The 144,179-nt window shown below is 33.1% G+C and overlaps 1 protein-coding gene and 1 pseudogene across 3 annotated transcripts; both read right to left on the reverse strand.

Annotated features, from left to right (window-relative positions):
* Positions 1–22,366: 22,366 nt before the first annotated feature.
* Positions 22,367–67,257, reverse strand: LOC110656132 (D-3-phosphoglycerate dehydrogenase 2, chloroplastic-like; annotated as a pseudogene).
* A 3,928-nt stretch (positions 67,258–71,185) lies between these two features.
* LOC110656145 (vacuolar cation/proton exchanger 3) lies at positions 71,186–91,442 on the reverse strand. 3 transcript variants are annotated; one of them, XM_021812754.2, is made up of 13 exons: positions 91,157–91,442; positions 90,843–90,927; positions 88,107–88,373; positions 87,782–87,849; positions 87,647–87,675; positions 86,269–86,465; positions 85,930–86,142; positions 80,868–81,008; positions 78,877–78,993; positions 78,712–78,765; positions 78,413–78,529; positions 76,534–76,627; positions 71,186–71,586 (listed from the first exon to the last, which is right to left on the reverse strand). In XM_021812754.2, exons 3-13 carry the CDS (start codon positions 88,371–88,373, stop codon positions 71,579–71,581), a joined length of 1,305 nt encoding a protein of 434 aa, XP_021668446.1. In that variant the 5' UTR covers positions 90,843–90,927; positions 91,157–91,442; the 3' UTR covers positions 71,186–71,578. The 3 variants fall into 3 exon arrangements, with proteins under 3 accessions (XP_021668446.1, XP_021668450.1, XP_021668448.1); XM_021812758.2 differs by having other exon boundaries at positions 86,269–86,360; positions 91,157–91,411; XM_021812756.2 differs by having other exon boundaries at positions 80,868–81,002; positions 91,157–91,411.
* Positions 91,443–144,179: the final 52,737 nt, after the last annotated feature.

Genomic DNA, 144,179 nt, shown 5'->3' on the forward strand with positions numbered 1-144,179 from the left:
ATATTGGAAGTGTTTTTCACAGGTTCCGAAGAACTGTTTTCTCCATTTTTAGCCAGTACTCTGCCGGATTTTCTACAAAATTTTCGGAACCTCAAATAAATTATAATTTCGATAAATGGCTCAAATATATTATATTTCACAAGTTATATTCAAAAGCATGATAAAAATTAATTAAGGTATATTAGAGTGTGCCGGTACACCGTGTGACATTGCTTACTCGGGTATACTGTACACGGGTAAGGGGCGTCACATTTAGTGGTATCAGAGCACGGTTTAGGCGTTTCTGGGCCTAGATTGAGTCCATACCATGCATTGCATTTGTAAGAGTCGAGATGACACTAATGCAGATCTGCTTGTCTTTCTTATTTTGAATAGGATATGGACCCTACATCTCAGAGGGTAGTTGAGGAGGAAGTGGAGAGTCATGCTCCACCTGCAGCAGCTGAGACTGGGGGTATGGGAGAACCTGCTCACTTGACTCAAGCGAGCACTGCTCGGCCTCCACGAGCCATGTTCCAAAGAATGGCGAATTTTTTGGACAAATGGTCAGGTAATGCCAGCACCACCACAACCACCACCACTAGCTCCACAGCAGAAATCACACCTGGAAAGGCTAAGAAAGTTTGGAGCAGTGGATTTCTTTTGCAAGAGAGAAGATGATTCTGTTGCAGCCGAAAATTGGTTGAACAGAACTGGCAGAGTCTTAAAACAACTCCACTGCACTCCTGAACAAAACCTAGAGGCTGCCATATCTCTGTTGCAAGATGATGCCTATGAATGGTGGGACACGGTATCCAGTGAAGTGCAGCCAGAAGCTATAACTTGGGACTTCTTTCTCTCAGAATTCAAGAAGAAATATGTGGGTACTGTATACCTGGAAGAAAGAAGAAGAGAGTTTATTAATCTGAGGCAGAGACAGTTGTCAGTGGCCGAGTATGAGAAGGAATTCGTCCGATTAAGCCGCTACAGAAGGGAGATAGTCCCTAATGAAGCTGAAAGGTGTAAGAGATTTGAAGAGGGACTAAATGACAACATAAAGATCCAGCTCACTGCCTTGGGAATCACATAATTTACCAAGTTAGTGGAAGCTGCAATAAAGGTTGAAAAAGTAAGAATCAGTGAGCAGACCAGAAGGGATAGACAGCAGAAGAGGGGCCCGGGTCAGTCTAGTTCATCTCCTGCACCTGGGAAGAAGTTCAAGGGTCCATCTGCACAGAGTTCAGGTCAGCCACACGGTCAGGGTCAGTCTCAGGGGCCCAGGCCACAGTTTACCCCTAGGAGAGGTCAGTCCACACCATCAGTGGGCAGCTCTCCAGGGATGGGGTTCAGGGGACCAGCCCAGATCTTCTCGCATGTCCACACCGCGAAGTGGCACAAGGGGGAGTGTTGAGAGTGGACTGGTGCTGCTAAGGTGTGGGTCAACAGAGCATCGATTGAAGAACTGTCCACACAAAACTACTACAATGCTCCAACACAAGCGATGCACCTACTCCGCACCACGGAGGGTAGAAAATCTGCAAATCGAGGTCAGGACCATCACAGAGGCTGCGTCAGGCGAGAGAGGCTGACAGACCACCTGCAAGAGCTTATGCCATTAGAGCTCAGGAGGAGCAAGATGCCCCGGACGTCATCAAGGGTACGTTCTCCCTCTACAATACACCTGTGCATGCATTGGTGGATCCAGGATCCACTCATTCATACATCTGCATCAACCTACCCGTAGAAAGGGGGATACTAGTAGGGGAGAGTGACCAAGACATTCTGGTCACTAATCCATTGGGCCACAGTGTGGTAGTGAACAAAGTATACAAGGGTTGCCCGTTAAGGATTCAGGGGTATGAATTCTTGGCAGACCTAATTGAGTTGCCCTTCCATGAGTTTGACGTGATTTTGGGAATGGACTGGTTGTCACGTCATCAGGCAATAGTTGAATGCAAATTGAAGAGAATTTCTTTAAAAACTTCTGAAGGTAATGAGATCACTGTTGTGGGGGAAAGGACAGATTTCTTGTCCAACATTATCTCAGCCACAGTTGCAAGAAGAATGATGAGAAAAGGCTGTGAAGCCTACCTAGCACATGTGGTGGATACTAGGTAGGCTAAGCCAAACCTGAGTGATATACCCACAGTAAGAGACTTCCCAGAGGTATTTCCTGAAGAGTTGCCTGGTTTGCCACCAGAAAGGGAAGTTGAATTTGCTATTGAGACACTGCCGGGTACAGCACCCATTTCCATTGCTCCTTATAGGATGGCACCCGCGGAATTAAGGGAGTTGAAAACTCAGTTGCAAGAGTTACTTGATAAGGGGTTTATACGTCCCAGTGTGTCACCATGGGGAGGTCCAGTGCTGTTTGTGAAAAAGAAGGATGGAACTTTGAGGTTATGTATCGATTACCGACAGTTGAATAAAGTGACTTTGAAGAACAAATATCTGTTGCCTAGAATTGATGATCTGTTTGATCAGTTGAAGGGAGCAGGAGTATTTTCTAAAATTGATCTCAGATCAGGGTATCATCAGTTGAGGGTGAAGGATGCAGATGTGCCAAAGACTGCATTCAGGACCCGATATGGGCATTATGAGTTTCTAGTGATGCCCTTTGGCCTAACAAATGCACCAGCGGCATTCATGGACCTTATGAACCGTATCTTCCATCCACACTTAGATCGGTTCGTAGTGGTCTTTATTGATGATATTTTGGTGTATTCCAAGACCAGGGAAGAACATGATGAACATTTGAGGATCGTTCTGCAAACCCTAAGGGAAAAGAAGCTGTATGCTAAGTTGTCCAAGTGTGACTTTTGGTTGAATGAGATTGCATTCCTTGGACACATAGTGTCAGCTGATGAGATTAGGGTGGATCCCAAGAAAATAGAAGCAGTGATAGAATGGAAGCCTCCCAGGAATACAACTGAGGTCAGAAGCTTCTTGGGGCTAGCTGGGTATTACAGGAGATTTGTGAAGGGATTTTCCTTAATAGCTGCTCCAATGACCAAATTATTACACAAGAATGTCAGATTTGATTGGAATGACAAGTGTCAGACCAGTTTTGAGAAGTTGAAGGCTATGTTGACAGAGGCACCAGTGTTAACATAGCCAGTGTCAGGAAAGGACTTTGTGGTCTATAGTGATGCCTCTCATAATGGGTTAGGGTGTGTATTGATGCAAGAGGGGAAGGTGGTCGCTTATGCTTCCAGGCAGCTAAGGCCACATGAACAGAATTACCCTACCCATGATCTAGAGTTTGCAGCAATTATCTTCACACTGAAGATATGGAGGCATTATTTGTATGGTGAAAAGTGCTACATTTACACGGACCACAAAAGCCTGAAATACTTGCCAACCCAGAAGGAGCTCAACCTTAGATAGAGACGATGGATTGAGTTCCTGAAGGATTATGATTGTGTAATTGACTACCATCCTGGGAAGGCAAATGTAGTTGCTGATGCTTTGAGCAGAAAATCCATCACAGCTTTGAGATCATTGAATGCCCGTCTATCTTTGGTTCGTGATGGAGCTATTTTGGCTGAGTTGCAAGTGAGGCCAACCCTGTTACAGCAGATTTTAGATGGGCAGAAGGTAGATGGGAAGCTAATGGCTATTATGAGCAAAATCTCAGAGGGAAAAGCAACTGACAATGAGGTGAAAGCAGATGGGTGTCTGTATTACAAAGGAAGACTGTGTGTACCAGATGATGGGGAATTGAAGGCCAGTATTCTAAAAAAGGCACACACCAGTGTATATGCTATGCACCCAGGAAGTACAAAAATGTATCATGATTTGAAGCTTCAGTATTGGTGGCCTGGTATGAAGAAAGACATAGCTGAATATGTGACTAAATGCTTGACATGTCAGCAAGTCAAGGCAGAACATCAAGTTCCATCGGGTTTGCTACAGCCTATACGCATACTTGAATGGAAATGGGATCGAGTCACCATGGATTTTGTAAGTGGTCTACCTCTCACCCGGAAGAAACATGATGCAGTATGGGTGATAGTTGATAGATTGACTAAGTCAGCACACTTTCTGCCAGTTAGGACTGACTACTCACTGGAGAAGTTAGCATAATTGTATATCAGTGAGATAGTTAGACTACATGGAATTCCACTTTCCATCATATCTGATCGAGACCCAAGGTTTACATCGAGATTTTGGAAGAGGTTGCATGAATCCTTGGGTACACAACTCCACTTCAGCACAGCTTTCCATCCTCAGACGGATGGGCAATCAGAAAGAGTAATCCAGGTAAACAATTGAACCAATTGAATTAACACAAATATTGAATTAAAATGATAATAATAATATGAAATATATGTCAGGTCCTTGAGGATATGCTAAGGAGTTGTGTCATTGAGTTTGAGGGAAGTTGGGATAGATACCTCCCACTGGCAGAATTTGCATACAACAATAGCTACCAAGCTAGCATCCAAATGGCCCCATATGAAGCACTGTATGGGAGAAAATGTAGAACTCCAGTGTGCTGGACTGAATTGGGCGAAGACAAACTAGTAGGGCCAGACCTGGTAAAACAAACTGAGGAGAAAGTAAAACTAATCAAAGCCAATCTGAAGGTTGCCTCAGATAGACAGAAATCCTATGCTGACTTGAAGATAAAAGAAATAGAATACACAGTTGGCGACAAAGTGTTCCTCAAGGTGTCACCGTGGAAGAAAGTACTGAGGTTTGGAAGAAAAGGTGAGTTAAGCCCTAGGTTCATTGGCCCATATGAAGTCATTGAACGTGTGGATCTAGTGGCCTATAGGCTAGCTTTACCACCAGAGCTGGACAAGATCCACAATGTGTTCCACGTATCCATGCTCAGAAGATACCGCTCAGATCCTTCACATGTCATCTCCAGGGAAAAAATTGAAATACAACCGGATTTGACATATGAAGAAGAACCCATACAGATCCTAGCTCGGGAAGTAAAAGAATTGAGGAACAAGCAGATTCCACTAGTGAAAGTGCTTTGGAGGCACCACAACACCAAGGAGGCAACTTGGGAAAGTGAAGAGACGATGAGGCAACAGTTCCCTCAACTGTTTGCATCATGTAAATTTCGAGGACGAAATTTAAATTATAGGGGAAGAGTTGTAACACCCTCCCGGTAGTAACTCCGTACATTCTACTGTTTCGGTGACCGGTGTCGGTCCGGACAGCTAGAACGTTCGGAAAAATATTTAAACTAAAGTGAGGAACCATAATTAACTCAAATATTAAATAGAAAAATTTAGTAAAAATTTTAGAAATAAAATACAATCAAGTTAAATGAGCCGGTGCCCAAGCGATGGGTAACCCAGAGGGAAGTTGCGGTTCTCGCAACTAGGAGCCCTAGACACGGGTAAAAATTCATAAAATAATTTTTGGGACTCCAGAGAAGGGTCATTGAGGTTCCTATGACATTAGAATGCCAAGAAAATATTTAGAAAAATTTTTCAATCGGTACAGACAATTTTGACCCGTTAAGCCAAACGGAGGGCATTTTGGTCATTTCGCCTTCAGAGGTGATTTTTGGCCGACTTGTCTAGTTGAGTAAATAATTATGATGACATAAAATATGAATAAACATTACAAAAAATTAAATTGAAAATGAGTAGTGAAGAAAAGAAAAGAAAATGAGAAAAAAGGCTCATTTATGACATCATGATGATGTCATTTAAAAGCTACAAACAATCACAATTGAACAACCATTTAACTAACTAATAAAAAGAGATAAACAAGACCAAAAAAGACCAAAAGCTAGCAGCCATCTCCTTCCTCCCAAACCAGCCGAAACCCATCCTTAGCCAAACCTCCATTTTGCTCAAATTGAGCTTGAAATCTCCCAAAAACCAACCTTAAAATCCTAATATCCTTTCACAAAAAGTCATCCCCACATCACAAGGCAACTCTAGGCAGCCATAAGAAGTAGGAATTCTAAGGAGAATACAAGTCCAAGAAGTGCCACTTAAAGGTTAGTGCACCTATCTACTTAAAACCCTTATTTTCCATGTTAGGGACTTGAAATCAACATGAATTTGTGAATTAAATGAACCAAATTTGTGTGTATTCCTACCATGAATTTCGGCAGCCCTAATGAAGGAACAATGATGGAGTGTTTTGATGGACTTAAAGTGGATTAGAGATCATGTTTAAAGCATGTATGCATGTGGTTAGTGAATGAGTTAGTAATTAAGGTATGTTGTGAAAATTTATAATGGAAACTAGGGTTTTGAGAGTAAAATGTGGACTTGACTTATGAAATTGTTAAAGAACATTCTAATGGTCAATTAGTGACCATTTGAGGAAATTTGACCATAATTTGGACTGAAATATAGCATGGCAAAGTGAATGAGTATGCTGCCCAGTGAGTGCGGCTGGGTGGCTGTGATTCCAGCCCACTTGGACTGCCATATCTTTGGCTGTGTTGGTCCAATTGGTGTTTGGCCAATTGTACATGAAACTAGACTTATAATGGCACATTTTTGCTGAAGAAACCATGCCCAAAAGACCAAAGCAAGAGGACCAAAAGTTGGCCCCAATCCCGGTACCCTGCAAGCCAATTCTGCAGAATGACCAAATGAACATTGGCCATAACTCACTGTAGAAATGGTCAATTGACCTGAAATTTTTACAGCAATAAGTTAAGACATAGACAAACAATTTTAGTGAAGAAACCTACCCCAAATTATGACCAGAACCCATCCAACAAGACAGTGGCAATCACTATTCATGGTACTATAGATTTGGTAAATTCTGCAGATTTAAAATCCGGCCAGCTGTGGTTTTTAGACCATATCTAGAGCTACAAAACTCCAAATGGAGTGATTCAAAAAAGGAAATTCAACTAGACAAAATAAGGAACAACTTTCATGTTTACTATTTCCTCAAATTCCCACTGCAATAGTGCTTAATGGAACTGTAAAATTAGGCTTCAAAAACTGAAAATTTTGCCCTCTTGGTTTTAAGTTTAGAAATGGTATGGGTGCTCAATTCCAACAAGTTTTAAATGTGAAATGTGGTACATTGGGAGTGTTAAAACCAATGTACCTATTTTCTATCCAAAGTCAACATTTTTGTTGATCAATGAGGTGAATAGTGACACCAAAACTTGAAATTCAAAATTTGAATAATTCAAAAGTATCAAATGCCCTAGTATACCTAATAAGATTGGTTTGGATAGTTTGGCATGCCAATAGGGTTCAGTTAGCAGTACTGCACATGGCAATATGCCATTCTGTGATTTCATGGCTTTTAGCCATTCTGACCTTGTATTGAGATGTGGCCTTGTGCCTGATGTTATTACAGCTTATTAGCTGTTCTGTTGTACACCGGGAGATGCATATGTGACCGATGGTGTGACGGCCCGAGGTACTAGATACCCAGTGTCAGTTTACCCGTTTATCCAGTCCAGTCATCTAGTATAGGTTACTTGGGCAACCAAATGAATGAAAATGGACAAAGTTAAAGAAATAAATGAATATAACAGATACAAAACAAATAAGACATATATATTAAATACATATTTATTTTCTGCTATTTTCTTTTATTTTGTTATTGCACCACTAAGCATCATTGCTTAGCGCGTTGCTTTTGCCACGCGTAGGTTCCGGAGATACTGATCGAGAGCCCAGTAGACCACAGACTGGGTGAGTCCATCCTGCAGCTCTGCAAAGTGTCCGTGTCACCTCACCTTCCACAGTGCATTGGTAGGACACTAGGCTTCATTTTAGTATTTTGTAACCAATTTTTATTTTTCCTTTGTGTAAATGAAACTTATGTAATGTATTTTGAGTTTCATGTAAATAATGAATATTTGTGGTTATGTATGGAAAAATTTGAGTATTTATTCATTGCTTATACATGAGTACCCTGAGAAATGATTGATTGAGAAATGTTGTTGAAAAATATTGAGTTTGTGATGACATTGGAGTTTGAGAAATGATTGAGTATGAATATTGGAAGTGTTTTTCACAGGTTCTGAAGAACTGTTTTCTCCATTTTTAGCCAGTACTCTGCCGGATTTTCTACAAAATTTTCGGAACCTCAAATAAATTATAATTTCGATAAATGGCTCAAATATATTATATTTCACAAGTTATATTCAAAAGCATGATAAAAATTAATTAAGGCATATTAGAGTGTGCCGGTACACCGTGTGACATTGCTTACTCGGGTATACTGTACGCGGGTAAGGGGCGTCACACATTCAACATCAAAACTCAAAAATTTCTTCATAAATCAAACACCCATAACATGCTTACAAACTTTAACAAAGCAACATTCAAAAACACAAACTTACCAATTTTGAAGCTTCTTAAAAACTCATCAAAACTTACCTTTCTCACTCCCTAAATGCTGCCCAAGGTGTGGTGGTTACTTTTAGTGAAGAAACCCTAACCACTTGAAGCTTGGATCATGGATGCATGAAGCTCACAAATGGGACAACAATGGTGGTTTCTAAGGCTTTCTTTATGGCAATGGTGGTCTTTAAAGGTGGAAGATGAAGTTTTAGTGGAGTAATCTGCCCACTTAATGCATATTATAATCCCTTAGTGGTCCACTCACATAAGAAATTGATTTAATATTATTTAAGTGCTAATTACCCAAATTTCACTCCACTTTTGGCTATTTACATTAGGTACCCCTAATTTAATTTTTTATTATATTTTCCAAGTGTAATATTATTTATTTTCAATGGACATTTAGGTCAAAAGACAACTCGGGGTGTCAAATGACCACAATGCCCCTGTTCGGATTGCATTCCCGATTTTTCGGTAACACCGGGTTTTGTCCGTTTTTCGATTTCTCACTTTTCTTTGTACTAATTATTTAATTTTTCTTTGATATTTCTAATGATATTTGTATTTCAATAGGTGTCTATTTAAGTTCTAAAAATATTTTCCAGGGTTCCTCATGTCCAGTATAGTCAACGGTCCACGCCGTGACTTCCTGGCATGTCACCCATCGCTAGGGTTCTCGGCTCGCTTAACTTGGTTACATTTCTTTGCTATTATTTTTCCTTTGTTTTTCTTGTATTTTCTTTTCTTGTATTTCATTATTTTATGTCTCCTTACTCATATTGAAGTGTAGTTCTAGGCATCCTAGCTGTCCGGACAACACTAGTCACCGGAACAGTAGTACGCACTACCGAACATAGGGGTGTTACAATAGAGCAACAATTCATAGATTAGCCACTCAATTCACTTTGGCTAGGGGATAACTCTACGAAAGGTTCTTTGAAGGACTCTTGCTTTTATGTGTGATAAAGAAATAGGCTGAGTAGACAGTGGAAGAAGTACATGTAGGAATGTATGGTCCCCACATGAATGGAAAGCTTTTGGCAGGAAAAATTCTAAGGATTGGGTTACTACAGGTCTACCATAGAGACTGACTATGCTAAGTTTGTTGAAAAATGTCATGAATGTTAAATCCATGAGAATCTAAATCATCTACCTCTAAGCGAGCTCTGTAGTATGATTTCACTGTGGCAATTTTAGGTTTGGGGCATAGACATCATCGATAAGATTTCTCCCACAGCTTCTAATGGCTATAGATTTATAATCGTGGCAATTGACTACTTCACTAAATTGATTAAGGCTGAATCCTACAGAGTAGTAGGTGCTAAGCAGATGAATTAGTTTGTACAGAAAAATATAATCTTTCTACTTAGAGTACCTCATGAAATAGTCTCAAATAATAGCATTCAATTTAAGGGTGATTTTCTAGAATTGATCGTAGAGTTCAAGATTAAGCATCATACGTCTTCACCATATAAGCCTCAAATTAATGGAGCAGTTGAAGCAGCCAATAAGAATCCGAAAGCTATTTTGAGGAAGAAGGTTGAAACTTATAAGAATTGGCCTAAGAAACTCTTTTATACTTCTTGGGGTTATCGCACTACTATAAGAACATCCACAGGGGAAACCCCATTTTCTTTGGTATATGGAACAGAAATAGTCTACCCATTGAGTTAAAAGTTGAATCCTTAAAAATGATGCTCAAAGCCGAGGTCATAGAAAATTTGTGGGCTTAGAAAAGATATAAGGAATTGGCCTTGATTGATGGAAAGAGAATGATGGCTTTGTATAATTTACAAACTTATCAGAGAAAGATAGCCAAGCCTTTAACAAAAAAGGTTAAGCCAAGAAAGATCAAAGAAGGTGATATGGTTTTAAAACAGTCCTGGCCTATTCCCTTTGATCCAAGAGGAAAATTTAAGCCAAAATGAGATGGCCCATATATTGTCAAGAAGATCTTGCTAGGAGGTACTGCAAGAATATTAGACCTGGATGGAAATGAGTTCCAGGAATTAGTTAACCTTGATAGGCTCAAAAGGTACTTTGAGTGAGATAGGCCCACTAAGTTGAAAACTCGCAAAGGGCGGTCTAGGCAAAAGTTAGGGTCAAGAAAAAATAAGAAAAGGAAATAACAAAAAATAAATAAATAAATAAAAAGAAAAGAAAAATAATAAATGCTAGGCTAAAAATCTGAAAGGACAGTTTAGACAAAAAGAGAGTGAGAGAAGATCTGGATAGAAAACCCAAAAGGGCCATTCAACAGGTTACAGTTTTATTTCTAAGTTTGAAAGATTAGAAATTTGACAAAACTAAATGCAAAAGGGGTAATGGTGTACCCTAATTAATAAAGAAGGTTTTAATTGCATGATAAGAAATGAATTCTATTTAGTTATGATTGCAAATGGTTTTGTCTAGAAGGATACATTAAAAACTAAGTAGTAGGACTGCATATTTCAGTTCAATTTGAGTTTTCTTATCATGATAGAATAATCAAGCAGTTTGAGAAAAAAAAAACAAAAAAAAAAACAAAAAAAGAGAGCTAAATCAAAATCTTAAAAAGGTTTAGGCAAAAACAAAGCTTGTCTGAAAGGGAAGCTTAGGCAAAAGTTAAAGCAAGCCCGTTGAAATGAAAACTCAAAAGGGCATTTCAGGCAAAAATTAGGGCACAAAGAATAAAACACGTAGAAGAGGAGCAAAATGAATCAAGATAAGGCATATGCTTTCACATGGTTTTAGAATGATAAACCATAATAAGAAAGAAAAGGGACTTAATGAAAAATTAGAGAGAAATTATATTTTGACATAAAGGTAGTCTCTTGCTGTGCATTTTTTAAAACGTTTTGAAAAACTCTTACCTCCTTAGTAAGTTTTCCACAACACCGCCATTAAAGCTTTGAAATTTTTAGAGAAATCCCCAATAATATTCATTCCCATTGAAGTTTTCAAAGATATTCCCCAGTGGAAATAAGTATACATACATGAAGGATAGAAAGCACATAGATCACAGATAGTTTTGAGATCTAATCAACTCAGTTTTCAAATCACAAATCAGATTTTTGGTAAGTCCTTAGACTTTGTTTAGGGCACACAACATAGTTGTGTAAAGCATAAAAGATCATGCATCAACATGTTACCTGTAGATATGAAAGGCATAGAAGATCATACATCACCACAATTTTCTAGTGTCGAACTATGAGAGAATTTGATTCTCCCTAAAAAGGAGATAAGTCAAAAGCCAGGAGGTTCTAGGTTTAAAGCCTCAAAAATTTCAAATCACAGATCAATTTTTTTTCGTTAAGTCCTTAAACTTTGTTTAGGCGCACAACATAGGTGTGTAAGGTGTAGAAGATCATGCATCAACATATCACCTGTAGGTGTATAAGGTGTAGAAGATCATGCATCACCATAGTTTTTAAGTGTCGAACTACGTGTGGGTTCAATTCCTCTTCAAGAATAATGAGGAGGATACGTAAGTAGTTTAGGACTGTGGTCCTAAATACAAATCCACAAAATTTTAAATGGCACAGTCACCACTATTGCGGGATCGTAACTAGTGCTATGACACATGAGGTATCAATAGAGTAAGATACACTCAAAATTTCAGATTGCATAGTTATCATTGTTGTGGGACCATAGCTAGTCTTATGACACATAGGGTATCGACAGAGCAAGATGCACTCGAAATTTCCAAATCACATAGTCATCACTATTGTGGGACCATAGCTAGACTCATGTCACAGAGCATATCGACAGAGCAAGATGCACTTGAAATTTCATATCACATAGTCATCACTATTGTGGGACCGTAGCTAGTCCCATGATACAGAGGGTATCGATAGAAAAAGATACACTTGAAATTCTCAAATCACACAATTGTTATTATTGTAGGACCGTAGCTAGTCTCATGACATAGAGGCTATCGATAGAGCAAGATACACCTGAAATTTCAGATCACAAAATTATCACTGTTGTGGGACCATAGCTAGTCCTATAACACAGAGGGTATTGTTAGAGCAAGATGCACTCAAATTTTCAATTCACATAATTGTCACTATTGTGGGACCATAACTAGTCCCATGACACAGAGAGTATCGACAGAGCAAGATACACTCGATTTTCACTATTGTGAGACCTTAGCTAGTCTCATAACTCAAAGTTCTAAACTTAACTCAGGCAGAGGATATATCGACAGAGAAAGATATACTCAATCTTCATAGTTGATATCGCACTTGCTTTCAATTAGTTTTAATAAAAAAAAATATATATGTTATCACTTTGACAAAATTTGAGCAATACTTTTGCATTGATTTCAAATCTCGCTAAAATGGGAGGCAAACTGTAGACCCCTATTTTTGTGACCTTGTGGGCATGTACATTGAGGTCATGAGAAACCCGATGATGAAAAGTTGTATGACTGTGAGATATATTTAGAGACATTAAAAATAGATAATCATATGTGTAACATGTTTTTTGGAGAAAATAATTTTGAAGAGTAAAAAATATTTAATTAAATTTAAATGAATTTTATTTTTTATTTAAATTTAATTTTGAGAATTTATTTTTATTAAAAAATCAAATTGGACATAATTGGGCTCTCTAAGGCCAATAAGGCCAGTAGTGATTTTAATTAAATAAAAAAAGCCCATAGTTTTTTTTAAAGAAAAATAAAAATTAAATAGAAAGTTCCCTCTTTAAGACTCCTTAAATCATTTTATTTAAGGATTACATAAACTTCCTATATAATTTTTTGACCTAAACCCTATAAATACCTTATAGAAAAGAAGAAACAAAGTTGGAGAGAGGGAGTGGAGGAGAGAACAACACAACATAAGAAAAAATTCTCACTTCATCTCCAATTCGGTAAGCTTTCCCCATCTCACTCTTTCTTTTTTCTTCTTGCTTTCTTCCTTTTTCTTCAACAAACCTTGAAGATTTTTTAAACTATGTGTTTTAAATTATGAATATTCAAGAATATGCCATATATATGTTCTTTTATGTTTATGTGCTTTTAAATGGTCTCATTTGTTCAAAACATTCATGTATATGTGAAAAATTTGAGGGTGATAACAACTCTGCATATGTTCTTGTTATTGTCACTTCATTTTTAAATAATTTTTGTGTACTTCTATTTTTGTAAAAATTGTATGAAAATTATATTTGTAATCCTTAGGAAATTTTGATAATTTTAGCCTCAAAAATGGTAAAAAAAGCTATTACATTGAGTATGTTATGGTTGTCATAAATTAAGATATTTGCATATCATGATTTGCAATGTAGCCAAATTTTAAGGGTCATATCTCTCTCAATTCTTTATCTTTTTCTGCGATTCTTGAATATAAAATTAAATTCAAGATCTTCTCCAACTTTTCTTATTAGTTTCATAAAAAATTATTTTGTAGTTTGAGAGATATCGTAATTTTAAAAATTAGTGCAAATCTATCACTGTTAAAAATTTGGATTTTTGTAAATTATTTCATAATGATTTTAATATGGTTATTAATTTTATAATTTAACATGATGTTTGATCTTGCTCCTATAATGTTTTTGTAATTTTTACAATTGTTTAGATATTTGTAGAAATTCAAATACAAAGACATAGAGAATTTGTCAGATATGAAAATTTCTTTTTTTTCTTTTGTTCAAGATTTAAATTGTATCTTGATCTAATTTTAGTGATGTATATGATGTGATATGGTGTTATGAAATGTTAGAATTAGGTTAGATGGACCCATGACCATTGTATAATTTTGGCCCATTAAAAGCTCATATTATAAGTGATTAAATTTTTAATTGTAATATTTATTTTATTTTAAAAAAAATAAATTGGTAAGTAGCCCTAAGGTAAATATCAAAAAGGGCTTAGTGGAAATTAATGGGAGTAAGACAGAGATTAACTTGCCATACTAGAAGAGAATACCATTCTTTAAGAGTAGCTTGCTCAATGGCAACTGCAATAATTAAAAGGTAAGTACCCCTTAAACTTTCTTAAAAATAACAATTTTGTATGTAATATGTTGTAATAATAGGATTTACTTGGTAAATAATAAAATTAATTTTATTTATATCTTTAACCCACTTATGTATGAAATTTAATTAAATAAATATTAGGTAAATTAAAATTAAATCTTATTTGTATAAAAAACCAACTTTGGTATGTAAATTAAATATAATTAAATATTTGGTAAAAAACAAAATAAATTGACATGCTAGAAACAAATATTTTTAGGATGTAATTGCTTGAATCCTTATGTGTTTATTAGAATAAATTACACATGTAAATAATTTATTTAGCTTAATTATCCTTAGGATAACTTGGTAAATAAATAAATTAATTAATTACATAAAAGCTTATGGTTGTTTGTAAATTGAATTTGTTTGTAAATTAAAATGTCAATAATAAATTAATTTTACTAATTTAGTAAATTTCACTTAATTTAATTTAGCAACCCCAAATAAGGAGTACTTGTACATGAAAAGTATTTGTAAACAACCCCTATTTGAATTACTTGCCCGCGTAGGTTTAAAAATTACATTTTTAGATAAGAAGTTTGATAAAGGAATAATAAACAAAACTTTTAGAAACATTAATCGAGAACTGACACTCGAATTAACGAGGTTAGACCAGGTGTAAGAGGTGCCTAACACATTTCCCTTATGTACCCACTATCCTAAACCTAGACATTGAGCTATGGTGATGACGGTTGTGGAACCTCTGTAAGGAGTAAGTTGTCATCCACGACCTTATCAAAAAATTGAGTGCATTAATCAAGTCCCTTCGTTTGTCCATTCAGAAATTAATGCCTCAATTAGATGTCACTCGGAACAAACAACGAATATATTCTAGTTATTACCCAAGTGGCGATTACTGTCTATTTATACCTTTGTAGCATAAATCTTAGTACCGTGATACCAGTGGACTCGATTTTATTAAGATTGTATAAATTGTATGTCTAGGAAATATTATTTGTGAGGATGGCACAAGTGACACCGATGTGACTCCACCATCTTTTTTAGACATTATTTAGTGCACTTTATGTAATCCTAATAGATGATCTTTTGTCTCACGCTACTTGACGCCCCCCACAACCCCACAATAATCAACATCAACAAAATAATTTTAGGAATTGAACAGTAATTTTGCATTATTCAAAATGCAAAATTAATGAATAGTCCCCTAGTTCTTCTCTCCTCCCCGTCACCCTCTCTCTTACTTGATCACCCTTTAATTTTGGCTATCAAAATTTCTTCCTCTCCTCACTCACCAAAATCATCGACTTGCATACCAACTCTTTTGCACCTCCCGATGAACACAGCAATGCTAACAACTTATGATTTAGTGGCCAAATGAAGAAGATCTGAGAGACCCCTTCCACCTAAATTCCCATATGGAAAGGGCATAAACGAAAGAGCATCAGGCAAAACAAGATTACGAGCTTACCAAGCTGAGGGTAGAAAAATTAGAACAAGGAATTGCTAATGAGACTAGCGTTGTAGCAAAGGCATAGCTTAAGGTTACTAAAGTGAGGCATGCAGTTGTAGTTTCAGAACTCAAATCTATTAACAATGATGAAGATGATGAGGAGAGGGCTTGAAATAAGAATAGAAGGGACAATGAGTTCTATCCAAGAAAATTAAGGGGAGTTGGGTCATGTACTTGGACAAGAAAGGGTCTAGATTATTCTTCTTTCTTTTAATAATAATAATAATAATAATAATAATAATAATAATAATAATAATAATAATAATAATAATAATAATAATAATAATAATAATAATAATAATAATACTCAACTCAACTCAACTAAGCCTTTATCCCAAAAATTTGGGGTCGGCTATATGGATTCGTTTTTTCCACTCTGAACGATTTTGGGTTAAATCCTCAGAAATGTGTAATACTTCTAAGTCATGTTGTACTACTCTCCTCCAAGTCAATTTAGGTCTACCTCTTTTTTTCTTTCTATCCTCTAACCTAATGTGCTCTACTTGTCTAACTGGAGCCTCCGTATGTCTACGCTTCACATGACCAAACCACCTTAATCTCCCTTCTCTCAACTTATCTTCAATTGGCACCACTCCTTCCTTTTCTCTAATACTTTCATTACGGACTTTATCTAGTCTAGTATGGCCACTCATCTACCTTAACATTCTCATCTTTGCAACTCTTAACTTAGATGCATATGACTCTTTCAGTACCGAACACTCACTACCGTATAACATAGCCGGTCGTATGGTTGTACGGTAAAATTTTCCTTTTAATTTATTGGGAATCTTACGATCATATAAAACTCCCGTGGCACGTCTCCACTTCAACCATCCGGCTTTAATCCTATGACTAACTTCCTCCTCACATCCCCCATCTACTTGAAGGACTGAGCCTAGATATTTAAAGTGATTACTTTGGAACAGTACCACTCCATTCAAACTAACTCCTTCCCTATCACCAATTTGGCCTTCACTGAACTTGCAATGCATGTATTCTGTCTTCGTTCTACTTAACTTAAAACCCTTTGACTCTAGAGTACTTCTCCAAAGTTCTAGCTTCCTATTGACTCCTTCTCGCGTCTCATCTATCAGAACAATATCATCCGCAAACATCATGTACCAAGGAATACTCTCTTGTATATGTTTCGTCAGTTCATCTAAAACTAATGTAAAAAGGTAAGGGCTTATGGCTGATCCTTGGTGTAATCCAATTGAGATCAGAAAATCTCTTGTATCCCCTCCCACTGTGCGCACAATAGTAGTTGCTCCTTCATACATATCTTTCAATACTTGTATATACCTAATAGATACCCTCTTTTGTTCTAACACATTCCATAAGACCTCTCTTGGAACACTATCATAAGCCTTCTCCAAATCAATAAAAACCATGTGTAGATCTTTCTTCACATCTCTATATTTCTCCATCAAGCTTCTAATGAGAAAGATCGCTTCCATAGTTGAACGACCGGGTATGAAACCAAATTGATTGAGAGAGATATAAGTATCATGAAGTAGTCGATGCTCCACAACTCTCTCCCACAACTTCATAGTATGGCTCATGAGTTTAATTTCCCTATAGTTTGAGCAACTCTGTATGTCTCCCTTATTTTTAAAAATAGGTACTAAAATACTCTTCCTCCATTCATCAGGCATTTTCTTTGAGTTTAGAATCTTATTAAATAATTTAGTTAACCATGCCACTCCCATATCTCCCAAATACTTCCACACTTCAATTGATATTTCATCGGGTCCACAGGCTTTACCCACTTTCATTCTCTTAAGTGCTTCCTTTACTTCTAAAGATCTAATCCTTCTAGTATAATTTACATTCTTTTGTATTGTTCTAAAATCTATATTCATGCTATTTCCATTTTGACTATTATTAAAGAGATCATTAAAATAATTTCTCCATCTTTCTTTAATGTCCTCATCTTTCACCAACACTTTTCCTTCTTTATCCTTAATGCACCTAACTTGATTGAGATCTTGACATTTCCTTTCTCTACTCCTTGCTAATCTATAAATATCTTTCTCCCCTTCTTTAATTTCAAGTTTCTCATATAACTTTTCAAAGGCCTGCGCTCTTGCTTGACTAACTGCCTTTTTTGCCTCTTTCTTTGCTATCTTGTACTATTCATATACCTCATTATTATCACATTTAGGTAATTTCTTATACCATTCCCTTTTTCTCTTCACTGCCTTTTGTATTGCCTTTGCTATAATAATAATAATAATTTATTAAAATATATCAGCTATCCACATCAAATAAAATAATTTTATGTCTTATTTGATGATGATACTAAACAATAAAAATAATGATAATATATATAACCAATAACTGCATTAATAATAAAATAAAATAATTTTATTGATAATTAATTATTAACTAATTTAATCATACAAATGAAAGGAAAAATGTGCATAGTAGTAATTTTTATTTTTAAAAATTGGCTAAATAGTAATTTTATATTTTTTTTTTATTTGTTAATATGTCATAGAATATTAAGAGGATTTTTTAAATATAATTAAAGTTGAGGGATTTCATTTGTAACAAATTGAAATTCAAGAATAGAAATGAAACAACCCGATGGTTGGTGCAATTTCTCCCAAAGTTGGTGTATAGTATAAATGTCAACTTACTTCAAAATTCATCAATCAATCTAGATTCGAACTCATCATTTAATCAATATTTTTTTAGGGACTAATCAATTGGCTTGTTGAAGTCAATTTGATTATATATAAATAAGGTTTTAAGTGCCGGTCAGACTGATCAATGATTTATTTTTAATTAAATTAGTCTAATTGATAAGATAAATCTAATTTTTTTTTACAAAATTGTAAATAACAACCAAAATATCTAAGACTCTACCTTTTTATTAGAGATGAAGAGCCTGCTTAGTTTAATTATTGAATTAAGTGATAATTGATAGTTGTTACTAATAGCTTATTATAACTAATATATCATCAGTGTTTAATAAACTAATTTTAGTTATTACTATTGATAAGTTAATGACCAATAAAGGTGTATATCATATTATTTATTTTATTATTAAAATATACATATAATTATTAATTTATAATACAATATATATATATATATATATAGTGGTAGATCTAGAATTTTTTTTGTCAATATATAAGAAAATATAATAAAATATTATATAAATAATTAAAAATATTTATCAATGTATTACATGTATAATTATACCAATTTGTTCTAATAAATTTCATTAATGAAGTGAAATTTTAAAAATAAATAAATTTTAAATATATAACTTTTTTCTTCTCAACTAATTTTAAATATTATCAAAAATAGGGTTTAATCCCTAAATTTAGGTGGGGTGAACACTTATAAAATATGTTTATATGCAAAGGAATTCAGGAAAATAAGGGGTCAATTGAACCCATTTTCGCAAATATATTCGTGCGCGTGTGTGTGTATATATATATATATATATATATATATGAAAAGAAGGCCTAATATTCAAAACAATCTAAAATTTTATGTGTTTTTATAATTATAGCCAAAGTTTTTTTTTTGGTTAATTTTGGCCTAATTTGAAAATTTAGTATTTATTATGATCCAGTCAAAATTGAGGATTTGGAAGTATTGGTGTGGCCACTGATGTGGTAAAAATATTATTTTTTAATATATTATTGCTAACGTGGTAGAAACTTTTATGTTTTTCCTGATGTGGCAACTGATGTAGCAAAATTATTATTATTTTATATGTTATTGCTGATGTGATATAACTTTAATAATTAAAAAGATCCAAAACTTTTCGACTTTTATCAATTATGGCCAATTCTATAAGTTTATTTCATTTATAGTTAATTGACTAATTTTAATTTAACTTAGTCAAAAATTAATATTTTATTACTTAATAAAATTGTAAAAATGAATATTTATGTCACTTAGTATAATAAAAAAAAAAATAATTTTCTCCTCTCTCTCCCCTCATATTTTTTATTTATTTAAAAATTAAAAATTCATGTAAAAAATGTCAATAATAACAATATTCAATATTTTAGTAAATAATAATAATAATAATAATAATAATAATAATAATAATAATAATAAGCATGTGGTTGAATGTCTATATATTATTGGATGATAGTGTGTGTGTGTGTGTGTGTGTGTGTGTGTGAGAGAGAGAGAGAGAGAGAGAGAGAGAGAGAGAGAGAAGGGATATAATTTAGAGGGAAAAAGGTGGGTGAAAGGTATATATACATGTTATTAGAGGATAATGGGCAGAAAGAGAGAGAGATGAGTAGAGAGATATTTTTTATTTTAAATAAATAAGAATTTATCTATTTTTATAAATAAGTTTTATAAATATCGCAAAAAAAGAGAGAGAAATAGGGGAATATTATTTTTTTTGTTATACTAAATAATATAAATATTTATTTTTTATAATTATATTAAGTATATTAATTTTGATCCAATTAGATAAAAATTAGTCAATTGGCTATAAATTAAACAAACTTATAGAATTAGCTATAATTAACAAAAGTTAAAAAGTTTTGAATTTTTTTAATTATTAAAGTTATATCACATCAGCATAACATATAAAATAATAATATTTTACTACATCAGTGACAACATATAAAATAATAATATTTTACTACATCAGTGACAACATCAGCACCCCTAAATTCCTAATTTTGATCGAGCCATACTAAATACTAAACTTTCAAATTATGCCAAATTTGATAAAAAAAAAAATTTAGATATAATTGCAAAAATGAGTAAAGTTTTGATTATTTTTTTTATAGCATTTGGCCTAAAAAGAATGAAAATTATGACCAATTTAATTATTATTTATTATATTGTTATATTTATCTAATATTTCTTATAATTTTAAATAATTTATTATATAAAAAATTAATTTAATAACATAAAAATTTTGCAATTAAAAATTTTAAAATTGTGATATAGTTTAAATAAAAAATAAAATAAAATCAATCATTTAATAAGAAATAACTTTAAAAATAAAATTGATAGATAGCCTATCAGTTATCAACAACAATTTTAATAAATTCAGCAAACATATTGATTTATCTATTGAAATATCTATCAGATATCAATTGCATTTAAATGTTAAACTAAACACCCCTAGAAAAAGTAATAACACAACTAAATTAAGAAAGCACATGATGCCACAACTAAATTAAAAATAATTTACTTTAATTTTATATATTGTGTGGCTTCTCTTTTGGATTTAAATTTTTTTTATCAGCCTTACTAATATATTTATTTTCTTTATATTTTTTATTTTTAGAATTTTAGCTATTTAGATTTGATTTTTAAGTTAAACAAAAGGCATATTTTGGCCTTTAAAATATGGATCATTAATTACATAAATCCTTAAATTTTTTTTAAGGTCTTAATAAGTTCTTCAAATTTTTAAATTAGATCAAATAAGCTCTTAACGTATAAATAAACTTTTAAAATTTTAAAAATAGATCAAATAAACCCTTTAACTTTTAAAAATAGATTAAAGCTCCATTTGTTTTATGGAAAATAAATTGTATATGAAAAATATTTTTTATGGAAAAAGTTTAAAAAATATATATTTTTCATTGTTTGGTTGCAATGTTAAACTAAAGATATATGTTTATATCATGTATGTATAAGTGTTCTCACATTTTAATAAGATTATCAAAGTTTAGAAAATAGAAAATGACTTAATTTTTCCTTTGATTTAAAAATTATTTTGTTTTGACCTATTTGCCTGAGCAAACAAACACTTAAAAATACGAAAAAAATTTCCAGGAAACAAATGGAGCTTAAAAGAGACTAGATTATAACTTGCCTCTAATACAAATTTTGCATATTTGATCTGTAACATCCCAATGGTATGTTGTTCTGTGGTATATGGTTCAAGAAGTTTCTCTATTGGTTCATCATTTATGCCATGGTCACCTTCACCAATTTGATTATGATCTGACGAAATCTTTTAATTATTTTGTTGATAATAATATATTTTTTTTCATTATTGTCGCCATTATCCTCTTTTTCTATGTTGGTATTCTACATAGTAATAGTGTTAAAGGAGTGGCACATATTATAAAATGTAAGAGGTGATCATGGACAAAATCTCATAGACAGTACTAAAGGAAGTTAGTCACAGAGAGATGAGGTAAAACGTGAAGAAAAGATATGAATTGACCGTAATGACTTATTTGATCTATTTTTAAAATTTAAAGGGTTTATTTGTCCGTTAAAGGCTTATTTGATATATTTTCAAAATTTGAACGACTTATTTAAATACATTTTAAAAATTTGAAAGGTTTGTTGGAACCTCGAAAATGTGCAAGAAACTATTGGCCTGGGGTTAAAATACGCCTTTTGCCTTTATCTTATTTGATTCCAACTGAAAATTGAACGGAAAGCTCAAAGACGACTCAAGTATCAAAGTTATGATCAAAGGTAAACCTGATTAATTACAATTTGGAAGTTTTAGGGATTGTAAAGCTGATGAACATCCATGCATGGCTACCATCCTTTATTCTTGATTCACTGACTTCATAATTCTGAAACTTGTTCTAGCTTCACCTTCAAAAGCAAGAAAATATCACCAATATTTTCTTCACTTCTAGATTAGTTAAAACTTGAGAAACACAAACTCTTCAATGGCACATACATCTCCTATCTTCTTTAGAGCCTCTACGTTAGGTTCTTCATCGACCCCAATTTCCATTATTGCTCAACTGCTCCTTTCAGTTCTTCCCACACTCATAAAGCTGATATTTACATTATGATCTCCAAGAATGTTTCCAATTTGGCCAACCATTCGAAGTTGATCTACTTGCCTGCACAAAATGAGGTTCCCTTTCAATCTCACATCAACACCCAATGATCCCAATTGTGTCAAATGTGGAATCTTATATTTCGCTCTTCCTTCAATGGTTATATTTCCATTCTCAGAAATAGCACTTGCAAATTTAGAATCCACAGTGAAGATTTGTACTTGGATTGAGTGGACTGGGAACTCTGGGGATGTGTTAACAACTATACGTTCCTCCCTGATGCGTAGACTTTTTTGTTTGGCTATGAAATCTGCATTCACAAGATTAATAAATGAGGATGATATTGGTTCAATGATCCCTTTTATGGCCATTGCTTGGAGAAGCCTCGTGTCCAAGTCATCTGGGTCTCGAGCCGATTCGTAAACCAACTTCACTGATTTGATTCCACTCCCTCCAGCCACATTGTGCAGCTAGCCTACCAATCTTCTCAGCTAGCAACACATAAGGAGCTAGTTCTGATAAAACCTCTGCAGGAACCATGGGGGCATTTACAGCAGTAGCTGAAAGTTCCCCTTTAAGTGCTTCTGTGACAGCCACTACTATTTCAATTGCTACACCTTCCTGGTAAACATCCATATATATATATATATATATATATATATATTGGTTAGAAAGAAAGAAATTAATCAATGTGTTGCTGAAAGTTCAAATCAAAATCCACAATTCATATGCCTTTGCTTCCTTTGTGCTTGCTTCAAGAAGAGGCGTGGCAGCGACATTCTCATGTTGTAGTAATTTGCTATTTTTGGATGGAGGCTCATCAGTGAACACGTCCAATGCTGCCTATGTATGAGTTGATGAGACAAAAGAAATTATGTAAAAAATTTTATTAATAGTCAAGTTATAATAAATATTGGATCTTATAATCGAGAAATTATTCTATGAATAAGATGTGCTCTGTCAAAATAAAATAAGCCTATTGTATATTAGTGGGACCTATCTAATATTGGATATTTAGTGGACCAGTTTTAAACAAAAATTTCATATCTAATGACATAAAAAAAAAATTATCTGAGGTGACAACATCTAGGGCGTTACGTCAACATTCTTTTGATATCATTAGACATTTTATTTTTTAAGTACTAACAGTGTAAAATCATAAATCCTAACTAACAAAAAAAAAAACTCAGAACCTCAATGATAAAAGCAGATACACCCAAGTACTTTATGCCTTTTAATTCATAAAATAAGTCAGCTTGTGTTTAAGTTGAAGTCATATGAATAACCTGAGCAAGTTATCCAGAATCAAGAGCTCTAACTAATGCATGTTCATAAATCACACCACCTCTAGCAACATTAATAATGCGAACACCATCCTCCATGTTTGCAAAGGTATCATCATTGAATAAGTTGTGGGTTGTACGAGTAAGAGGCATGTGGAGAGAGATGAAATCTGCAGAGGAAATGGCTTGTTCGAAAGAGACCAAATCAACTCCAAGTGCTCAGCAGGAGCATATGGATCATGAGCAATAACATTCATACCTAATCCTTTTGCACGTCTTGCCACTTCTGATCCAACTTTTCCAAATCCCATCACTGCTAATGTCTTCCCAACTAGAGATACACCAACATACTTGTTTCATTTCCATTGTCCTATACAATAATAATGCTCATATTTTAATAAACCTGTGCATAAAATTAAGAAAAAAGTACACTTAAGTGCCCTGTAGTTTACGAGTTTTTTGAAAGGGAGTTTAAAGCTTTTTTTTTTTTTTTTGTGCATATAAGGGATTATGGTCCAATACCATTAGCACTTAAGGAATAAAATGATTAACGGTATTAGATATTTACCGATGTGACAAGTATGTGCTGACATAGTGATGATGTGACATGACATCAATGCCAAGTCAGTGACAAGTCAACGCCACACCATCAATATTATTATTATTATTATTATTATTATTATTATTATTATTATTATTATTATTATTATTATTATTATTATTATTATATTGAGACCTAAGTATAAAAAGTTAAAAGCACATGTCCCTTAAGTATCACAAAAAAGAAAGCTTGAGCCCTAAATGCTAAAAATTTAGAAGTATATGATACTTAAGTGTATTTTATTATTTGATTTACAAATAAGTCTTTAAATATTATAATTATTTCTAACATTTCGCCTCTGTCACTCCCTTTTTTTCTCCCTCTCAGAAATGGAGTGAGAGAGACAAATATGGAGAGGGACCCAAATAAGAAGAGAGAGAGTGTGTGAAAGAGATGGATAGAGAGAGACAGAAATAGCGAGATGGAGACAGGGATTGAGAGGAACCCAAATAAGAAAAGAGAGAGAGGGCGAAAGAGGTGAATAGAGGGAGAAAGACCTAAATAGAAAGAAAGATGGTGAAAGACATTGAAAGAGAGAAACAGAGTGAGAGGGAGAAACAAGGGCAAAGGGATTAAAATAATAATGTTTAAAGATTTATTTGTCAAAATATAAAGACTTATTTGTAAATTAAAGGTAAAATATACTTAAGTATCATGTAATTTCAAACTTTTAGTATTCAAGCCCGAGCTTTCCTTTTTTTGGCACACAAGGGATATGTGCTTTTAGCTTTTTGCACTTAAGTCCCAAACTAAATATAAAAAATAATAAAAATGCTGATGTGGTGATGACTTTTCACTGAAATGGCATTGATGTCATGCCATGTCAGCATCATGTTTGCCACATTATCGCCACGTCAATGTACACCTGCCACATCAGTAAATATCTAACACCGTTAATCACTTTATCCTTTAAGTGTTAACGGTGTTAAATCATAGGCTCTTATGTGCAAAAAAGAAAATCTCAAGCCCCTTTTAATAAAACGTGCAAACCACAGAATATTGAAGTGTACTTTTCTCTAAAATTAATTAATTAGTTAAACTATGAATGACAACAGGTAGTGTGACACCCCTTACCCGACTATAGTGTAGCCGAGCAAGTTATGTCACTCAGTGTGCCGGAGCACCAATTCATAGTTCTATTACAATTTATCCCTTTTAAATTATTTGTTTACAATTTTTGATAAATCTAAATTTTTAATCAATTTTTATAGAAAATCCGGCAGAGTGCCAGCTGTAAATTGGAAAAACAGTTCTTTTGAACCTGTTTAAAAACACTTTCAATAATTTCCAATCATTCACAAGCTCCATTTGTATCACATCAATTTACAACAATTTCTTAACAATTCCTTTATTTGTCATTCATTCATTTCACATCATCATTAGACTCAAATCATAAATAAATTCTCATATGTTATTTATAATCACAAATTACAAGTACTTACATTAATACAAAATTATATTACATTTGTTTCAAATACACATGATAAAATAAGAGTTTAATTATAAAATTTACAAAAAATCATAAAATATAAAATGGGACCTAGTGTCCTACCAATGCACTGTAGTCTGTGAGGTGACACAGACACTATGCAGAACTGTGAATGGCCTTACCCAATCTGTGGTCTACTGGGCCCTCTGTCCAAATCTTCAGTACCTACGCGTTGCAAAAGCGACGCGCTAAGCATAAAGCTTAGTGGTGCCAATAATACAAGAAAATATAATATGCAAATAAAAATAATAATTTCCTAGCTATTGTGTTCATAAGAAATGAATAATTACTAACTTATTGTTTAGTCGAGGGCTAATTACGTTTTATGATATTAACTTCTTCATGCATTTTGTTAATTATTTTCTTCATGATCTTGAGCTTCTTTGTATTTTATTGTAATCATTCATGATATTTAATTTTCGTATTTTCTTTAATAATCAGTTCAATTACAGTTATACTTTTCCATGCCCAAGTAACCTATACAAATTGACCGGACTGGATAAACGGGTAAACTAGCACTGGGTACCAGGTACCTCGGGCCGTCACACCATCGGTCACAATGTGTCTCCCGGTGTGCAAACAGAATGGCTAATAAGCCATAAGAGCAATAAGGCATAAAGTCAAGTAAAACATCATAATCAGTATAGCCATAGGCTATCACATCACAGAATGGCAATGAAGCCATACATCATACGCAGTACTGCTATCAAAACCCTATTGGCATGCCAACCTATCCAAACCAATCACATTAGGCCTACTAGGGCATTTTGCACTTTTAAGTTTCACAATTTTTGAATTTCAAGTTTGAATATTACTATTCATTTCATTAGTCAACTAAAATGTTGACTTTTGCATAGACAATAGGTACATTGATTTTAATACTCCCAACATACCACATTTTGCATTCAAAATTTGTTGGTATTGGTTGCCAATACCATTTATAAGTTTAAAGTTAATTGAGCAGAATTTTTAGTTTTTATACCTTATTTTTACTGTTCCATTAGTCATTTTTGCAGTGGGAATTTGGTAAAATGATCAACATGAAAGTTGTTCCTTATTTTGTCTAGTTTAATTTCCTTTTTTGAATCACTCCATTTGGAGTTTTGTAGCTCAAGTTATGGTCCAAAAACCACAACTGGCCGGATTGGAATTTTTCTGGACTGACCATATCTACAGTACAGTGAACAGTGACTGCAACTCCCTTGTTGGATAGGTTCTGGTTATAATTTGGGGTAGGTTTCTTCATGAAAGTTGTTGGTATATATCTTATCTTGTTTCTGGTAAAATTTCAGGTCAATTGGACCTTTCTACATTGAGTTATGGCCAAATGAACAATCACTGTTCACTGTTCATTTGGTCATTCTGCAGAAACAGCCTGCAGGTCACCCGGATTTGAGCAAGCTTTTGGTCCACTTAGTTTGGTTTTATGGGCATGGTTTCTTCACCAAAGTTGTGCCATTATGTGTCTAGTTTCATGTACACTTTGCCTTGTACCAATTGAACCCATAAAATTCAAGATATGGCTGCCCAAACCTGCTGGACTCATGTCTAATTCTGCAGGTCACCATGGGCAGCCATACCAACTGCAATTCCCACTAATCAAACCACCTCATTTCTTGTTTACACATAACCAAATGGTCACTAATTGACCATTAAAACTCACTTTCATCATTACATAAACAAAATCTCAAATTGTGCCCAAACCCTAACTCTACCATTTCAATTCTCCATATACATGCAATCAATGAATCAAAGTATCTAATTTATGTTCAATGGCAGCCATGTACAACTATAACTCAATCTAATCAATGAAACCCTAATGTATCCTAAGGCTGCCAAAATTGGTGGAATTTATTCATGCAAACTTGTTTCAATTCTCTTAATTTCACTCTCATTTCATACTCCACATGATATATATATATAAAGTTTTAAGGATGAATTAGCACTAACCTTTTTGAAACCAACCTTGAGCTTGTTATTCTTCAAGATTTCTCCTAGAACCATAATAATCATAATCAATTATAACTTCACTTTCCTAAATTAAATATCCAATAAAAATTCAATAGCATTTCCCCTTAAATTGAACTAAACTCCTATCATAAATCTTAAATCCACAACCACCCATTAATACCCAATCTGGCAGCTTGTGCATTCAAATTTATATATAATGATCTAACCGTTAGATAAATCCCAAATTTTAACCATATATTCAAGACATCCCTATACAATATCAATAAAAATTTTAGCATCAAATAGTATCTATACCATGAGATATCAAAACATTCATTCAACCCTTCAAAATCTGAATTTTTGCAGAAATCAGTCTTACTCAAACAGCTCATGCAAAACAATTTATATCTCATAAACCACTGGTCTAAAATTCACCAAATTTTAACCCAGCAGCCTCAACATCCCAAATATCATTTGTACCAAATTTCATAATTTTATAAGCATACTAACTCTTTATTTTTCTCAAATTTCAGTAGCCAAAATTCAGAATTCATTCTACAGACAGCCTGTGTTCAACAATATATTTCTCCAAATCCAACCGTTGAACAATCACCAAATTTTAAACATAACTTCCACACATACATACCTCAAACATATCCAAAAATCAACCGTAGATGTGGAGCCAAACTCACCTGGACGGAAGAGAAACATGCTGCCCTGCTGAACCCCTGTTTCTGCTACTGTTCATCTCCTTCTCCTTCTTCCTTTCTTTCTTTCTTTTCCTTTTCTCTCTCTTTCTCTCTTGATTCAGCCCGTATGAAGAAGGAAACTGCTGGTTTCTTTTGTTTTTATCTCATTTTTGCTTCATTTTTATCCCTTTTATTTATTTTGTCAAGTGGTGATTGGGTGGGAGTGCTTAGTGACATAAGCATGAGGTCAAAATTATAATTTTAATTCATTTTCTTTTCTTTTCTTCTCTACTCATTTCTAATTTAATTTTTAGCAATATTTATTCATATTTTCGATCATAATAATTATTTGCTTAACTGGACAAGTCGGCCAAAAATCATCTCTGAAGACGAAATGACTAAATGCCCTCCGTTTGGCTTAACGGGCCAAAATTGTCTGTACCGATTGAAAAATTTTTCTAAATATTTTCTTGGCATTCTAGTGCCATAGGAACCTCAATGACCATTCTCTGGAGTCCCAAAAATTATTTTATAAATTTTTCCCTGGGTCTAGGGCTCCTAGTTGCAAGAACCGCAAATTCCCACTAGGTTACCCATCGCTAGGGCACCGGCTCATTTAACTTGGTTGTATTTTATTTCTAAAATTTTTTTCTAAATTTTTCTTATTAATATTTGAGTTAATTATAGTTTCTCACTTTAGTTCAAATATATATTATTTATTTATTTATTTATTTATTTTATTTATTTTTTGGACGTTCTAGCTGCCCGGACCGACACTGGTCACCGGAACAGTAGACTGTACGGACTAGCTAAAATAAGGATATTACAGGTAGAATACTATGAAAATCACTATATTCGAATCTTAGCCTGATTGATATTTTTAATATCTAAACCCATCCAAAATTCAATTAAAATTTAGCTTAAACTACACGAATCCGTCTCAAATTGATTATTATTGCTCGAATAATATCCGACCCATTTAGTTTTATATATTTTAATTAATAATTTAAATAAAATATATTTTTTAATAATTTATATTTTAAATAATATTTCCAAAAAATATTTATATTCTATTTATTTAGTATATAATATATAAAAATTTATAAATATTATTATAAAAATATATATTCTATAATTAATTAATTATTTGTTTAAACTAATTTGAGTAAGAGGTATTCAATATATAAAATTTGAATATGACACGAGTATCCTAAACTTAAATCCTTTTCAAATTTAATTATATACTATTTAAGTCTGTTTTAATAAAATTTGATTGAATTATACACCTAAAAATATTTAATTTATTGCCATCTCTTAGCTTAATTATTCTGATTATTAATTTGAATTTAAGTCATAGACGATTTTTTTTTATATATATAAAATAAGATAAAATTGTATACATTTGCAAACTCCACATTCATCAATCATGTGAAGAATGTGATGGTGATGAATAATGTCACACCTTACCCCTCTGTAAAGCATAACATGATCCCGTAGAATATTTAATGAACTATCGAACTTCACCTACCGATAACCCATCAAGTACCCTACAAGGGATTTTAAAACAATTTTCTTATTTTTGATAAGTGGTGAGCATTTTCTAATAGGTATTAAAAATTTAATTCAAGTTGAAAACTAGTTAAAATTTTTGGCCCATTTTATTTTTTCGCAAATTTTATAAAAATTTTGGCAGAGTGTCATCTGTATTTTGAGAAAACAGTTCTTCAAATACCTGAAAAATAAAAGCACTTCCAATAATTTTTCAACCACTGCTTCAAATTCATACTCAATCTCAACCAATTTCTCAATTCCCAAAATTCAATAATCATTAAAATAATATCTATCAATCTCATTCAAATTAAAATAAAACATTTCCATTCATTAAAGACAAACAATCTATAAATACATCATACTAAAATTTACATTGGGAAAGTCCAAACTAAATTTTATTACAACTTTATACAAACTTTGTACAAGCTGCTCAAGACCGAATTTACATGTCTATACATTTATGTTCAATACATACATCAAAAGAAACATTTACAGTCAGGGTATAAATTATACCCGATAACTTCAAGCTGATAGATCCTCACACCTCAGCAGCTCAGTCTGCTACTCCTCTAGTATCTAAATCTGCGACAGCAATAAAAGCTATCGCTGAGTACTAGGACTCAGTGGTGCACAACATACTAAAATAATCTTTATGAGAATTTAGATCACATTTATTCAAAAATTGAAATGAGCGTGCGAGTTAAACACAAAACATGAATTATGAGATTTTATTCCAAACAATTTCATTTCGAAGTATCAAACACATTTCATAAAACTCACAGTTAGATCATGCCATTCAAAACAAATATAATCTTAATAGCTAGAGGCTAAGGAGAATCACATCACAAGGCTAGCTAGCTCAAATATATGGATATCCATTCAAATCCTCTTCTACTGGCACACCTCAACACTTCTCCAGAGAAGGAATCAAAATTCGAAACTGATTACCCCCACTAGTCATGCTAGTGAGGTGTTCAAATATATGGTCATGACACTGTGGTTTCAAAACTTATCTTAACAATTTGCTAAACAATGCTATTTCAAATATACACAATAACTTTCACAATTTAAATCAAAACATCATAAATAATGTCACAAATAAATTTTCAACAATTCAAAGCAAAAGTAAAATACATATTTCATTCACTTTATCAATGAATTTTAAAGCATAGTGATGTTGTGCACAAACCTAAAGCAAGTCGCCTCTTGGCCTTGACTCGATTCTTCGGGTTCTTTCCCAGTGTTCTTTTCAACTAAAACACACAATTTTATAGTGTTTCAGTACCATAACTTACTATAAATCCAAAATAAATTTAACTTCACTTTTACCTTGCTCTAATGTGCTAAACTCGACGTTCTTTAAATTTTGTGTTTCGGGGTTACTATTAACTACACTATTCAAGTCAAATTGTTGACTTTCTAAGGCTTAATAGGTATGGGAATTCTAACTTCACCCACATACCACATTTTGGTCACTAAATTTGTTAGTTTTGGTTGTTTATTCAAATTCTAAGTCTTTTAGGCAAATTTGATAAATTTTCAATTTTGGTATCTAAGGTTGCACTGTTCCATTGGTCACTTTACTGTTGGAGTTTGGCAAAACTTTCTTCACAGAAAATGTTTCCTATTGTCTTAAGTTTATTCTCCTTTTTGAATCACTCCAATTGGAGTTTTGTAGCTCAAGTTATAGCCATTTGAACCATGGCTGCCGGATTAGATTCAACCCAGATTTTCTGGGCAATTTTTGGTGCTGGCAGTTTTAGGTCACCAAATTGGGGTGGCCAAATGACTTGGTTAATGGCATAATTTGGGTTTGTGTTCTTCATGAAAGTTTTAGGTATATATCTCATCTAACCACTGGTAAAATTTCAGGTCATTTAGACCCGCCTCGAGTTATGGCCAAATGAACAAACACTGTTCATTTGGTCAGTTTGTACAGGGCAGACTGTGATTTTCTAAGTTTGGTCAATTTGTTCACTAGGTTTTGGTCATTTTTTGGGCATGCTTCCTAAATGAAAATTATGTCATTTAGTGTCTTTTTTCATTCCCAATTGGTCTCATACCAATTGGACTTGTAAAATTTCATTTTTGGTCCCTCAAAGGTAACTTGGTCATGCTACCAGCAGCATGACCACACTCAATCCGAATTTGCTTTTGATTCAAACACTCCTAACACACCTCATTAGGTCACAATTGACCATTTCTAGCCTTAAACTAGGTCAAAGTCATCATTTACAAGTTTCTCACATTTTTGTCTCTAAACCCTAATGTCCAAAACCCTAACCACACTAAATTGTTGCATTTAGCTAATTTCAAATCTTTTAACTGTAATCATTCAACTAATGGAGGTCCATAAACTCATTCAAATCCATCAAATTATACAAATATACTCCCATACACCTGCTGGCTGAAATTCAGTTTAGTCCTCCACACATGTTTTTATTTCATTTTAAGTTTATTTCTAAGTAAATCAAGCTATAAACACAACTACTAAATCTCAAACTTTCAAATTGGTGTGCTTACCTCACTTGAACTTGAATTCTCTAATTTCCCTCTTATTTTCTTCTTTCTTTGATGATCAATCTTCTTCTCAAGTGACTGAAACAAGCTCTAATGAGGTTTTTTATGGAAGCTATTAAGGTTTAGTGAAGAGTTTCAAGCTTGAGTGCAAGCTTTAATAGAGGTCATTCATGGGGAAGTAATGGAGGGTTTCGGCCGGCTTGGGTTGGGAGAGAAGATGAGGGTAATTTTTTTTTTCTTTGTTTTATTTTTGTCTTACTCAATAGATATTTAACTTAGTCAACTTTGGTAGGAAATTAAAGATCAATTGTGACATCATTTTGATGTCATAAAGTGATGTAATTAGCTTTTTCTTTTCTTTTCTTTTCTTTTTTTTATTTTTTATTAATTCTTTAATTTAATTCTCGATTCCAAAATTTTCTTTTCTCTGATTTTATTTGACAGTTAGGTCAAGAGTCAGCTCTCGGGGTCAATTGACCAAATTGCCCCTCGCCGATTCAACCCGGTTTGCAAATAATTCAATATTTCTTCCGGCTCCCCGACCTAATTATTTGACTGGCTTAACAGTTCTTTTTCATGATTTTCTCTTTTCCACTCTGTTCGTAAGGGTCCTAAGGACCGCGGCGTCACATTTTACAGTTCGAAATTTGAGTTTAAATCGACTTCGCAGTCGTTCCCGAGAAGGTCACCCATCGCTGTGACTCTCGGCTCGTTTAACTTTTTATGTTCTGTTTTTCTTATTTATACTTAACTAATTGACAATTACTAATTATTTGGGTTTAAGACTTATCTAGTTGTCTTAAGTATGGTTCTAATTCCCTTAATCGTCCGGACAGACTCCGGTCACTGGAACAGTGAAATATACCAGGCTATACAAATAGGGGTGTTACAAATAATGCAATTGGCCCTTCTCAAAAGCATCTAATGTAACACCCCTATATTGGGTAGTGCGTTCTACTGTTTCAGTGACTGGTGTCTGTCCAAACAGTTAGAATGTCGAGAATTATACTTAAATGCTAGTGAAGTGAAATAAGATAATGAAATACAATAGAGAGAAATACAAGAAAAACAAAGGAAAAATAAGAGCAATGAAATGTAATTAGGTTAAACGAGCCAAAAACTGTAGCGATGGGTGACCGCATCGGGAAGTTATAGCGAGCATCGTTGACTAGCCCTGGACCGTGGGGACCTAATTAAAGGCCTACTGAGGTGTAATTGACAGGTATAAATGAAAATATAAAAATTAAAGAAAATCGGCGGTATAAGGAATTAATCGGTATCACCGAAAAATCTGAAATACAACCCGAAGAGGGATATTTTAGTCAATTAACACCTAGAGTTAACTTTTGACCTAAATGTTCATGAAAAATTAGTAGTATTACATTTTGAAAATTTAATGAAAAATGAGATCAAAGATAAAATGTAATTAAGGTAAATTAAGGGGTGAAAATTGAGATAATTGGAAATTAATAATTAAACTATATTAAACTAAGTTAGTGCTCCACTAAGTGGGATTAGTGGACATATAAATACAACATTTTTTGGGCAGAATCTAGTTCATCTTCAACCTCCTCTCCTTCAGCCGAATTGAACACCATGAAAAACTCCAAGGCCCAACCTTCCACATGCTCCATGCACCCATGATTCAAGCCACTTTTCACAATAATTCCTTCATTAAAGCTTGTATACACAACTTGGTAAAGAGATTGGCAGCAAGAAGGAAGGGATTTGATGAGTTTTTAACAAGCTTCAAAATAGGTAAGTGCTCATTTCCTCTTCCTTTCTTCATTAATGTTAATATTAGTGTTGAGATGAGTAGATTTGTTGAAGAAATTGAAGGATTTGTTAAGTTAGTGAATTGTTCAAATTTTGGCAGCCTTGAAGACTATGGATTAGTGCTTGATTTCATTAATTTAATTGATGAATTGTGGTAGTGATGGTTTAAGGGCAGTATATGTGAAGTAAGAATAGAATTGTATGAAATAACTTAAATGATTACATGTATGTATATTATGTTGAATTTAACTTTGAGAATTATGGTTGTAATATGTGTATTGAGCACTTGTATGTTCTGCCCAAATTGACCATAATGTAATGTGATGAATGGTTATGGTTTGGTACAAATCCAGAATGAGGTAGAGGAAGTGAAATTATAACAAGTTGAATGTGCATTATTGGGGTATAAGAATTGTATTTAAGGGCAGTATACATTTTAAGCCATAAGTGGAAAATGTTGACCCCAATTGGTATGAGGCCAATAGGAGGTGTTTTGGGACATCCAAACCTTCATTTTTCAAGAAGAAACCCTGCCCAAATTTTGTTCATAGGTTGGTTAAATTTTGGCTTGAATACGGGTAGCTTGCTGGATTAGGCTCAGAATTGACCATATGAACAGTTTCATATGGCCATAACTTGCACTAGGAAAGTCAGAATGACCTGAATTTGGAACAATTGACCAAAACACTGTTCCATTGGTATGTTTGACCAATTTTGGCAAAAATACCATAACTTGGTCTCCAAAGCTGTAAATTGAGTTAAACTAGTGCTAAAAGTTTTATAAGACATAGCACAACAATTTTCATGTTTTGACCAAGCTCCAGAAACCATTGCATCCTAGGGAAAATATTAGCCAAAATTAGGAATTGAAATCTAGAAAATGTTAAGTTGAACCCAGAATGCCATTGATACCCGTTTGTTCATTTGGACATAACTCCCACTAGGAAATTCCATTTAGGATGTGCCAATATGATCTAGAAACATGATATTTAGGGCTACAACATTGATTCAGACACCTTTGTCAAATTCTAAGTGTAAAGACCCTAAAAAAAGGGTCAAACATACTGCCCTAAAGTTTGATTATTGCGTTTATAGGATTAAGAGTCTAGGTCAATACATTGATCATAACTCACTATACCAAGCTTGAAAAATTATGAAATTGTACCTAGGGGTCTCTAAGACATAGAGGAACATATCTTATGAAGGAACCTAAGTCTAAAAATGACCTTAAATGTGACCTAATCCGGAATTGAAACTTTGCAAATCCAGAATTTGACTATATGAATAGTAGCCATTCAACTGGCCATAACTCACTCAAAATAGGTCTAAATGACTTGAATTTATACCGTTGAAAAGTTTAGACATAGAGCTACAACTCTTATGAAGACACTGAAGCCCAAAAATGACCAAAACCAAGTCGAAATGCTTACCCAAGTTAGGGTACCAAATCTGCCAGAATTGAATTTGACCTAAAATTGACCTAACTTTGCATTAAAAAATGCAATCTGTCCAGCTTTAGTAAACTGATCGTATCTTGGTCTATACAACTCAGAATAACTTGAAATTAGTAGCAAAAATTCAATAAGACATAGACCTACAAATTTGCTCTCTTGACCAAAGCCTAAAAACCAAGGGAAGCAAGACAATTAGCTAGATCAATCTAACATACAAAATTTGGAAATTTACCATTACTATACAATAATGCCTTAGAAATAAAATTAACAATAAATGACAACTTGTGAGAATTGTAAAATGTACTAGATTAGCAACATATTAGAATTATTATGAGATGTGATACTGAAACACTGTAAATTGTGTGTTTCAGTTGAAAAGGATATTGAAAAGCATAAGGAACATTGAGTCAAGGCCTAGAGGTGACTCAAATCAGGTCTGTGTACAATACTTTTTATATTCACCGCTTTTACTAGAAAATTTATTTGGAGAAATGAGTTATGAATAATTTTTTATTGTTTTGGCTTTGGGAATTTTATTTGGAAATTATTGTGTTACCTACTTTGTAAATGGAAATTTTGAGATAAAATGTGATTTGTGGTTTGTATGAAATATTTAAATATTGTGATTTGAAATTATTTTTGATTCACACTTGACATGGTAATATCACTATGTTCCTCCTCCATTTATGGGGTGAGTATGACTATATTCCTCCCTCTCTGACTTGCCAGTCTAAGGTAAATATGGATGAGTACTCATTATCTAGCTAGCCACCTCCCTCATTGATTTCGATTAGTGGGGTGAGTATGCCTTGTCGTGGTATACAACAAGGCATGTTTGGAAAATTTTGTGTCATGACCTAAGTTGTGTTATTGATTGGCAACACTGTGTTTATTAAATTGTTTGATCAAATTTGTGCTATATGAGCTTTAAAAATTGTAACATGAAATTGTGAATTATTTGAATTATGAATTGTCAATAAATATTTTATATACCATATTTTAAATTTTTATTGTGCACCACTGAGTAAATTTTACTCAGTGATAGCTTTTTCATTGCTGTCGTAGGTAGACAAACAAATAAAGTAGCAGAGTAGACTGCTTGTGACTTCGCTTTGGGATTTTGCCGGGTATATTGAGTATACCACTTCCTTGTAAATATTATTTTAATGTATGTGAACTGTATGTATATATTGTATTTGGTCTTGAGCAGTTGTAAAATAAAGTTGTAAATCATTTTGGTCTGTCAAAATATTGTATTGCAATTCTTTTATTTTAGCTTTTGAAATACTCAGTTATTTTGCACTTTATTTTTGGAATTGTTGAATTTGAGTTTGACTTGTGTTGTGAAAATTGATTTGAGTTGAGCTATTATTGGAGTTGGGGATTAAAACAAATATATTGGAAGTGCTTTTTATAGGTTTTTGAAGAACTATTTTCACAAAATACAGACGGCACTCTGTCGAAATTTTTATAAAATTTATGGCTATTTCAGACCTAATGTGTGATTTAACTTCGATTACAAAGTTTTAACACTTGTCAAAAGTGCTCACCACTTTAAAAAGAAGTAAGAAATTGTTTAAAATCCCTTGTAGTGTATTTAATGGGTTATCAGTAGGCGAAGTTTGGTAATTCATTATGTACACTACGGGATCATGTTATGCCTTATGAAAGGGGTAAGGTGTGACATGTTTAGTGGTATCAGAGCAAGTTTTTAAATTCTGTTTTGACCTGTAGTTGAATATTTTTCCTTCATAGTACAACTGCTCAATGTCATGGTTTGATACATACGATACATTACATTATAAATATGAGCTAACGGAGGGCAATCTCCTTGTGTTATTGGTTCAAGAGATACACTACCCTCTAATTGACTATGGAAGAAGGGGATCGTTCAGTCGATCAATCAATAGAGGCTTACGTACAAGGGGAAGCCCTAGCCCTTTAAAATGTGAGTGGATCAGCTGCACCAACCCCCTTAATACCGCAGTTCTCTGCTTAATTTTCTTAGCAAATAGCTACAATGTTCCAATAGATGGCTGGTAACATGCCCACTCAAGCCCCACTGCAAACACCATTAGTATAACCATAGCCTTCAGCTAGGCAGTATGACAAGCTGATTAAATATGGGGCTACTGAGTTCAAGAGTACAGTGGATTTGCTAGAGGCAGAACAATGGTTGGAAAGGATGGAAAGAGTTTTTAGGAAGCTGCACTGCACCAATGAGCTGAAATTTGAATACTCAGTCTCACTTCTACAGGGGGATGCATATGACTGATGGAAAACTATTCCCCACAGTTTGGTGGAACCTCCAGTGCTGACATGGGATGACTTTCTTAGAGAGTTCAGACAAAAATATGTCCTAAATGCCTATGTGGACCAGAAGCTACAGGAGTTCTTAGGCTTAAAGCAAGGGGACAGAACAGTGGCAGAATATGAGAGAAACTTCTCTCGATTGAGTCATTATGCAGGAAGCCTGGTTAACTCTCCTAGAGACAGATGTAAATGTTTTGAGGCTGGGTTAAGGCCTAAACTGGGAATGCAAGTTGTGGGCTTCCGACATCAGAATTTCTCTAAGTTGATCTCATAGGCCCTGGAACTGGAAAGGATAGAACTAGAAGGGGTCGTTAAGAAGGGTACTCAAGAGAAAGAGAAGACTGAAAAGGCTATATGCCAAGCTACTAAGAGTGGGTCGGGAAAGAGAAAGCACTTTGGAGGATCTAGCTCACGCGAATCGGGTAGAGGTAGATCTTCTTGACAGAAACCACCTCGATCCGGTTAGCAAACTCAGCAGAAACCCAGAAATGCGCTGTCGATTGACTTTATGAAACTTGTGGTAAACCACATAGTGGGGTATGTTATAGAGCCATAGGAGCATATTTTAATTGTGGAGGGACTAGTCATTTTGCTAAGGATTGTATAAATCCACGCCGTTCTAGATCATTTACTACACCAGAGGGATCAACCTAAGTTTCTATCCCAAAGAGTTCACCATCAGTTAGTAGAGGCAGAGGTAGAGGTAGGGGTAGTACACCTGGAAGTCAAATTACTGTGAATAAGCCAGAACAAGGTGATGCTCTAGCTAGAGTATACACTATGCGGCAGAGGGAAGAGGCTGAGACTTCTAACATTGTTGCTGGTACTTTCTCAATTTTTAACTAAGATATATATATGTATTGTTTGACCCGGGGTCTGCATACTTTTATGTTAATGCCAGCATTGTTTGCCTTCCTGCTGTCCCTTGTATAAAAATAAATTTTGATATATTAGTGACTAGTCTTTTTGGAATTAGTTTTGGAAGAGTTTGCTAGCAAAAGACATTTACTAGAATATGATAAATTATTGAAAATCGATCGATAAAAGAGTTGTAGAAGTAAAAATTTAAACAGTTGGTTCAGATGTAACAAAGAAATGTCATGAAAATTAGCAACATTGTTTACTAGAATGGTCAAAGGAGCCCTGATTAGATAAATAATTCTAATATGACCACAATGGTCATTCAATAAGGAAACATGAATTGAAATATTAGACAGAACGATAGTAAGAGAAGATTAGTGTTATACGAACAAATTAAATATTTTATTAGATTGTTAAAAGTCTTACACAAACTTAAAGGAAAGAAGATTATACGATTCTTTAGAAAGGAGAAAAACTAAGTTCTCACTCCATAGGATCACACAAGGTCCTAAAAAGAGTGGATTCATTAGCACACAAAATTGCTTACCTCTAAAAAGGTGAAATGAATTTAAATTTAATGTATGATGGGGAAACTCATAAAGATCTTAGTACATGAGGTGAAGCAATTGAGAAATAAATGTATACATTTGGTTAAGGTGTTATGGACCATTATTCAGGCTAGGAAACTACTTAGAAACGAGAGGAGGATATGAGGAGGTAGCACCCACAGTTATTCAGAGACTAAAATCAGGTAAAATTTGGAGATGAAATTTATTTTAAGGGGGAGAGAATTGTACCACCGCTATATTCGATAGTGCGTTCTACTATTTCGGTGATCGGTATCTGTCCGGACAGTTAAAATGTCGGGAATTATACTTAAATGCTAGTGAAAAGAAATAAGATGATGAAATACAATAGAGGGAAATACAAGAAAAATAAAGGAAAAATAAGAGCAATGAAATGTAATTAGGTTAAACGAGCCAGAAACAGTAGTGATGGGTGACCGCACCAGAAAGTTACGGCGAGGACCATTGACTAGCCCTGGACCACTGGAAACCCTGGGAAATATCTTCAGGACCTAATTAAAGGCCTACTGAGGTGTAATTAACATTGGAAATGTCAATGAAAATTTAGTAAGTCAGTATAAATGAAAATATAAAAAATAAAGAAAATCGGCAGTATAAGGAATTAATCGGTATTATTGAAAAATTCAAAATACAACCCGAAGAGGGGCATTTTGGTCAATTGATACCTAAAGTTGACTTTTGACCTAAATGTTCATGAAAAATTAGTAGTATTATATTTTGAAAATTTAATGAAAAATGAGATTAAGGATAAAATGTAATTAAGGTAAATTAAGGGGTGAAAATTGAGATAATTGGAAATTAATAATTAAACTATATTAAACTAAGTTAGTGCTCTACTAAGTGGGATTAGTGGATATATAAATACAGCATTTTTTGGGCAGAATCCACTTCATCTTCAACCTCCTCTCCTTCAGCCGAATTGAACACCATGAAAAACTCCATGGCCGAATCTTCCATAAGCTCCATGGACCCATGATTCAAGACACTTTTCACCATAATTCCTTCATTAAAGCTTGTATACACAACTTGGCTGTAACACCCTCATTGTAGCAATTCCGTACATTCTACTGTTTCGGTGATTGGTGTTAGTCCAGATAGCTAGAACGTCTGGAAAAATGTTTAGACTAGAGTGAGGAGTCATAAATAACTCAAATAATGGTAAGAAAAATTTAGGAACAATTTTAGAAATAAAATACAACCAAGTTAAATGAGCTGGTGCCCTAACGATGGGTAACCCAGTGGGAAGTTACGGTCCTCGCAGCTAGGAGCCCTAAACCCTGGAGAAAATTCATGAAATAATTTTTGGGACTCCAGAGAAGAGTCATTGAGATTTCGATGGCATTAGAATGCCAAAAAAATGCTTAGAAAAATTTTTAGATCGGTACAGATGATTTTGGCTCAATAAGCCAAACGGAGGGCATTTTGGTCATTTCGTCTTCAGAGATGATTTTTGGCCAACTTGTCCAGTTAAATAAATAATTTATATGACATAAAATAAGAATAAATATTGCTAAAAATTTAATTGAAAATAAGTAGAAAAGAAAAGAAAAGAAAATGGAAGAAAATTTGAATTTTGACATTATGCTTATGCAAATAAAATATTTCCACTCAACCAAATTTTGACACACCATCATATATTATTTAAAAATGAATAAAAGAAGATGAAAATTGAAAAATCAAACAGCCATCTTCAACCTTGGCTGCCGATTTCATAGAGAGAGAGAGAGAGAGAGAGAGAGAGAGAGAGAGAGAGAGAGAAGAAAAACATCCATGAAAGCTTCATTGTGACCTTGATTCCACCCACAAAACCACCTCAAAATCCGATCCTCCCTTCACAAAAAATTGTCCCTACCACTAGAGCAATACTTGGGCAGCAAAAAGAAGTGAAAACAAAGGAGTTTGTCAAGCTTGGGTAGGCACACAACAAGTTTAGTGTCAATTAAACCCTTTAAATTGTGTGTATGCATCATTGAGAGTATGAATTGAGTGTAAATTTGAGAAAAATTAAACAAATCTTGCATGATTGTGCCCTTTCAATTTTTGGCAGCCTTAGGGTATATTAGGATTTCAATGATTAAATTGAATTATAGTTGTAGATGGATGCCAATGAACATGAATTTGACAAATTAAACTCTTAATTGTATGTGTTTGAAGAATTGAAATTGTTGGAGGTAGGGTTTGGGCACAAATTGAGATTTTGCTCATGTATTGGTGAAAGGTAGTTCTAATGGTCAATTAGTGACCATTTGGCTATGTGTGATTAGGAAGTGAAGTGATTTGTGCCATGGGAATTAAAGTTAGGTATGCTGCCTAGTGTGACCTGCAAGATTGGGTGTGAGTCCAGCAGATTTGGGCAGCCATAACTGGAGTTGTGTAGGTTCAATTGGTGTAGGCCAATTGGAAATGAAATTAGATACATAATGGCACAACTTTGATGAAAGAACCCTGCCCAGAAAACCACAATAGACTGACCTAAAAATTGACCAAATCCAGGTAACACACAATCTGCCTGAGCAAAATGACTAAATGAACAATGTTCATTCATTTGGTCATAACTCAGTGTAGAAAGGTCTAATTGACCTGAAATTTATATCAATAAAAAGCTTAGACAATTTAGAACAACTTTCATGCGGAACACAAACTCCAATTCTGAACTTAACTAAATGAAATTGCTAACCAAATTTGAGCTACCAAATCTGGCAGAACCAGAATTACCCAGAAATTCTGGGTAAAAGCCCATCCGACCAGTTATGGTAAAATGGCCATAACTTGAGGTAGAAAACTCCAAATGGAGTGATTTAAAAAGAAAATTAAAGTAGACACATAAAGGAACAACTTTCATGAGGAGAATTTTGTCAAATTACTACTGTAAAAATGACCAATGGAACAGTAAACTTAGTGCTTGAAATCTGAAAATTTTAAAATAACCAACACTAAGCTTTATAATGGTATTGGCAACTAATGCCAATAATTTTAGAATGCAAAATATGGTATGTTAGGGATATTAGAACCAATATACCTGTTGTCATGAAAAAGTCAACATTTTAGTTGACTAATGGAATAAATAGTAACAGTTAAATTTCAATTTCAAAAAAAAAAATTTGCATAATTAAAAGTGTTAAATGCCCTAGTAGGCCTAGTGTGATTGGTTTGGATAGGTTGGTATGCCAATAGGGTTCTGATAGAAGTACTGCGTATGGCTTCACGCCATTCTGTGTTTTATGGCCTATTGTGCCATTATGTGATACGATAGCCTATGGCTATACTGATTATGATGTTATACTTGGCTTTATGCCTTATTGCTTTTATTGCTTATTAGCTATTCTGTCTGCACACCGGAAAACACATTGTGATCGATGGTGTGACGGCCCGAGGTACCTGGTACTCAGTGCTAATTTACCCATTTATCTAGTCCGATCAATTTGTATAGGTTACTTGGGCATGGAAAAGTATAAATGTAATTGAATTAAATATTGAAGGAAGTAAGGAAATTAAATATCAAGATAAAGAACAAGAATGATTTCAATAAAAAGAGGCTCAAAATCATAAGAGAATGATTAATAAAATGCTAGGAAGAATTAATATCATAAGATGTAATTAGCCTTTGACTGAACAATAAGTTTGTAATTATTTATTTCTTATAAGCACAATAACTAGGAAATTTTTTTTACTTTTATTTGTATATTATATTTTCTTGTATTATTGGTACCACTAAGCTCTATGCTTAGCGCGTCATTATTTGCAACGCATAGGTACTGAAGATTTGGCTAGAGAACCCAGTAGACCATAGACTGGGAGATTAGAAGTTTTGATCTGCATTTGGGTCCCGAGTATCAACTCCTCAACAATGCATATTTTGGTAGTGTCCACCAGTTTGCATTTTATTTTTTATCATTGTAATTAAATTTTAGATATGTAATGTAAATTATGTATTTTTGTACATTAAATATGCACATGATGTAAATTAATACAATTTCAAATTTCATATTTGAATTGTGTATGTATGAAAATGATTTAAATTTCTTATGTATTTATATGAGTGAAACTTATTTATTTTCTGAATGAGAAAATGAATTTGAGAATATATATATATATATAAAGATAATTGTAATTGTTTCACACAGGTGGGAAATCGTCAAATTATTAAGAGATAAGGGGAAACTCTATCAGTTTCTCCGATAAAATAATTAAATCTAAATTTAAATAAAATTTTATGTGATAACCAAGAATAAAATGGGATAAGTTATGGTGTTCCGGTACACAGTGTGACATGCCTTGCTCGGCTATACTGTAGACGAGTGAGGGGTGTTACATTTAGTGGTATCAGAGCACGGTTTAGGCATTCCTAGGCATCGATAAATAGAATAAGATTATGTGCATAGCATGCATTACATTTATATGAGTCGAGTTGACACTAATGCAGATCTATTTATTTTTCTTATTTTGATTAGGATATGGACCCTACGTCACAGAAGGTAGTTGAGGAAGAAGTGGAAATTCATTTTCCACCTGCAGCTGAGACTAGAGGCAGGGCAGAACCTGCTCCATCAGCACCAGAAATGCCTGTACAGCCTCCACAGGCCATGTTTCAGCAAATGGCCGAGTTTTTCAAACAAATGGCCGGAGTTATGCCATTGCTACCACCTCCACAGTAGAAGTCACATTTAGAAAAGCTCAGAAAATTTGGGGCTATAGACTTCATGGATAAGAAAGAAGATGACTTGGTGGCAGCTGAGAATTGGCTAGACCGCATCATAAGGGTACTAAAGCAACTCCATTGCACCCCAGAGCAGAACTTGGAGGGTGTTGTGTCCCTACTTCAAGATGATGCCTATCAATGGTGGGACATAGTATCTAGTGAGGTATGGCCAAAGCTGATAACTTGGAATTTCTTCCTCACTGAGTTTAGGAAGAAGTATGTGGGAAGTGTGTACCTAGAAGATAGAAGAAGAGAGTTTATTAGCTTGAGGCAGAGACAGCTGACTGTAGCAGAATATGAGAGAGAATTTGTGAGATTGAGTAGATATAGGAGGGAGATTGTAACACCCTTTACCCATCTACAGTGTAGCTGAGCAAGATATGCCATACAGTGTACCGGAACACCATTATTTTTTCAATCATTTTAATTATTTTTATCCTTCCTTGTTTATTTCTTTCATAGTTATGAAATACAATTTGTGAAGTATAATTCATTTAAATCATTTATGAAAAACATAAATTTATTTGAGGTTCCGCAAATTTTATAAAAAATCCGGCAAAGTACCGGCTAAAAATGGAGAAAACAGTTCTTCGGAACCTGAGAAAAACACTTCCAAAATTCTCAATCAATCCCAAACTCCATTTCATCATCAAAATCTTAATATTTTTAACCAACATTTCCATTTCTCAATCATTCATTTCATATGATATTCATATACAAGTCATACATAAATATTCAATTTTTTTCATTCATAAACACAATTCTCACTATTTACATTAACACCAAAATACATTACATGAGTTTTAATTGCACATGATAAAGTAAAAGTTAATTACAAAATATCAAAATAAAACCTAGTGTCCTACCAATGCACTGATGACGGTGAGGTGACACTAACACTATGCAAAGCTGCAGGAGGTCTCACCCAGTCTGTGGTCTACTGGGCTCTTGGTCGGTCTCTCCAGAACCTACATATGGCAAAAAGCAACGCGCTAAGCAGTAATGCTTAGTGGTACCAATAATAAAATGAAAAGAAATAACATAAAAGAAATATGCAGTGCATGTTCTGATGTCTTATGCAGACAATTTTTCAATCATTATTGGTAATCTTAATTATTTTGTATTTGTTATATTCATAATTTCATTAAATTTATCCACTTTCATTTTTGGTTGCCCAAGTAACCTATACTGGATGACTAGAGTGGATAAATGGGTAAACTAGCACTGGGTATCAAGTACCTCGGGCCGTCACACCATCGGTCACATATGTATCTCTCGGTGTGCAATAAAACAGCTAATAAGCTATAATAACATTAGGCACAAGGCCAAGTATCAACATAATGAAAGAATGGCTAAAAGCCATGAAATCACATAATGGCATAATGCCATGTGCAGTACTACTAACTGAACCCTATTGGCATACCAACCTATCCAAACCAATCTTGCTAGGTGTTCTAGGGCATGTTACACTTTTAAATTTTTCAATTCTTGAAATTTAAGTTTAGGTGTTACTATTCATTTCATTAGTCAACTAAAATGTTAACTTTTGCATAGACAATAGGTACATTGGTTCTAATACTCTCAACATACCACATTTTGCATTCTAAAGTTGTTGGTATTAGTTGTCAATACCATTTCTAAGCTTAGTGTTAATTATTCACAAGTTTCAGATTTCAAGCCTTATGTGTACTGTTCCATTGGTCATTTGTACAGTAGAAATTGGCAAAGTTGTCTTCATAAAAGTTGTTCCTTATTTTGTCTAGTTACATTTCCATTTTTGAATCACTCCATTTCGAGTTTTGTAGCTCAAGTAATGGCCTAAATACCATAACTGGCCAGATTGGACAAAATCCAAAATTCTGGGCAAAACTGGTTCTGCCAGATTTGGTAACCTAAGTTTGGTTGGCAATTTGACTAGGTTATGATCAAAATTTGAATTTGTGTTCTTCATCAAAGTTGTAGGTCTATGTCTCAGATTTCAGCTGGTAAAATTTTAGGTCAATTAGACCTTTTCTACACTGATTTATGACCAAATGAATAAATACTGTTCATTTGGTCATTTTGCCCAGGCAGAATGCAAGTCACCCGGATTAGGGCAATTCTTAGGCCAACTTGGTTTGGTTTTCTGGGCAAGATTTCTTCACTAAAGTGGTGTCATTATGTGTCTAGTTTCATGTTCAATTAGCTTTGCACCAATTAAACCTCTACAACTCCATTTATAACTACCTAACAGTCCTGCAAGTCAGCCAAGGTAGCTCACCCATACACAAATGCCAAGCCTCAACTCACTTCATTTCCTCATCATACACATTCAAATGGCCACTAATTGACCATCACAAGGTTAATGAACCATCCACAATAACAAACCCTAGAATTGTTCAAGTGTCCAATTTTTTTTCATTTCCCACATGCACAATTCTTGCATTTCATTTACTCAATTATGTTCAATCCCTCATCCACTACCAAAGGCTGCTCATAACCATTTTTCTACTAAGAAAAATCATCAAACCCTAGCTAAACCTAGCTGCCAAAATTGTAGGGTGCACACACACACTTGTTTATTTTATTTTCTTACCTTTCTTACACAATTCATGCCCTTAAACATGAATTAAAGCAAAAGGAACTAAGATTGGACACTAACCTTGAATGGAGTAAATTCCAATCTTGCAAGAGCTCTTCTTTTTCACTTCTTTTTTCTCCCAAAAGCTTCGCTAAGATGAATTATGAAGTTTTTGTGTTGGGAATTTAGGGCTTAGTTGAAGAAAAACCAAGAAAACCAAGCTTTGTAAGCTTGGCAATGGAGGGCAATGGAGGGTATGGTTCGGCACACAAGGAAGTTGAAGAAGCAAATGACTTTTTGTTTTCTTTTTTTCTGCCCATTAGGTCATTTTAAATAAGTTAATGCCATGTGTCAAAGTTTGGTTGGGTGGGAGGATTTTAATGACATCATATTGATGTCATAATTCCAATTTCTTTCATTTTCTTTTCTTTTCTTGTCTACTTAATTTTAATTTAATTTTTAGCAATATTTATTCATATTTTGTGTCATAATAATTATTTACTTAACTGGACAAGTCGGCCAAAAATCACCTCTGAAGGCGAAATGATCAAAACGCCCTCCATTTGGCTTAACAGACCAAAATTGTCTGTAACGATTGAAAAATTTTTCTGAGCATTTTCTTGGCATTCTAATGCCATAAGAATCTCAATGACCCTTCTCTGGAGTCCCAAAAATTATTTTATGAATTTTTCCTTGGGTCTAGGGCTCCTAGTTGCGAGAACCGCAACTTCCCACTAGATTACCCATCACTAGGGCACCGGCTCACTTAACTTAGTTGTATTTTATTTCTAAAATTTTTCCTAAATTTTTTTTTATTAATATTTGAGTAAATTATGTTTCCTCACTTTAGTTTAAACATTTTCCAGACGTTCTAGCTGTCCGGACCGACACTGGTCATCGAAATAGTAGAATATATGGAGTTGCTACAGGGAGGGTGTTACAACTCTTCCCCTCTAATTTAAATTTCGTCCTCAAAATTTACCTCTGTAAACAGTTGAGGGAACTGTTGCCTCATCGTCTCTTCACTTTCCCAAGTTGCCTCCTCGGTGTTGTGGTGCCTCCAAAGCACTTTCACCAGAGGAATCTGCTTATTCCTCAACTCTTTCACTTCCCGAGCCAGGATCCGTATGGGTTCCTCTTCATATGTCAAATCCGGTTGTACTTCAATTTCTTCCATGGAGATGATATGTGAAGGATCTGAGCGGTATCTTCTTAGCATAGACACATGGAACACATTATGGATCTTGTCCAGCTCTGGTGGTAGAACTAGCCTGTAGGCCACTAGACCCACACGTTCAATAACTTCATATGGGCCAATGAACCTAGGGCTTAACTTATCTTTTTTTCCAAACCTCAGTACCTTCTTCCACGGTGACACCTTGAGGAATACTTTGTAGCCAATCGCATATTCTATTTCTTTTCTCTTCAAGTCGGCATAGGATTTTTATCTGTCTGAGGCAACCTTCAAATTGGCTTTGATTAGCTTTACCTTCTCCTCAGTCTGTTTCACCAGGTCTAGCCCTACCAGTTTATCTTTATCCAATTCAGTCCAACACACTGGAGTTCTACATTTTCTCCCATACAGTGCTTCATACGGGGCCATTTGGATGCTAGCTTGGTGGCTATTGTTCTATGCAAATTCTACCAGTGGGAGGTATCTATCCCAACGTCCCTCAAACTCAATGACAGAACTCCTCAGCATATCCTCAAGGACCTGACATATATTTCATGTTATTATTAGCATTTCAGTTCAATATTTGTATTAGTTCAATTGGTTTCAATTGTTTACCTGGATTACTCTTTCTGATTGCCCATTCGTTTGAGGATGGAAAGCTGTGCTGAAGTGGAGTTGTGTACCCAAGGATTTATGCAACTTCTTCCAAAATCTCAATGTAAACCTTGGGTCTCGATCAGATATGATGTAAAGTGGAATTTCATGCAGTCTAACTATCTCACTAATATATAATTTTGCTAACTTCTCCAGTGAGTAGTCAGTCATAACTAGCAAAAAGTGTGCTGACTTCATCAATATATCTACTATCACCCATACTGTGTCATGCTTCTTCTGGGTGAGAGGTAGACCACTTACAAAATCCATGGTGACCCGATCCCATTTCCATTCAGGTATGCGTATAGGCTGTAGCAAACCTGATGGAACTTGATGTTCTGCCTTGACTTGCTGACATGTCAAGCATTTAGTCACATAGTCAGCTATGTCCTTCTTCATACCAGGCCACCAATACTGAAGCTTCAGATCATGATACATTTTTGTACTTCCTAGGTGCATAGCATAAACACTGGTGTGTGCCTCTTTCAGGATACTGACTTTCAATTCCCTATCATCTGGTACACATACTCTTCCTTTATAGTACAGACACCCATCTGCTTTCACCTCATAGTTAGCTGCTTTCCCCTCTGAGATTTTACTCACAGTAGTCATTAATTTCTCATCTACCTTCTGCCCATCTAAAATCTGTTGTAGCAGGTTTGGCCTCACTTGCAACTCAGCCAAAATAGCTCCATCTCGAGCCAAGGATAGACGGGCATTCAATGATCTCAAAGCTGTGATGGATTTTCTGCTCAAAGCATCTACAACTACATTTGCCTTCCCAGGATGGTAGTCAATCACACAATCATAGTCCTTCAGGAACTCAATCCATCGCCTCTGTCTAAGGTTGAGCTCCTTCTGGATTGGCAAGTATTTTAGGTTTTTGTGGTCTGTGTAAATGTAACACTTTTCATACAAGTAATGCCTCCATATCTTCAGTGCGAAGATAATTGCTGCAAGTTCTAGATCATGGGTAGGGTAATTCTGTTCATGTGGCCTTAGCTGCCTGGAAGCATAAGCGACCACCTTCCCCTCTTGCATCAATACACACCCTCACCCATTATGAGAGGCATCACTGTAGACCACAAAGTCCTTTCCTGACACTGGCTGTGTTAACACTGGTGCCTCTATCAACATGTAACACCCCTAAGTTCGGTAGTGCGTTCTACTATTCCAGTGACCAGTGCTGTCCGGACAGCTAGGATGCCTAGAACTACACTTCGTTATGAGTGAGGAGACATAAAATAGTGAAATAAAAGAAAAGAAAATACAAGAAAAACAAAGGAAAAATAATAGCAAAGAAATGTAACCAAGTTAAACGAGCCGAGAACCCTAGCGATGGGTGACCGCACCGGGAAGTCACGGCATGGACCGTTGACTAGCCCTGGACTGCGGGGAACCCTGGAAAATATTTTTAGGACTTAAATAGACCCTTATGGAAGTATAAATATCATTAGAAATATCAAAGAAAAATTAAATAATTAGTACAAAGAAAAGTGAGAAATCGAAAAATAAACAAAACCCGGTGTTACCGAAAAATCGGGAATGCAACCCGAACAGGGGCATTGTGGTCATTTGACATCCCGAATTGTCTTTTGACCTAAATTTCCATTAAAAATAAGTAATATTACACTTAGAAAATAAAATGAAAAATTAATTTGGTTGTACCTAAAGTAAATAGCAACAATTAAGGGTTTTATGTGGAATAAGTGGGAGTTAAACTTATTATATGATTTATTTGAGTGAGTGGGCCACTAAAGGATTAATTAAAAGCTAAATGGGGCAGGTGTACACCCATTATCCCATCTGCATTTCATCTTCCTCACTTAGATTCAACCATGCCGAATTGAGAAGGAAGAAAATCCTCCATTGCCGTTTCACTTAGAGCTTGATCCTTTCCTCCATTTCACCTCTAATCACTTAGATTGCTTCATAAAAAATTGTCCCCACATCACAAGGAAGAGCTTGATACCAAAATCAAGAAGTTTGGTGAAGGTTTAACAAGCCCCAACCATAGGTAAGTTTATATTTTTGAACTTTGCTTTGTTAAAGTTTGTATACTTGTTATGGGTGTTTGAATTGTGAAGAAAATTTTCAAGTTTGAGGAGTTCTTGATATATCAATTTTGGGCAGCCATGGAGTTGTATATTTGATGATTTATTTTACATATGTTTGATGGGAATTCATGTTGAATAGGGTGAATTGATGTCCTAGTAGTTAATTCCACATGTAAATGGTGATTATGCACTTGGAATGGAAATTGATGAATTATGGACACTTTGGCATGGTGAAGCTTTTCGGCAGCCTTGAGGCTTCTTTGATAAATGTATGTGTTCATGAAGATATGGGCAGAATTGTGACATTGAGGATTGATGAGTGTGTATATAAATTGGTTGTGTAAAGTATGTGTAAGAATTAGAAATGTCCATGTGTATGTATTGTTTTATTTAGACTTTATGAATTGGAGTTTTATTTGGTGTATTGAGGATGTTTGTAATCTGCCCAAAGTGACTTTAAAGTGAAGTGGTATATGGTTTTGGTAATGTACCAAAACAGAATTGGGTTGAGGAGTGGATTTATGGTAAGGTAAATGTGTAATTGCTACATGTTTAAGCAAGGTAATTAAAGACAGTGTGCATTTTGGCCTATAACTCTAAATGTGTAACTCCAATTGGTATGAGACCAATTGGAGGTGAAACTAGGCACAAAATGTGCCAACTTTCATGAAGGAACCATACCAAAATTCTGCTTGCAAGGTGACTTGAAAAATGACCAAATCCGGATTAAGTACAATTGAGACCTGAAAATTGACCAATTGGGCAGCAGTTAGTCTTTAGGCCATAACTCACTCAAAACAGGTCCAATTGACCTGAAATTTTAACCATGAATAGTTAAGACCCATACCTACAAGTCTCATGAAGACACCAAAGCCCAGAAATGACCATAAGCAAGTTAAACAGCTTGCACAAATTTGGGTCCAAAAACTGGCCGAACCAAAGTTGACCAAATTGACCTAATTTGATGCCATTTGACCAGCAATAGTAAAATGACCATAACTTGGTCTACATAACTCGGAATGACCTGAAATTTTGCCCCGCGTTCCGTAAGACATAGATCTACAAGTTTGTAGTTTTGACCAAAACCCGAAAATCGAGGGAACTAGGCCGTCCGGCTAGGTCAAACTAGTATACCGGAATCCAGCAAGTTGCAATAAAATGCACCAAATAAGGAAATGAAATTGGTAACGTGTACCAACCCTAAAACACTATCGAATGTGACATATTAGTGACACTAAAACCTAATTTACCTAGAACGCATCGAGGGTCGATATATTAGGTGATTAAGCAAATAATAGCTTTCAGTGAATTACTTATCAAGCATTATCGATAGAGACAATTTAATTTAGTACTGAAACACTTCAAATTGTGTTTCTTAGTTAGTAAAGACTCAGGGAAAGGGAAGGAAACACTGAATCCAGACCAGGAGACAGTCATCAGAGGTTTGTGCACAGCAACTATTTCATTTGAATTTTTCAATTGAAATGAATTATGACTATTTGTACATTATTGTTTTAAATTGTGAAAATGTGTTTGAATGGATATTTATTGCTTGAAAAGCATTGTAAATGATTTGAAAACTGTGAGAAATTATTTGAATAATATTGATGGATACTTATTGATTGAAAAGTATTGGAAATGGTTTGAAACCACAGCTATTATGTATATTGATTGTATTCCTCGCTAGCTTGTCTAGTGGGACGAATTGAATTCCCTCTCTGGCTGAAGTGTTGAGGTGTGTGCCTATTGAGGACGAATTGGATGGGTACTCATATTTTTGCTAGCTAGCTATGTTATTCCTCATTAGTCATCGACTTTTAGGACGAATTGAATACCTCATTAGCCATCGGCTTTTGGGACGAATTGAACTTTGGGAACATGAGCTGTGTGTGATTTATTGATATGTATTGTGAGATTGTGAAATGAATTTAAACTCTTATTGACATATACTGTCTTTTGAATTCAACCATGATTTGACTTATTAAAATTTATTGTGATATTGAGAAATGGAGTTTAAATTCTTGTTGACAATTACTGTCTTGAAATTAACTATGGTTTTAAGTATCCACTATTTATATGATTTATGAATTGTGATTTAAATTGTATTTGGTTAATGTTGTACTGCTGAGACATTGTCTCGTTGATAGCTTTATTCTTTATCGCAGGTTGACAGACAGACAGGGCAGCAGACTAGGCTGCTAGTATCTCCAGCGAGAGATTACCGGGTATAATGAGTATACCAACATTTTGCATTTTGTGCTGTAATGTATAACCATTGTATGTACATATTGTTTTTGGTTTTGAGCATTTGTAAATTCAAATTGTACGTTGAAGTTGTAAAATAATTATGAGTTATTTTGGCTTGTAAAAATTGTATTATATTTTCTTTATCTCAGTCCTTGAAAAATTACTGTGAATTTGACTTGAGAAATATATTGTGTTGAGAAAAATGTTGAAGTTGAGACTTGGAAATATATTGAAGTGCTTTTTACAGGTTTTCTGAAGAACTGTTTTATCCAAAATACAGATGGCACTCTGCCAAAATTTTTACAAAAATTCCAAATAATTAAAATATGTTAGTTCTATCACTACAATTCAAAAAGGTTTTTAATACCTGTAAATAGTGCTCACCACTGTAAAAGAAGTAAGAAAAGTTTTTAAAATCCCTTGTAGTGTATTTAATGGGTTATCAGTAGACGGAGTTGGTGATTCATTAGGTATACTACGGGATCATGTTATGCCTTACAGAGGGGTAGGGTGTGACACAACATAGCCTTTAACTTCTCAAAACTGGCCTAACACTTGTCATTCTAGTCAAATCTGACATTCTTGTGTAATAACTTGGTCATTGGAGTAGCTATTAAAGAAAATCCCTTCACAAATCTTTGTAATACCGAGCTAGCCCCAAGAAACTTCTGACCTCAATTGTATTTTTGGGAGGCTTCCATTCCATCACTGCTTCTATTTTCTTGGGATCCACTCTAATCCCATCAGCTGACACTATGTGTCCAAGGAATGCAATCTCATTTAACCAAAAGTCACACTTGGACAACTTAGCATACAGCTTCTTTTCTCTCAAGGTTTGCAGAATAATCCTCAAAATGCTCATCATGTTCTTCACTGGTCTTGGAATACACCAAAATATCATCAATAAAGACCACTACGAACTGATCTAGGTATGGATGGAAGATACAGTTCATAAGGTCCATGAATGTCGCTGGTGCATTTGTTAGGCCAAAGGGCATCACTAGGAACTCATAATGCCCATACCGGGTCCTGAATATAGTCTTTGGCACATCTGTATCCTTCACTCTCAACTGATGATACCCTGATCTGAGATCAATTTTGGAAAATACTCCTGCTCCCTTCAATTGATCAAACAGATCATCAATTCTAGGCAATGGATATTTGTTCTTCACAGTCACTGTATTCAACTGTCGATAATCAATACATAACCTCAAAGTCCCATCCTTCTTCTTCACAAACAGCACTGGAGCTCCCCATGGTGACACACTAGGGTGTATGAACCCCTTATCTAGCAACTCCTGTAACTGGATTTTCAATTCCTTCAATTATGTGGGTGCCATCCTATAAGGAGCAATAGAGATTAGTGTTGTACCCGGTAGTATCTCAATAGCAAATTCGACTTCCCTCTCTAGTGGCAAGCTAGGCAATTCTTCAAGGAACACATCTGGGAAGTCTCTTACTGTGGGTATGTCACACAGATCTGGCTTAACCTGCCTAGTATCCACCACATGCGCTAGGTAGACTTCACAGCCTTTTCTCATCAGTTTTCTTGCAACTGTGGCTGAGATGACATTGGACAAGAAATCTGTCCTTTCCCCCACAACTGTGATCTCATTACCCTCAAGAGTTTTCAAGGAAATTCTCTTTAATTTACAATCAACCATTGCCTGATGACGTGACAACCAGTCCATTCCCAAAATCACGTTAAACTCATGGAAAGGCAACTCAATCAGGTCCGCTAAGAATTCATACCCCTGAATCCTAAACTGGCAACCCTTGTATACTTTGTTTACCACTACACTGTGACCCAATGGATTAGTGACCAGGATGTCTTAGTCACTCTCCCCTACTAGTATCCCCCTTTCTATGGGTAGGTTGATGCAGATGTATGAATGAGTGGATTCTGGATCCACCAATGCATGCACAGATGTATTGTAGAGGGTGAACGTACCCCTGATGATGTCCGGGGCATCTTGCTCTTCCTGAGCTCTCATGGCATAGGCTCGCAGTGAGTACGCCCTCGAGCCTCTCTGTGGCTCGGTCGAGCCTCTGTGATGGTTCCACTGCCTCAGATTTTCCATATTTCCTACCCCTTTATGGTGCAGTAGCAAGTCTGTCTGCTTGTGTTGGAGCAACTGAAGCAGTTCTACGTGGACAGTTCCTCAACTGATGCTCTATCGACCCACACCTTAAGCAGGCACCAGTCACTATCCAACACTCCCCCTTATGCCACTTCAGGCAATGTGGACATGCAAAAGATGCTAGGACTGGTCCCTTATACCCCATCCCTGGAGAGCTGCTCACTGATGGTGTGGACAGACCTCTCCTAGGGGTGAACTGTGGCCTGGGCCCCTGGGACTGACCCTGACCTTGTGGTTGACCTGAACTCTATGCAGGTGAACCTTTGAACTTCTTCCCAGGTGTAGGAGATGAGCTAAACTGACCCGGGCCCCTCTTCTGCTGTCTCTCTCTTCTAGTCTGCTCACTTATTCTAACCTTTTCAACTTTTATTGCAACTTCCACTAACTTGGTGAAATCTGTTATTCCTAAGGCATTGATCATGATCTTTATATTATCATTTAATCCCTCTTCAAATCTCTTACACCTTTCACCTCATTAGGGACTATCTCCCTTCCGTAGAGGCTCAGTCTAACAAATTCTTTTTTATACTCTGCCACTGTCAGCTGTCTCTGTCTCAGATTAATGAACTCTCTTCTTCTCTCTTCCAGGTATACACTACCCACATATTTCTTTTTGAATTCTGAGAGGAAGAAGTCCTAAGTTATTACTTCTGGCTGCACTTCACCAGACGCTGTATCCCACCATTGGTAGGTATCATCTTGCAATAGAGATACAGCAGCTTCTAGGTTTTGTTCAAGAGTGCAGTGGAGTTTTTTTAAAACTCTGCCTGTTCTGTTCAACTAGTTTTCGGCTGCAACAGAATCATCTTCTCTCTTGCCAAAGAAATCCACTGCTCCAAATTTTTTCAATCTTTCTAGGTGGGATTTCTGCTGTGGAGGTGGTGGTGGTGGTGGCATTATCCCAGCCATTTGTCTGAAGAATTCGGCCATTTGCTAGAACAAGGCCTGTGGAGGCTGAGCAAGCTCTGCTGGAGCTGGCGGAGTAGGTTCTCCCCTACTCCCAGTCTCAGCTGCTGCAGGTGGAGCATGACTCTCCACTTCCTCCTCAACTGTTCTCTAAGATGTAGGGTCCATATCCTAATTAAAATAACAAGATAAACAGATCTGCATTAGTTTCACCTCGACTCTTACAAATGCAATGCATGGTATGGACTCTATCTAGGCCCAAAAATGCCTAAACCGTGCTCCGATACCACTAAATGTGACACTACCATCTACAGTGTAGCTGAGCAAGATATGCCACATAGTGTACCGAAACACCATTTTTTTTTCAATCATTTTAATTATTTTTATCCTTCCTTGTTTATTTCTTTCACAGTTATGAAATACAATTTGTGAAGTATAATTCATTTAAATCATTTATGAAGAACATAAATTTATTTGAGGTTCCGCAAATTTTATAGAAAATCCGACAGAGCACCAGCAAAAAAAGGAGAAAACAGTTCTTCGGAACCTGAGAAAAATACTTCCAAAATTCTCAATGAATCCCAAACTCCATTTCGTCATCAAAATCTCAATATTTTTCAATAACATTTCCATTTCTCAATCATTCATTTCATATGATATTCATATATAAGTCATACATAAATATTCAATTTTTTTCATTCATAAACACAATTCTCACTATTTACATTAACACCAAAATACATTACATGAGTTTCAATTGCACATGAGAAAGTAAAAGTTAATTACAAAATATCAAAACAAAACCTAGTGTCCTACCAATGCACTAATGACGGTGAGGTGACACAGACACTATACAGAGCTGCAGGAGGTCTCACCCAGTCTGTGGTCTACTGGGCTCTCGGTCGGTCTCTCCAGAACCTACGCGTGGCAAAAAGCAACGCGCTAAGCAATAATGCTTAGTGGTGCCAATAATAAAATGAAAAGAAATAACATAAAAGAAATATGCAATGCATGTTCTAATGTCTTATGCAGACAATTTTTCAATCATTATTGGTAATCTTAATTATTTTATATTTGTTATATTCATAATTTCATTAAATTTATCCGCTTTCATTTTTGGTTGCCCAAGTAACCTATACTGGATGACTAGACTGGATAAACGGGTAAACTGGCACTGGGTATCAAGTACCTCGGGCCGTCACACCATCGGTCACATATGTATCTCCCGGTGTGTAACAGAACAACTAATAAGCTGTAATAACATTAGGCACAAGGCCAAGTATCAACATAATAACAAAATGGCTAAAAGCCATGAAATCATAGAATGGCATAATGCCATGTGCAGTACTGCTAACTAAACCCTATTGGCATGCCAACCTATCCAAACCAATCTTGCTAGGTGTACTAGGGCATGTTACACTTTTAAATTTTTCAATTCTTGAATTTTAAGTTTAGGTGTTACTATTTATTTCATTAGTCAACTAAAATGTTGACTTTTGCATAGACAATAGGTACATTGATTCTAATACTCTCAACATACTACATTTTGCAGTCTAAAGTTATTGGTATTGGTTGCCAATACCATTTCTAAGCTTAGTGTTAATTATTCACAATTTTTAGATTTCAAGCCTTATGTTTACTGTTCCATTGGTCATTTGTACAGTAGGAATTTGGTAAAGTTGTCTCCATGAAAGTTATTCCTTATTTTGTCTAGTTACATTTCCTTTTTCGAATCACTCCATTTGGAGTTTTGTAGCTCAAGTTATGGCCTAAACACCATAACTGGCTGGATTGGATAGAATCCAAAATTCTGGGCAAAACTGGTTCTGCCAGAATTAGTAACCTAAGTTTGGTTGGCAATTTGACTAGGTTATGGTCAGAATTTGGATTTGTGTTCTTCATCAAAGTTGTAGGTCTATGTATCAGATTTCTGCAGGTAAAATTTCAGGTCAATTGGACCTTTCTACGCTGAGTTATGACTAAATGAATAAACACTATTCATTTAGTCATTATGCCCAGGCAGAATGCAAGTCACCCAGATTAGGGCAATTTTTAGGCCAACTTGGTTTGGTTTTCTGGGCAAGGTTTCTTCACCAAAGTGGTGCCATTATGTGTCTAGTTTCATGTCCAATTGGCCTTATACCAATTGAACCTCTACAACTCCATTTATAACTGCCCAAACCTGCTGGACTCATGCTTAGTCCTGTAAGTCAGCCAAAGCAGCTCACTCATACACAAATGCCAAGCCTCAACTCACTTCATTTCCTCATCATACACATTCAAATGGCCACTAATTGACCATTACAAGGTTAATAAACCATCACATGAGCAAACCCTAGAATTGTTCAAGTGTCCAATTTTTTTTCATTTCCCACATGCACAATTCTTGCATTTCATTTACTCAATTATGTTCAATCCCTCATCCACTACCAAAGGCTGCTCATAACCATTTTTCTACCAAACAAAATCATCAAACCCTAGCTAAACCTAGCTGCCAAAATTGTAGGGTGCACACACACACTTGATTATTTTATTTTCTTACCTTTCTTACACAATTCATGCCCTTAAACATGAATTAAAGCAAAAGGAACTAAGATTGGACACTAACCTTGAATGGAGTAAATTCCAATCTTGCAAGAGCTCTTCTTTTTAACTTCTTTTTGCTCCCAAAAGCTTCACTAAGATGAATTATGAAGTTTTTGTGTTGGAAATTTAGGGCTTAGTTGAAGAAAAACCAAGAAAATCAAGCTTTGTAAGCTTGGCAATGGAGGGTATGGTTCAGCACACAAGGAAGTTAAAGAAGCAAATGACTTTTTCTTTCTTTTTTTCCGCCCATTAGGTCATTTAAATAAGTTAATGCCATGTGTCAAAGTTTGATTGGGTGGGAGGATTTTAATGACATCATAGTGATGTCATAATTCCAATTTCTTTGATTTTCTTTCCTTTTCTTGTCTACTTAATTTCAATTTAATTTTTAGCAATATTTATTCATATTTTGTGTCATAATAATTATTTACTTAACTAGACAAGTTGGCCAAAAATCACCTCTGAAGGCGAAATGACCAAAATGCCCTCCATTTGGCTTAACAGACCAAAATTGTCTGTACCGATTGAAAATTTTTTCTAAGCATTTTTTTCGCATTCTAATTCCATAGGAACCTCAATGACCCTTCTCTGGAGTCCCAAAAATTATTTTATGAATTTTCCCTTGGGTCTAGGGCTCCTAGTTGCGAGAACCGCAGCTTCCCACTAGGTTATCCATTGCTAGGGCACTGGCTCATTTAACTTAGTTGCATTTTATTTCTAAAATTTTTCCTAAATTTTTTTTTATTAATATTTGAATTAATTATGTTTCCTCACTTTAGTTTAAATATTTTTCCGGACGTTCTAGCTGTCCGGACCGACACTGATCACCAAAACAGTAGAATGTACGGAGTTGCTACAGGGAGGGTGTTACAGAGATAGTCCCTACAGAAGCTGAGAGGTATAGAAGGTTTGAAGAGGGGCTAAATGATACTATTAAAATTATGATAACAGCTTTGGGAATTCCAGATTTTACAAAACTGGTTGAAGCCACATTGAAAGTGGAAAGGGTCAGAGTAAGTGAACAGAATAGGAAATATAGCCAGTGTAAGAGGGAATTTGGACCAGGGCAGTCAAGTATATCAACTAATAGTAAGAAGCTTAAGGGTTTTGGTACACAAGATCAGACACAGGGCCAGAGATCCCAGATTGGGATATCTATAGCTAGCTTCCCAGACATAGTAACGAGGGGATCAGCCTTAGTGCCAGAATGTATGCACTGTGGCAAGAGACACAGAGGGGAGTGTCGACTGTTAACTGGAGAGTGTTTTAAGTGTGGGGCTACGGATCATTTCATAAGAGATTGCCCTCAGAGGAGTGGTTCAACAGCTCCAGTACAAGTTGATAGACCTACCCCTACAGTTCAAAGGGGTAAAAGACCTGGTAGAGTAGAGACGGCTAACATTGTATAGAAGGTTGCTTCTGAGACGGTTAAAAGGCTTGAGGTTAGAATGTTACCACGGGTATATGCTATGGAAGCTCAGGACGAGTCGAACCCAGACATTGATGAGGCAATACAAGGAAGTGAAGAAGCAAGGAAGTAGCAGCTCCACGATTACTTAAGTCATGTAAATTTCAAGGAAGAAATTTAAATTAGAGGGGAAGAGTTGTAACACCCTCACTGCAGTAATTTTGTACATTCTACTGTTCTGGTGATCGATATTGGTCCGGACAGCTAGAACGTCTGGAAAAATATTTAGATTGGAGTAAGGAGTCATAAATAACTCAAATAATGGTAAGAAAAATTTAGGAACAATTTTATAAATAAAAAACAACCAAGTTAAATGAGCTGGTGCCCTAGCGATGGGTAACCCAGTGGGAAGTTGCGGTCCTCACAGCTAGGAGCTCTAAACCAAGGAGAAAATTCATTAAAAATTTTTGGGACTCTAGAGAAGAATCATTGAGATTTCGATGGCATTAGAATGCCAAGAAAATACTTAGAAAAATTTTTAGATCGGTACAGATGATTTTGGCTTAATAAGCCAAACAGAGGGTATTTTGGTCACTTCGTCTTCAGAGATGATTTTTGGCTAACTTGTCCAGTTAAATAAATAATTTATATGACATAAAATATAAATAAATACTGCTAAAAATTTAATTGAAAATGAGTAGAAAAGAAAATAAAAGAAAATGGAAGAAAATTTGAATTTTGACATCATGCTTATACAATTAAAATATTTCCACTCAATCAAATTTTGACACGCCATCATATATTATTTAAAAATGAATAAAAGAAGATAAAAATTGAAAAATCAAACAGCCATCTTCAACCTTGGCTGCCGATTTCATATATATATATATATATATATATATAGAGAGAGAGAGAGAGAGAGAGAGAGAGAGAGAGAGAGAGAGAGAGAGAGAGAGAGAGAGAGAGAGAGAGAAGAAAAACCTCCATGAAAGTTTCATTGTGAGCTTGATTCCACCCACAAAACCACCTCAAAATCCCATCCTCCCTTCACAAGAAATTGTCCCTACCACTAGAGCAATACTTGGGCAGCAATAAGAAATGAAAACAAAGGAGTTTGTCAAGCTTGGGTAGGCACACAACAAGGTTAGTGTCAATTAAACCCTTTAAATTGTGTGTATGCATCATTGGGAGTATGAATTAAGTGTAAATTTGAGAAAAATTAAACAAATCTTGCATGATTGTGCCCTTTCAATTTTCGATAGCCTTAGGGTATATTAGGATTTCAATGATTAAATTGAATTATAGTTGTAGATGGATGCCAATGAACATGAATTTGACAAATTAAACTCTTGATTGTATGTGTTTGAAGAATTGAAATTGTTGGAGTTAGGGTTTGGGCACAAATTGAGATTTTGCTCATGTATTGGTGAAAGGAAGTTCTAATGGTCAATTAGTGACCATTTGGCTATGTGTGATTAGGAAGTGAAGTGATTTGTGCCATAGGAATTGAAGTTAGGTATGCTGCCTAGTGTGACCTGCAGGACTGGGTGTGAGTCCAGCAAATTTGGGCAGCTATAACTAGAGTTGTGTAGGTTCAATTGGTACAGGCCAATTGGACATAAAATTAGATACATAATGGCACAACTTTGATGAAGGAACCCTACCCAAAAAACCACAATAGACTGACCTAAAAATTGACCAAATCTGGGTAACACACAATTTGCTTGAGCAAAATGACTAAATAAATAGTGTTCATTCATTTGGTCATAACTCAGTGTAGAAAGGTCCAATTGACTTGAAATTTATATTAATGAAAAGCTTAGACAATTTAGAACAACTTTCATATAGAACACAAACTCCAATTCTAAACTTAACCAAATGAAATTGCTAACCAAAGCTGAGCTACCAAATTTGGCAGAACCAGAATTACCTAGAAATTCTAGGTAAAAGTCTATCCTACCAGTTATGGTAAATTGGCCATAACTTGAGCTAGAAAACTCCTAATAGAGTGATTCAAAAAGGAAATTAAAGAAGACACATAAAGGAATAACTTTCATGAAGAAAATTTTATCAAATTCCTACCGTAAAAATGACCAATGGAACAGTAAACTTAGTGCTTGAAATCTGAAAATTTTAAAATAATCAACACTAAGCTTTATAATGGTATTGGCAACCAATGCCAATAATTTTTTAATGCAAAAATGTGGTATGTTGGGGATATTAGAACCAATATACCTATTGTCTATGAAAAAGTCAATATTTTAGTTGACTAATAGAATAAATAGTAACAATTAAATTTCAATTTCAAAAAAAAAATTGCATAATTAAAAGTGTTAAATGCCCTAGTAGGCCTAGTGTGATTGATTTGGATAGGTTGGCATGCCAATAGGGTTCTAATAGCAGTACTGCGTATAGCTTCACGCTATTCTGTGTTTTATGGCCTATTGTGCCATTCTGTGATACAATAGCCTATGGCTATACTGATTATAATGTTATACTTGGCTTTATGCCTTATTGCTTTTATGGCTTATTAGCCATTCTGTCTGCACACCAGGAGACACATTGTGATCGATGGTGTGACGGCCCGAGGTACCTGGTACTCAGTGCTAGTTTACCCGTTTATCCAGTCCGGTCAATTTGTATAGGTTACTTGGGCATGAAAAAGTATAAATGTAATTGAATTAACTATTGAAAGAAGTAAGGAAATTAAATATCAAGATAAAGAACAAGAATGATTTCAATAAAAAGAGGCTCAAAATCATAAGAGAACGATTAATAAAAAGCTAGGAAGAGTTAATATTATAAGATGTAATTAGCTTTCGACTCAACAATAAGTTAGGAATTATTTATTTCTTATAAGCACAATAACTAGAAAATTTTTTTTACTTTTATTTGTATATTATATTTTCTTATATTATTGGCACCACTAAGGTTTATGCTTAGCGCGTCGCTGTTTGCAATGCGTAGGTACTGAAGATTTGGCCAGAGAACCCAATAGACTATAGACTGGGACATTAGGAGTTTTGATCTGCATTTGGGTCTCGAGTGTCATCTCCTCAACAGTGCATATTTTGATAGTGTCCACCAGTTTGTATTTTATTTTTTATCATTGTAATTAAATTTTGGATATGTAATGTAAATTATGTATTTTTTGTACATTAAATGTGCACATGATATAAATTAATACAGTTTCAAATTTCATATTTGAATTGTGTATGTATGAAAATGATTTGAATTTCTTATGTATTTTATATGAGTGAAACTTATTGATGTTCTGAATGAGAAAATGAATTTGAGAATATATATATATATATATATATATATATATATATATATATATATAAAGATAATTGTAATTGTTTCACACAAGTGGGAAATCGTCAAATTATTAAGAAATGAGGGAAGACTCTATCAGTTTCTCCGATAAAATAATTAGATCTAAATTTAAATAAAATTTTATGTGATAACCAAGAATATAATGGGATAAGTTATGATGTTCCGGTACACAATGTGACATGCCTTGCTCGGCTACACTGTAGACGAGTGAGGAGTGTTACATTGGCAAAGAGATTGGCAGTAAGAAGGAAGGGATTTGATGAGTTTTGACTAGCTTCAAAATAGGTAAGTGCTCATTTCCTCTTCCTTTCTTCATTAATGTTAATCTTAGTGTTGAGATGAGTAGATTTGTTGAAGAAATTGAAGGATTTGTTGAGTTAGTGAATTGTCCAAATTTTGGCAGCCTTGAAGACTATAGATTAGTTCTTGATTTCATGAATTTAATTGATGAATTGTGGTAGTGATGGTTTAAGGGTAGTGTATATGAAGTAAGAATGGAATTGTATGTAATAACTTAAGTAACCTAAGTTGTGTTATTGATTGGTAACACTGTGTTTATTAAATTGTTTGATCAAATTTGTGTTATATGAGTTTTGAAAATTGTGACATGAAATTGTGAATTATTTGAATTGTGAATTATCAATAATGTTTTATATACTGCATTTTAAATTTTTATTGTGCACTACTAAGTAAATTTTACTCAGCGATAGCTTTTTCATTGCTGTTGCAGGTAGACAGACAGATAAAGCAGCAGAGTAGGCTGCTTGGGACTTCGCTTTAGGATTTTGTCGGGTATATTGAGTATACCACTTCCTTGTAAATTTTATTGTAATCTATGTGAACTGTATGTATATATTATACTTGGTCTTGAGCAGTTGTAAAATAAAGTTATAAATTATTTTAGCCTGTTAAAATGTTGTATTACAATTCTCTTATTTCAGCTTTTGAAATACTAAGTTATTTTGCACTTTATTTTTGGAATTGTTGAATTTGAGTTTGACTTGTATTGTGAAAATTGATTTGAGTTAAGCTATTATTGGAGTTGGGGATTGAAATAAATATATTAGAAGTGCTTTTTACAGATTTTTGAAGAACTATTTTCACAAAATACAGATGACACTCTGTCGAAATTTTTATAAAATTTGTGGCTATTTCAGACCTAATGTGTGATTTAACTTCGATTAAAAAGTTTTAACACTTATCAAAAATGCTCACCACTTTAAAAAGAAGTCAGAAATTGTTTAAAATCCCTTATAGTATATTTAATGAGTTATCAGTAGACGAAGTTTGGTAATTCATTATGTATACTATGAGATCATATTAAGCCTTATGAAAGGGGCAAGGTGTGACATCCAATGATTATTTGTTTGTTTTTTCTTTGTAATTAATTAATGTTTAAAATGGAAGGCAACTCAATAATGAAATAATGGACACAGTACAGACCCGCCAAGCTTTAACTGTAGAGTGTTGTCTCTGTCGAACGCATGAGCAATGAACATTTAACCCAAATATTACACATTAATAAAAAAATAAAAAAAAAATCTTTTGCAGTCATTCACCTCTTATTTTCACCTCTAAATCTAAAATTTTATAAAAATTTAATTTTATTTATTTATTTATAAATTTTCACTTTTAGAATAAAAATTTTAATTTATTTTAACTTAAAAAATTATTTTAAAAAAATATAAATTAAACATAATTACGTGAAAATTCAATTAAATTCTTTTATTACTAATGATTTATTCCAAATGAAATTATATAGTTTGATGGATGGATATGTGATTTTTTAGAGTTAATTTTAAGAGTGTGACTATAAAAAACTCAATTTCATGTAAGAATGAACTTAACAATTATTAATTAAATATTTATATTTAAATTCATATATTTATTGTATATACTTTAATTAATTTTATATAAATCTCGATATAAATATTTGATCAAATATTATTATATCCATTCTCATATGAAGCAATTGTTGCAAGAGATTTTCGAGTAGTATGTATTTTGATTTTTTGGAAAAAATAGGAAGAAAATAGACGAACAAGGAAGAAATATCAAAATATTTAAATTCAAGAAATTAAAAAAAAATTAAAAGCACGTACACAGTTTAGATTTTATATTTTAATAATTATCATAGAAACCATGAATTTGGAAAACATGCCAATCATCACATCATGGAACTATTATAGTAGTTGATCGGATTGTTACTCCTAAAATTTTGAGACTTTCTTTTTCTTTAGTACTAATGAATGGCACTTGTAATGGATGAAATTAGTACTAGTGAGTGAAATTTGTAAATTAATTAAGAGAAAATTTTAAATAAATTCAATTTATCGCATTATTCATATCAAGTCAATTGTAATAGTGCAATTATGAATACACATGTTGTTATTAAAATGATCTAAAAGAATACTACGTTATTTTAAAATTGAATGAATATATTTGATAAAGCAAGACTCCATCTGTTTCACGGAAAATAATTTATATAAAAAAAAATATTTTTGATAGAAAATATTTTCTAAAAAGAATTTTTTATGAAAATATTTTTCGTTGTTTGATTGCAATGTTAAATTAATGATATGTTTATTTCACACACACACATATATCTATATGTTCACATTTTAATAAAATTATTAAAGTTTAGAAAATGAAAAATGTCTTTCTCTTTTAAAAAATGAAAGTCATTTTCCTAAAAAATGACTTAATTTTTTCTTTGACTAGTAAAATAGTTTTTGTTAATTAATTTTTCTAAATGCTGCAAACGTTAGAAAATGTAAAAAATATTTTTCAGAAAAATATTTTCTATGAAATAAACTGAGCCTAAATAAGAATAATATAATAAATTACTTGATAAAATTAACTTATAAATATAATACATATAAGGAATAAAATGAAAAACTACTATCCTTTACTCTTAAGATCTTTTAAGCAATCATATCAACTTAAAGTTAGAGATTATAAACTAATTTGATAAATTTATAAACTAGATCAAAGATGTGATAGACAGTCTATCTAATAAATACTTATTAATTAAATAAAAATTTTCACAATAGCCTATTATTTGGATTTGATAAATGGCGAATTAAGATATACATAATTAATGAATTTAACATGCATATGTTTCCGTGTTAAATTCGGTTTATTACAAATTTAAAACATAAAATATATGGTGAAACTCATTTATTAAATATATGGCTCCAATAAGTTTGTATCTTGAGTTTATGATGGACCGGTCTAGATAATAATTACTTTCCAATGTATTGATGAAAACATAGGGAGATATATTTCCAGAAGTACGTACCTGCTTTCATGGAGGCATCGGCTTGAGAAACATTTCTAGCCATGGAAGCAAGCAACGCGATCCCATGCTCTGCAGCGGCAATGGTATTAGCTGTTGGTGCATTAACCACCTAGCAACCAAATTCTGTGGCAGCTGCAAGATCCGCATTGTCTATACCAACCCCTGCCCTTCCTACCACTTTCAACCTCCCTTTCGCAGCCTCAAACACCTCTCTGCTAACCTTTGTCCCGCTCCTCACAATCAATGCATCGCATGTTTCGATCTTGTTGCAAAGATCTTCTTTTGAAAGATCATAACAGCACTCTACATTTCCAAAGCTACGTAGAAGCTGTAGGCCTGCATCTCCTAGTTTCTCTGAAATCAAGATGGTGGGTTTTGTTTCTTAAAAATTTGCAGCTGTCTTGATTTTTTGCCCTGATGGGGATTGATTTGTTGGGTTTGCTATTGCATTCTTGATGGATAAAGAATGAAAATGGGAGTGTTTCAGGGAGATGGGTTTGGAGGTGGTGATGATTTTAGTATGAAGAAAAGGTCTTAATGATCTGGGAGAGCAAGAAGATGTGAAGAAGGACTGAAAATAAGCTTGTTGCAGGAAAAAGCCATGGCTAGATACTGCGCGTCTTGATAGGGATTGTGCTTATGATGACTAGAGTGGCTTTTTAGGAGTAGATTAATTTGAAGGTCAATTTGGGAAAACGGCAAAATTTTTGTTGCAGTTGTTACAAGTTTGGAGATTTGTAATCCTGTAACTAATTGAGAATAGATAATAATGTTTGTAGTTATTACATAATAAAAATTATTATTTAATTTTTATATTTTAATAAAAATTATTTTATCTGTTATTATAAAAAATATATTATTTAGTTTTTATACTTTATTTTTGATGAATTATTTAGTTCCTCCGTTAAATTTTTCATTACTCAAAATATTTTAGTGTCACTCAAACTGATATTTAGTCTATTTATTTTAATAAAACTAATTAATTTTTCAATGTATTTTGAAAAACACATTAGTCAATTTATGTAATTTAGTTACAGTAACTCTTTAGTCCCTCATATTATTTTTTTTTATATTCAACTATCTTGATCCTCTACTTATTTCTTTCTTATTCTCTCTTATTTCTCTCTTTATATTTCTCTCTTACTCCCTTCCATTAGTTCTTTATTTTTCATATTTTGATCGAATTTGATATAAACTATATGCATAAAAATGTTAATTAATTCTCCTAAATTTCCAAATAATTAATGCGATAATTTAGAAAAATTATTTTTGATAAAAACACAAAAATAATGCTCAAAAAATTGAATGAAAATACTTGAACAATTTTCAAAGAATGTAAATTTAGATTTAGTTTCTACAAAGCAAAATTTGTATTTTCATCCATGAATATGTTTTCAAAATATGAAATTTTCAAAATACAATGATTAACTAATTAATTTTACTAAAATAGAACTAAATAATAGTACTTTTCAAAATATAAGGACTAATTAATTATTTTCTCTAAAATAGAGAGACTAAATAGTAATTTGACATGTATTGACTAATAAGAAATTTAATAGACTAAATAGTTTAACCGAAGCAAACACAAAGATAGCATGAAAAAATAGTTAATTTTATTAAAATATATGTATTAAATATTAATTTTCTAAAAAAAAAAATTCGAGGAAATTACATTAAATAGATTAATAGGGCTAATGTCTTCCATAGATTCAACATTTATCATCCAAGAATCTGCGACAATAAAATTATAGGCATGACAACAAAAATGACTCAAAACATTTATTTGGTCATTTAGGTTTCTGCCAATAACCCCCACAACTGTATAAAAGCCATTAATTCTCTGACTAGTTAAAATAAATAAATAAAGAGTAACATTCAAGCATCATCTCCTCTATGGCATTTGCCCATTAACATCCTTCTGCCTACTAATTAGTTGTCCCTTTTTCTATATATGCTTTCATGGGAAAGTTATAGTATTAATTTATGGGTAAATTATAATTAAACCTTTAAAATATAACAAAATTTATAAGTCAATCCCTAATTTGTTTTTATGTAACAATTTAATCTCTAAATTTAAATTTCGCTAACAAATCAATTCCTACCATTAACTATATTTCAATTTAAAACAATTTAGTTCCACAAGTAATTCATCTGCAATTTTTTGCATGACACCAACCGCATGAACCATATTGCAAAAGGGATTGAAAATAAAAGCATTATTTTATTGAGAAATTATAATTTGAGCAACCAAAAGTGATTCAGATTCCAATGCAGACCGTTACCAGCCTTGCTAGACATGGCCACAGCTAGCTCCGATCTGATTTTAGGCTAGAACTGCTGGTTCGGTTGATCTCTAGAACTATTTTAATTCGATTTCGATTATCAACTTATAATAATTTTTAGACATTTTTTATTTAATTTTCTAATGTAAAAAATTAAAATGAACCAAAAATAAATTATTCTATCTTAATCTATCTTTTTAAGGCAAATACAAACTCTTTAACTATATTTGAGGCATTTAACTTAGCCAGCAAAACAAGGCAATGGCATTTAATTAAAAGGGCCGGGGGAAATAAACCCAAGAAACTGGCATTCGAAATCACCGATTCGAAACGTTCAATTTCAAACTTTTTCTGATCCTAATTCAAAGGGGGAGGGCTAGTAACAGCGCTCCTATAGGACAATTCCAGGCCCACTCATGAATCAAAACTGTTGACTTAATTCGATTTTTAATTATTTTATTTTATATTTTAAATAAAATATAAATATTATTTTAATAAATAATATTATATATTATAATATTTTATTATAAAAAATTATTTTTTAATTTAAAATCAAATTAAATAAAAATTAAAATATAAAAATTTATTAAAATAAAATAATTAAAAATTAAAAAAAAGTGGACGCCGTCCAGTTTTAATTTTAAATTTTTAATTATTTTTTTTATATTTTAAATAAAATAAAATATTATTTTAATAAAAATATAATAATAAATAATATTATATATTATAATATTTTTATTATAAAAATATTATTTTTTAATTTAAAATTAAAATATAAAATTTTATTAAAATAAAATAATTAAAAAAATTAAAAAAAAAAGTGAACGCTATTTATAGGTCCAGTTTTAGTTTTAATTTTTTAATTTTTTATTTTATATTTTAAATAAAATATAAATATTATTTTAATAAAAATATAATAATAATTAACATTATATATTATAATATTTTTATTATAAAAAATTATTTTTTAATTTAAAATTATATTAAATTTTAATTAAGTAAAAAAATTAAAATATAAAATAAAAGTTATAAAATGTTATAACATTTTATAAATTTAATTTAATTTCATTTTAAATTAAAAAATAATTTTTTATAATAAAAATATATATAATATTAATTATTATTATATTTTTATTAAAATAATATTTTTTTTAAAATTTTTAATTATTTTATTTTAATAAATTTTTATATTTTAATTTTTATTTAATTTGATTTTAAATTAAAAAATAATTTTTTATAATAAAAATATTATAATATATAATATTATTTATTATAATATTATTTATCAAAACTATATTTATATTTTATTTAAAATATAAAATAAAATAATTAAAAATTAAAATAAAAGCTGGACGCTACTGTATCCAGCTTTCCTTTCAATGGACGCTATTTATAATAGCGTCTAGACTTTCAAAACGCTATTATAATTAGCTTCTCGCCTTCACACTTTTTAACTCAGCAAAATTTATCCCCTTTTGATAGGGATGAGCATTCGGCTCAAACCGATCCAAACCGAATCAAATTAAATAGTAAAAACCAAATTTTAAATTTTAGAAACTGAATCGAACCGAAATGGGTGAAAAACCGAATCGAACAAAATCGCTCTATTTCAGCTCGATTCGATTCGATTTAAACCGATCGATTTTAATTTTTGATTGATTTTTTTAATTTAAACTTAATTTTCAAATTATTTGATCTAATTTTGACTTTGATTTGAACCTGATAACCATTAATCAATGAAATTAAAAAATTAATATATATATAATTAAATATAATTCATAAATTTCTCATAAAAATAAATCAATTCAAAAATCAATTCGGTTCAATTTGATTCGATTTGAATATATAAATTACTATTCAATTCAATTCGGTTTAACACATTTTTTTCTCTTTAAAATCAAACCAAACCGAAATAATCGAAATTTTTATAATGTAAAATTGAATCGATTGAATTTTAAAATCGAATCAATTAAACCGAATTGACTCAATTCGATTCGATTTTTCAATTTAAACCAAATTCTACTCAGCCTTACCTTTTAGTAATTAAATTTAAACCCACCCTTTTTATATATATATATATTTTTTTTTATTTCACCCCTTTGGTAAAAAACCACCCCTACACCAGTCCTCCATATCTATTATATTCCTAATAATTGAACATAATAATAATAATAATAATAATAATAATAATAATAATAATAATAATAATCCAGAGAGTAGAAGATATTAGAGAATATATAGAAGCCTAATTAGCCACCAAGCCTTGGAATACTTGGCAAGTATCAAATCCATTGTAATATAATTTGTTGATATATAGCATAGGAGGATGTATAAAAGGTTCAATCATCACCACCTAAAGCTATATATTGTCAAGATAGCACATCCATTGACATGAAAAACTAACAAACTATATTAAAAAGACTTAAAGAAGAAAAAGAACAAAAGAACCTAAGGATCAACGGCGAACGTTTCTTACGTTAATACAGGAATATCATGAAAAGAATAAAGGAAGCAAATATTAAGTATAGCTCTCCGTGATCATGAAGAGGATCTTTAAAATAATGCCTCTAGTGACATTCCCGTCTACAACACAACATTGCCAATATTTTGCTTTAGCCAGTGATGTTAAGATCGATGCATCTTTAGTCACCTGTAAAAAAAATAAAATAAAAAAAAAAAAAAAAACTTAAGAGTAAGCTTCAAAGTGTAATATAATTTTTATTATATTTTATGCTCTGTTCAGTAATAATATTATTATATTTAATGTAATGTACATATAAAAATACATGTAATTATGATTATTTATTTTGATTATTTCATTTATTATCACCATCATTACTGCTACTATAATCGCCATCCAATCACAACCATTATCACTATTACTACCCACTACTTTGGCCACCCCCACCACTTAGCCAGTGCCACAACTACAACCCCACCCAGCCACCACCACTACTGAACAACCACTACCACCACCACCGCCATCAACACTATCACCCAATTGCAGCCACTACCACTAACACTACCAACACTATCTTTACTCGACCACCACTACCACTACCCTATCACCACCACTACCTGGCTGCTACCGCTATTGCTACCATTATCACCACCACCACCTGGCCGCTACCGCTATTGCTACCACTATCACCACCACCACCACCACCACCAGCATCGCTACTGCCACTGCCACTACCACCACCATTGCTACTACCCCCACCCCTACCCAATCACCACCACTACCAGACCACCCAACCACCAGCTATCGCAACCATTACAACTTGTTATTACCACTATAAATAAACTAAATATTAAAATAAAACTAACATTATACTACATTATTTATATTTTTATTTTGCAATCAAACACAGAAATATAATGATAACTACATAACATTACATTATTCATTTCATTACATAACTGATTATATTACATTGCATTTCATCATACTAAATGTACCCTTGAGGAATTGTATTAAGGATATCAAGATTGAATTTTAACAAATCAAGATGAATTTGTTGAGACTGAAGCTGTATACATTAATGAGGCAACTAAGAAAGAGCTGAATATAATACAAATTGGTGCATCTCATGTTGACAAGGAAATTATAATGCTAATTTCATAGTGAAAGTAGCTACTAATTATTTCAAAGTTGCCCTTTGTTAGTTTTCCTTCAATGGTTAGTCTTTGCACTAGAATTTTTAACATGCTCATTGTGGACTGTTATTTATGAAACAAGTTGAAGTTTTACAAGTATGGGTCCAAATGCTTCGCAATTAGGAAAGTAGGAATTAGTTAGCACTGCAAAGCTGTATTTCTGCAAGCATAATTGCATTTATGGACTATAGAATTGCAATTCCCTTTTTGCAGGTGCAGGATTGCAATTCTGTTGGAACAGGAATGCCGTAGTAAGAGCGTTCAGTTCCTTTCAGAGTCTGCATAAGAACAAGTACCAAACCGAAATTTCGATACGATTCCGGTTTAGTTTTTCACTGTTTCAGTGCCAATTTAGTACGGTTCTCGGTTCTTGAAATAATTTTATGTAATTATTTCCTTAAAAAGTCATACTTAAATTAGCATTTAAGATTTGAATTGGATTATTAATACATAATATATCATATACTATATATTTTAACTATTTCTAAATTATATAATTTTTAACTATAAGGTGCATATATAATTTAAATATATTATATAATATAATAGTATATCATATAATATACATTTTAACTATTTATTATGTAATATTTAACTATAATATACAAATATAATTACGAATTAACATATATATAGTATAATAGTACATTTATAATTAAGAATTATAAGGTAATTTAATATTTTTATAGCTAAAATTATCAAAACAATATAGAAAAATGAAATATAATATTAGGTTATATTTAGTTTATAATTATATATACATATATAAATATACATATTTATAATAAATTATATAATGCACCTAAAAAATAAATGAAAAATATATGTATAAATTTGGTTCTCAGTTCGGTTCTGGTTTGTATGGTTCCAGTTTGGTTTCAGTAAGATTCCAATTTGGTTCTTAGTGACAAACTAGAACCAAATCAAAATAAGTTCGATTTGGTGTAATTCTTCAATTCGGTTCAGAACCCCGAGAATCGTGTAAAACCCTAGCCGTTATGATACTGCAGAGCTTTGGGGCTTGTTTACTTGATACTAGTGGAAAATATTTTTCATTTTCTAAGAAAATTCTAGTTTTCATTTTCCACCAAAAAAAAAAAAAAGGAAAACATGGAAAAAAAAAGTTCACGTCAATAATAGAAAACAATTTTCTAATTTAAAAAATTAAAAAAATTGTTTATATCTTTCACAATTAAGAAAATAAATCATTATAAAATATATTTAAAAACTTATTTTAATTATTTATAATATTATGATTGATTTTTATCATTGTAAATAAATATTCCTAAATAATTATTCAACTTTTAGTTATGAAAAAAGTTATGGTATAATTTTAATTATAGAAAGATCATTGTTTTCCATTTGACAAAAAATTAGAAGACGGAACTTTTATTATAAAGGAAAATAGTGGAAAACCACTTCAAGTTATTTTTTAAATCTTAGTTAAATTTTGGAAAAATAGCACATTTGAATGCGAAACTTTGTTTTCTAATACAATAATTTTTCACAAGTGAACAAGCCCTTGATTATTCTTATGCAGGAGTAGTAATGCAATTCTGCCTTCAATTTTGCTTCTGCAGGACCATGGATACAGATCTTGAGGATCCAGATTTTGGCCCTAATTCATTGTAACAGTTTTAATGTTATGACAGATATGAAGACCATGATTAAGCGTGAATAATAATAGTGGTAAGTCATTCTTCGGGTTTGCATACCTACTACTTGGTAACTCATAATTACTACTTGGTAACTTGCTATCTATAACTTACGCCAAAGGCTCCCACAAGACTCTCACTATGCAACTGGTGTATTTTTTTCTGAGTTCAAGCAGTAATAACACATATCCTTTACAGTTGCTTGCTGATATCTGTTGCTTTAGTAGTATGGTGTTTCTTCCAAATTTTCTGACCCAGAAAAATGAATATACTTTTTCAATCTTAGACAACCTTGAGTTTCAAGCCTTCTTGGTGTCCTTTGTGCTTTTCGTTCATGTTCTGCTACGGACATACTTATATTTCCTATATGATTTCATAATATTCATAATTTGTGCATTACTGTAGATTTTGATAACATATTCTTCAATCTTAATAGTTAAAAGTCATGTGTCTATAGATAACTATTATTGAGATTAAAGTCAATCTATTTTCTTTATGTTTTGTAGGTGGCTTCATACAAGGAAAACTTATATGTAACTAGGATTTTGTAGAGTAAATATGAAACTATTGACATGGATGTAACTCCTATAATCTTTTAACACTAGGAAATGTAGGATTAGCAAGATGAAACTTATAATTATTTATATTTTGATCGAAGGAAAACTTTGGCTTGTTATTATAGGTATGGAAGTTTCTTGAATGGATATATTTTCACCTTTTAATTTGCTTATATATATGTATATATACACACCAATGAAATGTGGTATCAAACAATTATATCTATATTATTTTCACCTATGACAAGGAAAATTTCAAATCATTAAAAATATTTGCAAATCTACTCATAACACCTTATTGATAGTACTTACAATTCCACTTTGTCACTTTAAAAATTCTTTTCTTAATTTATACTTCATATACATTTAAAGACGACTAATATTTTTAGTCAAAAGAATAAACTTTGTTATTCTTAACTTTCAATTTTAATTTTAATATGATAATCCTATAATTGCATGAGACTTCTCACTTTTTAGACTTTTAACAGCATCATTAATGTGATATTTAATAACAGGAAGTTTACCTGTCACTATTAACATTAACAACAGGATATTGGTTCCATAATTAATACATTTTAGAGCAGAGGCAATAATGACGGTCTATGGGGCCTTTTCCCAACAATAGAACTATTACAATAGTTTTTGTACATTTAATAATTTTTCCTGTAATTATGGCCCAGTTTTATTGTAGTGAACCTTAAAACATTCAAATCCTAAAACTAATCCTAATCCCTAAAAATTTAGACTTTCGAAGAAAACTAGAAGCATTGTTGTTCTGTAAACCAATAAGAACTCAAAAGTAAAGCCTAGAAATAGGGAAGAGTAGTTTTCGGTTTAAACCAAAAAACCGAAATATTGGTTTAAACCGAAATAGGGAAGAGTAGTTTTTTATTTAATTCGGTTCAATCGGTTCGGTTTTAAAATTCAATTGGTTTGGTTCGGTTTATAATTTTGATAATTTCGGTTAATCTAATCGGTTCGGTTCGGTTCGGTTATTTTCATAAAAAATAAAAAAAAATCAAACCAAATCGAAATTATTAATATATATAGGAAATCAAAGAAAATCGAACCAAACCAAATCGAACCGAACCGAAATCAAAGAAAACCAAACCGAACCTTAAGATTTTTTAGTTTTGATTTCTATTTTTTTTTTGTTTTTATGTTTTATTATTTAGATTTAATGTTAAAAATATGAAATTTTATAAATTTCAGTTTGATCGGTTTAAAATCGAACCGAACTGATATTTATCGGTTCGATTCGGTTCGGTTTTTTCTTATTAATCGGTTTGGTTTAGTTTTTAAAATTTTTTATTTTCGATTTTCGGTTTTATCAGTTCGGTTCAGTTCGAAACCGAACCGACCGTTTGCACACCCCTATCTAGAAACATCCTTCAACACAGGAAAAAAAACCTACAATTATTTGAATAAATAACTCTGAAGTCTGAAAGGACTAGAACCTACATAATATCCCAAATAAACCCTGTATCAAATATGGTACATAATTCTATATTTCTTATTTGTTAAATCTTTAAACTTGTTTATCTTGGAGCCTTTTTTTTTTTTTTTTTTTTTGGGTGGCGCACACATCAAGAGAGATTGGGAATGGATGAAAACAAATCATGACATTTCACAAAAGGAAATACAAACTATAACATCTTATAACCAATAAACAATTGCAAGAACTAAAGATTTATTCTGCACAATAACCAAGTGGTTTCAAAAACTTACCATTTGAAGGATCAACATGTACAAAGAAACTCGCTGCCACTATGAGATAGCAGAGAATGAGCATTAATCCTTTAAAATAGTTTGATGTCCCTTCCTACATAAAAATAATGATAATGAAGACTAGTCAGTAACCAACTAGAAGCAACAGTGTATAGGAGAGCCAAAATATTAGTTCTATTGACATAAAAATATCATTTCAAAGATTTCCATATTTTCTCTAGCAATAGATTCTATAGTTAGCTAATACTATTTTAAAGCACAATTCTTAGTATTGTTTCATGCTTCTTAATTGGCTTCATGTATTTGTTACCAAGTCTATACTTTTCAACATATAAAATATATGAATCGGACAAGTTAAACTTGAAATCTAAATGTTTAAGTGAAAATACTACTTAGATTAACTCATCAAATTGATAATTCAAGGACTCCAATATTTTACCACAACAAATGCTTCTCTTAGCCAATGCTACTCCAGAAGCAAAGTTGGTTAGGTTATAAGTTTTGTACCAGGTCCTTAAAATTCTGAAAATATTAAATAATTTTCTCTTTCTTCTAGTTCTTCCATGAGGACCATATGATGTAGGCCCTGTCATGTAACAGGCTTACTAGTACACTTTTTATTGGTAAAACTTTAAATTCTTTATGGATTTTACGGTTACAATTTAAAGAAGTATCTAGGATCTATACATTGAAAACATGGTTAGTAGATTTGCTTCTATGCTTTAACTTTATCATGAAGTTAATAAAGTATGCTTATATTTAGTGTCTTCACTGATGTAGCAATAGTATAAGATTCAAGCTTGAAATAAAGCTGGAAAAAGAAGTGCCCTATCTTAGGTGCTATGAACAATAACTGGAAGTGTAGAGGTTAGTAAAGAAAGAAATGAAAAGCATTGCAATCAAGAAGAGAGATGGAGAAATCACAAAGTCACTCACTAGTAACACATGCCTTCAAATTAAAACCAAATGACTTGATTAACCAGCTAATTGTAAAGACTCATTGGCTAGTTCCTACCTTCTTAAGATTTAACACTTCTAAAAAGAAAAAGTTACACGTTTAACAACCAAACCTCCTAGATGATGATGATAATAATAATAATAAAACCTTCATTAAGTGCATAAACTTCAAGCTCACACAACTAAGTACATTAACTTTGAAAGTTATTACTGTCAAGAACATTTTGAGAATCATTGAGACGAATTATTGACAAAGGTCAAATTGAATAAAACTTAATATCATTTGCTGATTTAACACATATACATGATAATGAACTTGAATGCTTCAAAATCTTTCATTTTTTGAGTATCCTGGCATTTGAATATGAAATGAATCACCAAATATCTACCTTGCTTTTTTGAATAATCATTGAGAAAGAAAACGACCGATGAGAGTGTGTTAATTCTTTTTTGGAAATTTTCAATGGTTAAAATAGAATAAATAAGGTGGATGTAAGTCCGTATCTGAGCAGTAAACTTCTAATTATCTACCAAACACACCTACATCAATGATATTTTCACCAATTAAAGCAACTTATAGATCTTTCGTCACCATCATCTCAATAAAAATTTCTTCAAAAGATTGTCTTTCAATCTTCAATAAACACATTGTTTAACTTCTCTTATGCTTGTGATCAAACAGATGAGTGAAACATCAACTATCTCCAACCTTCCACTCTCCATGCTAGTTAAAATCATAAAATGCCATCAACAAGAGTGAACATCAAAGAAAATTGTGTCAAGAAGTCATATTAAAAAGTAGAATATACACATCTATTCATAGTGCATACGATGCTTCATACAAGAAAAGAAGATAACCAACATTATAATCACAGAATTCTTTCCACAAAATAGATAAAGAATAAAAAAAACTGCCACAAACCTGCAACATGAATGCCACAACTAGCACAGTGACAAAGAGGGTTGCTGTTTCAAAGAGTTGAAAATTCAAGTCCATAGGTTGTCCCATTAGCCACCCAACGACCACACAAAAGGGGATCTACAATTTTCAACAAGACATTAGCCTAACCAATAAACATCAACCCAAAGAAGAAGACAAATTAGCCAGATAAATATTCAGAAAAATTATTCTCCAAAAGCAGAAGAAATTGAAGTTAGAGATGGTTATTGGACATCCTAAGAATTGGCAATGAGAACTCAGTGAAGAAGTTAGAAACTTACCACAAACATTGATATCTGTGTGCAAGATCCAATTGCAACTCCAAGTGAAAGATCCTAAACAAAAATTGAAACAAGTTTAAAACTAGAAAAGAAAACCAGTAACATAAACATTTTTAATACAAGAAAATGTGAAATGAGTAATATAAATATTATTGTAGCACTAACGAGCTTGTCCTTCATGGCAAACATTATTGCACTTGCATGCTCAGCAGCATTTCCCACAATTGGAAGCAGGATGACGCTAATAAAAGCCACAGGCATGTTCAACGTGTCAGATGCTCCCTGAAAGAAACAGTCATGCAGGTGATCAAGTGATCAATAAGCACTTAAAAATTGAGGTGTGATGGTTATTTCTGAATTTTGAATGATATTACGTGAAGAATAAAAGAAACTTTAGAGGAAATGCTAAAGAAGAAATGGAGATTAGATAATCAATTTACAAGTAAACACAAACTGCAAATCACCACCAGTATCTCTCACATTGATGCATAGATATCACTTTCCACCCGCTTATTTTCTTCTCAAAGAATGGTTGTTATATAGTGTAAGCAGAAAACTGGCATGGGACTTACCAGAGATAATACGCATGCTGGATATCTAAAAAATCGTTGCACTTAAGGATGGATACAAAAAAAATATATAAATTTTTATTTAACTTTCAAAGCATAACTGAACTTTCCTTCTATTTTAAGTTCAACTTCTCTCCGACGAAGTGCTTCAATTTAAACGAAAAAGCCACACTAAACCAAAACTATTTGGCTTTTTCAGTTCGATTTTGATTTTCACATAATTTGGTTGATCAAGTTTGGTTCGGTTTTTGAAGGAAAAAAAACCCTAATTAACCAAACCAACAGAAGTTCCATATATTCTATATGTTTATTATATAAATAGTACATATAAAAATATGAATATACATCTTATTAAAATTAAATAACTGAGCCAAACTGAATTTTGGTTCTAATCGGTTCAGTTCAACTACTGTTTCAGTTCAATTTCCCCTGTAAAAAGAAATTTCAATTTATTCTGTTTTTGCTAAATTTCGAATTGTATGGTGTTAAAATCAAAGAGAGTGCTACCAAATTATGTATTAATTCATTTTTTAATCTTTAGATGGAGGACTCTTGACACACCTCCTCAAGTGGCAACCATTTTGGTTGACACTTGAACCTTGAAATCCTCCCCCTTAAACCTTGAATTGAGGCAGCAGCAACACCGAAAATATGTACACTTGAATTAAATCAGGTCAAATCAGCTTTGATACCATGTTAAATTTAGAGAGAGTGCTAGGCAAATTATGTATTAATTCATTTTTAATCTTTCGATGTGGGACTCTTGACATATGGAACAAATCCACTGAATGCTCACATATGATCAAAGTATTATAATGCCAACGATAAATCCTAATCTAGTACTGTCCGTTGTTTTCAATAACAACCATGAACAAAATTTTGGACAGTGGTTACCTTTATCCTTATTATTTAAATGGGGGCAAAGAAAAAGTGCAGGTAAGGGTAACATTACCCTTGCCCCCTTCCCAAAAAGAAAAATGTAACTGGCAATTTGAAATTCTTTTCTCCGTCACCTTACATTTTGAAATGGAAAAACTTTGACCCAGTATGAAATCTTTCCTATATTATACAGTTACTCAAACGTAGAGAGTAATATCCCTATGATATGTATCCACCTTACGACAATAAAAGACTACTTGAAATCCTCCATCTTTTAAGCACCCACATTTGTCAAAGAAAGTCTTTTACTAGTAGGAGCAAATATTAGTATGTGTGGTTTAGGCAATAAAGAACAAACAAGCCATTGGAATATTCTATCCAATTAAATGACCAGCATTCCACCATCTTATCATTTAACTCAATAAGTGCGCGCCGAGACCCTGATATTCCTCTCTTCCAAGCACCTAAGCAATTTTAGGTCAAATAATTACCAAAAAAAATTTTGCTGTTGACCAAACTGCTAAAGCATCCCAAACAATAGAAAATGCAAAAGATTAGTTATCCAGAAAAATAATTTCCATGAAATAAATGAACGTTAAAGTTGGAATGCAGGACAGTTCTACAGTCCATAAGCATTCAAGTCTTCAAAGAAAAACAAATAAAAGGAACAACAGAAAAAGAAAAAAAAAAGGGTTAAAACAAATGTACCTGGATGGCATCAACAAGGTATGCAGATAACACAGAAATCCATGAAGTTAAAATCGCAAGCCAACCAACTGCTTCCCAATAAGTTATTTCAGGTGCCTCTTCTTCATCAGAAAATTGTTGTTCATCATCCCTTCCCTGCAGCTAGCAAAGGGTAGATAATTTCAAAAATCAGATGCATCGATGGTCAAAATATGTTTAGGAAAACCATGCGGCATACTATTCTATATTTCATAGCAGTGATTTATCTCATGATATCTTAACAAGGATTTTAAAAGAACTTCAAAAGACCAAAATATTCATAATGACAAAATGCAGCTAATAGCCTAATACCATAAATATATAACAAATACACACAAAAATAACAACTAGAGAAGCATTAATAGAAAATTGGGAAAGTTCAGAAAAGAGCCCTGTGATTAGGACTTTCACATTTCAAGGCCTCTTTTTTTTTTTTTTCTCCGGTCATTTTGGTACCCAGGAATTCCTCTTTTAGCACATAAGCCCAATTTGTTTAAATGGTTAAATGATGCTTAGCATTTAGAAAAAAATTGAGCCGCTAGTAGTTGCCATCGCCACCTGAAGTAGATATCGTGACCTAGCCCTAAAATTGCCACATGGCAGCTACTTCATAGTAAAATTTAATTTGTATTTCACAAGTTTACAAAGGTTTATAAAGTTATAAAAAAAAATTTTCAACCTTAAGCAAGATGAGGAATGACCAAACTGAATCATACAAGTTATTAGACCTGTTCAAGAATTAAACAAGAATGATAAAATATTTTCAATATTTTATCAACCTTATCACATTTGTCTTATCCAAACATAGATCAATGCTAAAGAAATGCAATCTATTAAAAATATTGAATCAAACAGCACAAAATCTAGAGAAATAGAAAAGCTTGACCATCCATGCCCCAGTGAATGTCACCACATAATGAACAAGCCAGATCTATGATCTCAAATGCTTCATCCCAAAAAATTCTAAATTTCAAATTCTCATATGGTGTTTCATTTTCCCTTCCAATTTGTTTATGTACTTCAACTATTCTCACCAAAACTTATCTCTTTCTCAGACTAACTAAACCTAGCAACTGTTTAAAATTTTAGATTTAACAGAAAATCTAACCCTTAACTTAGAATTTCTTATCTGTAGAAATCAATGTTCCCATTGTTAGAATCTTCATTTTCTACAAATCCAAACTTTTGAATTAGCCTACAAATGATATTTTGACTTTTTTTTTTCTTTTTAAATCTCAACCTTGAAAGCTTAGGCACAAAAAATATCATTTGAATTATGTTATTATTTTTCATGGAAAAGTTCAAAAAAGTACCTAGCGTCAATCCATTACCATATGTTCAGTTTTATTAAGGCGCGAAGCGACACTAAGGCAATAGGGTAACTAATGGCCTTAGGTGAGAGGCAAGGGCCTTTTTGAAGCGAGGCATCATGGCCTAAATTGCCTAAATTTTTATGTACACTATAATATATTATGTAGAAAGAAAATTTAAATGTCAAGCGCCTTAATCAAAACCATTTCAAAATGAAAAAACTCAAAAATTTTAACCAATGAAACAAATAAATAAATGTTATTTACACAAATAAAAGAATAAAAAGAAGAGAAATAAGGATTGGAGAAAATATAGTAGTTACCCAACCATCCTTGAATCCACAAGCAAAATAAAATCTAGAGTCCACTGTAAAACAATTGAAATTTTATTTAATTTGTCGATATCCTTCTACATAGTACATAACCTATTTTTAAGGCATAGCAAACGTAGTTACCTAGGACAAATTACTAAAATGAAATCCTAAAAACTCTAAGAATATTTAATGAGATAGGCACTTAACATAACACAACTTTCTACAGCTGAGTTCTTAAAAAAACTAGAATACAGTTTTTTTATACTCAACCAGATAGGCGCTAACACTCTTTTTCCATGTTAAATATGAATTTAGTATTTGTCGTCCTCTATTTATTTTCCCCCAATCCTTTGCCTCAGTATGGAAATAGATTCAAGTAATTCAGAGTAATAGTTCCATAGGAGATCTTACATGGAACGCTTGCTTGTTAAATCCAAAAGAACAGAATTTTGACTACTGTTTAGTTGTCTTATGAATGAAAGGGGTTAATTTTGAATTTTCTTGCAATTTTTTGATTTAATTTGTGATTCTTTTGTGCCTCAAATCTCAAAGAAGCATACGATCCATACTGTTTTGCTCTAGCCCTTTTGCCTTTTCCCCAGGACCCTTTTGTGCCTTAGTGTGCATCACCCATTTAACAGACTATACGGGGGACTTGAGATATATATTGGACTCTCTCCACATAACATGGCTAGCTTTTAAGGTCAATTCTTCCAACGCGCTTATCGCCTTTAGACATCATACTCCAACAAGGTCAACACTAAAAGTTGCAACTACTATTATTCCTAAATTCCCATTAGCTATCCTTGACAACAGAATTGTAAAAGGGTATCAAGTTGGCACACAAATCATGGTTGAATGGCAAAGTATTCCTCAACGAGATGCAACTACGAAATTTCTTTTTGATTTGCAACAGTTGTTTCCTAACATAAACTCTAGGGAAAGGATTCTTCAAGGAGACGTACTTTTTATATGAGGAAATTCTCAAAGAAATCTAAGTAACACCATAAATTTCATTAGGCACGCTCCAGCTTTATTAAGTCATGCGATATTGTAGTGCTGTAACCTATTCCTAGATACTTCACTCTGCATAAATTTTAAAATTTAAGCCTAGACACACATACATAAAATTTGAAATCACAACTACATGTGTGTGTGTGTGTGTGTCATAGTATTTTTCGTTTGCCTCCACTGAATCTAAATGAATTCTTGATGAAAAATCATGCTAATCTACTACATATATGCCAACACATCAAACTTTTATGATCACTCTATAATAATGGACCCTTTAATAAACTTTTTGGATTATCAAGCTAACACAATTTATAAATAAGTAATCACACTACAATCTACAGGCCACATTAAATAAAAAAAAAATCCTAATATAAAATTCAGGGCTCCTATCTCTCTCACTCTCTCTCCCTCCTTAATTCTTCCCAAGTTTGCTCACTATTTCTATGATTCATAAATTCCAGTTACTGAATTGATGCTACTAGTTCCTTAAATAAACCATACATAACGAGGACAAAAAGAGCACCATGCTCACATTTAATGATGGCCTTCCCAGTTCTCTTCTGATTCATCTTCATTTTGTCCATCAATTCTCAGGGTCATAACATCCAGCAATGCAAGCCCCAACAAAAATGACACTAAATATAGAGTTATTATGATTTACCAATGGAGACACAAGAATCTTGCTCTCCAAACCATCTAGAAGCCCAAAATCAATTGACCAAAGTAGGAAGGAAGGCTGCAACCCAAGTTCCACTAGTTAATATGAGCATAACCCACTCTTCCCTTGTATTTACAATTCTTTTATTGACATTCTGTTGTATCAAATGTGAATTCATTTGATTTGCAAATGAATTTCAGAATACACGCACACACGCACATATTCATTTATAAATGAATTATCATGTTTGACATCTTATGTATAACTCAACTCAACTCAACTAAGCCTTTATCCCAAAAATTTGGGGTCGGCTATATGGATTCGCTTTCTCCATTCTGAACGATTTTGGGTTAAATCCTTAGAAATGTGTAATCCTTCTAGGTCATGTTGTACTACTCTCCTCCAAGTCAATTTAGGTCTACCCCTTTTTTTCTTTCTATCCTCTAACCTAATGTGCTCTACTTGTCTAACTGGAGCCTCCACATGTCTACGCTTCACATGACCAAACCACCTCAATCTCCCTTCTCTCAACTTATCTTCAATTGGCACTACTCCTACATTTTCTCTAATACTCTCATTACGGACTTTATCTAGTCTAGTATGGCCACTCATCCACCTTAACATTCTCATCTCTGCAACTCTTATCTTAGATGCATACGACTCTTTCAATGCCCAACACTCACTACCATATAACATAGCCGGTCGTATGGCTGTAAGGTAAAATTTTCCTTTCAATTTATTGGGAATCTTATGTTCACATAAAACTCCCGTGACACGTCTCCACTTCAACCATCTGGTTTTAATCCTATTACTAACATCCTCCTCACATCCCCCATCTACTTGAATGACTGAGCCTAGATATTTAAAGTGATTACTATCAATTATTGAATTCATTTTCAAATTATAGCTATTTTTTGCCCTTCCCAACTCAAGCAACACAATTAGCAGCAGAATCCAAACATTGAATACTGCAATCCAGAAACTTAAACACCTACCAATAGCATATGCAGTCTATCGTGGATGAGAAAATACCTTCAATTGCATATGCACAATGGCTCGAGTTCTGAACTTCCAAAGAAAAATGCCTTCTCTATGAGCCATTGCCACCCTTTCTAAATAATTACTTTGGAAATATGATAAGAATATGGATGAAAGAGCAATGGAGTATTCTAGAAGAGAAGGCTAACAGAAGGAATATAGAGGAATGCAGAAGTAGGAAACACACAGAGGTGCTAGCTGGTGTAACATAGTCATGTAAGATGTGCAAATAGAAGTAGGGGAGAGTCTATAAATAAAGAAGAGAAGAAAGAAGAAGGGCATCCAGAAATCATTTGGCTATTTGACAGCTGTGAGCTGAGGACTAGCTCTGCTAGTGCGGGAATTTTTCCGGAGGGGTTGCTAGGCAACCATTTATACTCTTAGTTTTCCTTCATTATTTTTAATTCTCATTTTCTGATTGGTTGAGTTAGAGAATAGAAAGAGAGTCATATTGATTTACTGAAACTGACTTGTATTTTGGGCAACTCTGCCATTGTTAATCAATACAAGCTATTTTCTATTATCTACAATTCATATTTGTTCCCAACTCTATCAAAATATGAATATCAAAAAAATAAAAAATGCATAAACATTTAAACACGACATAACTAGTTACTTATACATAATTCATAGCTTTTAACAACATGAAAATTCAAATAGATAACTCTAAAAATCATAAGCAAGTATTAAATTGAGCAAAAAGAGCAAACCTCATCAACGGGACGATAGAGATTATGTTGACTTTTGAGTTGAAAGAAAAGGTAGCTTCCATATGCCACTAGCATTATACAGCTACTAAATCTTGAAAGAGACAACTCTGACTTGCCAAAATGAATTTCTGTGTGTGTGAAATGAAGCACAGCTGGAAACATTATCCCCATTACAGCCATCAAAAGCAATCCAGAATTCACTAGAGCAGCCGCCTGTTGCATGGGTAATCCCAATTCAAAGTGAACTTAAGACTGCGACATGATAAGAATGCAAGAGAGCCTACTCCATACCACATTTACTTGTTCCTTACACAAATTAACAAGATTATGGCAATATACCTTATTAAATTTCTGAACCCGCTTGTGATTAGCAATCCCACCACTGAAGAAAGAACATCCAAGCACCAAAAGCATATTTGACAAGATAGAACCTAACAAAGATTGTTGAACAACTCTTATCATCCCACTCTTCAATGCATAAATTGATATTATCATTTCAGTTGCATTTCCAAATGTGGCATTTAGAAGACCACCAACTGCAAGTCCCATAAGAGAAACAAAAACAAAAAAGTCAAAACTAACCATATAATGCAGAGAGAAATTCAGTCAATTTTAAGTCTAATCATCTAATATATCCTAAACTTTGCATCTTTTTTAGTCCAATCCTATACTTTAAATTTTATCAATTTGGTTTGCGCATTACAAATTTATTTCAGTTGTGTCCAACAGATCCAGGGCATGTACCCATGTTAACGTTTTGTTGACATCAAAGTCAAACCTGGACATAACTTGTTGATATGAGGGAAGTGAGCTTCTCTCAAGCAGTAAAAGCCATGAAACAATGAAATATTGATTTTGTAAAATTCTCTCATTGATAAAGCTACCTAAAATACATTTTGAGATTCAAATTTTGCAAAACACCATCATTTGGTGGCTCTTAGGGCATAAGAGCAGCCCCATCATCCAGATTAGTCATTTTTGTCCATGTCAAAAGTCCACTTCAACAATTCGTCAATATTGGCATATGCCTAAATCCATTGGATACAGTTGAAACAAAATTAGTAATTTATGAACCAAATTGATAAAATTCAAAGCAGGACATATAATTCAAAAGAATGCAAAGTTCAATAGACACATTAGAATTTGTAAACACCCCCTTTTTACACTCCAAATGATAAATAATGTTAAAGATTGTTAAATTTGGAGTGAGTATTGGGCATATTACATTTTAATTCATTTTAATTATGAGCTTATACAAATGATTGAGTTGTTTTACACATCAAAATGACTAGCCAATTCATATTGCAACCCAACCATTTATATTTTGCCCTTTCATTTCATAGATTCTAATGTGGGATTCCCCACAAAGATAAAAGCACTAAAAAATGATAGAGCATTTCTATACACCAAAAAACTTTGAAACCGCAAGGAAAAAATTTTAGTGTCCACCAAAAAGTAAAAGAATTGAAATTTTATTGAAATTGACTCTTTCCCTCAATATGGACTACAAGGGATTGGACATTCTAAACACTAGGGTTAAAAACACCTCAGAGAAAGAGGATTTCAAACTATAATGAGAGAAGAGATATGGGCAGCTCATGATTTGCATATGCTACAGATCCAAACGGAGTTCTAAGGCATCCAAAAACTTATTAGCAAATCCAAATATGCTACACTTGTCACCTAAAACCAGATAGAGCATTTAAGATTGTCATACCTGTAGGTCCAGTGTAGAATGCAAGCTGCCTGCACCAAAGGAATCGGTAGACTAGCACATTAGCATTGCAATAAGTGAAATAAGAAACCAACTGATTATTCAACCATAGAATTGACTTGAAATGTAGATGATTACTCAGTTGTGTAACCTAGACGTTCTGCCAAAGGTATGATGCCCAGTAAGCTTAGGAAGAAGACCCATTCCTAAAAATTGTTAACCACGAAACAAATGTTAACACATAGGAAATCATTGAAAATTTAACTAAAAGGGAGTTTTAGACAAAATGATGTACGTGTATCCAACAATTTGGTAATAACTTATCATATAATTATAAATTATTTCAGAGAGTATAATTCCACCTTTGTACTACCTTTTACTGTTTCTTCCTACTCAATCAAACTATTCTTTTCTTTTTCATCTAATTAAACAGAAGGAAGATAAAGAACCACATTAGTCTTACATGATTTCTAGTAAAATAATGTAGAAAAATTGCTGAGGGACCAAACACTAGCAGCAAGTTAATCTTTGCTTTAATTAAGACGATATAAATACTCCTAAGAGGGCTCATTAGTATTCGCTTCAAAGCCCGTGAATTGACCACATCAGCATGAGAGCCCACAATGGTTGTCTCAAAATCAAAAGAATGTACTTTGCTCCTCACAGGTGATAACACGAAAGAGATGTCCTCATCAGATTCAAGGTCTAACTTCTCCTCTATGGGCCCCATCTGCATAGACAAATTTGTGTTCAATAAAATTACAACTTCCAAGCCATGAAATCTCAACTAGAAGTGATCTACCATTTTAAAATATTTACCAAATCAGAATTGCACAGATAGTATGAAAGACAATTGAACCAAAATAATATTCCTTCATTACATCAATCAATAACATTGGTGATATTCCAATACTTGCAGGAAAATGCCATAACTCTAATATCAAATAGAAGTGATACATCGAACTATTGTTATTGTCAGTAAAGCCAAAAGTTCAGTTTCAGGTTGGTTTGTTTTGGGTAGGAAACTAAATATATATATATATTTTTTAAGACAACTAATTTACCGATATGGATGAAGTTTATAAGGAAAAAAAAAGTAATATAGAAACAAGTAATTATACACACCAGTGTTACCTAAAAAGTGGCCCCTCCCCCTCCCGAATGGCATTCCAGAACACACTATCCAAAATTTGATACTTTCGCATACCAAAATGTAAAAATGGCCAATCCAAATTTTGTCTCTTTGACACAATGACTCTATTTAAATAGAAAGTTAGCTAGTGATTTTTGGCATTTAGTTATCTTAAAACTTTATCTTTATCCACAAAGTTTATTTAATTAGAATTGTTTCTTTCTACTTAAAGTTTTCCTATTCAAATTGCGCTCTACTACTTAAATTTTAAAATGTAAAATACATTTTAATTGGCTAAAATTTCTAAAAAAATATTAAACATTCAATAAATACATTTACCTTTGCTCAAAAAATGCAGAAGAACAAATCTTCTCATAGGCCGGCATACCATTTGTTTGAGAAACTTGGAAAGACAATAATATATATATATATATATATATATATATATTTCTAATGATCCAAATAAATATAATCCACTGCATTGTAACCCCAAAAAGCATTCCAATTAAGCCTACGCCTTATGTACTTCGTACCTAGGAAGTACTATATTTTGTACCCATATTTGTCCCACGAACCAAAGCGAACTGCGAACCAGGTAACACTAATACACACCTTATATCCTAGTGCAATTTATCAAAAGAAATCTAAACATCATTCCAAGTTGATCATATAAAACACTAAGTAAAAGGAACAGATTCCAAGTTGGAAAATTACATTTGGTTAAAAAAAAAAAAAAAAACTAATACTTAAAGGATAATAATCAATGAGCATAAAGGCAATGGAGTTAGTTGCTTAGTCTAAATAATTCTTGGTTATCTAAGAATGATAATAACATTGAATTAGTTATATATAATATGCAAATAGCCTAAATGCTTTTATTTATTTGAGATATAATGCCAAGACATTTTCAATCTAGAAACAATAAAATTTATGAGGTGGTTATAACATACACTAAATATTACTTAATATATTCAGCATTTAATATTTTAAGGTTGTGTCATAAAATTCTTTATCTCAACTCTTACATGTGTGTATATCAACACACACACGCACACACACACACACATTAATAATGATTATATAGAAGGAGAAGTTCAAAAAGCAAATTGGGATTTAGCACTTTGAGACTTACAAGACAAAGTAATTTCTGTGTCATTTTTTATACATTTAAGTTCATCTATTATCATTATAGTACCATTTTGACTAATATCATTAAACTTATTTTTTAGATTTTATCTATGGGGCATACATTGTATGAAACCAAATGTTCTATTAATGATATCTTTAATATCACTAGATAATAATAAAAAAAAAAAGAGGTAACTTCATCCAAAGTATATATATATATATATATATATATATATATATATATAAACTAAAGTAATGGCATTAGGAACATGACCATTCATGTAGTTACCTTCGGATAAATGCTCAAGTATAATTATCATTTTATGACACATATGCAGTGTGTAATATATAAGTATAATTTTATTAATATTAGCAAAACAATGTACCAAACTGATGATAAGTTAAACCTTATGGTATAAAAATGATTCACCAACTGAATTTTTCCCTTAAGTGTCAAAGGATTAAAACACAAGATACTTGTTATATATATATATATATATATATATATATATATATATATATATATATATATATATATATATATATATATATATATATATTAAAACACACTGCTTGCCAATAAAATTTATAACACATGAAAAATATTGAAGAAACACAGAAATGGTAGTTTAATTGATGATGGGTTAAAATCAATATAAGTTATTTTATAACTTACATATGCAATCATTGTTGTACTTGATCACAGTAGTCATTACAGCAATTCTAAATGAAAATGGCTCACATTAAAACACTTGAGGTAAGTGCAATAGTAAAATTTTATTTGACTAGGAATTACGAAAAGCATCATACATCAAAAATATCATAAAATTTGTCCATGTTTCATGTGTGGCTTCTAATACAGTAATACTAAACTTTATTTAGCATTGTATGCAATGCAGATAATAGAAGGCCTAATAAAATCAAAAACAGAAGCTTTACCTGAGTCAATTTCTATGGAGATGTAGCATCACTGAATATGCTGGAGATTCTAGCAGAATATCTCCCAAACTTGTGATACTACAATCTAAAATAGAGAAATAACAAAAACCCACGTCAAGCAACAGAGTACAAACCCTAGATTATTGTTATAAGGTGGCTTATTCTTCAATTGAAGAAGCACTAATTTGAAGTAAAGAAAAAGTTGATGAGGCAAATTTGGATCCAAAACAAAACAAAACAAAACAACAAAGAGAGATCAGCTTTGAAGTATTGAAAAGACAAGAAAGATAATTATCAGACAGAGATGAACTTACCAAATATCTGATGAAGGAGAAACTATGGATCTACAGGAGATTTGAAGGGGAATCCTTTAAGAGAGAGAGAGAGAGAGAGAGAGGTTTCTGTGTTTCTTGTGAGTTTGCCTAATGAAGAGAGTCAGAGTGAAGGGTGGATTTCTGCAATTGGAAGGAAAAGAGTGGAAGATGAGTGGCCGGCACTTGGAAACTTCTCAGAAGTATCGCCATTGCTTCACATTTCAGATTTTTTTTTTTTTTAATTATAATTATAATAATTTAGGTGATTTTGGATTAAAAACGAGGTAACGTGCACAAGGGAGTGACGCGCAAACGCATTTGGACAGCCGTCAGAAAAGTACCTTTCACGGTCAGATAGGCTTTTGACCAATCACCGCAGGTTTCGCAGCACAAGGTAAGGGGTGTGAACATGAGATATAAACTAGAATGAAACGCGTGTTGAAATTAGGGCAACAGGCAGTTTTGGAGGTTTTGAATTGAATTAAAAAATTATATCGGACGGATAAAAATTGTGAGTAAAAATTATTTTGATATTTTAATTTAATTTTAAATTTTTATTAAAAATTAAATGGGAATTAAATTTATATATTTTTTTATTTTTTTAAATTTATATATTTTGTAATTATATATATTTATATATATAATTATAAATGAAATATAATTTAATATTATATTTTATTTTTCTATAATTTTTAAATAATTTTAATTATAAATATATTAAATTACTTTATAATTCTTAATTGTAAATTTATTATTATAATATATATATATATATATATATATATATATATATATATATATATTAATTCATAGTTATATTTATATCTCATAATTAAATATTATATAATTAATTAATAAGTAAAATATATATTATATAATATATTTATACTAACATATTATATAATATATTTAATATTAAATTATATATATACTTTATTATTAAAAATAATATAATTTAGAAATAACTAAAAAATATATTATATGATATATTACGTATAAATAACTCAATTCAAAATTTAAATGCTAATTCAAATATTACTTTTTAAGGAAATATTACATAAAATTATTTCAGAAACTTTGAATAGAATTGAAACCATATCGAATCGAATCAGAATTAAAATAACGAAGAATCGAATTGAAATCGTGTTGAAATTTCAGTTCTGTAACGGTCAGGCTTCAAGCACTAAATGAATTATCCGCTTTGGCCATAAGTCTCATGGTTTTGTCCTATAGATGGAATGAAGAACTTCCTAGGAGGTCACCCATCCTTGGATTTCTCTCAAGCGTGTAATGGTCAGGCTCCAACCACTAGAGGAATCGTCCGCTTTGGTCATAAGCCTCATGGTTTTGTCCCATGGGTGGAATAGAGAACTTCTCAGGAGGTCACCCCTCCTAGGATTTCTCTCAAGTGAGCACGCTTAACCCTGGAGTTCTTCCAACTCTCCAGGCCATTCCGTCAAAAGGCGCCTCTTGTGATTAGTTCCCTCATTTTATATATCATTACTTTCTGCTCCCATTCTAATGTGGGACGTGTTTCCCATCTTTCAATGAGCTTTTCGCCACGTTCAATGGAATCACTAGGGCACTACCTTAGGGCCTTGTGGTCCACTAGCTTCTAACACAAGTGTCCTCAGTTATCGCATCGTACTGTGGAAGCTTTTGGCTCTGATACTAATTGTAACGGTCAAACTCCAACCATTAGAGGAATTGTTCACTTTGGCTATAAGCCTCACGGTTTTGTCCCATAGGTGGAATGGAGAACTTCCCAGGAGGTCACCCATCCTAGGATTTCTCTCAAGCGAGTACGCTCAACCCTGGAGTTCTTCCAACTCTCCAGCCCATTCCACCAAAAGGCGCCTCTTGTGATTAGTTTTCCCATTTTATATATCATTACTTTCTGCTCCCATTCCGATGTGGAACGTGTTTTCCATCTTTCAGGGAGCTTTTCGCTACGTCCAACGAAATCACTAGGGCACTACCTTAGGGCCTTGTGGAAATAATGACATAAAATGTATTAAATGGATAATATTACGAATAATTTCAATTATAACGGTTAGGTTCCAACCACTAGAGGAATTGTCCACTTTTGCCATAAGCCTCACGGTTTTATCCCATGGGTGGAATGGAGAACTTTTCAGGAGGTCACCCATCCTAGGATTTCTCTCAAGCGAGCACGCTTAACCTTGGAGTTCTTCCAACTCTCTAAGTCATTCCACCAAAAGGAGTCTCTTGTGATTAGTTTCCCCATTTTATATATCATTATTTTTTGCTTCCATTCTGATGTGGGACGTGTTTCCCATCTTTCAGGGAACTTTTCACCACGTCCAACAGAATCACTAGGGCACTGCCTTAGGGCATTGTGGCCCACCAGCTTTCGCTACATGTGTCTTCACTTGTCGCACCGTACTGAGGGAGCTTTCGGCTCTGATATAAATTGTAACAGTTAGGATCCAACTACTAGAGGAATTATCCGCTTTGGCTATAAGCCTCACGGTTTTGTCCCATAGGTGGAATAGAGAACTTCCCAGGAGGTTACCCATCCTAGGATTTCTCTCAAGCGAGCACACTTAACCCTGAAGTTCTTCCAACTCTCCAGGCCATTCCACCAAAAGGCGCCTCTTGTGATTAATTCTCCCATTTTATATATCATTACTTTCTGCTCCCATTCCGATGTGGGACGTGTTTCCCATCTTCAGAGAGCTTTTTGCCACGTTCAATGGAATCACTAGGGCACTGCCTTAGGGCCTTGTGGAAAATAATGACATAAAATGTATTAAATGGATAATATTACGAATAATTTCAATTGTAACGGTCAGGCTCCAACCACTAGAGGAATTATCCGCTTTGACTATAAGCCTCATAATTTTATCCCATAGGTGGAATAGAGAACTTCCAAGGAGGTCACCCATCCTAGGATTTCTCTCAAGCAAGCACGCTTAACCCTGAAGTTCTTCCAACTCTCCAAGCCATTCCACCAAAAGGCGCATCTTGTGATTAGTTTCCCCATTTTATATATCATTACCTTCTGTGTAACACCCCTATTTACATAGCTTGGTATATTTTACTATTCTGGTGACCTATGTCAGTTCAGATAATTAAGGAGATTAGAACCACACTTAAGACAACTAGATAAGCCCTAAATACAAATAATTAGTAATTATCAATTAGTTAAGTATAAATAAGAAAAACAGAACATAAGAAGTTAAATGAGCCTAGAGTCACAGCGATGGGTGACTTTCTCGGAAAGGATTGCAAAGTCGATTTAAACTCAAATTTCAAACAGTAAAATGTGACGCCGCGATCCTTAGGACTATTGCGAACACAGTGGAAAAGAGAAAATCACAAAAAAGAAATGTTAAGCTGGTTAAATAATTAGGTCAGAGATCCGAAAGAAATATTGAATTATTTGCAAAACCGGTCGAACTGGCGAGGGGCAATTTGGTCAATTGACCCCGAGAACTGACTCCTGACCTAACTGTTAAATGAAATCGGAGAAAAGAAAATTTCGGAATCGAAAATTAAATTAAAGAACTAATGAAAAAATAAATAGAAAAAAAGAAAAGAAAAGTGATGACATCATGCATGACATCATGCATGATGCAATAAATATTATAATTAAACATTTAATTTTTGGATAATTATTGGTCTTCTATGAGGATTAAAATACATAAAAGAAAGAAAAAAAAAAAAACAAAAAAGTCCATCTTCCCTAACTTGCCGTCTCTCACTTCTCTTCTCCCTTCCTCACCAAAAACCACCATTGAAGCTCATTTTTGAGCTTGCAAATTTGAAAATCCCACCATAGAAAATTTTCTTGCCATGGTTAAAGTTTGTTTGGGCAACTAGAAAACAAGGTCCAAGAAGAAAGAAAGAAGAAAAAAAGAGGTTTGAAGAGGAAAAATTTTCTGCACTAAAGTTAGTAAACTAAACTTAATTTTCTAGTTGAATTAATGGTGATTATAGTTGAATGAACTTAGGAACATGCTTAAAATGAAACAAAAATAATTATTGGAGGACTAAATGTAAATTTTGGCCAGCTAGGGTTTGGTTGGATAATATATGAATTTGATTGAATTAATATTGTAGGTAAGCTTCTATGAGTGATGGAGTAATGTTGGTATGCTTTGAATTAGTTAAATGTAACAAATATGTGAATTAGAGTTTGGACCTAGGGTTTTGGGAGGCAAAATGTGAGAATTTGTTAAATGAGGTGTTTGACCTTGTTGGAGCTGAAAAATGGTCATTTGTGACCAATTGAGGTATGTTGGAAGTGTTAGAATTAGGCTCAAATTCGGATTGATTAGGGACATGCTGCAGGCAGCATGACCAAGGTTTGAAAATTTACAAGCTCAATTGGTGTGAGGCCAATTGGAAATAAAACTAGACACAAAATGACACATTTTTTATTTAGGAATCATGCCCAAAAGTAACTAAAACCTAGTGAACAAATTGACCAAATCCGAATTAGGCAATCTGACCTGTACAAAAATGACCAAATGAACAGTTCATTTGGCCATAACTTGGGCTAGGTATGTCTAAATGACCTGAAATTTTAGCAGTGAAAAGTTGAGATATAGATCTAAAACTTTCATGAATAACACAAACCCAAATTATATCCTTAACAAAGTCATTTAGCCACCCAAAATTGATGACCTAAAACTGCCAGAACCCAGAAATTTGCCCAGAAATCTGGGTAAGTCCAATCCAGCAGCCATAATTCAAATGTCTATAACTTGAGCTACAAAACTCCAATTGGAGTGATTCAAAAAGGAGAATAAAGTTAAGACAATAAGGAATAATTTCTATGAAGAAAACTTAGCCAAATTCTAACAGTAAAATGACCAATGGAACAGTGCAACATAAGACACTAAAATTAAAAATTGGCAAATTTACCTAAAAGACGAAAAATTTGAGAAAACAACCAAAATCAACAAATTTAGTAACTAAAATGTGGTATGTGGGTGAAATTAGAATTCACATACCTATTAAGCATTAGAAAGTCAACAAGTTGACTTGAATAGTGAAGTGAATAGTAACCCCGAAACATAAATTTTAAAGAACACCAAGTTTAGTGTATTAAAGATAGGTAAAAATAAATTTGATTTATTTTTAGATTTATAATATGTTATGATATTGAAACACTGTGAAACTATGTGTTTCAGTTGAAAAAAATACCGAGAAAGAACTCGAGGGATCGAGTCAAGGCTAAGAGGCGACTCGTATAAGGTTTGTGCACAACATAGAATTTCTGTAAATTTTCTTTTGCAAATTATTTTTGAATGAATTGAGATATTAAATTGTGACACAATTGGATTGAAATATTTATTATGCTTTTGATTTAAATTGTTGAAAGATTTATTGTTTGTGTTTGAAATAACAATAAATGTTTAGTAAATTATTAAGATAGTTTTGAAACCAAGTGTCATGACCATATATTTGAATACCTCACTAGCATGACTAGTGAGGGAAATCAGTTTCGAATTTTGATTCCTTTTCTGGTTGAAGTGTTGAGGTGTGTGCCAGTAAAAGAAGAAAAAGAATTAGTTCCCATATATTTGAGCTAGCTAGCCTTGTGTTGTGACTTCTCCTTAGCCTCTGGCTATTGAAATGATATTTGTTTCGAATGGCATGATATCACTGTGTGTTTTTATGAAATTGTTTTGAGACTTTCGAAATAAAATTGTTTGGATTAAATGCATATAAATCATGTTTTGTAGTTATATTTCACGTTCAGTTTAATTTTTGAATAAATATGATTTAAATTCTGCATAAAGATTATTTTAGTATGTTGTACACTACTGAGTCCTAGTACTCAGCGATGGCTGTTATTGCTGTCGCAGATATAGAGACTAGAGGAGCAGCAGATTGAGCTGCTGAGGATTGAGGAGCTACTTACTCTGAAGTTTATTGGGTATATTTTATACCCTAATTGTAAAAATTATTTTAATGTATGTAAATGTATGGACATGTAAATGTATGGATATGTAAAATTGGTCATGAGCAGTTGTATAAAGCTTATAATTAATTTTGGTTTGGATTTTTCTTAATGTAAATTTGTGTAATAATGTATATAAATTGTTTTATCTTTAATAAAATATGAATGAAAGTATCTTATTTTAATTTGAATGAAATTGAATTATAGTATTTTGATGATGTTGAATTTTGAAAATTGAGAAATGATGTTGAAATTGGTTGGGATGGTTGTGAAATTGATGAAGTTGTTGAGATAAATCTTTGGAAGTGCTTTTTACAGGTATTTGAAGAACTGTTTTCTCAAAATACAGATGACACTCTGTCGAATTTTTTATAAAATTTGTGGAAAAATAAAATGGGACAAAAATTTTAACTAGTTTTCAAACTCTAATTAAATGTTTTAATACCTAGTAGAAAATGCTCACCACTTATGAAGTAAGAAAATTGTTTTAAAATCCCTTGTAGGGTACTTAATGAGTTATCCATAGGTGAAGTTCAGTGGTTCATTAGGTATTCTACGGGATCATGTTATGCCTTACAGAGGGGTAAGGTGTGACTTTCTGCTCCCATTCTAATGTGGGACGTGTTTCTTATCTTTCAAGGAGCTTTTCGCGGCACTGCCTTAGGACCTCGTGGCCCACTAGCTTCCGCCACAAGTGTCCTCACTTGTCGCACCATACTGAGAGAGCTTTTGGCTCTAATACTAATTGTAACGGCCAGGCTCCAACCCAAAGATACATAATGCTTTGGCCATAAGCCTCACGGTTTTATCCCATAAGTGAAATGGAGAACTTCCTAGAAGGTCACCCATCCTAGGATTTCTCTCAAGCGAGCACGCGTAACCCTGGAGTTCTTCCAACTCTCTAGGCCATTCCACCAAACGATGCCTCTTGTGATTAGTTTTCTCATTTTATATATCATTACTTTCTACTCACATTTTGATGTGAAACGTGTTTCCCATCTTTCAGGGGGCTTTTTGCCACATCCAACGGAATCACTAAGGCACTGCCTTAGGGCCTTATGGAAATAATGACATAAAATGTATTAAATGGATGATATTATGAATAATTTCAATTGTAACGGTTAGGCTCCAACCACTAGAGGATTTGTCCGCTTTGGCCATAAGCCTCATGGTTTTGTCCCATAGGTGGAATGGAGAACTTCCCAAGAGGTCACCCATCCTAAGATTTTTCTAAAGCGAGCACTCTTAACTCTAGAGTTCTTTTAACTCTCCAGGCCATTCCACCAAAAGGCACCTCTTATGATTAGTTTCCCCATTTTATATATCATTACTTTCTACTCTCATTCCAATGTGGGACGTGTTTCCCATCTTTCAGAGAGCTTTTCACCACGTCCAACAGAATCACTGTGGCACTGCCTTAGGGCCTTGTGGAGTTAATTTCTCTTATACCATTTCCACAAGGCCCTAAGGCCGTGCCCCATTATTTCCGTTGGACGTGGCGAAAAGCTCCCTAAAAGATGGAAAACACTTCCTACATCGGAATGGGAGTAGAAAGTAATGATATATAAAATGAGGAAACTAATCGCAAGAGGCATCTTTTGGTGGAATGGCGTAGAGAGTTGGAAGAACTCCATGGTTAAGCATGCTCACTTGATAGAAATCCTAAGATGGGTGACTCCCTGGGAAGTTTTCTATTTCACCTATGGGACAAAACCATGAGGCTTATAGCCAAAGCGAACAATTCCTCTAGTGGTTTGAGCCTGATCATTACAATTGCTGTCAGAGCTGAAAGCTCCCTCAGTACGGTGCAACAAGTGAGGACACTTGTGGCGGAAGCTGGTTCGCCACAAGACCCTCAAGCAGCGCCCCAGTGACTTCGTTGGACGTGGCAAAAAGCTCCCTGAAAAATAGGAAACACGTCCCACATTGGAATGGGAGCAGAAAGTAATGATATATAAAATGGGGGAACTAATAACAAAAGGCACCTTTTGGTGGAATGGCCTAGAGAGTTGGAAGAACTCTAAGATTAAGCGTGCTCGTTCGAGAGAAATCCTAGGATGGGTGACCTCTTAGAAAGTTCTCCATTCTACCTATGGGACAAAACCACGAGGCTTATGGCCAAAGCAGACAATTCCTCTAGTGGTTGGAGCCTGACCATTACAAGTTCGATTATGATCTTTAAGTAAATCCTGAACCAAACCAAAACCGCATACCCCTAATTAAAATCAAAATCAGAAGTGAAATGGTAAATTTTTATTTATGTTTAATTTACTTTGGAATAAGATTTTCTTTTAAGGTATTTAATTTATATATGTAAGTTATTGAATTAGAATGAAACTTATTTTGTACTTGAATGACAATTGACTTAAAATTACTTTTTTATATTTTTATTTTATTTTTATTTTAAAGTAGTATGTAAAAATAATATTTTTTATATTTGTTAATTTGAATTAATTATAAATTTTCAATTTTATTTAATTATAAGAAAAAAATAAAAATATATTTATTATCTTCTTACTTTAAATAATTAAAGTTAATTACATTCAAACATTTTTATTTTAATTAATAACATGAAAATATAAAAATTATATTTTTACTATGTTTCATTCTAATTAGTATAATTAATTACTGTTATTATAATTTTTAATTTTAATTATTTTTATGAAAATATAAAAATATAGTTTTATATTTTTAATTATTATAATTATTTTTATTATAATTATTTTTATTTTAATTTAACTTTAATTAATTATTTTAATTATTATATTATTTTAATTATTATTATAATTATTATAACTATAACCATAATTATAATTATTCTAGTTATTATAATTATTTTAATTATTATAATTTTTATAATTACAAATATTATATTTTTATTTTTAATTAATTATTTGGAATATAAAAATATTATTTTTAAAATTTTTATATTAATTAATAGTATGAAAATATAAAAATTAAAAGATCCCAAATAAGTAAATGGGTGTAAGATTAAGCATTTAACTTTGAAGAAGATAATCATTCTTATTCTTGTGTTTGATTCCTGAGTTAAAAAAGGGAATAGTGATTCTCCTAATTATGAGAATCGAATTCCCTAGTTTGTGGGAATATGAATTAAAATATAAGTTTCTAAACATCTATAAAGAGAATCAATACTATTTTTGAGTCATTCTTTAATAAACCAAACGGGGCCTCAGTGAAACCAGCATGCATGCACTTTCTCTTTATATACATGGATTTCATCTTTTATATACAAGGATTTATATTTAAAATTAGGAGAATTAAATTTTTAAATTTAAGAGAGTACTATTTTTTAATGCCTCAATGTATACAATAATTAGTCGTAAACCTAAACCAACTGAAAAATTGAGTTGAACTTTGTAGAATTTTAAATGTGTTAAAATTTGGCTCATTATTTTAATATCACTAGTTAATTATATAATTAATACTGTTAAGTAGTTAAATTGTTTTTTTTTCTCTATTATATCTTCGTTTTTATTATTTTAAAATTTAAAATATAACAAAGTAATATTGGGAGAAGCGTAACTTCTCATATAAATATATACAAAAATATAATTATGTCTTCTTATAACAATATGGTCAAAATCAACAATCTAATTAAGATTGACTAATAAATTAAAAATAAAAAATGATCATGCACATAATAATATTAACAAATTATAAGTAATCTATACAACTCAACTCAACTCAACTAAGCCTTCATACCAAAAATTTTGAGTCGTCTATATGGATTCGTTTTCTCCACTCTAAACGATTTTGGGTTAAATCTTCAAAAATATGTAATGTTTCTTTGTCATGTTGTACTACTCTCCTCCAAGTCAATTTAGGTCTACTCATTTTTTTTCTTTCTATCCTCTAACCTAATGTGCTCTACTTGTCTAACTGGAGCTTCTGTATGTCTACACTTCACATGACGAAACCATCTCAGTCTTCCTTTTCTCAATTTATCCTCAATTGGCACTACTCCTACCTTTTCTCTAATACTCTTATTATGGACTTTATCTAGTCTAGTATGGCCACTCATGTAACGCCCTCACTTTAAGTAGTCTGTACATTTTGTTGCTCCGGTGACCTAATGTTTGCTTTGACAAGTTAGGATGTCTAGAACTACACTTCAGTGATAGTAAGAAGGCATAAAATGATGAAATAAATAATAAGAAAATACAAGACAAATTAAGGAAAAATAAAAGAGAGGAAATGAAAGTAGGTTAAATGAGCCTGCACTATAGCAATGGGTGACCGCACCGAGAAGTTACGGCGAATGTAATTGCCAACCCCAAGACCGCGGGGAACCCTGGAAAATATTTTCGGGGCCTAATTAAAGGTCTACTGAGGTATAATTGACATTAAAAATGTTAAAGAAAAATTAGTAAGTCAGTATAAAAAAAAACGAAAATTAAAGAAATTGGCGGATCAAGGAATTAATCTGTAGCACCGAAAAATCGAAAATGCAACCCGAAGAGGGGCATTTTGGTCATTTGACACATAGAGTTGACTTTTGACCTAAATGTCCATTAAAAATAAGTAGTATTAAATTTTAAAAATACCATGAAAATGAGAAACATGACATATAATGTAAATAGTGAGAAATTAAGGTGTTAATTGCAATTAGGGAAACTTAGGATTATTTAAATGCTTAATTAAGATTAAGTGGAGCACTAAGGAGACTATTTAAACATTTGTGGACAAGAAGAGCACCATAATATTCATCTTCAACCTTTAACTTCAAATTACTGAATTGTTTTCTCTCCATTTTCCACCAGTGTCGTCCCTTCATGCAAGCTTCAAAGGTCCATTTTCAAGCCATGATTTTTGCAAGTGCCGTCACAAGAACTTGTCCTTGCCTCATGGGAAACACATAGAGAGCAAAAAGGGAAGTATTTGATGAAGTTGTAGCAAGCTCCACAAAAGGTTAGTGCTAGTTTTCTTATCTTCCTTAATTAAACTTTGTATTAAGGTTGAAACAAGTTAAATAGTTAAGAAATTGTGAGGAAATGTTTGAGTTTTGCTACACCATGATTTCGGTAGCTATGAAACTTGGTTTACTTGAGTTTGTTTCTTACCTCAAACAGATGGAAATTAATGTTGATTAACTCAAATTGAAGTGTAGCAAGTTAATGCCCATGTATATATATGTTAGTGCTTGAAATTAGGAGTTTAAAAAGAGAATTGAATACCTTAGTAAACTGCCATGGTTGGAAGCTTGTAAACCCTTGAATTTGTATGTGAATTGATGAAAATTATTCATGAAATATGATAGAGTTGAATTGGGGGCAGTATGTGTGTATTTGTTATGGAAGTGTATGTGACAATTTGGTGAGTATGTATGTTGAATTTGGGGTGGCTTACATGTTGAATATTAATGGAGTATTGTGTACCTTGAAATCTTGAGTATTCTGCCCAATTTACTTTGCTGGAATTGTATTGAATAAATATAGAAGTGCCAAGAATGAATATTGAAGAATTGGGAGGAGGAGAATTGCCAAATTGGGAATGTAAATTCTCTTATGTAGGTTGTGATTGTTGGCAGTGTATAAATTAGGTTATAAGTGTAAAGTTGTGACTCCAATTGGTATGAGGCCAATTGGAGGTGAAACTAGACATAAAATAGGCCAACTTTCATGTAGAAGTGTTGCCCAAATTCTGCCTAGAAGTGACCTAAAAGAATAACCTAATCCAGAATTAAAACTTTGAGAACCCAGAAATTGACCATATAAACAATAGTTATTAAAATGACCATAACTCACTCAAAACTAGTCCAAATGACCTGAAATTTATACCGTTGGAAAGCTTAGACATAGGGTTACAACTTTGGTGAAGACCACCAAGCTCAGAAATGCCAATTACCAAGTAAAAATAATCACCAAAGTTGAGTTACAAAAACTGGCCGAATTGACTTTGACCTAAAAGTGACCCAGAATTGTCAAATAAGTGCAACTTAACCAGCATTAGTAAAATGACCATAACTTGGTCCCGAAAACTCCAAATGACCTGAAATTAGTGACAAAAATTCAATAAGACATAGACCTACAAAATTTGAAATTGGACCAAAACTCAGAAACCAAGAGAAATAGGTCAATTAATTTGATTAAGTTGATGTATAAAATCTGGAATTGGTATAATTGACCATTAAGTCCAGAAAATTCAAATAGGCATATCTTCCACAAGAAATCTCCCAATGTAATGAGCCATACCAATCTGGAAAGCTAAGAAAGAGACCTAAAATTTTGTTTCAGACAATTTCCTCAAATTATAAATATATAAAGTCAGAATTTAAGGTCAAAGCCATTGACCTAATTAAGGACCATGCCAATATAAAACCTTTGAGTCCAAGTCAACAATTTGGCTATAAATAATTCTATAAGACTTAACAAATTACAAGTAAAATTTTTTATTGACCCTAAGACATAGAGCAATAATACTTATGAAGAATGCTAGACCTCAATATGATTGCAAACAGTCTAAATAAATTAGTAAAGTCAGAACCGAAAATGCCTAATAAGGAAGTCAAAATTTAACTTTGACCTAGTTATGGTTAAATGACCATAACTTAAGTTATACAACTCCAAATGGAGTGATTCAAAAAGAAAATTAAAGAAGACACAATGAGAAACAATTTAATAAAGAGAAATCTATTAAATTTACACTGTAGCTTGGTTCAATAGATAGTAAACTTCGGCCATGAAATCTGAATAATTGTAATAAGCTTTGAAATGAAATTGGCAACATATGTCAACATGTAAGGAATGAAAAATGGAACATATTAGTGACATTAAAACTAATTCACCTAGTGTGCATCACAGATCAACATTATAGGTTGATTAATGAAAGGAATAGTATTAATAAAATTTAATTATTGAACCTTATTATTAGAAATAATTTAAATGAGTACTGAAACACTTTAAATTGTGTGTTTCAGTTAGAAAAGACACTGAGAAGGGAAAAGACCCACTGAGTCAAGGCCAAGAGATGACTCATCAGAGGTTTGTGCACAACTAATTTTTAATTGCTTTTGTTCAGAATATTTCATATGATTAAATGATGTTATTTTCCTTATGTATTATGTTTATCAAGTATTGGATTTATTTCAATGATTATTGAAATTGTTATAGTATGAATGAATTTAGCTTTGTGAAATGGTATTTCAACAATTATTGAGCATTGTTGTGGATTGAATAAATTAGTTTTGAAAAAATTGTGATAAAATATATTTTAAATTGTGATGAGCATAAAAATTTGGATATTGGAATTACTTTTGAATTGAATTGTGTTGTGATTTATGCTCAAAAAAAGGACAAAGAGATTTATGATATTATTTTATATCTCACTATAGATGCTTGACTAGGTTATTACCTGTCTCTCTCATTTGTTAAGGAGACAATAGAGTTAGCTTTGTTTTGATTTCCATGGTACTACATGCTTAGATTCTCCTCTTATTAGAGGTTAGATGTAAGTTTTTTGTTATGGCCTTTTTGGAAGTTTAATTTTTGTGATGTGTACTGTGCACGATGATTCGACCTCCCCGACCATAGGGAGTCAGAATCACCCCGGAGATGGCCCTTTTGGATTAGTCTTGCATAGTTAGTGAGATAAAGAATAGTTTTTGAATAGTAAAGAAATTCGATTTCAAATAGGATTTTTGCATAATTGATTTATTGGAATTAATCTTTATTTCCATAATTGTTAGAATTACTTTAAATGTCCAGTTATGATTTGATAAATTAAATTTCTTGGTCAAAGTTATTTTATACAAATGATTTATATTATTGGCAATGAATATTTTAATTTTTGGAATTTGATGAGTATTCAGATTTCAAAATTATTTGCTATAATTTTGCTAAGGTATATTGTACTATGTTTTAAGTTATAGTTGTGCACCACTGAGTTCACCACTCAGCTATAGCTTTGTATGCTGTCGCAGGTGAAAGTAAGGATAGAGCAACTGAGTGAGAATTCCTATAGCTACACCTTGAAGACACTTTCATATCAGCTCCAAGTATATCATAGGTATTGTAACACCCTCATTGTAGCAATTACGTACATTCTACTGTTCCGGTGACCGATGTCGGTCCGGACAGCTAGAACGTTCGGAAAAATATTTAAACTAAAGTGAGGAACCATAAATAACTTAAATATTAATAAGAAAAATTTACTAAAAATTTTAGAAATAAAATACAACTAAGTTAAACGAGCCGGTGCCCTAGCGATAGGTAACCCAGTGGGAAGTTGCGATTCTCGCAACTAGGAGCCCTAGACCCGGGGGAAAAATTATAAAATAATTTTTGGGACTCCAGAGAAGGGTCATTGAGGTTCCTATGGCATTAGAATGCCAAGAAAATATTTAGAAAAAATTTTCAATCGGTACAAACAATTTTGACCCGTTAAGCCAAACGGAGGGCATTTTGGTCATTTTGCCTTCAGAGGTGATTTTTGTGTCACACCCTACCCCTCTGTAAGGCATAACATGATCCCGTAGTATACCTAATGAATTACCAACTCCGTCTACTGATAACCCATTAAGTACACTACAAGGGATTTTCAAAAACTTTTCTTGCTTCTTTTACAGTGGTGAGCACTATTTACAGGTGTTAAAGACTTTGATGAACTGAAGTGAAACAACTAACTCATTTGGTTTATTTGGAATTTCTGTAAAAATTTTGGCAGAGTGCCATCTATATTTTGGACAAAACAGTTCTTTAGAAAACCTGTAAAAAAAGCACTTCAATATGTATTTGCAAATCTCAACTCCAACATATTTTTCAACACAACATATTTCTCAACTCAAATCCATAGTGATTTTTCGAAGACTGAGATAAAGGAAATATAATACAAAACTATTCAAGTAAATGAAATCTCAAATTTACATTTACAATAATTTACATTTAATTACATACCAAAATGTTTTACAAGAGTTTTTATACAACTGCTCAAATAATTTACATACATATTATTACATGCTTACATCAAAACCTATGTACATGGGTATATCTATGATATACCTGGAGCTGATCTGAAAATGTCCTCAAAGAAACTTACTCACTGCTCTATGCTCTTCTTACCTGCGACAGCATGCAAAGCTATCGCTGAGTGGTGAACTCAGTGGTGCACAACTATAATTTAAAACATAATACAATATACATTGACAAATTTTACAGTAAATAATTTGGGAATCTGAATACTCATCAAATTTCACAACTCAAAATATTCATTGCCACTAATGTAAATCATTTGTATAAATGACTTGGAGCACAAAATTCAATTTGTCAAATCTTGACTATCCATTTAAGTAATTCCAACAAAATCAATTATACATAAACCATAATTGAAATCACCATTCAAAAGCCATTCTGTATCTCAAAAATCATTATGTATCTCAAAAATCATACTGTATCTCAAAAGTCATTATGCATCTCAAAAACCATGTTGTATCTCAAAAATCAATCTTTATCTCACTAACTATGCAAGACTAATCCGAAAGGGCCATATTCGATGTGATTCTAACTCCCTATAGTCGGGAGGTCGACCGATTCTAACTCCCTATGGTCGGGAGGTCGAATCATCGTGCACACCATCACAATAATGAATCTTCCGCAAGGGCCATAACGATAAAATAAACTTAGATCTAACCTCAAATCGAGGAAAATCTAAGCTGTGCACGTACCATGGTAATCAAAACATAACTAACTCCATTGTCTTCTCAACAAATGAGAGAGACGGGTAATAACCTAGTCAAGCATCTATAGTGAGATATAAAACAATATCACAATCCTTTTAGTGAGCATAAATCACAATACAATTCGATTCAAAGTCAATTCCAATATCCAATAATTTTTATGCTCATCACAATTTAAATCATAAATTTACATTTTTCCATGAAAAGTACCATCACAATTCAAAACATGTTCTATCACAATTTTCCAAAACATAATTTATTCAATCCATAACAATGCTTAATACTTATGGAAATACCATTTCACAAAACCAAATTCATACATACTATAACAATTTTCAATAATCATTGAATTAAATCCAATGCTTGTTAAACATAATTCATAAGAAAAATATGTCATTTAATCATATGAAATATTCAAACAAAATCAGTTAAAAACTAGTTGTGCACAAACACAATTTAAAACAATAATGTACAATAGTCATAATTCATTTCAATTGAAAAATTCAAAAGAAATAGCCGTTGTGCACAAACCTCTGATGACTGTCTCCCTGATCTGGACTCAGTGTTTCCTTCCCTTTTCCTGAGTCTTTGGTAACTGAGAAACACAATTTGAAGTGTTTCAGTACTAATTTAAACTGTCTCTATCGATGGTGTTTGGTAAATAATGCACTGAACTCAATTAATCACTTAATCACCTAATATACCGACTCGCTATGCTTTTAGGTAAATTAGGTTTAGGTGTCGTTAATATGTCACATTCGATAGGGTTTTAGGTTTGGTACGTTTTACCAAAGTCATTTCCTTGTTTAGTGCATTTTAATGCAAATTGTCGATTCCTAACACCGGTTTGACCTAACCGGACGATCTAGTTCCCTCGGTTTTCGAGTCTAGGTCGAAACTACAAACTTGTAGATCTAGGTCTTATGGCACGCGGTGCAAAATTTCAGGTCAATCCGAGTTAAGTAGACCAAGTTATGGTCATTACACTATTGCTGGTCAAGTGGTACCATTTTAGGTCAATTTTAGGTCAAATTGGTCAATTCTGGTTCGGCCAGTTTTTGGACCCGAACTTGTGCAATTTGTTTGACTTGCTTATGGTCATTTCTGGGCCTTGGTGTCTTCATAAGACTTGTAGGTATGGGTCTTAACTATTCTTGGTCAAAATTTCAGGTCAATTGGACCTGGTTTGAATGAGTTATGGCCTAAACACTCACTGCTGCCCAATTGGTCATTTTTCAGGTCCTAATTGCACCTAATCCGAATTGGTCATTTTTTTAGGTCACCTTGCAAGCAGAATTTTGGCATGGTTTCTCAATGAAAGTTGGCACATTTTGTGCCTAGTTTCACCTCAAATTGGTCTCATACCAATTGAGGTTACAAATTCAAGGTTATAGGCTAAAATATACACTGCCCTCAATATGCATTTCACACCCCAACTTCAAACACACACTTACCTTTGCCATTTGTTTACTTACCTACCAAACTGTTTTGGCACATTACCAAAAGCATTTTCTACATTACATTAGCATTATTTTGGGCAGATTCCAATCACCCTCAACACACCAAATATCATTCACAATTACAATTTCTAAGTACCATTACAAACACACCTAAACATTACAAACTTTACATACACTTTACAATGTTAATTTACATACATATCATCAATCCTTCTAGGTCAATATTCTGCCCACACTTCCTTCAATATATACCATTACTCAAGTGTCCACAAGCTGCCACAAACCATTCTTCAACATCAAAGTGCCATCCAATTTACCAATTCCCATCCAAGTGCATAATTCACCATATAAACATGAAATAATTCACTAGGTTACTAATTCATCATGATCAACACCATTTCTCATCAATTATATGCACAAATATCTCATCAAAAACGTGACTCATGGCTGTCCAAAATGAAAACAAGAATAACCCTTCAAACTCAAAATTTTCCTTCACCAAACCAACACCCATAACATGAACATAAACTTTAACAAAGAAATTCTCAAAAATGCAAACTTACCTTTAATTGTAACTTGCTAAACCTTCACCAAACTTCTCAAATTTGGTATCAATCTCTTCCTTATGATGTGTAGACAAACTTTCATGAAGATAGGTGTGGGAAAAGGAGGCTTGATCATGGAGTTGTAATGGTTTGAAGGTGGGTGGCCATGGGAGAGGTTTGAGAGTTTCATTCACGGCAATGGGACTTTTCAATTGAGGAAGATGAATTGCAGATTGTTTAATGAACCTACACCTGCCCATTTTATGTTTAATTTATCCTATAGTGGCCCACTCACTCAAAGTAATCATATAATATGTTAAATTCCCACTTATTCCACATTAAACCCTTAATTTTTGTTATTTACTTTAGGTACCACCAAATTAATTTTTCATTTTATTTTCTAAGTATAATATTATTTATTTTTAATGGACATTTAGGTCACAAGACAATTTGGGATGTCAAATGACCATAATTCCCCTGTTCGGGTGGCATTCCCGATTTTTCGGTAACACCGTATTTTGTCTGTTTTTCGATTTCTCACTTTTCTTTGTACTAATTATTTAATTTTTCTTTGATCTTTTTAATGATATTTATACTTCAATAAATATTTATTGGAGTCCTAAAAATATTTTTCCAGGGTTCCCCGCAGTCCAGGGCTAGTCAACGGTCCACGCCGTGGCTTCCCGGTGCGGTCACCCATCGCTAGGGTTCTCGGCTCGCTTAACTTGGTTACATTTCTTTGCTATTATTTTTCCTTTGTTTTTCTTGTATTTTCTTTTCTTGTATTTCATTATTTTATGTCTCCTCACTCACATTGAAGTGTGGTTCTAGGCATCCTAGCTGTCCGGAAAGCACTGGTCACCGGAACAGCAGAACGCACTACCGAACTTAGGGGTGTTACAATTCTCCCCCCCTTAAATAAATTTCGTCTCGAAATTTTACCTGGTATTAGTCTCTGAACAGCTGTGGGTGCTGTCTCCTCATATCCTCTTCACGTTCCCAAGTAGCTTCCCGGCCTGAATGATGGTTCCACAGCACTTTAACCAGGTGTATCTGTTTGTTCCTCAGCTGCTTCACCTCATAAGCCAGAATTTTTTATGGGTTCTTCCTCATGTGAGAGGTCTGGATTTACTTCAATCTCTTCAACTGATAGTACATGAGATGGGTCTGATCTGTACCTCCTTAACATGGACACATGGAAGACATTGTGTATCCTTGCTAACTCTGGAGGTAATGCCAACCGATATGCCAAAGGACCCACTCTTTCCAAAACCTCATATGATCCAATGAAACGAGGACTCAGTTTCCCCTTTCTGCCAAATCTCATAATCCTCTTCCAAGGAGAAACTTTAAGGACTACCTTATCACCCATTGCATACTCAATATCTCTTCTCTTCATATCAACATAGGACTTTTGACGGTCTGACGCAGCCTTGAGTCTATCTCTGATCAATTTGATCTTTTCCTATGTCTGCTGAACAATTTCTGGCCTAATCAACTTTCTTTCACCAATTTCATCCCAACATAGGGGAGTTCTGCACTTTCTGCCATACAAAGCTTCATATGGAGGCATCCCAATGCTTGATTGGTAGCTGTTGTTATAAGCAAACTCAATCAAAGGCAAGTGTGTATCCCAACTACCTTCAAATTCAATCACACAAGCCCGTAGCATATCCTCCAATATCTGAATAACTCTTTCAGGTTGGCCATCCATGCGTGGGTGGAATCTTTGTCTTTGAAGTTCAATCTAGTTCCTAGGGCTCTCTCAAGACTACCCTAATCTAGAAGTGAACAAAGGATCTCTATAAGATATAATCGATACTGGCACTCCATGCAATTTTACAATTTCATATATGTAAAAATCTGGCCAATCTCTCCAACTATAGTCCATTTAGAATAGCAAAAAGTGAGTAGACTTGGTTAGTCTATCAATTATAACCCATACTGCATCATGACTATTCTGTGTCCTCGAAGTCTCATCACAAAATCCATAGTTATCTATTCCTTTATAATGTTTTCATAGGGTGCCACTTGTATGCTAGCTTGACACTTATTAATGTATACAAATTCTATTAGTGGGATTTATCTGTCCCATCTCCCCTGATTCAACGACACAAGTTCTCGATATTCTCGAGGGCTTATCACGTGACAGTTATTATTATCATTTCATTTCATTATTTATAGAAACTCAATGAGTTTTAAAATTTACGAATCACTTGTTTCAATTGTCCATCCGTTCGAGGATGATACGTTGTAATCGATATCTCTAAGCTTATAGCAATTCGTAATTCACATTAATGTAACCGAGTCACTGACTCTAGCTACCTTACAAGTGTAGTCGTTTGATAGGCTAGTTCTGAAGTCTTAAATTTCTGACTAAAATTTTCACATTTATTTCCAGTACTAGTACTCTATTCAGGTGCAACTATATCAATTTATAGATTACTTACAAATATTCTTAATTTATTATACCACGAGGAAGCACGTAGCTCTACACAATAATCCCATGTCAGATCAGAATCTGCACTACAATACAAACATTGAGAGCATTATATAGTCACTACGTTATAACCTCATGGACTAGGTTTCCTAACATCTTATCTTTCTCGAATCCACTAATATCCTAAACCGATTCTGATTACAATATCCCAATTCTTTTAGTTAACAATTCTTCCAAAATTAGTGTCAATCATACTTGTTATTGTAGTTTTGATCCTAAAAGACTAGTCACTAACGCATCAAATTTATTCCCCTTGTAAAGGAATAGCAACAAAACATATAGTTCTAATACTAACACACAACTAAGTAGTGCTGGGATCAAATATTAACTAATTATTTCCTTCAAAAATTAAAAACTTACCAGCAGCTACATCTGAAGTTTCTGCTCTTTCTCCTTGGCGCATAGTGGACGCTCTGACTGGTGCGCTACTATATTCGGGTTGATTCACTGTGTTATAGTGGTGAGGAGTACTAACTCTATTTCTATCTTGACTCTGACTGACGGTCTGTGAACTCCGGAGAGCAGATCGAGGTGGTTTAGTACAATCTTTAGCAAAGTGTCCAAGTTTTCCACAATTGTAGCAGGCTCCAGACGCCTTATAGCATATCCCACCATGATATCTTCTACAAGTTTCACATTGGCGGGAAGGGTAGGAACTTCTAGTTGTTCGACGACTGGACCTTGATGGTCTCTGTCTTACTGATCCACCTCTATCATATCCCTGAGCTCGGGGTTCCTCAAATTCTTTTCTCTTTCTCAAATTACTGTTCGAGCTCTGACCCATAGGTTTCTCCCTCTTCTCTATTGCATGTTGCCCTTGTGGAGGTTGGGTCTGTACTTGGGCTTGGGCTGACAGATTATCAGCCATTTGTTGGAAGAAAGTGGCCATTTGCTGGGCCATTTGTGCAGTAATTTGTACCGTAAAATCGTACAGTCTGCCTTCGACACTTTGTGAGCTGGGCCTCAACTTGTTCTCCCGCCATCACAATCGTTCTATTGTCTCATTCTTCTCTTCCATATCTTTTCTCACAGAATTTTCTATCCTGTACAACCAACACAAGGAGATTCCTCTCCATTAGTTCACATTTATGATGTAAATGTACTATATGTATCAAACATTTGAGCAGTTGTAGTTACCGACAAAAAGATTTCAAATTCACAGTTCGAAATTCACTTTAAAACCATTGCTCTGATACCACTAAAACATGTCACACCCTACCCCTCTGTAAGGCATAACATGATCCCGTAGTATACCTAATGAATTACCAACTCCGTCTACTGATAACCCATTAAGTACACTACAAGGGATTTTCAAAAACTTTTCTTGCTTCTTTTACGATGGTGAGCACTATTTACAGTGTTAAAGACTTTGATGAACTGAAGTGAAACAACTAACTCATTTGGTTTATTTGGAATTTCTGTAAAAATTTTGGCAGAGTGCCATCTATATTTTGGACAAAACAGTTCTTTAGAAAACCTGTAAAAAAAGCACTTCAATATGTATTTGCAAATCTCAACTCCAACATATTTTTCAACACAACATATTTCTCAACTCAAATCCATAGTGATTTTTCGAAGACTGAGATAAAGGAAATATAATACAAAACTATTCAAGTAAATGAAATCTCAAATTTACATTTACAATAATTTACATTTAATTACATACCAAAATGTTTTACAAGAGTTTTTATACAATCGCCAAATAATTTACATACATATTATTACATGCTTACATCAAAACCTATGTACATGGGTATATCTATGATATACCCGAGTCGATCCAAAATGTCCTCAAAGAAACTTACTCACTGCTCTATGCTCTTCTTACCTGCGACAGCATGCAAAGCTATCGCTGAGTGGTGAACTCAGTGGTGCACAACTATAATTTAAAACATAATACAATATACATTGACAAATTTTACAGTAAATAATTTGGGAATCTGAATACTCATCAAATTTCACAACTCAAAATATTCATTGCCACTAATGTAAATCATTTGTATAAATGACTTGGAGCACAAAATTCAATTTGTCAAATCTTGACTATCCATTTAAGTAATTCCAACAAAATCAATTATACATAAACCATAATTGAAATCACCATTCAAAAGCCATTCTGTATCTCAAAAATCATTATGTATCTCAAAAATCATACTGTATCTCAAAAGTCATTATGCATCTCAAAAACCATGTTGTATCTCAAAAATCAATCTTTATCTCACTAACTATGCAAGACTAATCCGAAAGGGCCATATTCGATGTGATTCTAACTCCCTATGGTCGGTGATTTCGATTCAGATTCTAACTCCCTATGGTCGGGGAGGTCGAATCATCGTGCACAGTACCATCACAATAATGAATCTTCCGCAAGGGCCATAACGATAAAATAAACTTAGATCTAACCTCAAATCAGAGGAAAATCTAAGCCTGTGCACGTACCATGGTAATCAAAACATAACTAACTCCATTGTCTTCTCAACAAATGAGAGAGACGGGTAATAACCTAGTCAAGCATCTATAGTGAGATATAAAACAATATCACAATCCTTTTAGTGAGCATAAATCACAATACAATTCGATTCAAAGTCAATTCCAATATCCAATAATTTTTATGCTCATCACAATTTAAATCATAAATTTACATTTTTCCATGAAAAGTACCATCACAATTCAAAACATGTTCTATCACAATTTTCCAAAACATAATTTATTCAATCCATAACAATGCTTAATACTTATGGAAATACCATTTCACAAAACCAAATTCATACATACTATAACAATTTTCAATAATCATTGAATTAAATCCAATGCTTGTTAAACATAATTCATAAGAAAAATATGTCATTTAATCATATGAAATATTCAAACAAAATCAGTTAAAAACTAGTTGTGCACAAACACAATTTAAAACAATAATGTACAATAGTCATAATTCATTTCAATTGAAAAATTCAAAAGAAATAGCCGTTGTGCACAAACCTCTGATGATCTCTCGATCCGACTCGTTTCCTTCCCTTTTCCTGAGTCTTTGGTAACTGAGAAACACAATTTGAAGTGTTTCAGTACTAATTTAAACTGTCTCTATCGATGGTGTTTGGTAAATAATGCACTGAACTCAATTAATCACTTAATCACCTAATATACCGACCCTCGTTGCGTTTTAGGTAAATTAGGTTTTGGTGTCGTTAATATGTCACATTCGATAGGGTTTTAGGTTTGGTACGTTTTACCAAAGTCATTTCCTTGTTTAGTGCATTTTAATGCAAATTGCTGGATTCCGGAACACTGGTTTGACCTAACCGGACGATCTAGTTCCCTCGGTTTTCGAGTCTAGGTCGAAACTACAAACTTGTAGATCTAGGTCTTATGGCACGCGGTGCAAAATTTCAGGTCAATCCGAGTTAAGTAGACCAAGTTATGGTCATTACACTATTGCTGGTCAAGTGGTACCATTTTAGGTCAATTTTAGGTCAAATTGGTCAATTCTGGTTCGGCCAGTTTTTGGACCCGAACTTGTGCAATTTGTTTGACTTGCTTATGGTCATTTCTGGGCCTTGGTGTCTTCATAAGACTTGTAGGTATGGGTCTTAACTATTCTTGGTCAAAATTTCAGGTCAATTGGACCTGGTTTGAATGAGTTATGGCCTAAACACTCACTGCTGCCCAATTGGTCATTTTTCAGGTCCTAATTGCACCTAATCCGAATTGGTCATTTTTTTAGGTCACCTTGCAAGCAGAATTTTGGCATGGTTTCTCAATGAAAGTTGGCACATTTTGTGCCTAGTTTCACCTCAAATTGGTCTCATACCAATTGAGGTTACAAATTCAAGGTTATAGGCTAAAATATACACTGCCCTCAATATGCATTTCACACCCCAACTTCAAACACACACTTACCTTTGCCATTTGTTTACTTACCTACCAAACTGTTTTGGCACATTACCAAAAGCATTTTCTACATTACATTAGCATTATTTTGGGCAGATTCCAATCACCCTCAACACACCAAATATCATTCACAATTACAATTTCTAAGTACCATTACAAACACACCTAAACATTACAAACTTTACATACACTTTACAATGTTAATTTACATACATATCATCAATCCTTCTAGGTCAATATTCTGCCCACACTTCCTTCAATATATACCATTACTCAAGTGTCCACAAGCTGCCACAAACCATTCTTCAACATCAAAGTGCCATCCAATTTACCAATTCCCATCCAAGTGCATAATTCACCATATAAACATGAAATAATTCACTAGGTTACTAATTCATCATGATCAACACCATTTCTCATCAATTATATGCACAAATATCTCATCAAAAACGTGACTCATGGCTGTCCAAAATGAAAACAAGAATAACCCTTCAAACTCAAAATTTTCCTTCACCAAACCAACACCCATAACATGAACATAAACTTTAACAAAGAAATTCTCAAAAATGCAAACTTACCTTTAATTGTAACTTGCTAAACCTTCACCAAACTTCTCAAATTTGGTATCAATCTCTTCCTTATGATGTGTAGACAAACTTTCATGAAGATAGGTGTGGGAAAAGGAGGCTTGATCATGGAGTTGTAATGGTTTGAAGGTGGGTGGCCATGGGAGAGGTTTGAGAGTTTCATTCACGGCAATGGGACTTTTCAATTGAGGAAGATGAATTGCAGATTGTTTAATGAACCTACACCTGCCCATTTTATGTTTAATTTATCCTATAGTGGCCCACTCACTCAAAGTAATCATATAATATGTTAAATTCCCACTTATTCCACATTAAACCCTTAATTTTTGTTATTTACTTTAGGTACCACCAAATTAATTTTTCATTTTATTTTCTAAGTATAATATTATTTATTTTTAATGGACATTTAGGTCACAAGACAATTTGGGATGTCAAATGACCATAATTCCCCTGTTCGGGTGGCATTCCCGATTTTTCGGTAACACCGTATTTTGTCTGTTTTTCGATTTCTCACTTTTCTTTGTACTAATTATTTAATTTTTCTTTGATCTTTTTAATGATATTTATACTTCAATAAATATTTATTGGAGTCCTAAAAATATTTTTCCGTGGTTCCCATAGTCAACGGTCCACGCCGTGGTTTCCTATGCGATCACCCATCGCTAGGGTTCTCGGCTCGCTTAACTTGGTTACATTTCTTTGCTATTATTTTTCCTTTGTTTTTCTTGTATTTTCTTTTCTTATATTTCATTATTTTATGTCTCCTCACTCACATTGAAGTGTGGTTCTAGGCATCCTAGCTGTCCGAAAAGCACTGGTCACCGGAACAGCAGAACGCACTACCGAACTTAGGGGTGTTACATTTTGGCTGACTTGTACAGTTAAGTAAATAATTATTATGACATAAAATATGAATAAACATTACTAAAAATTAAATTGAAAATGAGTAGAGATGAAAAGAAAAGAAAATCAATAAAATGCCAAATATGACATCATTATGATGTCACTTAAAAGCTTCCACCAATTATAACTAAACAACCAATTAATTAACTAATAAAAGAGATAAATATGACCAAAGAAATAAAAAAAATACAGCAGCCATCTTCTTCCTTACAACCAGCCAACCTCTCTCTCCATTGAAGCTCTTGTTTCAAGCTTGATTCCCTTCACTCCCGACCATAAAATCCCTTCTTCTCTTCATTAAAACTTGTCCACTCATCTTGGGAAAGTGTTTGGCAGCCTAGAAAAGGAAAGAAAGTGAAGTTTGAGCTTGGAAAAATCTGCCCTACCAGAGGTTAGTGCACATATAAACCTTAAACTCTTTATTTCCATGTTAGAGACTTGAAATAGGTAAGAATTTGTGAATTAAATGAACCAAATATATGTGTATGTCCACCATGAATTTCGGCAGCCCTAAGGAAGGAACAATGATGGAGTGTTTTTGATGGTTTTAATGGACTTAAAATGAATTAGAGATTATGTTTAAGGTGTATATACACATATAGAATGAATGAAAGTGCTTAACTAAGTGTATGGGTGAATTGAAAGGGAAAATTAGGGTTTTGAGAGTGAAAATTTGACTTGGCTTATGAAATGATTAAAAGACATTCTAATGGTCAATTAGTGACCATTTGAGGCAAGTTAATCATAATTTGAAGTGAGCTAATGCATGGCAAAGTGGAATGGTAGGCTGCCTAGGGACAGCAGCAAGGGTGGCTGTGATTCCAGCCCACTTAGACAGCCATAACTTTGGCTGTGTAGGTCCAATTGGTGTTTGGACAATTGGACATGAAACTAGACTTATAATGGCACAATTTTGCTGAAGAAACCATGCCCAAAAGACCAAAGCAAGTGGACCAAAAGTTGGCCCCAATCCGGATACCCTGCAATTCAATTCTGCAGAATGACCAAATGAACAGTAACTGTTCATTTGGCCATAACTCACTGTAGAAATGGTCAATTGACCTAAAATTTTTACAGCAACAAGTTAAGACATAGACAAACAACTTTCATGAAGAAACCTACCCCAAATTATGACCAGAACCTAACCCAAATGGCAGTGGCAGTCACTGTTCATGGTACTGTAGATTTGGTAAATTCTGCAGAATTGAAATCCGGCCAGCTGTGGTTTTTGGACCATATCTGGAGCTACAAAACTCCAAATGGAGTAATTCAAAAAAAGAAATTCAACTAGACAAAATAAGGAATAACTTTCATGTTTACCATTTCCTCAAATTCCCACTGCAACAGGACCCAATGGAACAGTAAAATTGGGTCACAAAAACTGAAAATTCTGCTCTTTTGGTTTTAGGTTTGGAAATGGATTTGGTGGTTAATTCCAACAAGTTTTAAATGTAAAATGTGGTACATTGGGGGTGCTAAAACCAATGTACCTATTTTCTATCCAAAAGTCAACATTTTTGTTGACCAATGAGGTGAATAGTGACACCAAAACTTGAAATTCAAAATTTGAAATTAGAAATGCATCTAGGGGACTTTAAATTGCAATTGGCAATTAATACTAGCAAATGTAAAACTCAAAATGTGGGATCTTGGTGTAATTAGAATTAATATATCCACTAAGTATGAAAAAGTCAACATTTTGGTTGACTAGTAAGGTGAATAGTAATCAAAATGATTAGTAAATTAAGATGAAAACCTAGAACCAATTCTAAGCTTAAATGCTTAGAATTATATGACAAATGTAGACTATGCATCCTAGTCAAAATTGTTAAAAAGGAATTAAGGCCATAAATTTGAAATCCATGAAATGTTTATGGATTACTTGAAACATGAAAAATAAGTCACCTAATTGATGTGAATAGATAGTTAGGGCTTATATGCCCATCACAAATGGAATTCATAAAATATTAATAATTCAACTTGAAATATAAAATTTGTAATTACATAAGTAGATTCTTGAATGTATAAATGAGAAAAGGGAAAATGTTTTGAATACAATGGTACATGTGAACCATTGTTTAGAATTGTGATTAATATGAATAACATAATGAATGAATAAATGAACCATATTAATGTATGAATGAGACATTAGTTCTCATTATTGTAGAGAGGAGAAGTATTTTAAGTACAATGGTATAAAAGGATAATTGATGTGAATTGTGATCATATAAATGATCAAATGAATGTATGAATTATAATTGAAATTTATCATGAAATAATGAAGTCATAAAACACAATATATTAATATTTAATGATATTATGTGCCCGTGTATTGCCTAGACATGTGTGTCAGATTGGATAGTTTGGCATGCCAATAGGGTATTGTTTTAGCAGTACTGCGAAAGGCTTTATGCCTATATTCATGGCTTTATGCCCGTATTCATGGCTTTATGCCAACATTTATGGCTTTTATGCCCGATTGTGTTATCATGACCCTTTTAGCCATACTGACTGCATACGTGGTTGACGTTCTGCGTCCCATGGTATGATGGCCCGAGGCAATCATGCGGTGTCCAGGCCAACGACCGTTATCCAGATTTAGTCGACTGTCATAGGTTACTTGGGCAGTGAAATTTATTGAAATAAGTTAAGAATATTAGCAATTAAAAATATTAGATATGAAATAAAAGAAATGAGTAAGATGACTTAAAATAAATTAGAATAGTTATTTATTAAAAAGAATCGAAATGAACTGGACCGATATCAAAATTTACTTATTATGAAATAATCTGAGACAACTTAGGAAGTATTGAGAAAAAGCTAAAAGATTAGCAAAAAAATTATAACACACATAAATATTGCAAATGTGACTTACATGATAATATAAGCATATATTTATTATTTTTAAATCATTTTTCTTTGTACATTATTTCTGTACATTGGCGAAATAAACACTTTCAAAGAAGACTAAATTAGGATAAAATATATCAAATTTTAGAAACCGCATGTGAAGTATAAATAAATCTTAATTATTTAAATTATGTTTTATTTCTATCTTTATTTGTATATTATTTCCTTGTCATATTATTGCACCACTAAGCAGCAATGCTTAGCGCGATGGAATTGTTTCCTCACGCAGGTACTGAAGTTAAAGCCCAGCAAATACTAAACAGAGATTTTAGAGATTCGATCTGCAGAGCGTTCAAGGTTGTCACCTCCTCAGCAATGCATGTAGATAGGGCTCACATTAAACATATCATGTATTTTGTGTAAGTTATTTATTTCTTATATTGTAATGTAAATTAGCAAATTGTAATTAATTTGTATATCATGTAAATTAATGATCTATTTAATTATTGCATATGATGTAAATTAATGCAAATTTGAGAATTTTGCTATAAGAATGGAGCATGAATGAATTTGTACAAATGAGTATAGATTTGAATTACATAATGATTTTTCAAATGATGATATGAGTGTGGAAATGATTATGAAATTGAAATGTATGGATAAGATTTTATTTTAGAAATATTGTTGAATTTCAAACAGGTGAATATTGAAATACGCCAAACGATAATAAAATAGGGGAAACTCCGTTGGTTTCTCCGTTGAAAAATAATTGATATTAAATTAAATGAATTCAAAATTATTTAAGAAAAATAAGGTAAGATAAGTTAGGGTGCTCCGACACCAATTGTAGCATGCCTTGCTCGGCTACACTGTAGCCAGGTGAGGGGTGTTACAGGTATACCCATGTACATAGGTTTGATGTATGCATATAATAATATGTTTGTAAATTATTTGAGCAGTTGCATAAAAACTCTTGTAAAATATTTTAGTATGTAATTAAATGCAAATTATTGTAAGGTAAATTTGAGATTTCATTTACCTGTATAGTTTTATAATATTAATTTTTGAGTCTTGTAATCAATGAAATGTTTCTTTTATGATGAGGTTGGTTTGAAAATGAATTGATTTGATTATTAAGATTGAATTATGAGATGAAATGAAGTTTATTGGAGTTGTATTTGAGAAAACATATTGGGAGTAATTTCCTTTTTAGGTTTGAAGAACTATTTTCTCAAAATACATCCGGCACTCTACCGAAATTTTGAAAAAATTTTTGTAACACCAGATTTTAATCGATGATTTGATCCATGACCAAAATTTCACTTAAAGGCTTTTTAAGAAATATTCAATGTCTCCACCACTATTTAATTTTACGAAAATTATTTTAAAATCCCTTGTAGTATATTTAATGGATTACCAGTAGGTGAAGTAAGGTAATTCATTAGGTGTACTACAGGATCATGTTACATCTTACGAAGGAGTAGGGCATGACAACTCATCCATCTTAACATTCTCATCACTGCAACTTTTATTTTAGATGCATACGACTCCTTCAGTGCCCAACACTCACTACCATATAACATAGTTGGTCGTATGGCTGTACGGTAAAATTTTCCTTTCAACTTATTAGGAATATTGCTATCACATAAAACTCCCATGGCACGTCTCCACTTCAACCATCCGGCTTTAATCCTATGACTAACATTCTCTACATATCCCCTATCTACTTGAAGGACTGAGCCGAGATATTTAAAGTGATTACTTTGGGACAGTACCACTCCATCCAAACTAACTCATTCCCTATCACCAGTTTGGCCTTCACTGAACTTGTAATGCATGTATTCTGTATTCGTTCTATTTAACTTAAAGCCCTTTGACTCTAGAGTACTTCTCCAAAACTTTAGCTTTTTATTGACTCCATTTAATTAATCTATATTTAAATTAAATATATCAAAGAAAATTAAAATCTCATACAATCAAATATAAAAATGCACTTTTTTATGTAAAAATAATATTAATCATCCCAAATGTTATAGGATGTATAATATTAAATATGAAAAAAATGGGAAAATTAGTCTATTTTAACCTATATAAATATCATTGCATTTGCTAAGATATTGGTTTTATTTGATTTTGACAATAATAACAAATCCTAATGATCATATTCATGTGTAATTACTCTAAGAAGAATGATACATATAACATGCAAAAACTCACATAAATTAAAGATTTATAAATAGATTTTATCCATTAGATAAAAAAGACACAAAAATATAATAAAAAAAATCACATTATAAGTTAAAATTAATTAAGCTAAAATTTTATTGCATAAAAATACTGTGTAAATGTAAAAGTTATCCATTATTAATATTTAAAAAAATAGCTATAAATTTATAACAAATAAAATATTTGTCATTAATAGGATTAGAATTATAAATACAAATTTTTTATGCAATAAAATGGTTAATTTTTAATGATAATCTTATAATTATGTTAATTAAATAGTTTTTTAATAGTAATTTTATAATTTAATATTGTAAGTTCATAAATATTTAAAATAATTTAAAAAATAAATTAATATAAGTGAGATTCGGCTTCTAATATTATTTATTAATTTTATTATAATAAACTAAATAATTTTTTAAGAATTGATAATGCTTATAGAAATAAGAATATAGAATTATAACAGAAGTTTTATTATAAGCATGATTACTATTAAAATAATATTAAAATTTTAACATATATTAATTATAATAATATTAGAAATTAAAATTATTTATAGATTTAGCAACCAATAAGTCGCTAAAAATTATTAGCAATAAATTTATATTGAATAGCTTCTCAATACTGAAGTGATGATTAATGTGTTGCTAAAAATTTTTAGCTACGAATTTATGCAAAATAGCTTGTTATTGCTAAAAATATTAGTGACGGATAAGTTATCACTAAAAATTATTAGCCTCAACTTTGTAAAAAACTGCTTCTTACTGTTGAAAATATTAGTAATAGATAAGTCATGATTAAAAATTATTAGTAATGAATTTATATAGAACAGCTTATCACTACTGAAAGTATTAGCTACAAACACACTATTACTAAAGGTAATTAGTGATGAATTTTCATCACTAATTTATGTTTTTAGCAATAAATATGTAACACCCTCCCTGTAGCAACTCCGTACATTCTACTGTTCTGATGACCAGTGTCGGTTCGGACAGCTAGAACGTCCGGAAAAATATTTAAACTAAAGTGAGGAACCATAATTTACTCAAATATTAATAAGAAAAATTTAGAAAAAATTTTAGAAATAAAATACAACCAAGTTAAATGAGCCGGTGCCCAAGCGATGGGTAACCCAGTAGGAGCCCTAGACCTGGGAGAAAATTCATAAAATAATTTTTGGGACTCTAGAGAAGAGTCATTGAGGTTTCTATGGAATTAGAATGCCAAGAAAATGCTTAGAAAATTTTTTAAATCGGTACAGACGATTTTGGCTCAATAAGCCAAACGGAGGGCATTTTGGTCATTTTGTCTTCAGAGATAATTTTTGGGCGACTTGTCCATTTAAGTAAATAATTATTATGATCTAAAATGTGAATAAATATTGCTAAAAATTTAATTGAAAATGAATAGAAAGAAAAGAAAAAAAAAAGAAAAATGGGACTTTTGACATCATGCTTATGCAATTAAAATCCTCCCACCCAATCACATTGTGACACATGGCAATAACTCATTTAAAATGACTAAATGGGCAGAAAATGAAAGAAAACAAATCAGTTTCTTTCATTTTCTTCAGTTGTAATGAACCACACTCTCACCTCCACCATTGTTGTCCCTTAAACCAAGCTTCCTTTCCCACCTTAAACCCCCTCAAAACCCTAACTTGCCTTCATTAAAAATTATTCTTACCACCAGAGCAAGCTTTGGGTAGCAATTTGAAAGGAAGAAAGTCAAGTTTTTAAGTCTTGGAAAGTGACTAAGTGAAGGTTAGTGCCACTTTTGTTTAATTTTTCTCTTATATTCTTTGTTACAACATTAATCTAAACTAGAAAATATGAAAATGAAACAAATTGAAATTGTGGAGTTAGGGTTTGGGAGAAACCTAGGGTTTGCTCATGTGTTGGTGAATGAAAGTTTGAATGGTCAATTAGTGACCATTTGGCTGTGTATGATGAAGAAATGAAGTGAGTTGTGGCTTGGTATTTGAATTTAGGTGAGCTGCCTTGGCTGCCTTGCAGGTCTGGATGTGAGTCCAGCAGGTTTGGGCAGCTATAAATGGATTTGTAGAGGTTCAATTGGTGTAAGGCCAATTGGACATGAAACTAGACACATAATGGCACAACTTTGGTATAGAAACCCTGCCCAGAAAACCAAACCAAGTTAACTTAAAAATTGCCCTAATCCGGGTGACCTGCATTCTGCCTGGGCAAAATAACCAAATGAACAATGTTTATTTATTTGGTCATAACTCAGTGTAGATGAAGAACACAAATCCAAATTCTGATCATAACCTAGTCAAATTGCCAACCAAACATAGGTTACCAAATCTGGCAGAACCAGTTTTGCCCAGAATTTTAGATTCTGTCCAATCCGGCCAGTTATGGTGTTTAGGCCATAACTTGAGCTACAAAACTCCAAATGGAGTGATTCAAAAAAGAAAATGTAACTAGACAAAATAAGAAACAACTTTCATGAAGACAATTTTGCCAAATTCTTACTGTAAAAATGACCAATGGAACAGTAAACACAAGGCTTGAAATCTAAAAATTTTGAACAACTAGCACTAAGCTTAGAGATGGTATTGGGAACCAATACCAACAATTTTAGAATGCAAAATGTGGTATGTTGAGAGTATTAGAACCAATGTACCTCTTGCCTATGCAAAAGTCAACATTTTAGTTGACTAATAAAATGAATAGTAACACATAAACTTAAATTTCAAGAATTGTAAAGTTTAAAAGTGTAACATGCCCTAGTACACCTAGCAAGATTGGTTTGGATAGGTTGGCCTGCCAATAGGGTTCAGTTAGCAGTACTGCACATGGCCTTATGCCATTTTGTGATTTCATAGCTTTTAGCCATTCTGACATTGTGTTGATACTTGGCCTTGTGCCTAATGTTATTACAGCTTATTAGCTGTTCTGTTACACACCGGGAGATACATATGTGACCGATGGTGTGATAGCCCAAGGTACTTGATACCCAGTGCCAGTTTACTCGTTTAGGTTACTTGGGCAACAAAAAATGAAAGTGGATAAATTTAATGAAATTATGAATATAACAAGTACATAAAAAATAAGAGTACCAATAATGATCGAAAAATTGTCTGCATAAGACATCAGAACATGCACTGCATATTTATTTTATGTTATTTCTTTTTATTCTATTATTGGCACCACTAAGCATTATTGCTTAGCGCGTTGCTTTTACCACGCGTAGGTTCTAGAGAGACCGATAGAGAGCCCAGTAGACCACAGACTGGGTGAGATCATCTGCAACTCTGCATAGTATCCGTGTCACCTCACCGTCTTTAGTGCATTGGTAGGACACTAGGATTCATTTTGGTATTATGTAATCAAACTTTTATTTTCTCATGTATAATTAAGACTTATGTAATGTATTTTGATATTAATGTAAATAGTGGAAATTGTGTTTATAAATGGAACATTGAATATTTATTTATGACTTGTATATGAATATTATGTGAAATGAATGAATGAGAAATGGAAATATTGTTGAAAAATATTGAGACATTGTTGATGAAATGAAGTTTGGGAATAACTGAAAACATATTGGAAGTGTTTTTCTCAGGTTCCGAAAAACTGTTTTCTCCATTTTTAGCCAGTACTCTGCCGGATTTTCTATAAAATTTGCGAAACCTCAAATAAATTTATGATTTCAATAAATGACTGATATGAATTACATTTCACAAATTGTACTTCATAACTAAAAAAAAATAATAATAATAAATTAGAAAGAATAAAATGATTGAATTAAAATAGAGTGTTCCGGTACACTGTATGGCATATCTTACTCGGCTACACTGTAGATGGGTAAGGGGTATCACAAAATATATATAGCTTTTGCTACAAATACGTTTTTATTAGTATTTTTATAAATAATATAAATCATGAAGGGTATTATTGGCAATGCAAATGATTCCCCCTCCCTCATATATATATATATATATATATATATATATATATATATATATATATATATATATATATATATATATATATATATATAATTATAGAAAACTCAAGCTCGATTTATTTAAAATATACAAAACTAGCTAAATGTTTGTATTATGCACAAATTTAATAGAAATTAATTTTTTTTATCTAATTTAAATTTTAATATTTTACTTTTTATTAGATTATTTTTAATATTTTATATATAAATTGATTATTAAAATTTATAATATGTAACTATAATGCTTTCATTTCAGTACTTTATTTTTAATCTTTACATAATGAATTTAGATTTTCAATAAAATTACATTTTTTTTATCACTTTTTGCACTTCATTTTTCACGGAAAACAAATTAGTTAACATATATAATCAAAAGGCATCATCACTCACAAAAATAAACAAATGAAAAAGATTAAAAAAATATAAAAATGTCATTATGATGATCAATAAATAAATAAGAAAAAATTAAAAAAAATAAAGATAAAAGGAAATAAATGCAAAACTAACATTTAAAGCTCATATTCGTATACATCTATAGTTATTTGCCTTGATGCTATTGCTCTTTTTTGTAGTTGGTGTAACACCCCTTACTCGTCTACAGTAGAGCCAAGCAAGGCGTACTACATTCTGTACCAGAGTACCTTATCTTATTTTATTATATTTCCTGGTAATTAAATTTAATTTTGTTAATTTATGTTCACTCATTCAATCGGAGAAACTGATGGAGTTTCCCCTAATTTATTAATAATTTCTTTTTTTCCATCTGTTTAAAATCTCAACAATAGTTTCAGACATATAAATTTCTTTTTTCCACAATCTCAAACATCATCTTAACAATCATTTGATCTCCATTCTCAATCCAAATCCATGATATCATTCATGCTCAATTTCACAAATGAAATACTCAAATTTCATTAATTTACATAATTTACAAATAATTACATGAATTCATAATTTACATGACAAGATTAATGTCTGGATACAAAATACAAAATCACTAATAAAGTCTAGCGGGTCCTACCAAAATGCACTACAGAGGATGGTGACACTGAACTCAAATGCAGATATGGACTCCCAAAATCCCAGTCTAAGGTCTACTAGGCTCTCTCTTATGGTCTCTAGTACCTACGCATGGCAAAAAGCGACGCGCTAAGCATAATGCTTAATGGTGCAATATAATATAAAAAATAGATTAAATAATTAAAAATAAGGAAATTATATTATGTTTCCACACATAATGTATTTTTTTGATAACTATTTGTAATATATTTTATTTAATTGTTTTTATATTCATTATTTATTAGCAAATTTTTAGGACTTACTTTAATGCCCAAGTAACCTGTACAAGTTGACTGGATTGGATAAACGGGTAAACTAGCACTGGGTATTAAATACCACGGGCCGTCATACCATCGGTCACGTAGTGTCTGCCAGGTGTGCAACAGAATGGCTAAAGGGCCATAATATCAATCGGGCATAAAGCCTCATGTATCAAAGAGTAACAAAATGGCTAGAAGCCATAAATCACAAAATGGAAATAAAAGTCATAAATAATAAAATGGCACAGAGCCATAAGCAGTACTACAAGTCAGAATCCTAATTGGCATGCCAACGTATCCAAACCAATCATAAACTAGGCATACATGGGCACATTAGCATTTTAGGTGTTAGTTCTTTACATTGTGTCATTATGGTTACTATTCACAATACCATTCATGCTAAATTTTGGTTATACCATATAATATGGGAACACAAGTCCCAAACTCATATTTGTACCACATTTTGATTCACAAAGTTATTGGCATTAATTGCCAATCATAATTCAAATCCTTCTAAAAGTATTTCAAAAATTTCAGATTTGGGAGCTCAAGTTCACTATTACATTAGGCCAATCTACAGTAGAAATTTGGCTAGCTTTTCTTCATCAAAGTTGTTCCTTAAGGTCTTAACTTTAATTTTCTTTTTGAATAACTCTATTTCGAGTTTTGTAGCTCAAGTTATGGGATTTTTACCATAACTGGCCGGATTGGTCAATGTCCAGGATTTTCTTGTCAGTTTTGGTTATGGCATTTTTGTTAAGTTAACTTTGGTTAGCAATTTGACTAGGTCAAGGTCAGAATTAGGGTTCATAATCTTCACGAAAAATGTTTTACTATGTGTAAGCTTTCCATGGGTTCAAAAATCAGATTATTTGGACCTCTTTACAATGAGTTATGCCCATTTGAACAGTCACTATTCATATGGTTATTTTCAAGATTCCAGAATTACCATTCCGAATTCCAGTTAGTTTTTGGCTATTCTCTCATCATTTTCAGGTCAAGGTTTCTTCTTGACATTTGTTCCCCTATGTCTCAGCTTTCCAACAAGATAAATTTCACTTCATTTGGAGTTATACGGAATAAGTTATGGTTACATTACTTATCCTAGTTCACAGACACAGTACCCTGTGCTTTTCAGATTTCTAGTATTTAGGTCAATTTTTGCATTCCACATTTGGGTATCTTACACTTAGAATTTGTGTAAAGTCTTTAAATCAAAGTTGTAACCCTATGTCTTAGGTTTCCAGAATAATTTGGATCATCTAAATTAGACTTATATATTGTAATTTATGCTAATTTTAGTACACGGGTATCACAATGCATTTTACTAGAATCTCAGGCAAATCCAGATGCAGAAATTTCAATTTGCCTTAGCAATTTGGCTAAGTTGCCCTAGAAATTTGGTTCGGGTCAAATCATCAAAGTTGTAGGTATGGATTTCATCTTTAAGTTAGCACTAAATTCATAACAATTAGAGTTGTGAAACTCAAGTTATGGTCAATTGAACACTCTGGACACAAGTTGTCCAAAATTAGTCTTATTGCACAACCTTACATACCTTTAATTGTTTTGTTATCTAATCATCATATATGAACAAACACATGCCAAATAGTCTTAATTTAGGCTTAAATACATCGATTACATCACAAGAATTCAAATCCTCAAATTTAGAAATCCTAACTCAATTTGCTAAAACTTCAAAATCCAAAAGATTTAATAGCACTAACCTTGTTTTCTAGGTTTAATCAACTTCAATTCACACTTCCAATTAACCAAAGCTTAAATCTCTTCTTGGTTTCCCTTTTAGCCAAATTTATTACTGCCCAAATACTCCAAATTCCTTTCTTTTCTTGCTTGGATTCTTCAAATTGATGCTCAAGGTCAGTTTTTCACTCAATTTCAATTAGAGTTTGTAAGGAAATTTAGGGTTGTTAAAGCTTATCTTAAGCTCTAATGGAGAAATGAAAGATAGAGACAAGAGAGAGATGTTTGGCTAACTGGTTTGTTGGAAATGAGGATGAGTTTTTTTTTTCTTTCCTTTTAATGATATTTACATTATTTAAATATATAATGGCAAAGTTGTAAATTATGGGTAATGACAAACTTGTAATTTAGTTAAACTTTGTAATCATTTCATTTGACTAATTAGATAATCATATTTAATTTTTATAATCTCCATTAATTAAACTTATTTAGCTTTATGACTTAATAAATTTCATTCTTGGTCAATGTGGGACTTCTAAATTTCATTGACCGAATTTTACTCTTACTGGGTTTTCGATTCGCCTTTTTCTTTAATACCCGATAAGTCATTCTTTTAAATTTTTTCTTAGCTTTTCATTTGCTTACTATAACTTATTTCTTTACATTTTCTTGACTTATTTATGCACAAGGTCCTATAGGAATGGAATAACTACCAGACCCGTAGTCACTCATCGTTATAGGTTTGTACTCATTTAACCCATTTACACTTCACTTCTTTTATTTTTTATTTTTAATTTTACTTGATCTTTATTAATCTAATTTATGACTTCCCACTCTAGTTTAAGTGTGATTCTAGACATTCTGGCTGTCCGATTCGACGTTAGTCACCGAAACTGTAGAATGTATGGAACTACCTAAAATGAGGATGTCACAGTTGGTGCTTCTTAATGTTTTGGTTTTAAATTTAATGAATTCTTCCTAATATTACATAGAATTAGGAATAAACAGAACTGTAAACAAATTTTGAGAATTGAGACCAACAAAATTTTAATGGAGAAGATGAAAAAAATAAGTAAGTTAATGATGTTGTTCTCCTTTTCTATGGGTATTGGATACTGGATTAGGGTATTAGATCTACAAGATAAAAGAGAGCATTGGGTGGGTTAATTAACCACCACTCCGATGCTTAAGTCAGTAATGGAAACTAGACTATGAATGAAATAGGTTAAATTGATCTGATGGCTCTTATATAGGCTTTGATGTAGATTCCTGTTAGGATTAGGAGTTTGTAATTGAGTGGGACTTGGAGTCCACCTTGTTTAAGAGTCCTCATATGGATAGAACCCTGATTATGGTTATTATCTCAAGATCCTTATCTTTTAAAATGATCCAAGTATCCATTGATATGATAGGGTAAGTAACTCTCTATCCAAGTGTCCAAGTATCCTGTGGTTGCTGCGTTTGGGTTATATGTTACTTGTTATTTAGTTATATGTTACTAACCTTCTAGTACTATTTTGGTGGTTGTAGCATCAATAGTCCCCTCACAAGTATCTGAGACTTTTAGGCTAGGTAGCCTTCAAATAAAATTCATCTTCTCAAGGTAAACATTTGTATCCCTTGCTTAAGTAGCATCAATTGACTGGTGAAAAGTGAAAAAACTTGATATGACCTCTCACTTGGAGATTTGTGTAACAATCATGGTAGCACAGTGCTCTAGGTGTCCTATTTAGTGTTTCGAGGGTATTTGCATTAATTGCTCCTGCTATATAAGTGTATGAGTGATTGCCTTTTTCATTTTTTGCATCTTCTACTATCTTCTACTCTTATTTTCTCTCTTTTATTTTATTGTGCTCACTGAAGCCTAATTAGCTACCATTAGAGATCCCTTTTTCTGTCGATATCTCTGAAGGTAAACTCTTTGTTTTTCATCTCTTCCCTTATTTCTTCTTTATTCCTTTTGATGAGTATTGGTGTTCCTAACTCTACCCAAGGCACCCTAGAAGACTCCTTTGTCTTAACTACCTTCCCAGAGAAGTGCTCATGATCGGAGAGGAAATGTCATAACCAATGGTTAAAATGCTAGAGACTTAAGTAGTGGTTATCGAGGGCAGGGAGACTGAAGTAGGGAGGCTAAAGCAAGAACTAAAAGAGGAAATGCTATGGTGCCAAATCCTGCTAAGGCATCTGGATTTAGATACATGGCTTCTCGTTATAACCGCCAAGGGAGAAAGGCTATGTAGGGCACTCTTAGAGTTAGTAGCTTAGCTAGCCAACTCACAAAAGAACAAATCCATGACATTCTGGGAAAGTATCATATGTTATCATACATGGTCCTCTATAGGCCGAAGGGACACATGAGGGTAAATGACACACTCTTTCGAAGCAACTCCATCATGACTTATAAGGAGCAACTAAAGGTGGGCGTGAGATTTCCATTGGATCCATTTTTTGTGGAAGTTCTCTAGTTTTACAATGTCTCCCTATCTTAGCTACATCCCAATAGTTAGAGAGTGTTGATTGCCTTCCTCATAGTTTGCTGAGAAAAGAACCTCATTGCAAACTACGGTATTTCATAACTTGCGCAAGTTCTTTGCCTAGGGGAATACCGACTTTTGTTATTTCACTACCAAGACTGGGTTTACTTTGTTCACTAGGCTACCCTCCTCCTTGAAGTAGTGGATAAAGCAATTTCTTATGTTGACTTTAGATAAGGGTAAAAGCTAAAGGTATTTTTTATTGCACTAGACGCCCAAACCTAAGAGGCAGAAAGAGATGCTCTCTTTTAACAGATATGAATTTACAACTGTTAAGGAGTTAAAGAAAGCTTGTAAAGCCAAGAAGCATCAGATTGATGTATTAATGCATCATTACATGTATCAGTTCATTCTTCTAACTCGAGTGAGTGAGATTGAGCTTTGAGTGGGCAAGGCTTCATGGTCGAGTGTAGGGGAGATTACAACTGTGCCTGAAGAGGGTAAACTTGACAATTCTTCTTCTTTGCTCTAGTTATATTTACTAATTTCTTTTTCTCCTTACAAGAATGTATGGTGATGGATTTAATTCCCTCCATGCTGTTTTAGCTCAAAAGGGGAAAGAGCAAGGGGGGGGGGGGGGGATGAGCATTGAGCCTCAGAGGAAGAAGAGAAAGAAAAGCAAGAAAACACTTGCCCCTCCTATAATGGTTATCATGGAGCTTATTTAAGTAGAAAACGTTCAAACCATGGCTACTCCTCCTCCTCCTCTAATGGAAGACATTACTGCAACACCCAGCGTTAGCGGTTTCGATGCTGTGCTAAGAAGGCATGGCCAAGTGATTGAAACTTGCATTTGGCCTAGCTATTAGGAAAGAAGTTAACTCTTCCTAGAGACCAAGCTCGCCTTAAGCCAAAAGAGATCTCGAAATTAACTTCTGCGCTATAAGTTAGAGTCTAGAGACCATCATTGTGAATAATCTTATGCAAAAGCATCTCTAAGGCCTTCGTGACATCTGTAATACAGTTCAGCCTAAATGCAATGTGCCAGAATTTGCCATGGAGGAAAGGGACGATCAAATTAAATAGCTTCAATCTGACTTAGAGGCTTCTACTAAGAGAGTGGCTGAGCTTACTAATGAACTAGTTGCTTTAAAGGATAGTCATAGGGTTGAGATGGGATGAGCGACTGAGTAGATCCAAGAGTTAAAAAAAGAAGTTGGGTCTTCTAATGAATGATTGGTCAGCTTATATATGGACGACCATCATGTTTAAGCTTTCAAAGCATTAACCCAGTGAAAATTGACTGGATCAAGGAAATTATCTTAGGTCAGATTGACTTTCTAGAAAAGGAGGATGAGGAGGAAGGGGACAGTGGTGACACCCCATTTGTTGGGGAAGAAGAGACAGGGGCGAATTACCCTTGAATTTTGTATTTATGTAACCTTTTTCTTTTTATAATGAAATGAACTTTTATTTCTAAGTGTTTTTTAGTAACCTAGTAAATAAAATACTTAGGATTTATTTTGAAGACTAACATCCGAGTAAACTAGTAAATAGGATACTTAGGTTTTATTTTGGGGACTGATATCTAATTAACCTAGTAGATAAAATACTTAGGATTTATTTTAAGGATTGACATTTGAGTAGCCTAGTAAATAAAATACTTATGATTTATCTAATGACCAGTGTCTGAGTAACCTAGTAAATAAAATATTTAGGTTTTTTCCAAGTACCAATGTCCAAGTAACCTAGTAAATAAAATGCATAGGTTTTATCCAAGGGCAGTTACCAAGTAACCTAGTAAATAAAATACTTAGGTTATATTTTGAAGGGTTACCTTTATTGAAGCATTTTGGTGTGACTTTTCACAAGTAGATGGATGTTCTTGATTATTTTATCCATGCTTTTTAAGGGGAAAGATGCCTTTAAATGGCTTTATCTGCTTGTGTAGACTTATGCCACAAATGGGTTTGCCTATGCCTTTGTGTCTTGAATGGCTTTTTCTATGCTAGTTGGGCGGACTTATATCTTGAATGACTTTGTTTATGCCTCTTGGGCAGGCTTATGTCTTCAATGGCTTTGTCTATGCCTTTTAGGCAAACTTATGCCTTCAATGGCTTTGTCTACACCACTTGAGCAGACTTATGCCTTAACTGCTTTCATCTATGTCTTTTGGGCTAATTTATGTCTTGAATGCCTTTATCTATGCCTCTTAGGTAGACTTACACCTTGAATGGTTTTATCTAAACCTCTTTGGCAGATTTATGCTTTAAATGCTTTATCTACACTTCTTGGATGGACTTATGCTTTGAATGGGTTTATCTGCACTTTTTGGGCAGACTTCTATCTTGAATGGTTTTTTCTATACCTCTTGAGCGAACTTATGCCTTGAATGGCTTTATTTATACCAATGTCTATAGGAAAGACTTCCTGTTGGTCCACTATTAGGCATTCAATTTCTTTAAAAAGGATTGGTTAAGTTAATTATTGCTCATCTATAGCTGTGAACTTGGCTAAGCTATCAGCTTCAAGGCTCTTCTCCTTAGGGATTTGAACAATTTCAACTTAGCCTCCTTTTGCCTGTACATCAGCTAATAACTTGGGCACTTGGACCTCATACTTGCTTAGATTTTGATCTTTAACTTAGAAACTATCCTAATAATAGTTAACAACAAGTTACGAGTTAGAATGGATAGTTACATGAATTACTCCAACTTTTTTTCAATATCCGCAGTGACAAGAAGAGAGCTTTATATTCAGCCACATTATTAGTGGCTTTGAATGCTGATATGGCTGCACGTTAGAGCTTTGCTTTATACGATCCTTAAAGAATTATCCCAATTATTGCCCCATCTAAACTAGCACTATATGTGACACACCTTACCCGTCTACAGTGTAGCAGAGCGAGGCATGTCACATCCGGTGTCAGAGCGTTTTAACTTATCTTCTTATGTTCCTAATTATCATATTTTAGTTTATTAAATTGGGATCTAATTATTTTGTCGGAGAAATTGATGGAGTTTTCATAATTTATTAATAATTTTTGATGATTTCCTACCTGATAAAAGCTTAATAATATAATCTCAAAGGCATGAATTTTTCATAATCTCAATATTTCAGATCATTTATTCCAAATTCACAATTTTCATTCATACATAACAAATAAAATTGGTACTCATTCATAAATGAAATACCGAATTTCGTTAATTTACATAATTATAAATAATTACATAAGTCCTTAATTTACATAACAAAATAAATATCTAACACAAAATACAAAATACAAAATACATGATGAAGCCTAGTGGTCCTACCCAAAATGCACTGTAGTGGAGTGACATTAGACACAATGCAGATCTGGACTCTGATCCCCAATGTACGGTCTACTGGGCTTTCGCTCTGTATCTCCAGTATCTACGCGTGGCAAAAAGTGACGCGCTAAGTAATACAGCTTAGTGGTGCCAATATAAAATAAAAATAAACTAAATAAATAAATATGCAAAATTTATGTTAGTATTTCATGCAGACTAAAATTTTTGGTAACTATTAATAATATTATTAATTTACTACTTTTTATGTTCATTATTTGGTAATAAATTATTAAAACTTATTTTAGTTGCCCAAGTAACCTATACCAGTTGACTGGACTAAATCAACTGATAAACTGGCATTGGGTACCAAGTACCTCGGGCCGTCACACCATCGGTCACAAAGTGTTTGCTAGGTGTGAAACAGAATGGCTAACAAGCTATAATAATCATTTGGCACAAGGCCAAACATATTAAGAGTATCAAAAAGGCTAAAAGCCATAGTATTACAAAATGGCACTATATGCCATAAATCACGAAATGATATGAAGCTATATACAGTACTGCTAGCAGAATCCTATTGGCATGCTAACCTATTCAAACCAATCATACTAGGCATACTAGGGCATATTAATAAAGTTAATTGTTTAGTTCTTTGCATTTGATGTTTGGTGGTTACTTGTAACACCCCTCACCCGACTACAGTGTAGCCAAGCAAGGCGTGCTACAATCGGTGTCGGAGCACCCTAACTTATCTTACTTTATTTTTTTAATAATTTTGAATTCGTTTAATTTAACATCAATTATTTTTCGACAAAGAAACCAGTGGAGTTTCTCCTATTTTATTATCGTTTGGCAAATTTCAATATTCACCTGTTTGAAATTCAACAATATTTTCAAAATAAAATCTTATCCATGCTAATCATAATTATCTCATCAATCATTCTCATAATTTTCTCATATTTCAAATCTCATTCATGCATTTCCATTCATACTCAATTCATATATAAACATTCTCAAATTACAAAAGTAAAATTTTCAAATTTCATTAATTTACATAATTTCATAATTTACGTGATATATAAATTAATTACATATGAAAAAGTTAATTAATTAATTTACATCGCATTCCTATTAATCACCTGTTCATAATATACATTACAATGTGATATCTAAGCATTTTATACAAAATATAAAATATGATCTATATGGGCCCTATCTACATGCATTGCTGAGGAGGTGACAACCTTGAATACTTCAGACACTTCTACAGATCAGAACTCCCAAAATTCCCAGTCAAACATCCATTGGGTTCTAGCTTCAGTACCTGCGTGAAGGAAACAATTCCATCGCGCTAAGCATTACTGCTTAGTGGTGCAATAATATAACAAGGAAATAATATACAAATAAAGATAAAAAAAAAATTCGGATAATTAAGATTTATTTATACTTCACATGCAGTTTCTAAAATTTAATATGTTTTATCCTAATTTAGTCTTCTTTAGAAGTGTTTATTTCACAAATGTACAGTAATAATGTACAAAGAAAAATGATCTAAAAATAATAAATTTATGCTTATATTATTATATAAGTTACATTTGCAATATTTATTTATGTTATAATTTTCTTCGCTAATCTTTTAGCATTTTCTTAATACTTGCTAGGTTGTCTCAGATTATCTCATAATAAGTAAATTTAAATATCGGTCCAGTTCATTTCGATTTTTCTAATAAATAACTATTCTAATTTATTTTAGGTCATCTCACTAATTTATTTTATTTAATTTCTAATATTTTTAATTGCTAATATTCTTAACTTATTTCAATAAATTTCACTGGCCAAGTAACCTATGACAGACTGACTAAACTGGATAACGAGTCGTTGGCACTAGACACCAGTACCCTGTGTCTTCAGGGTTCAAATTCAGGTCAGTGACTACGAGTGGATTTTTAGGGTTCTTACATTCGTAATTTGAGGAAGGTTTCTAAAACAAAGTTAGATCCCTCTATCTTAGGATTCTGAAAATGTATGGTTCATCCTAAATGGAGTTTTCTAGTGGAAGATATGCTATAAACACTAATCCGGGGTCAGATGAAATTGGGTAAATTTCCAGGTTTGGATGTATTAAGTTCTTTTAAGCATTTGACCTAATTCCTTTGGGTTTTAGGTTTTGGTCAAAATACAAATATTGTAGACCTATGTCTTATAAAACTTTTCCCATTGTTTTCATTGCATTTAAATTTTTATAGACCAAGTTATGGCTATTTTGTCAAAATTGGTCGGGTAGTCTATGTCCAGAAAATTCTGGGTAGAATGGTTCAGGTCAATTTGGTGTCCTAATTTGAGTCAACAATTTCATTAGGTTAGAAGTATTTCTGGGCTTGGTGTTCTCAATGAAAGTTGTAGTACTATGTCTAAGCTTTCCAATGTATAAATTCAGGTCATTTGGACCTGTCTAAAGAGAGTTATGGCCAAATGAACAGGTGTTGTTCATTTGGTCATTTTTCTGGGTTCAGTGTTTGGATATCCGGATTGGACCAGAAAATTGGTCAACTTATGGATAGAATTGGGCAGGGTTTCTTCATGAAAAATGGGGAATTTTGAGTCTAGTTTCACCTCTAATTGGCCTCATACCAATTGGAGTCACACAACTTCAGTTATAGGTCAAACAATACCCTTGACTCATAGGTCTGAATTTCTTGCATAAGAGAAGCACTCCCACTTTTCAATTCCACCCAACTTCCAAACTTCAATTCACATTTATAGCACTTCTAATAGTCAATAATCAACCTCAACATCATCAAATTCAAGTCACAACACAAAATTCCATATTTGAGCAAACCCTAAATCAACTTGCATAAATTTTAAATTCCAAGAGAATTTCTAGCACTAACCTTATTCTTCTAGCTCCAAGCAACCTTCAATCAACCCAACACTTGATTCACCTCTTTGAGGCTGTCAACTAGATTTTCCTTTCACTTTTCTTCCCACTTTCCTTGGGTTTTATGGCTGGCTATGGAGGTTTATCAAGGCTGCCAACTATTTTTGTGAAGGAAGGTAATGATTTGGAAGCTTGAAATGGTGTTTTAATGATAGGAAAATGAAAGAATTTGAGAGGAAATGGAGAAAGAGAGGGTTGGACGGGAGAATGCTAGAGAAGAAGATGGATTTTTCATTTTTTTTTGACTCATTTATCTCCTTTTTATTTGTTTATTAAATGGTTGTCTCATGGTGATTGGTGGAGAGCTTTTTAATGATGTCATCCTATGTCATAAATCTAATTTAATTCCATTTTCTTTTTTTTTTTCTTTTCTACTCAATTTCAATTTAATTTTTAGCAATATTTATTCACATTTTATGTTATAATAATTATTTACTTAACTAGACAATTCAGCCAAAAATCACCTCTGAAGGCGAAATGACCGAAATGCCCTCCGTTTGGCTTAACAGACTAAAATTGTCTGTACCGATTGACAAATTTTTCTAAACCTTTTCTTAGCATTCGAATGCCATAGAAACCTCAATGACTCTTCTCTGGAGTCCTAAAAATTATTTTATAAATTTTCTCCCGGGTCTAGGGCTCCTAGTTGCGAGAATCGCAACTTCCCACTGAGTTACCCGTCGCTAGGGCACCGGCTCATTTAACTTGGTTGTATTTTATTTCTAAAATTTTTCCTAAAATTTTCTTATTAATATTTGAGTTATTTATGACTTCTCACTCTAGTCTAATTATTTTTCCAGACGTTCTAGCTGTCCAGACCGATACTGGTCACCGAAATAGTAGAATGTGCGGAATTATTACAGTAAGGGTGTTACATTACTATTCACCCTACTATTCATGCAAAAATATTGACTTTTTCATAGTTAATAGGTATGCTAGTTCTAATTACACCAAAATACCACATTTTAGATTTTATATTTGTTGGCATTGGTTTCCAATCTCAATTCAAAGCTCATTGGAAGAAATTCTAAAAATTCAGATTTGGTCACTTGGGTTTACTGTTCCATTGGACCAATCTACAGTTGGAATTTTGGCTAAACTTGCTTCAACAAAGTTGTTTCTTAATGTGTCTAGTTTAATTCCCTTTTTGAATCACTCCACTTAGAGTTTTGTAGCTCAAGTTATGGCATTTTTACCATAACTGACGGGATTGATCATTGTCCAGAATTTCTGGACAAATTTGGTTCTAGCAGTTTTAATATCCTAAATTTGGCTAGCAATTCGAATAGGTTATGATCAGAATTTGGGTTTCTATTCTTCATGAAAGTTGTTTTACATTGTCTAAGCTTTCTTTGGGTTCACAAATTAGGTCATTTGGACCTCTTTACACAAAGTTATGACTATGTGAACAAATACTATTCATTTGGTCATTTTTCAGGTCCAAAATTAGGATACCCAGATTTAGGCAAATTTTAGATCACTTTAAGTTAGTTTTCTGGGCAGGGTCTCCCCATTAAAAATGTGGCATTATGTCCCTAATTTCACATCCAATTGGCCTTACACCAATTAAAGCTACACAAGCCAAGTTATGGCTACCCAAATCCACTAGACTCAAGTTCAGAATTTCTGGCACAAAAAGGCAGCACCCCAATTCATAATCCAATGCCATAACAAACTTCATTTTATGATCAAAACATGCCAAATGGTCACTAATTGACCATTAGAACATCAATTCACTATCAAATGAGCAAAACCCTAATTTTGCTCGAACCCTAATTGGTCAAAATCACAAATCTAATGCAAGCTCATACAACTTTAACTCTAATTCATATATATACTTAAACTCATCAAAACCCTAACCCTCTCAAGTGGCCGAAATTCCTCCTCCCTCCATAAGCATGAATTTCTTTCGTTTTAGATGAAATTTTAACTCCCATCAACTCACTTGCAAGATTTAAATAACAAATTTAAAGTTTTATGGCACTTACCTCACTTGGGAGATTTTCCAACTTCCAAAACTTTAAGTTTTCTCCTTCTTTTTTGTTCCCAAACTCTTAATGAAGGTTAAATAGCAAATTTGAATGAAGATGACTAGGGAAAATATGATGAGTTTTCAAGGGAATTTGAGCTTAGAAGAGTTGGCTATGGAGGAATGGTAGAGAGAGAGAGGTTCGGCCATAACAAGAAGAAGAAGAAGGAAATGACTTTTTAATTTAATTTATCTCTAATTTGGCTTCTATACTTAAGCTTATCTATTTGTGATTGGTGGAGAAAATTTTAATTGCATCATCTTGATGTCATGCTTATGTAATAATTCTTATTTAATTTCTTTTCATTTTATTTCTTTTCTTCTTTCTTTTTACTCATTTTTAATTAAATTTTTATCAATATTTATTTATATTTTATGTCATAAATCTCACTTACTTGAATGGATAAGTTCGTCAAAAATCATATCTGAAGGTGAAATGACCAAAATGCCCTTCGTTTAGCTTATCGAGTTAAAATTGTACGTACCAATTTACAAAATTTTCTTAGTATTTCCTTGACATTATATTGCCATCTAAGCTTCAATAACTCTTCATTGGAGTCCTAAAAATTATTTTACAAGGTTTCCCCTCGAGTATAAAGTCGACAACAGTCTTCACAGCTACTTCCCCTTAGGGTTACCCATCATCGCAGCTACGACTCATTTAACCTTATTGCATTTCATTTCTTAAATTTTTTCTTTATTTTTCTTATCATTATTTGGGTTATTTACGACTCCTCACTCTAGTTCAAATATAGTTTTAGACATTTTTGTTGTCCGGATAGACATTAGTCACCGAAACAATAGAATGTATGGACTATCTAAAGTGAGGGTGTTATAGCTCTTCCCCTCTAACAAAAATTTCATCCTCGAAATTTACCTGATGCAAACAGTTGAGGGAACTTTGCTTCATTGTCTCTTCACTTTCCCAGATTGCCTCCTTGGTGTTGTGGTGCCTCTAAAGCACGTTCACCAGTGGAATCTGCTTGTTACTCAATTCCTTCACTTCTCGAGCTAGAATCCTTATTGGTTACTCTTCATATGTCAAGTCTGGTTGTATTTCAATCTCTTCCATAGAGATGACATGTGAAGGGTCTGATCTGTACCTTCTCAGCATAGACATATGAAATACATTATGGATCTTATCCAGCTCTGGTGGGAAAGCTAGCCTGTAGGCCATTGGACCCACACGTTCAATGACTTCATATGGGCCAATGAACCTAGGGTTTAACTTACCCTTTCTTCCAAACCTCAATGCCTTCTTCCATGGTGATACTTTGAGAAACACCTTGTCACCAACTTCATATTCTATATCTTTTCTCTTCAAGTCAGCATAAGATTTCTGTCTGTCTGAGGTAACCTTCAAATTGGCTTTTATCAATTTAACCTTCTCCTCAATCTGTTTCAATAAGTCTGGTACCACAAGCTTATCTTCACCCAGTTCTGTCCAACATAGTGGTGTTTTGCACTTCCTCCCAAATAGTCCCTCATAAGGAGCCATTTGAATGCTACTATGGTAGCTATTGTTGTATGCAAATTCTACGAGTGGGAGGTATCTGTCCCAACTTCCCTCAAACTCAATAACACAACTCCTCAGCATATCCTCAAACACCTACTACATATTTCATATTATTACTATTATTTTAATTTAATATTTATACTAATTCAATGAGTTTTCAGTTTTACTTGAATCATTCGTTTCGACTGTCCATCCATTTAAGGATGAAAAACCATGCTAAAATGGAGTTGTGTGCCCAAGGCTTCTTATAACTTCTTCCAAAATCTAGAGGTGAACCTTGGGTCTCGATCAGATATAATGGAAATTTGGATTCCATGCAGTTTAACTATCTCACTGGTATACAACTCTACTAGCTTCTCCAGTAAGTAGTCAGTTCTAACTAGCAGAAAATGTGCTGATTTAGTCAATCTGTCTACTATCACCCATATTGCATCATGTTTCTTCTGAGTGAGTGGTAGACCACTAACAAAATCCATGGTGACCCGGTTCCATTTCCATTCAGGTATGCTTATGGGCTATAACAAACCTAATGGAACTTGGTGTTCTGCCTTGACTTGCTGACATGTCAAGCATCTAGTTACATAGTCAGCTATGTCCTTCTTCATACTAGGCCACCAGTAATGAGGCTTTAAATTGTTAGTAGTATGCCCTAGAGCATATCATTTAGTATGTATCTTGTACATGTTTTATTAATTAAAAGGCATTTTCACTTTTCCGTTTACATAATATATTTATATGTAATAGAAAAGGTCCATTGATATTTTGCTAGAAATTCTATTCTTAAGTTGTTAAGAATATGAGTGACAGTATTTCTAGCACAAAGTATCATAAATTGGTTCATAATCGAGGATACTTCACACAGGACATGACTTATCCAGAAAGATTGTATTCATGTTTGTTCCAATGTATTTATATGAGATATAAATAAGATGGAATGATGAGTCTCATGCCATATAAAAAACATGATAGGCACTTATGCATGATAAGTAGGCCGAACCAGTGATATTTATGACCAGCACATAGAGTTTACTCTTATCAATGCATTGTCATAAATCATATCAGTGCGTATAATCTTTAGACCTGAGATAGCACAGTTATCTTGTATATAGGTGATTTGACTTTGATACTGCTTTCATACTTATACTGTGTATGGGTATATGGGCATGTGTTGGCTCCTACTAGTTATATATGGAGGTAGTTGTTGATCAAGATGGAATCTGTTACCCTAAGTAAATAGAGATAAAATCCTATGTTCAATTAATTGTTCTTGATGTTTCAAGTTCCTGGCCAGAACAGATAGATTTAATCAGAAAAGAGTTTCTATTGAGAAAATCTTTTAATCAAGAATTGGAATTAAAAGAGAACATAATATTCATAGCAAATGGTTTGACATAAATCATGACTCCAGCTCGAATTTGGGATTTTATAACAGGGAGATTCTAGTGCATGGTAACATATGATTATAGGTTCATTTAAGGTATTCCTTATTACTGATTGGGTAGTCATGGCATACTATGCTAGGTGCTAACCATGGTCTATGAGGTGCATAAAATGATTTAGAGAAATCATTTATGGTAAGAAAGAGTTCTGATGATATTAAGGGTTGATATCATATCTCATTGCCAATTAGTGATGGGCCTAGTGAGTCACATACATACACAAGTAATTACCAAGTTAAATGTGATTTAATTAGTTAATTCAAGAGTTTAATTGATTAATTAAATAGGTTTGGTTTGCAATTAGATTGCAAAGTCCCTAGCATGGCTTGAAACCAAATCTAGGTTATTGGATGTATAGTATAAGTTAAATTTATATTTAAAGTGTTTAAATATGAATTTAATTATGAGAAATTAATTAATAGAGATTAATTAATTAATTTATATTTGATATAAATTGATTAGAAGAAGAGAAATAATTATTTTGGGTTGAGAACTCAAAATTAAGACACAAGGGGTATTTTGGTCATTTCACCGGGTGACATGTGGCACCTTGAGATGGTGACACATGGCACTACACATAAGCTTGCCAAATTGTCTTTTAATAATGTAAGATGATCAAAGTCAAGATTAAATCTAAGTTTGACACTTGGCACAATGTGATTGGGTCAATTAAACTAAGTGCCAATCAGAAGGTGACATGTGGCAAAGGTTTTAAGTGGTGACCTAGCTATATAATGTGTTGTTATGAAAAAGTAAAATAATAAGCTGCTGTTTTTCTTTTGTGTCGCCACCCAAAGAGCCTCTCTCCTCTCTTCTTCTTCATCTGTCATCAATTCAAAGAGAATTGCCAACATTCTCTTGAATTAAAAATACTAGAAATCGTTTCTAGTATCTTGTATGCATCTATAACATCTCTAAAGGCAAAACCTGATTTTCTAATTAATTGGAAAGGCTTGAGAAGCCGTTCAAGGGGCTGCCATTGGTGATCTTGGTGTGGACAAGCTAGAGGGATAAAATCTGGTGTCCTAGGCACATCCCAAAGGTGCTAAACACAACTACAGTGCATCAAAAGGTTAGTGCACTTGTTCTTGATTTAATCTAGGGTTCTAATGAATTAATCTGTTAATTCTAAAATCTTGAATGATAAATGTAGATCCAAAAATATATTAAAAGTGTTTTAATATGCTGTTTATTATTGAAATCAAATAGATAAATAATGAATATTGCATGATACATGAGACCCTAGAAGAAAAATTTTGAATTCAATGATCTAAACTTATATTTTTTATGCTTCCACTCCTTCAATTGGTATCAGAGCCACTATATTTGCCATTTAGATTGTTGATTATATGATTTAATTATGTGATTTGATCATGAGATGATTGGTTCATTGCTGGTTGCAAAACAAAGGTGGCGACATATTTGATGAACACCATGGTGTGCAAGGTAAATGGATGACGAATGTGCAATTGTTGTATGATCTAAGGTCCATTTTATGTCTAATTAAATTGTTTAATTAGAAATATAATCACACAATTAAATTTATTTGAATGTGATTCAAATCTGAATTTTTAAATTTGTTTGAATGTGATTCAAATATGAATTTTTAAATTTGTTTGAATGTGATTCAAATTTGAATTTTTAAATTTATTTGAATGTGATTCAAATCTGAATTTTTAAATTTGTTTGAATCATATTCAAATCTGGATTTTTAAGTTGAATATGAAATA

This window comes from Hevea brasiliensis, chromosome 4 (genome assembly GCF_030052815.1).
Source record: "Hevea brasiliensis isolate MT/VB/25A 57/8 chromosome 4, ASM3005281v1, whole genome shotgun sequence".
Classification (NCBI taxonomy): domain Eukaryota; kingdom Viridiplantae; phylum Streptophyta; class Magnoliopsida; order Malpighiales; family Euphorbiaceae; genus Hevea; species Hevea brasiliensis.

What these genes read in the sequence shown, in the direction of transcription:
- LOC110656145 (XM_021812754.2), bottom strand. Translation starts at nt 88,373, where the DNA reads ATGGGGCCCATAGAGGAGAAGTTAGACCTTGAATCTGATGAGGACATC. An exon ending in CGTCTAGGTTACACAACTGA is followed by an intron (nt 87,676 to 87,781) that starts GTAATCATCTAC and finishes CCTTTGGTGCAG; the next exon opens with GCAGCTTGCATTCTACACTG. An exon ending in ACCTTGTTGATGCCATCCAG is followed by an intron (nt 78,994 to 80,867) that starts GTACATTTGTTT and finishes TGTTTCTTTCAG; the next exon opens with GGAGCATCTGACACGTTGAA.